Source organism: Lissotriton vulgaris, chromosome 8 (genome assembly GCF_964263255.1).
Source record: "Lissotriton vulgaris chromosome 8, aLisVul1.2, whole genome shotgun sequence".
NCBI lineage: Eukaryota > Metazoa > Chordata > Amphibia > Caudata > Salamandridae > Lissotriton > Lissotriton vulgaris.
This window is the reverse complement of record NC_141696.1, coordinates 366,358,595-366,502,773: the sequence shown is the minus strand read 5'-3', so window position 1 is coordinate 366,502,773 and position 144,179 is coordinate 366,358,595.

The following is a 144,179-nucleotide window of genomic DNA, read 5'->3' as shown; positions in this document are numbered from 1 at the left end:
GAAAGAAGTAGTTTCCTGAATGTAATAATTGGAAAGATAGAAGGTGTCGTTTCAGGACAATGGTACCTATGCTCTAAGCTATCCTCCAAGGGAATGACAAAAACAAGAAGAGAAAGGAGAGCCATTGAAAAAGCAAGAAAATGGAATTAACAAGAAAGCCAACCAATGGATGACCCGAAGCTCACTGTAAGTGTTGGTTTTTGTCACAGTAGCTCTTTCAAAAACAGACAAAGCTCTCTTCAGCGCTCTTTAATGCCTGAATAAAGCAACATAGTAACAAATATGTACAACTTCTTGAACTTGTGTTGTTGTATCTTCAATGTAACAGACACTTTACCTCATCGCCTTCTCGACATAGTTGAGTGAAACAGCTTGTCAAACTGAAAAATCTGCCCAGGGATAAAAGAATCCTAACACAAAATGTGACGGTTTTTGAAAATGTGTTCCCACATACGGAGTCGCAAGTTTAATTGAATTCAGCAGTGTTTACGGGACTTTCACCGGCTCAAACTCACGAAGGAACCTGACGACAGACCACAAACCTCCATATCCCAGCAAATTTGGCAGCATAAATGCAGAAAAGGCATTTTGGGAGGGATTATTTAGTCAACATATAGACAACGACAAACCGAGCCTCTCCAACCAGAGAGCTAAACAATATCTAAAACTTTCAGGGGCAGATTTACAAGCCCCTTGCGTCACTTTTCCCATGTTAAAAGTACGGCCGGACTGGCTATAGCGGGCACCGGGCAATCCCTCGTTGCGCCGCACGGGTGGGGGTGGGGGTGGGGGGGTTGTTACAGGGCTGTTCGCTGCAAAATCGGCCCTGTACCACAATCAGCCGAAAACCGGTTCCGGCAAAGAGCTCCGCGGCACCTCCAAATCCGCCTCCCCCACTCCCCTGAGTGGGGAAGGGGGGAGCAGGCCAAGCACTTTGCCAGGGCCGGTTGTGGTTCCCAGTCTGGCCCTGATTAAAAGTGGCGGAAGGGGCTTGTAAATCTGCCCCTGTAAGTTCGGAAAGAAAGCAACCATTGCCTGCACTGGCTTGCGAGGGAAAGCAGCAGTGTCTCGCGGATGTGCGCTCGCGCCCGCCCATTGGCGGTGCCTCTCCTGCCGTCGCCGCGCGCGCGGCCCGGCAAAGTGGCTCTCAGCCGCCTGCAGTAATTACAGGCTTTACGAGGGGGCGAGGAGGCGGCGAGCCGGGAGCCGGTAATGAGCAGGTTGTAAGTGGAAGGAGCGCCTCGGTCCGGAGGGAGAGTGCCGCGCACTTCACTCTGACTGGAAAGCTGACAATTGGGCTCGAGTGCCTCCGAGGTGCCGTGAGGTCGCTGGAAGCTTCTCTGCTTCGCCGGAGTTTCAAAATGGGCCTGGGCTTGCTGGCGCAACGGGAATGTCGGCACAATTCGGAGAGCACGAGCCAAAGGAGGTGAGAAATGAGGCGTTGAGAGACATTCTTAAAGCCTCCAACGCAGAGCTGGCTGTGACGTCCTCGCTGGCGGTGTTAATAGGCTTTAATTTGTCAGACACCTGTATGCAAGCTTGTTTCCCTCCTCCTTGATGCTGGCTCTGTTGAACGGCCTGACAGCCGGGAACTGGGGCTTTGTCAGCTCAAATTACATGTACTCCGTGACACGACCCTCTTGACCCTGTTTACAACCTCAGGGCCGTTCTTTGTATGTGCCAGAGGAACTCTCAAATGTCACGCTTGGCCAGGAGCTTCAATGCAATGCCTCCGTGTTTTGCTACAGCCGGTATCTGTTATTCAGACTTTTCTCACGGTCTCTTCCGTTTGTTTCTTAATCGTACAAGAGTGCTTCTTTCCCCAGCCGAGTATTTAACTTTCCCCTCCCATTCAGTCTATTCCATAGTCTGTTTCAAATGTGTCTCTGATCTTGAGTGAATGAGCTATTTTTGCACAGGGTTCGCGGTCTCCTGCCTGATAGCATAAATTCTCTGCACTTTCTGTTTTTCTGTCAGGTCTCATGTCAGAGATGTTCTCTTCCTTGCTGGCTTCATTCCACTTATTTCACGAACTCTCCTATATGTTGCCGATCACCGAATTCACAGAAGGCCGGTTTTTCACCTCACAGTTTTCCAGAGCTGTCATCAAACTGTCAAGCGTGCAGTCAGTGGCCTCTACAATTACTTTTTGATGTATCTGCCACTAAATGTTCACGTTGCAACAGAGATCAGGCATCTTCGGAGATGTTACTCCTTGGGTGTTTTAGGATTTTTTGGATGAAAGCAAAAGCTAAATAGGCATTTTTTTGGGCTCTGTAACACTTTCTCAGTGACCTGTTATCTTTGGACAGACCTAACATATGGGGAAGAAAAATTGCAGATGGTCAGTTGCTTTACTAGTGGAGACCCTTAGGTTCAAGGTTTTTTGTTGTTGTTTGTTTTTGTTTTATGTAGCGCACACTTGACCCCAAGGATTCAGAGCGCTTTACGTGAGCACCAGTTGCGTTACCTCAAACAAACAAGAATATTCATGAAGTGTTCTTGTATCATAACGCAGGGGTCACCACAGAGCAACTTCCTGCAAGAGCCTCCACACCTGAGATCCAGGACCACTGCTTTGCCATCACAATTGAAGCTTGTGTAATGGATGGTTCTACTCTTAATAATTCAACTATGATTACGTTGATATTTTGTCTGCATGTTCCAAGTCCTCCCCCCCCTCCCCTTCCTTGCTAGATATAGTATATGCTGTATCTACTTTTGTATTCCTTTTTCCTTACTCGTTCCTTTACAAAGACTCGAATGTCGAAATGCATGAATAATCCTCAAAATTGCAAGAAGGGTGGTCACCCATGACCCTGGCCTTGCATAGTCATCTCTCATCTGGCACAGTGAATCGGTGGTCCTAGCCTTTTTGAATGTCTGATTTTTTTAATGCCGTGGTCAGGCCATCTATACCGTCAATGCTTCTTATACAAGGACATATTTGTTTAAAGACCCAGGGTAGCTTTCTCTCTGGGATTTAAGGACAGTGGAGTTGTGTACGCACAAGAACTAAAGATCAAGGATCTACAACACCTAGTTTGGCTACCTTTTTCTTCTCACTCCTGTGTTATGCTCACACCCTCATGGCAACCAGCGTTCCCCTGCGGGTGTTCAGGGAGGCCATAATATGCATCTCTGCTGTACTTTAAGCCCTTGTTAAAATTCGTTTTTTCAGTCTGGGATTTCCTCCGTGGAGCTCATGCCACCAAAGACTATTTCTTATGGCTAACCGAACCTCTACCTGCCAGGCCCCAGTATCACCGCCTCAACCTTTGACTTCATAGACAACTATGGCACAGAAGCACCAGGGCCCTGCTAACATTTGTCCAGATTATCTCAGTCTCATTCACAGGTATAAGAAAGCCCCCACTGTTTTACAGAGTAAAATCACAGATTATTAGGAGGAGGTCAGAGATGATAAACTTAACAAGGTCCCTCTCTGGTTTATGGGCAACACCAGGAACTGCACAGCCAGAACAGAGTAGTCCATTATCCTGTAAGGAATGGTGTTTTAGCTCCCTTGCATCCGAACATTGCAAACAGAAGATGGTTGTTCCTTTAGACCAGGATATCTTGAATGCGCTTGCCGAGGTATTACCACAGCCACTGGGAGTGTGTGCCAATGAAGAACCAAATTATGCAGCAGGATTGACTGTGTTATGGGGCTTGGAAAGCAAATTTTGCATCATTATGTGGGCATTCTACGGTATTATTATCTTGCTATTTTGCCATTTTAACACACATCTCCCCAGAAGGGGTCCCAATACTTCAGATAATTCTAAGGATTCTGAAGAAAGAAAATGAGACATATTATTTCGCCCTATTTGATTTATATATAAATGTTCAGGGGTTTTCCACGTTACAACTTGTCCTTCTCCAGTCAATCAACATCTGACAGGTGACCAGCTAACATTTCTGGTTTTTCCACTGCATTGCACCAGGTATGCACTGTTTATTAGGTAATTTTTTATCCGTTTGAGTTGGCGACATTTTGTTTGAATCTGCAAATTCTGCAGCATATGCTGTAGGGTGTGGCTAGTGCAGCAAATACTTAACTAACCGGAAAACTCAGTGACCACAGAAACAAATAATTACAGTGGCCTTCACTACAGCAAATCCCGCTCATCCATGGTTGTGTTTAAGATGATGTACTAATAATTCAAGTCCCACTGTAATGAGAGATCTAAGTCATATTGTTGTCCTTGAGTAAACACAAGAGCCAGACAGTTTAACCCTCCTCTCCTTGACATAAGGTAGCTAAAGCTATACAATCTTTTTGAAAGAAAGTGTAAGAATTTCAAACTTTCCCAGTTATAAGGCAACAGACAATTCTTACTGTCGACACGAACACACCACCCATCACCTGTGTAACCTCCAGTAGCTCCCCTTTGAGAAGAGTTACCTTCAAGACACTCACCCACGCCTAAAAATGCCTCCACAACACCGTACCCCAATCCCTCAACGAGAGAATCTCCTTCCACGTACCCAAGAGAAACCTCTGATCCTCTGACTTAGCATTTGCTGAAACCCTGCGTATCCGAAGAGCCAGAACAGGTGAAAGAGCCTTCTTCTACATAGCGGCCAAGACCTGGAACGAGCTCCTTGATCAGCATGATACGCGCCCCCTCCCCGAACATCTTCAGGAAGACACTTTTGCACGGGACTTCCACGCTACTTGCTTCTTGGCTTTTCGAAATAGGAAACTCGGTCCTTATACACGGGACGGGGCTAAGAGAGCACACCACACCTCGCCGATTTCAGGAGGAAGCACTGGTTGGTATTCCCGCGAGGATCTGTTGAAACAAAGACAGACCTATTGATAATCCTGTGCTTCTGATAAACAGCAGACGAAGGAACTTTATTACGGGGGCACCATACTTCGCCGTGCATCCTTGAATGTCCACATGTTCGACTGTGCAATAAAGGTCAGAAGTGCAAGGATTTTACTTGTGAAAATAAATGCCCAATTGAATATAGAATAACGCAAAGATACTGATAGGTCAAGACCACGGCTGACTGACGTTATTCTCATTCCTGGTCCGAGATATACTGGACTTTGAACTCCATTCATCAATATACCTTACTTATCACCAATTCTCGAGAAAACTTACAAACCTATATGCCCTGAGGAAGCTCCCCTTGAGGGAGAGAAACGAGTTGGCTGATCTGTTTGATAATGAGAAGCTGTTTTATGAAAAGAATATATAAATAAAGAAGAAACTTTTTGCACACAAATATAGTTCTCTTTGGTCTTTCTTTAATACGTGCACCCCCAACCAAAATTACAAAACTTTTCAGGAAGACACTCAAGACCTGGCTCTTTGAGTAACGGAGCTGCCTAACCCCGTCCCCCCCCAGCGCTCTGAGACCCTCTGTGGTTCTGTGGTTCTGCGGTCCTGTGGTTCCGTGATTCTGAACCCGTTCATAAAAGATCGTCGGATATAGACGATTTTGGTGTCAGCGGACCGCAAGTGACGAATGCGGTATGTACGAGTGTTTTCGTCATAACCGATCAATGAGAACACTGCGTATTCATGGATTTCGTTCGAACCCTCGGGTTCCATTTTGTGTACGGCAGACATCTTGTGTGGTTGCCCTCACATAGGCCGATGACTACGGCCGAACGAGTCTTTGGGACACGTACACCTTAGCTGACTTCTATGTGACCTGAACGAGCTGACTCCCTTGCCCGAGGCTGACCTCGTTGAGCCAGTTCCTTGTTAAGCAGCTGGTCAGATAGAGATCAAAGAGCAGGACATTGCTGAGTTTATGGTACATGCACACACCCTTCTATCTTGCTTCTCATCTGTTTCTGTTTCTTCCTTTATAGCTTAAATATTGATATGGGTTGAGGTCTTTACGATGGGTTTGTCCGGCCCGTTCGAACAGGAATGTTGGATTTTGCTTGGTCATTTCTGATGGGCTGGACAACGGAAAGTGGGATTGTCGTCATGCGATATGTTTGAAATGTCACACTACGATTAGTCAGTTTGTATGTAATTGATGCTAGCCAGGAATGTGATTTTTAGCATAAAAGACGATGCTCCGCTCTATGAATTTGTGCAGTCTTTAGCAAACCACCCGTGTTGTGCTTCGTAGACCTCTGTTCCTGGTTGCAGCCAATAAATTTGGTCTTTGACGTCACCAAGAAGTGTCCCGGGTCTCTGTTTGCCGAGGCAGGGGAATCCGAAGACATCGGGCGTTATCCCTGGCGCCGCTGGGTTCTAAAACCCGGTTCTTCACCTCACAGGTGAGTAGCATGCTTACAATTCCCCTGATTGATTGAGTGACAAATAATGTTTTCAAATAACGGAGATGCAAAAAATCCAGAAGGCTCATTTTCTCTCACTTTACACACGGAGACTGGTGGAAAATGAACAACATTCATTATACATATTGAGTTCTATCTCTGATCATGTAGGCACCGTAGCCAAGGGCATACCATTAGAGGATATAGTACTCAGACAGGCATCTCTGTTCACTTATTATCACACCCTTACTTTCTACGTATAGTTGGGCTAGATTTAAGGTCCTTCTCCCATCTGATCATTTACTATTTCTCTTCTTAGCAGCACCTGGTCTCCCACAAGTTACTTTTTTTAAGTCTGGCATGACTTTGCGATTGCATCACCTGTTGTTACCAATTCTTTAAAATATAATTATAGTGGGCTTTGACACCTCCCAGAGGAGTATTTTCTTTCACCTTTTGCTATTGACTCATTTCTATATCATTACTCCTCCTCCATAGTGCTTGCATTGAAAAACACAAGGGGCTAATTTACATCTCACATGTACACTCAATCCTCCCACAATACATTGTTTTCCACACTGATCCATTTTATATAGAAAACAATATTTGTCAGTGCTGCAGGATCTTGAAATGTTTTGGACAGGACTCAAAATGCAAGCCAGACCAGCTAGTTTTGCCAATGCTTGTTAAAGTATGGAAATCACTGCGTGGAGTTGGTCCACCATACAGAGTTCTATTCTTCTTTATTCAGGGTGAGCACAGCAGTGGCCTGATGTCCTAACAGGTTATCAGTAGCAGACATATCTGCTTAGAGACTGGAGAGTTTCTGGCAGCCCTGGATTGAGCACATCGTGAGTGTCAGAGAAAGGTTGATCAGAGTAGTCACATTGCCACCCCTCGCACACATCTGGCACTTACACTCACTGTGAGCACTCACAGCCTGCCTGCCTGCTGCAGTGCTATCTTATACTGCACCAGACCTTGAGCTGAGGGGACTTGTTTACAATTGATAACATTGCTATACAATAGGGCTGGAGGAGTCCTGGATCCCGGTGGGTGGAGGCCACACATGTTCTATCTACCTATTTTCAGAAAATTCCTTGTACCATCTCTAGAGCTAAATGCTACATTTCTAGGACAGGAAGGAACAGTCCTTACAGCTAGAAACCTCTCGTTCGGTATGATTTGTATGAGAAACACACCTTTGGCAGAAGCAGAAAGCACACAAGGGAATGGTGAGGACTGCAATCATAACATTTTATTTAGCACAGCAAGAAACCATTGCGCTCATGCTGGTTTTGTGTTGTCTTGTGAATACGATCTTGAAAAAGTTAATAAATCTGCTCAGCTGCACACAGTGTGAGGTAGGCTTACTAGAAGACTATGCCACGTGGACACACATATTCCTGGCAAAGGGTTTCCTTTGACCAATCGTCTTTTCCATGTCTGTTAGACTGGATTGAAAAAGGACATAGACTCCCAAAATGCACTGTTTTTGAAATTCAAAATTCCCCCGAAAATATACATATATTGTATATTTACTACTAACTACTAATCTTGGGTTCCCGGGCAGTGTGCTATCGCTGAAAAAAATGTTTCACTGCCTCGCAAGGAGTCAAAAGCGCTATATAAATATGTTTACAACTACATTTCAGGACTGATAAAGATCTGCCTTGGTGGCAGAGTCACCTAATAAGGTGGCAGCTTGACCTGAGGCAACTTCTGAAGCTCTATTAACCTCTCAAATATATATCTCCAATATATGCTTACACTCTCCGCGGCTCGTTTTAGGGGGAAACCTCCCGTAGTCTGGTGGCGCGTTGTTGCTGGCAGAGCCCCGCCAGATATTTTCTTTCAAAACAAATTCAAAGTTTCAACGCACTCTCGGAAGCCAGGATTATACAAAGTGTTGTTTATTGCTGTTAAGCGTTTCGGAAGCCCTTGCTCCCTTGCTCACACAGCTAACAGCAATAAACAACACTTTGTATAATCCTGGCTTCCGAGAGTGCGTTAAAACATATATATATATATATATATATATATATATATATATATATATATATATATATATATATATATATATATATATATATATATATATATATATATATATTCACTGAAAAAACCATAGGTTTCACACCAGTTATAGTTAGGAATTAGCATCCATTTACACACTTATTTAAACATTTATTCTTCCATCGACCTTTACAAATACATATATAAAACATATTTATTTTTCAGAAAGACACACATTCACTGGATGGTGTCATCAGTGATGTCATGAGTGATGTCACTGACCATGTCATGAGTGATGTAATATGTGACGTCATCAGCAGTGCATTGCAGGCGCGCAAGTTATAGTGAGTCCAACTAACTATAACGTGGGAATTTCAATGGTTTTATGTCAGTAAAATTTCCAGCTAACTATAACTGGTGTGAAACCTATGTTTTTTTCAGTGAATTGAATAGGTTTTTTAAATGCTAATTCCTAACTATAACTGGTGTGAAACCTATGGTTTTTTCAGTGAATTTCATAGGTTTTTCAAATGCTAATTTCTAACTATATATAGGCCTCAAACCTATGTTTTTTCAGTGAATTTCAAAGGTTTTTTTTAATAGCAAATTTCTATAGCTATGAAATGTAATATTTTTTATAATGAATCCTATATTGTATATTTATGTAATACTATTTTTTCAATGTACATTGTTCATGGTTTTAAAAAAAAAAATTTTTTTTGCCCTGGAGCGCTCCCGGTGCGTGTCCCGGTGAGCGCACCGGTAAGCGCAGTCTTGTGGTGCGCCCCGGGGCGCGTACCGGCGAGCGTCCCATTAGCGCTATTGCCGCAAACGAAAACATCATCGTGACGTATCGCGTAGCCGCGTCCGCGTGATACGCACGGCGTAAGCGCACCCGGAAGCACTCGAGCACATACGATCGCGCTACGTAACCATCTGACATGCTTACGCGACGCGCCCATGTGACCTAAAAATAACACTTTTTATTGGTTCAGGACAGTTTTGGTTTCCAGATGATGAAAGCCCTGGTCATGTGACCTGAAAATAACACTTTTCATTGGTTTAGGACAGGTTTTTTTTCCTAATGATGAAAGCCCCCACCTTTTTTCCTCATTCTCACTTTGTACTTTGAGTGAGGAAGACCTGTTTCCAGAGCTATTACTAATTTGTACTCAGAAATACCTTCAGTAGCAGCAGCAACAGGAGCATCTCAGCCACCACCACCACCACCAAGAGGACCACCACAACACCACAGTGGTGGAGATGAAGAAGAGGAGGAGGAGGAGGAGGAGAGGAGGAGGTTCCTGCCAGAAGATAATACCCCATATAGGCCAAAGCAGCACACTATCTGGGAGTTTTTTCAATCCCAAAGGACCTCAAAAAAGTAAATGCGCCAAGGGTTACTTGCCTAATCTGTGGCACTGAACTTTCAAGGGGGAACCCTAACAAAAAGTACTCTTTTGGCAATAACACCATGATTCGCCTCATGCAACGCCGGCACCCTAACAACTATACTGCGGCAGAGGTGAGAGAACTGGCCAGAAACCCTCCCCAATCTTCACCCAGCACCTCCAAAAGTAAGCAACGCACTCCATCGGGTCCAGAGACAAGGGAGATGGTCCCAAACATACAACCCCAGTTTGGACAATACAAAATCAGTTGTATACTTTGTGGTAAAACAATTACCTATGGTGAGCAAAGCATAAAACTCATCAACCGTGCTGGTGACAACCACAATTGCCCCAAAAAACCTTAATTTTTTCCTGATTTTTTTTTTGCTCCAGTTGAGCCGTTTCCAATTCCCTGTTTTTTGTTTCTCCCCATAAAAATAACAAAAAAAATATAAAATTGTTCATAAAAGCCCAAAAAAGTACAAAATGTTCAAAAAAAATAAAAAAAATATAAAACAACAAAAAGAAGAAAAAAAACAGTTCTTTTTAGAACTACCTCCAATTTATAAAAAAAGGCTACATTTTTAAAAAACTTTGTCATTCTGTTTTTCCTATGGTACGCTCCCCGGTGCGCTCCCCGGTGCGCGTACCGGGCGCTCCCCCCGCGCAAATCGATTTTTTTTTTTTTTTGACCCGCGGGGCCCTTTTATGGCCCCCACATCAAACCTAGGGGGTAAGGGGGGGTCTACTCTGCCCCCTTTTGGTCATTTCCCCCTTTGTTTTTGCCACCTCTTGTGTCTCGATCCTACTGAGACACAAGATGGCGGCCGCTCCGGGCTGTTTGGACTGTTGACAGACACCCGAGAGCCAATGAGCTTTCCGCGCGCGAACTCGCGTAGCGCGCTGGTACGCGCCCCGGTGCGCGTTCCGGGGCGCGCTTATAGATATATATATTTTTTTAACCTAAATTACTCAAAATCCACTGGAGCACATATCTTGAGACATAGCAAAGGCACATCGGGCTACCAGTCCCTACAATTTTGCCAAGTTTGGTGGAAATCCATTCAGCCGTTCGGGCTAAAAGTGAGTTCAACCGCCTTATGGAAATTAACATGGGGAAAACACGTTTTGGGACCCCCCTTTTATCTCGGCCCCCGCTTGACGAATCCCCCCCAAACTTTCAGGGAAGGAGCGGAGTTCTGAGGCCACGCCCCTTTTTACACCTCTCTGTTACTGGAGGTACCTGGTGGGCTAGTTGGCCGCCAGGGGACCTCAGGATTCAAGGGGACTTAATTTCCCAACTTAAAATGCGCAACGAGGCACGTTTGCACAGGAGTGAAGGTAGGGGGTGGGGCCTGAGGTGATATGTGTGCAAACACACCCTGTGACACGTTTTAAGTTGGGGAATTAATTCCTCTTCAATCCAGAGGTACCCTGGGGGCCAACTAGCCCACCAGGTACCTCCACTAAGCACCACAAAACTGCGTTACAGAGTGTTTTAAAAAGGGGCGTGGCCTCTGAACACCTCTCTGCAAGGCAGCTCTCTGGCCCATACTGGAGGTACCTGGTGGGCTAATTGGCCACCAGGGGACCTCAAGATTTAAGGGGACTTTCTACAACTTAAAACGCACCACAGGGCGCGTTTGCACAATGGTGAAGGAAGGGGGCGGGGCATGAAATGACATGTCTGCAAACACGCCCTGTGGCGCGTTTTAAGTTGGGGAAAAAATTCCACTTCATACCTGAGAGACTATGGGGGCCGAGTAGCTCACCAGGTGCTTCCAGGAAGTGCCACTGCGCTGAGTTGCAGAGAGGTGGTGCAGGCCGTGCCCCTTTTTACATCTTTCTGCTACGTAGCTCTGTGGCACTTACTGGATGTACTACAAATTCTGATTTACTCACCTGTTATCAGGAGAGACCTCAGTGCAGCATCTTTGAGCCTAGTACTGATCCTGATAAGTAATTCTAACCATACTTACCAGTAACTTGAATTTCCTTCCATAGCCCTTTCCTTGCGCGCGTCGGCCAAACGTCGTCACGAGCACTACCTCCGTAGTGCTGCACACGTCCGTTGGCCGATGCTGCCCCGCCCACTCAATGGAACGCCCCGCACCACGGCGGAATTGCCGTCGTGGTTAAGGCATTAAGCTAACATTGACTGGTTTCACTTGGAAATTCTTCTAAGTGTGGAGTTTTGGAACTTTTAAATATTCACCTAAAATCATCAGAACAACGAATTCCGATTTACTCACCTGTTATCAGGAGAGAACCCAGTGCTGCATCTGTTAGCCCAGCACTGACCCTGAAAAGTAATTCTATCTATACTTATCAGTAACTTGTATTTCCTTCCATAGAAATCCATTGTCTGGTTTTCACCAGAAAAGTTTCTAAGTGTCCATTTTTTACAAATTACAAATATTCCTAATAAATTGCTTGTATGACTTAAAGACATTGTTTCAACTGTTTACAGGATATGCACCAGTGCTGGATCCAGGATCCACCACTGAGTAAGAAAAAGTAACAATAACACTACTTACTTGCTAAGTGAATTTCCTACCATAGGATAACATTGGTGATTCTATGTGAAAACGTTTCTAAGAGTCAACTTTAAAATACAATAATATTCCTTATAAATCACTACTGTAACCAAAGCGCTTTTACTCAACTGTTTACAGGAGATGTCCCAGGACTGAATCTAGGATACAGTCCTGTGGTTAGAAAGTAATCCATAAAGTAACTAATTGCATTTAACTAGAAATTCCCATTCAGCTCAATGTTGCAATGTGTTGCCCATTGCAACAGCTGTAACTACTGTACTTACAACTCTATTGCCTATTTGCAAAGTATTTAAACTAAAGTAATTCCTTCTGAGTAAGTATATTTTGTAATGTATAATGTAATTATAATGTAATTTAAATAATAAAATATCTAAAAAGAAATAGTTTAAAAAATGTAAATCAGTATCAAAAAAATAAATATAAGAATTAATACATTTAAAAATTGTCATTTACAAAACCTTTGAAATTCACTGAAAAAAACATAGGTTTCAGACATGTTATAGTTAGGAATTAGCATTTAAAAAACCTTAGAAATTCACTGAAAAACCATAGGTTTTAGGGGTGTTATAGTTAGTTGGACATTACACTCGTACAAAACCATTGAAATTCCTCCTTTATAGTTAGTTGTACCAACTATAACTCGCGTGCCCGCAATCCACTGCTGATGATGTCACATATTACATCATTCATGACATGGTCAGTGACATCACTGATGACATCCTCCATGTGACAATCTGATACATCTTATCATACAGTAGTTAGTATAACCTTTCATAACTCATTATAAAATATGGAGTACCATATGAGAAACCATTGATACAATACAATACAAATACAAGTTTCTAAAAACCCACTCAGTGATTCCTACATCTACACACATATCGAAACACTTACCTATAGATTCATTCATACATGCTAACAAAGATCAATGGAACACTATTAAATATACTTATAAATCTACATCGACATTACACACCAGCACACATCCTATTCACTTATGCAGTCATTCTACTCACTTATGCAAACAATTGATCATAATTATATTTACTAAGCTACACACTTATACAAAACCACTTTATTTATTCATATAGATAGTAACTCTGACTTAGTGTGTTATAAAATCACTATTACAAGTATACAGTTATCCATAAAGTCACTCATACAATCACTGAGTCTTATGTATACCTATTTATATACAACTACTATCTGATACACTGCCTTTTATATTTCTAGTTTGTTGGACATGTATCTTTGAGAAATATATTTACTCATCACCACACCCATAAAGAGATTCACTCACCCAAACAACTGTTTCCACATACAGTCTTAACCTCATATACCTACTAAATCAACTATTTACACATCTATGGACAGTCACACACCTCCCACCCACCCAACCACACACACACATTCATTCACTATCCCATACAAATACTCACTTAACTAATTAATAACTAATATAGACTTTCACATAGCTAGTAACCAACATATGTAGTAGTGTACACAACAAGAGATAGAGTGATACAGGTATTCACACAGTTTAATCACTATCCCATATATTTAGTGAGCCACTTCAAATTCGTCACTTAGACAGTCAATCACATTGCTACTAAATCCTCCATCCAGACACTTATACATCCACTCAGTCTTCAATGCACATTGCTATATATATAATACTTATTTAAATATCAAACCAAACCACATTCACTGGATGATGTCATCAGTGATTTCATTTGAGATGTCATCAGTGATGTCATCAGTGATGGCCCATTACCATGCAAAAAACATGAGAGGGGCCCTGAAATCTAAGAGTCACTCAGTGGGGAACAACCCGCCAGGGCGAGATAATTATCAGAAAAACATGAAAAGGGGAGTTCCCAATCATAAAGGAGCAATAATTCCAAAATAAGCAGGAAGAGCCCAGAGGAAAGCTGAATATGAAAATATATATTTTTATTAGCATAGAAAAATATATTAGTTCTGGAAAATTAATACATAGTTAACTTCTTTTTCATAATTTTATTCCCTTATTTTGGATTTGTTTTTTAAAAAAGGACATACATAGAGATAAATAATAACAGCCTAAGGACACAAAGGGGCATTAAAAAATTGACACAAGTTTCATTCACTCTTCCAGTCAAACCCAAACCTATCCACACGATCACAGTCACACAACACCCAAGAACAGCGCCGACGCGCGTTTCGGAAAAATGCCAGTACAGATTTCCTTCATCAGGGCGCACAAATAAAGATTATATGGATTTGCGAGGTCTTTCAAGATCCAGTAACCCAATCCTTGAAGGGTGTCCTAATAACAATCATGGCTGGAGAAAATCATCTGTGGGCAAAGGAAAACAGAAATGAGAAAATATATACTACAATGAAACAGGGCAAGCAGCGAGTTAAAGCAGAGTCCAATTACACAATCAGCCAAAAAAAATATATATAAGCACCTAGCGTGTTTATATAAGTGTGCAGAGAGGAGGAACACCTTATATACCAAACATAAAACAGATGTCTATCCAACACCACAGTAGAAACAGAGGAGATGTATGGGTGTGAGTCGGAGGGTGTCACTATAGACCAAAGGTGAGTCAAAAAAGAGGGGGTAGGTAAACAAACAGAATAATAATAATAGCATCATAATAGGATGCGTACCATGAGGCCTGTCTACAGGAGGATCCCTTAAGAATGAACCAAAGGAGAGACGACAGGTCGAATTAGTCCTTAATAGTGGTGAAGGGGATCGTCACTATCTGGGTACAGGTCTAAAAAGGCAAACACGAGACAAACTAATAAAAAGGTACACAGAAAACGGAAAATAGGTACAAGCTGAAAATCAGACAATCTACAAATAAACAAACGTCTCCTCTATAGTGTGGGCTGGGCAAGTTTCTAAAAAGTATTCCCAGAAGTCGGAAAAAGCGAGGAGTTTAAAAAGAAAAAATAGTGAAGCAGACATTACTTTACCTAAGCTATTTCGTCCAAGAATAACTGGGTGAAAGGTATCGCAGAAAACTGCTTTCAAAAAGTCGGGGACAGTACACCACCTCTGCAGAAGAGCAGACCTGAATAGAAATCAATAACGAGTTGCGTCAGACAGATGCATCACAGGAGACCCTATAAGACAAAGCTGGCCTAAACACATAAACTACACTGTACACGAACAATGAGGGGCACAACTAAAGGTGAACCAAAAGGCTTGAACGAGGGGTGTTAAAAAGTAAACTAATGGCCTTCGCTGATCGACACCAATTGACAGAGAAAAATGTGTATATTCACCTGAAATAAATCAGCGTGATAGCAGAGTCAGAGGGCAGCTCAAGGGCTAGAATACACGACAATTAGCAAACGGAGGCAGCCTAGAGTGGAAAGAACAAAGTGAGACAAAGGGGGAAGTTTATAAAAGTAGAGTAGAGACGTCCCTACCCCCTGGGCCAGTGCTCACCTCCGGGCGTAAAGTAGACTGCTAATACGGAAGATAATGAGGAGCTCCACTTCAAGGCGGCATGCAGAGTCAGCAGCCTAGAGAGGAGTAGAGCAATAGCTGGAGCGGGGAATGATACGAAATAGAACTACCACATGTCCCATCTCTATGACTGGATGCTTACCTGGAAACGGACGGTCGTCCTCCTAAATAAATAAACGGGCAGCAATGTCCCTCGGCTGCGCGAGCCGGATACCGAATATGCAAAGGCGGGGGAGGGGTATAAATACCGGAAATGATCAGCAGAAGTTAAAACACATGAGGGTGGAATCCGACCGCGAGTCTAGAGCGAGAACCTCAATGCTCTACAGTAAGAAAAATGGCGGCTCGAGTTCACATTCCCGAATCGATGTACCAAAGGGACAGAAAAAAGGGGGATGCTCTGCTGTAGAGCCTAATATTATACATAAAAAGTCAATAGAGGACGTATGTATCCAGAAAGTATATTAAAAAAGAGGCAGAATGTAAACCAATATAAAAGGAGGGAAAGATAGAAAGAAACGAAATACTCAAAGGTGAAAAAATGCTATTTTCTGATGAGATCTGCACAAAAATAGGGAACTAGAAAGAAAAGAAGAATCCGAGGCTGCAGGTAACAGAGAGGCTACACGAGTTCTGAATGGGAGAACGCAATGCAGAAATTCACATAGTATTTTAGAAAATTGCATTCTCCCAAGGGATATGTTCATTCAATCCCGAGACCGCCGTCTCCAGATAAAAAATCCAGAAAACTTCCCTTTTTCCTCTGAGGGCATCAGCATTACCATCTTTAGGGCAATGGATACGTTCAAGTATAAGCCATTTCAGATCATCCAGGGAATGGTGAAAGGTTTTCCAATGGGCAACTAGGGGGGCACCTATGCGTAGGTTCCTGATACAAGATTTATGTTCGGAGAACCTAGTCCTGAACTCCCTGCCTGTCTCTCCTACATAGCCCTTTGAGCATGGGCAGAGGAGAAGGTAAATGACATTACTCGTACGGCAGTTCGTCATCTCTTTGAATAGAATTCTTTTTTTACCCCATTTGAGTTCCGAGGTGGAGTGGACACTCTCACAGGCATGGCATCCGCCACATCTGTGGCTACCAGTGATGGGGTTGTTGCCAGTGATACTTCTCTGACTAACAAGGGAACTGTCCGTCAGAGAGGCCCTGACTAGTGCATAGACCTGTACCCAGATAGTGACGATCCCCTTCACCACTATTAAGGACTAATTCGACCTGTCGTCTCTCCTTTGGTTCATTCTTAAGGGATCCTCCTGTAGACAGGCCTCATGGTACGCATCCTATTATGATGCTATTATTATTATTCTGTTTGTTTACCTACCCCCTCTTTTTTGACTCACCTTTGGTCTATAGTGACACCCTCCGACTCACACCCATACATCTCCTCTGTTTCTACTGTGGTGTTGGATAGACATCTGTTTTATGTTTGGTATATAAGGTGTTCCTCCTCTCTGCACACTTATATAAACACGCTAGGTGCTTATATATATTTTTTTTGGCTGATTGTGTAATTGGACTCTGCTTTAACTCGCTGCTTGCCCTGTTTCATTGTAGTATATATTTTCTCATTTCTGTTTTCCTTTGCCCACAGATGATTTTCTCCAGCCATGATTGTTATTAGGACACCCTTCAAGGATTGGGTTACTGGATCTTGAAAGACCTCGCAAATCCATATAATCTTTATTTGTGCGCCCTGATGAAGGAAATCTGTACTGGCATTTTTCCGAAACGCGCGTCGGCGCTGTTCTTGGGTGTTGTGTGACTGTGATCGTGTGGATAGGTTTGGGTTTGACTGGAAGAGTGAATGAAACTTGTGTCAATTTTTTAATGCCCCTTTGTGTCCTTAGGCTGTTATTATTTATCTCTATGTATGTCCTTTTTTAAAAAACAAATCCAAAATAGGGGAATAAAATTATGAAAAAGAAGTTAACTATGTATTAATTTTCCAGAACTAATATATTTTTCTATGCTAATAAAAATAAATATTTTCATATTCAGCTTTCCTCTGGGCTCTTCCTGCTTATTTTGGAATTATTCCTCCTTTATGATTGGGAACTCCCCTTTTCATGATGGCCCATTACCATGCCATGAATGATGTAATGTGTGACGTCATCCGCAGTGGATTGCGGGGACGCGAGTCATAGTTAGTACAACTAACTATAACAGAGGAATTTCAATGGTTTTGTACGAGTGAAATGTCCAACTAACTATAACACCCATAAAACCTATGGTTTTTTCAGTGAATTTCTAAGGTTTTTGAAATGCTAATTCCTAACTATAACATGTCTGAAACCTATGTTTATTCAGTTAATATATATATATATATATAGTTTATTGCTGATTTCAGTTATTTTTCTTTAAAGTAAAGCTTTATGAATTTGACCCGCATAAGACTCTATTTCATATATATGAAGTCACTCTCTAAATTATGTAGGCCATTCCCTTTATTAAAAAAAGGTCCTAAGTTGTGCTACTTATGCCACCCATCTTTAGAGATTCCACTAAAGCAACTGACATTTGGTTCCAAGTTATCCAATACATACGCAGTTATAAAATATGTGCCGTAATGAGGCACTGCCCCTGTGCAAACAATCGAGAATTAAGGGACATTTCACGGTGTTTGACTTTCACTTTGGTCCTAAAAGGGAAACAGCAGGAGGTTTGTTGAAAGCTGCACAAACTGCAGTCGCAAGCGGTTTTGCTTTTAATGCCATACACACATTCTTTATAACTTTGCTGATTCATCTGTGCTTCTGCCGTCTGAATATGCAATGCAAAGGTCTTCACAGAGGACAGAAAGTGTCCAGCTTGATTGATAGCTACTAGCTGATGACGTGCACAGCAGAAGACAGGACATGAGTCTTCTGCCTCGCAAGCAAGGGCCGAGGTAGAAAATAACAGGCATATGCTTCTGAGCTTAACCACATTCCACCAAGACAACATAAAATGGGAGGGCTGAAAACCACACGTCTAAGGAAGATTTATCAGTCCAACTGTGCTGGCCTGAGTCAGTATAGAAAGTTCTGTAGAACTTCAGGGCCTTCATGATTTATAAACTTATTTGGGCTGTCCTTGCCTTAAACAAATGTGTCCTCCTGGTACTTGCTTATTTATTATTTATTTTTGCAATTTTATATAGCACGGACATGGCCCAAGGGCATCAGAGGGCTTTACAACAAGCCAGATATAAAGGTTACAGCTGTTTACATTACTAGTAGTTAAACACAACAAATACTACGGTGGTTGTATGCAGGAGTAACCACAAGAAGCAGCTACAGCAATGGGGCAGAGGAAATACACATTTGCAGCATCAATTGAGATGGAGGGGTCAAATGACCAAGGCAGATCAGAACTCTGTGGAGCAAGGACATAAGTCTAGATGACAGTGAATTACCCAAGATCTCTGTCAAAAAGGATGATCTTGAGGTCCTTTCTTGAAGGTTACCACGCAGGAGGTTAGATAGAGGGAGGCAATGAGTTCCAGATTCTAGTGGCACTTCCAGAGAAAGACTGATTCATGTATCAGTCTCGACTGAAGGTGTGGGGTCCGAGTAGCAGGGATTGGACATTTCTGGAAACCCTATTTGCTCTAAACACTTTCAGTTTATCGTTTAAATAGAAGGGTGAGGAGGAGTGCAGTACTCTGTGGGTAATGCAAGTGATTTTGAATTGGGCCCGCGCTTCAGTGGGGAGCCAGTGGAGGGTTAGCAGGGCTGGGTAAATGTGGTCAAATCTCATCAGCCCTAACTCAAAGTGTGCTGCAGAATGCAGAGTTGCTCTCATTGGGCCTAGGTGAACTTTAGGAATGCCTGAGAGAAGGGCTATTTCATGGTCTAGTTCAGAGAGAACGAGTGACTGCACCACTATCTTGAAGTCTTTTTCAGGAATCAACTGTCTGATGCCCCAAAGCAGCCTTAGTTGGAGTCGTACGCTGTTGGCCATGGCTGCGATGTGGCTGGGAAGACTAAGATGATTATCAAGGGTGATGCAGAGTAATCTGGCACTCTGGACAAGAGCAGGGAAACCATTCAGGGCAAGAAGGTTAGCAATTGATTCTTGTACTGGAGTTTTTCCTTTTGGAGGTGAGATCAAAAGAAATTTTGTTTCAGCTGGGTTGAGTTTTAAATGATGGTTGGAAATTCAGTTTTAAATCTTTAAGAGAGTTTTTGAAAGCAGGACAATGTCTTCCGGGGAAGAGATTTGCAAATATATTTGGGTGTCGTCAACATAGAGGTGGAAGAGAATCCCAGAGTTTCTGAGAATCTCACATAGATGCTGCAGGTAGAGTTTAAAGAGGGTTGGGGAGAGGATTGAACCTTGGGGGACCTCTTGGTGAATGCTGACTGGTCTTGAGAGTGAGTTGTCCATTTTCACAATTTGGGAACGGTTGGATAGGTATGAGGACAACCAGTTGAAGACAGTGGCTCCATATCCCATGTAAAGTTCAAGAGTACAAAGGAGGTCTAGATACGTTGACCATGTCGAATGCTGTGGATAAAACCAGGAGGACCAGGAGGCAGGAATTGCCGGAGCCGACAATTCTGAGGGAGTCATAGACTGTTGGAGGATCACAGTTTCTGTACTGGGACCCTGGCAGCAACCTGATTGGAGAGAGTCTAGGAGGTTGTTTGAATGTGTGAGGTTAATTGGGACTCGACAACACTTTCAATGACTTTGACTAAACATGAGAGTATGGAGACTGGGCTGTAGTTGTTCAGGTTCTCTAGATTAAGAGTTTTTTTTATTGATGGGGTGATTTGACCTATTTTTAGTCGTTCTGGGAAGAGACCCTGTTTAAGAGAGGAGTTCTAACCTGTCAATACATTTTCCCCTTTGGGTGAACTTTAGCCTATAAGTTCACCCAAAGGGGAAAATATATTGACAGGTTGTCTTCTGGTACCCTACCCCTCTGGATTGTTTGGGTCCCTCTCTTTTGTTAGAGTGAGCGAGGAGTTCACTAAGGTGGTCCGTATGGTGAGAAGGTGTGTAGAAAGAGATTTGGTAATAGAATCTGGAATGGCATCCTGATGGTTGTTTGTGGGATTTACTTTGGAGATTGTTTCTTGTAGGTCCTGTACTTAAATTGGACAGGGCACCCTGCACTCGCCCCTGGGGGGGGGGGGGGGGGGAGGGGGGGAGGGGGCAGCGCCTAAGACCCTGGGCCTCTATTGCCCGGGCCTCTTCCCGATCTGGCAACTTGCCGGCCAAGGGCAGTTTCCTGTCACCTCACCTCTTGAGAAGTGGTGCGAGGCGACACGAAGTGTGCTGTGTCGCTGGAGTGTTGCATCACTTTCACCCATCACCGCCCCGGTGACTAGGGAGTATAAAGATTGCCTTCCCCTTGGCCTTGGCCTCTTTTTGGACCTGGCCATTGCAGTGGCAGCGTGCGGACCGGCGGCATTGATATTGAAGAGAAGGATGACCATGATTGTAGTGCTTTGCATAGTAGAGTCTCATTCATTCCAAGGGGGGTCATTGAGGAGCAGCGAGACATGGATGTCTATAACTTTTACAGAAAAGAAATCCACGAAGTTGTTGTAATAGGCAACTGATGACTTAGGAGCTTAGGTGGTGGAGAGGCTAGTTGTCTTTGCAATGACCTGGAAAATGCGCTTCGGCCTATTCTTTGGTGAATTCATGAGGACTCTGATATGGGAGGATTTGTCTCAGAGGATCCGGTCTTTGTAAAGTTTTCTCACTTTGCTGAGTTTAGTCAAACTCAGGTGCGATAGAGCTTTTTCCCCATTCTATATCACATTTTCCTATCAGCTTTCTTTCTTCATAAAGCTCTTTAGAGAACCAAGGCCTAGGATGTGTAGGTCTGGATAATTTGCATTTCAGGGGTGCGTATTTGTCGATAAAGGATTCCATTGCAGGAGTTATAATTGTTGGTTGCCTTGATAATGTCCATATGAGGTGTGATCATCATTAGGGTGGGAAGGGCTATGACTGCCATGTCTTCTCTGTCAAGTTTGGATGTATCCCTGAACCATATTTTCTCTTTCTTGGGTTGCCTGTATGTTTTTGTATGCAAGCATGTTAGGGAGAATGGAATCGGCATGTGATCAGACCAGTCCTCTACGATGGGGTCATACATCTTTAGATTGGGAGAGCTTGATATTATCAGATCCAAAATGGCGCCTTTGAGATGTGTGTATTAATGGCAGTGTTATTTGAAATTATGGGTATTGAGAAAGCAGGTGAAAGTGTCATCATAGCTGTTGCCAACGCCTCCCCAGTGGATGTTGAAGTCACCAAGGAAGATATTGTTGTTTGAGCTGTTGAGGTACGAATTGAAGAAATACATGCATTCCTCAATGAATGTGTTGTTTAGACCTGGTGGGTGGTAAATCGCATTCAATTGGAGGTATTGGAAGTGGACAGTTCCCCCAACATGCATTTGAAAGACTGAAATTGAGTAGTTGGGAGAGTTCAGCATCTCATTGAGATTCAGTGAATGAGTGCAAGACCTCCACCATGTCTTTCTTCCCTGTCGGGATGCAAAATCGAGGAACTGGGAGGAAGAAGGAGGTCCAGAGAGTGGTTAGATAAGACATTGAGTTACATTTGTTTGAGGATCATGATGCCAAGATTATAAGTCTGGATCTAGTCTGATATCTCTAGGCGGTGTTGGACTGCAGACCAACAATAATGTAGCATGTAGCTAAGGGAGAAGCTGTTATCATTTTGACTTGTCTGTTCCGTGAGGGTAGTTGGGATTTGCATCAAGTTAAGAGAGGTTGAGCGTGCCCTGGGGTGATGTGTGTGAGTTTGGGTGCGATCAAAGATGATGGTAGAGATTGGTTGTCCTACATAACTCTCAGGGAGATAAAGTGGGTCTAGGTTATCTAGGGGTGATTAAGTCTGATTGGGGCTGTGTAGGTTGCTGTGTCTTAGTATGCTGGAAGGATGTGGGGGCGAGGGTTTGTATGGGCTGATGAGGGTAGCAGGACATGAAGACAGAGAGTCACTTAGATTGAGTAGAGCCGATGTGAGGATGTTCATTTGTGGAAACGTACCCAAAAGTGAGCACACTGGTGCAGGGTTACCCTCTCGTCCACAGGTTCCAAAGACTAGCAAAAAAGAGATCGGCACTGGAGTTGAAATAAAATAACACGTTCATTAATCACTCATGAGTGGGACCATGTCCACACAGCACTCTCAAGTATTGCAGGAGGAGGTACACTGAACTCACAAACCATCGTCCTTATATGCAGCTTTGTTGCAATGTAAGCACATGGACAGAAATGGAAAGAACAAGTTTAGAAATAGCAAACAAAGGCAGATAGATGACTACGTGGTCAGCAAATTTCCTTATGAGAGTAGTAAACAGTCAACAGATAACATCTAAGACCAGGTGCACTGGCAGCTATAAACCCCCAGCACGTACATTGCTTAGCCATGTCAGGAGGTCAACTAAAATACATGGCACAAGCAGAGTGAAAAGGTGAACAGCAGAGGACAAAAGAATTACGAAGGAAACTAAATGGACACCACAGCCAAAATGGCTGTTGCTTATGCTAATGAAAATATTACACGTTTCCACACATTCTTTGAGAGAGAGAGGTGTCAGAATGAGGAAAGGAGCTTGTTGAAGAGGACAGTTATGTTCAGCAATTATGGGAGGATTGGGGTGGGCTGACAGGGGCAGACTCTGAAGGGTTGTGGTGCAGGTAGGGGCAGGCACTGGTTGGTATCTGTTATTGGGAGATGTTAGGACAGGGGTTTGGGAGAAAATGGTTGAAGGAGGTTGGAGGATAAGGGTGCGGGTGATGGTCTGTGGGGGGATGTTCAAGGTCTAATATTGGTGGTGAGCTATGGCTTGTGGGAGGTCTATTGGGTTATAGAAGAGTCTGGGTTGAGAGGTGCTATCTGGGTAGACCAGCAGGGGAGAATATAAATTAAGTTGATTGTGGCCAGGTTTGTGTCGTTGGTTTGGAACATGATTTTCCCATTGGTTTAAAATGGATTTAGAAAGGCTACCCGAGAGGCCGAAGGGGGAAGAGCATTTGAGTTTACAACTAAAGGGGATGCTAAAAAGACATAAGGATGGAAGAAAATTATGGAAGGACCTGATCCATAAGCCAGTGTTGTGAGTGAAGAGGAGAAGGTTGGTTTTGAGGGAGCCTTTGCGTTTACAATGATTTTGGTCTGTGAAGAGGGTTTCCTGGAACTCCCTCAAGATCATGGGCCATATGTAGGTAGGTGTATTGCGATCGCAAAACCTGTGATTAGCACAATCCTGGGTGTTTGCGATTGCAAAAGTGTGTGATGCGATGTAGGTAAGTATTGTGCCATGGAAAATTGGTATTCGCAAAAATAGCGATTAGCAATTTTGCGTGTCATGGATTCTGCGAATAAAATTGCAAATTCGCAAGCTGCGTACCATCAATTGCAAAATTTGCAAAAAGTGTCATGCAAATTGCGAATTCGCAATTTGCTATGTAAGTAAAAATCGCAAATTGCGATTTTACGAGATTCGCAAATTTGCACTTTTCAAATACCACCAACTCAGAACAGGTGGTAACCAGGTGCAACCTATTTAAACAGGCCCACAATGCCACAGTGGCTTCTCACAATGGCTTCTCACAATGGCTGGCCTGTATGTAATAGCCAGGAGGCTGCGTATCCGAGAGGCTGAAGAGAGAAGGAGACGCCAGGAGGGGATCTACAGGACACGCATTACCCTCCTCCAGGGCACTGAGGAGGACATCCATGTGCACTACAGGCTGCACCCAGAAAGTATCCTGGAGCCGATAGAGGAGCTGAAACCCATGCTGTAGCACCCCACATACAGGCCACACACCATTCCCACCCACATACAGGTGTTGTGCTCACTGCACCTCCTAGCGTCAGGAAGTTTTCAGGGGGGTCTCCCACAGTGCACTTCCGTGCTTTTTTCATGCTTTCCTTAATGCTATGATGCAGAGGATGCATCACCACATCAAATTCCCAAACACACAGCAGGAACTTGACCAGACCAAACAAGATTTTTACCAAATCACACAAATCCCCCACGTGATTGGCTGCGTAGACGGAACCCATGTCACACTGTCCCCCCATAACACAATGAGTATGTGTTCAGAAACCGAAAATCATACCATTCTTTAAACATCCAGGTAGTCTGCAATGCTAAACATGTAATCACAGATATAGTAGCAAAATTCCCAGGAAGCACTCATGATTCCTTCATTTTCCGACACTGTGGTTTACATCGCAGACTCACAAATGGCGAGGTTGGAGAGGGATACCTGCTAGGTAATTGTATGGCACACACAAACACTAGTATGAAATGTCTGAACTGGCAGTATATCACTAATTATCAGCATACTTTATCCCTGCAGGAGACAGTGCATATGCTGTGCGGGACTACATCCTCACACCCTACCTCAATCCAGCCACAGCAGCAGAGCAAAGGTACAACAGTGCCCACAGAGCCACAAGATCCACCATTGAGAGGACCTTTGGAATTCTCAAAAGTCGTTTCCGGTGCCTCCATATGAGTGGAGGTACCCTACTGTACAGCCCGGAGACGTGTTGCAAAATTGTGGTGGCCTGCGCAATGCTACACAACATCACTTCCAAGAAGGGCATCCCAGTGGATCTGACAGATGCTGACACATCAGATGAGGAGGATCCAGCTCCCCAACGCAGACGTGGAGGTGGAGCCGGGGCAGCGGCCGGGCGCCTGAGACGTGATGACATCACTCAGAATACTTCTAGGTGAGAAATAGGAACACAATGCCGAATGATGATGCAAAGAAAATAGGTTTATTCCCTTAACAGCAGGATGTCTAATGTCACACAGTGTGACTGTAAGTATGTTGGTAGCAAATGTTATTGTCCTCACAGTAACTGGTAGTGTACGCATAGAAATGCTAATACATCCCCAAGTGAGGCACTCCGTAAGTGTTCAATAAAATGATTCAAAAAGTTGTTGTCCGAGTACTATTTATTATTCAATAGTTTTCATGATGATTTTTTCAGTGATATTAACATCATATCAATCCAATGTATGGTGCTGATCCCTTTAGAGTAAAAGATAAATGCGAACTCCTCCAATGCATTTCGGGCGAGGTGCCCTTTGTCACGGAGTGCTGAAAGGAAGACAGGTCGAGGTCAGGATTAGGGTGACGGGAACACGGGAAAACTACTGATTAAGTGCCGATCAATAGAAGTGCATAGTGTCTGTGTACTCTGTGGTAAGTGTGGGAAGTGGTTCAGATTGTGATCTAGGGTCGTGATAAAGGATGGGAGAGTCGAGAGAGTCAGCAAACACGTGTGTGGGACTTAAGACATGTGAGGGTAACAAAACGGGGCGTTTTAACGCTGGCATGCATAAAGTGAAAGAGGCTAGCCTGTACTAATGAAGACTTACTTCATATCGATGGTAGCGGGGTCCGCTACTCCAGGTGTGCAGGGAAGGTGATCTACGCTGGTGCGGTGCCGGCGTGGGTCGGCAGGTAAACTATTAAAGGCTGAGAGGGAAATGAAAAGCGGACTGATCTGCTGCGAGAGCTGGGTGAAGCTTAACGAGGGGCCATGATAGAGTGGTGAAATGAAAGGTACACGAACAGCAGAAAGTAATGACTCGTGGAAAGTAAAGTGGAAAGTAAAAAGTGAAAGGTAAAAAGAAAAAAGTAAAAAGTAAAGAGCAATGCAGTACATTAATGAAACAACTTAGTTACAAATAACAACTGTATTCGATCCGATCGTTGAGACGATATGGTTTAAGAGTTTGTAAACGGTACATCCATTTGAGTTCTCTTTTGAGAAGTACTTTGCGATTATCACTTCCTTCTGTTTTGGTGATGGTTTCCAAAACTATGAATTGGAGTTGTGCGATGGTATGGCGAGATTCCAAGAAATGCATGACAATGTTAGATTTCTCCTGTTTAAGACGTATGTTAGACTTATGTTCATTCATGCGTGTCTTGATTTTGCGCTCCGTCTTACCGACATACAATTTACCGCAGGGGCATTTCAAGGCATAGATTAGGTTCGAGGAGTCACATGTGGCGTTTACTTGAAGTTTAATTGCATTGCCTTTCATGGGATGTCTGATGGTATTACCCTTGATGATACAATTGCAATGGTTGCAGTTTAAGCATGGCTGAGTTCCTCTGTAGTGTTTAGTTGTAGGTGTAGGTTTGGAGAGAATTTCTTTAATGTTCTTACTCCTGGTGTAGGCAAACAGAGGAGGACTTTGAAAGATGTCCCGAAAATCGGGTTCCATTTGTAGGATCGGCCAATGATTAAAAATAATTCTTTTGTAGATGGTACTTGCCGTTGAGAATTTAGAAACTAGAACCATGCGTTGCTCGGCTTTTTAGGATGTTTTAAGTAGACTTTCTTGTCTGGTGATTTTAGCCACTCAGGTCTGAGCCTCCTTGAGAATGTGTTCTGGGTAACCTCTATCAAGGAAGCGTTCATGCATTTCCTTGATGCGGGTGTCCAAAGCCTGTTCATCTGATACTATGCGTTTGATGCGCAACATTTGGGAGAACGGTAAATGCTTTTGGAGAGATCCCTGGTGGAAGCTAGTGTAATGTAAAGTGATGTTTCGGTCGGTAATTTTTCTGTGGAGATCAGTAATTAGTCCATGTTCGGTGATTTTGATGTTGACGTCTAAGAATGTTATTTCAGTGTCGCTTATTTACCAGGTAAGTTTAATGCGTTCATCCTTGGTATTCAATTCATTCAATGCGTGGATGAGAGAATCTTTGGTGTCCGTCCACATTAAGAACAGGTCGTTGATATATCTGACGTACATTTTGATTTTGTCATGGAAAGTGGTGTTGGCGTATATGTGGAGGTTTTCAAAATTTTCCATGTAGATGTTAGCATACGTGGGAGCAGCGCAGTTTCCCATAGCCATTCCAGATAGCTGGAGGTACCATTTATTGTCTTCTTGGAAATAGCTATGGTATAAAGTGTATACCATGAGTTCCATAAGGAAGGATTGCATTGGCACATCAATGTCGCTGTTGAGAAGGGCTTGTTCAATAGCATCGATGCCTCCCTGGTGGGGTATCGATGTATATAAGGAACTGACATCAGCAGTACATAGTATGAGCGGATCGTTGGCATTGATTTGAATTTTGGATAATTTGAGTGGAAATTTTGTGGTATCTTTGATGTAGCTAGTAGTTTTGGTGACCAAGGGTTGGAGGTATTTATCGATGAACTTGCCAGTGGGTTCATTTTTTTTAAAATATATTTTTATTGCAGGAATTAGTAAAACGTTACAAAATCGACCAGCATTATAACACAAGCAATATCAGCGAAATACAACCCTCTGTCCCCGCACCGTAAGTTCCGTACACAGTCATCCGGCCCACAACCCTGGGGTCGGGCGGCGAAATTCAATGGGGGCTCAGAAGGATGTCAAAGCTGGTCCGGATGATCCACTGTCCGTCATCTGCTTTTCCAAACAAGCCTATAAAACCCAAAAGAAAACCCCCCACCCTCAAAATACTACTAACCAAAGTAAACCCCACCCAACCCCGCCATCAGCTCCTGGGAACAACCGCAACAGGATCTGCTATGGGACCCACGGGGAAAGCAACAGGACTAATAGTGCAGATGTTCAATGGGACTCGGGGCGAGTCGCTTCTTCACCTTCAGAGTCGCTGGGGGCGCAATAATCCCTGAGGGCCTGCACTAACATTTCCCACTCCAACGCTGCCTCCTGCGCCTTCTCATTACGCTGCCTCCAAGCCAGTTGGTATCTCAGTGTGCTCTCCCCCGCCGCCCACTTCAAGAGCTCGCTGTGCCATCGACCTCCTGTCGGACCAACTCGTGCCTTCCAGTTCCTGGTCACCTCTCGCTTAGCAAGAAAGAGCCCTAGGTCGATAAATTTGCTGGAAATTTTATTCTTGGGGGTATGAGGGAACCAGTGTAGGAGTCCCACCGCCGCATCAAATGACAAGGATCTCCCCGTCACCTCCTCCAGGGTCTTCCCCACTTCCACCCAGTAGGATGATAATCCCGGGCAGGCCCATAACATGTGGAGGAGGTCCGCCTCCTGAGCTGGGCACCTAGGGCAATCCGCCGAATTCGTGGCAAAATATCGCTTAATTTTCACTGGGGTCAGATATGCTCTATGGAGAACGTAATAGTGGACCAGCTGAAAACGGGCGTGGCGTGTGCCCTTCCAGGCTCCCCGCACCAACTGGGACCAGGTCGTCTCCGGGATCTCCCTGCCAATGTCCTCCTCCCAGCGGTTTCTCAAAGTAGTGAGAGGAGCCAACCCTTCGTTGATCAATCTACCGTAAAGGCAAGTGACCGCCTTCACCGTGCCCGCAGACATCATCACGTATTGGCACACCGGGGATAAGGCGGGTTCCTCCTGCCCGCTCTTCCAGTGTGCCTGGATCGCTCGAACAATGGCCGAGTGCAACAGGAAGTCACCACGGGGGATCTCGAAGCGGTCGATAAGATCCTGGAAGGGCAAGAGCGCTCCGTCCTCATACAGATCCCCAACTAGCTGTAAGCCGGCGTCCTCCCAGGCCGCCAATCGTGACCAATCGCCTCCATGGGGGAGGGCCGTCAGCATCCCCAAAGGTATTTCGGGCGCATACGGTGTTCTCAGATGGGCTCGGGCGTGAGCTCGATTCCAACACAGGCGGACGGTCCGCTCCTCCAGCGACAAATCCCGCAGGGTCAAACGTTGTCGCAGCGCTATGAAGGAGAGGACATGCCTGGCCATGCCCGTCCCCCTTCTGTCTTCCGGGCCCCGGAATTCCCGGGTGATCTCCTGGGTGAAGGTCTGGAGCTGCGCCGCCAGATAATACTTTTCAAAGTCTGGCACCGCAAGCCCCCCCTCATCTTTTGGCCTCATCAGGGTCTTGAGGGCCACCCGACGGCGGCCCGAGCCCCAGAGGAATCCGACCACCATAGATCGTAATAGTCGAAACGTGGCCGGTGGGACCCAGATCGGTAGTGTCCGGAAATAATATAAGAGCCTGGGAAGCGCCACCATTTTAAGCAGCCATTATAAAAAACGGGGTAACCCAAAACGGTTGTTGGACCTGGGTAGTCAGTATTATCAAAAACAATGGCCCAACCCGTACTTATTGGTTGGATCAATCAATCATATGCTCACAGTTTATCACTTCTGAAATTCAGCGAGGATTAAAGCTATTCACCTCCAAAATGATTAAATCATAAAATGTTCATTCCATTAGAAAAGCAACCACCTATCACAACTCATTTATTTACAAAAAAGGGAGTTTTAATAGAGTACTCCAAATACAGCGAAACATTTATTTATATACATTTGTACAATATTCACAGCGAACGGTAAAGGAAAGAGCTAGTGCTTCTATAAGGGTGCCAGAAAAAAGAAAAAAGTGGTGGTTTAAAGGAAAGGGGTGTAAGCCTCAAATGAAAAAGTGACATAAGATTTAATTAACTTAAGGAAAAGGCTGGTATTTATCCAGCGTATTAAGTAGACAGGCCACTATTGATATCAATCCAATTATTTAAACAATCATACAGTCTTGACTGGCATGTATAATGTTCAAGGGGATAGTGGTCCTGGTAACTGAAAAGGGGAGCGTCGACGTTTCGACCCGTCTTGGGGTGCTAGGGTAACTGGGGACCTCGACCTGCGGGTCTTCCTCAGGACGTAAAAGGCTGAGCCTTCGTACCGTAGCTAAAACGCTGTATGCCTAAAACAAATTAAGGGCACATTTAGGTGGTTGCATGGAAATGATTTAAAGTTGCAAAAGAGGTACACAGCCCTCTAGTGCATTCTTACCCAATTTGCTTTAATGGGAGATTCACAATCCTCGTGTGTCTAGAAGGACGTGAAGGGAATGGCCACAGTCGCACTCCTATAATTCATAAGGGGTATTTAGGTTATTAATTCCCAAAAACATGATCAAGTATAGACTAATTCACACGCACCTAAGTGGTGCTAAAGCTTACCTAATTGTTTGTCGTGAACCGGCAACAGTGAAATTCTGGTGTGAAGTGAAACAGTCGAAAGCTGTTCTCATGCGCGAGCTTGCTTGTTACTAAGGAAGGAACACACAATGGGAATATTTATCACCCTATCGGTCTGTATAGATGTGATGGAATAGCAGGGTGAAATAAGGCAGTAATCATACCTGCAAATGTTCATGTATGCGTGTCCCCGTGGAAAAAGAGGAATATAGGTTCGTCCTGGTAGCTGACGATTCTACAGAGACATACAGGGAAGCATTGTTACCTGAGCTATAACCTTATCACTTTATTCAAAAGAAGTGCTACGTGTGCTACAATTGTAGGTTAGAATTACCTCTTTACTTTTCAATGGGCGTTGTTCACAAGGGTGGGTAGTGATCCCAATGGCCAATTTCCCAATATGCGAGCTGGATCAAAACATAGAAGGAATCGGTTTAAAATATTGTGGTTTTTAAGGGTGGAGATTATTGGGTTAAGGCAGGCAGGGAGGCGGCCGCTTACCGAAAGGTTGTTGGGTTGATATCTTCTCGTCAACCTCGGAGCATGCGTGGTGTCACGCGCACATCAGCGCCATGTCCGCAGAGTCCGTTAACCAGGGGTGCGCACTAGGTAAAAATATCATAGATATTGTTATAGAAGTGTTTAAGCCAAGGGGCAGGAAATCTCTAAAAGAAAGGCGGCAAGGGTTAGCGAGGAAGCGTTAGCTTACCGGGTTGTTGCCACTGACTTGCCGGCTACAGAGTACACGCAGCGCGATGACGTCATATCGACGTATATAGCGCTCAAAGATGAATAAACATCGTAGACAGACTCACTCGGCCGAGTGGTCTACAATAATTGAATAAATTGGCACAGTTTCAAAATATTCAAGGAGGACCTTTATCTATTGTTTAATATTGCCACTTGTTTGCTGATCTCCTCATATTCGTTCAAACCCCGTTTTATGGTATCAAAAAGATATATAAAACGGCATTCTCGGAGACTTAATATATGACTAAAGTCTCCTCCTCTAGGATGAGGTGTCACTTTTTCGAGGACACACCATTGTAAACTGTCAGGTTTGTGTTCAAATCTCACAAAGTGCTCCACCAGTGGCGCCCCCTGAGTTTTACATTTAATGCGGCTCACATGCTGTAAAATGCGACATTTAACCTTTTGTATAGTTTGCCCAATGTAAACGAATCCACATGGGCAAGTGATCGCATAGATTACTCCACTCGAATTACAGTTACTGTGTTCCTTCAAATTATATGTTTGGTTGTTATATTTGAAAGTTTTTATCTCTTGGGTAAGTGGACATGCTTTGCAATTTCCACACTTCACATGACCGGTCACCGGTGGCAGGCCCCACAGTGTGGTTTGACTTGGGGTGGTACTACTAGGTAATAGGGCTTTCACGACATGATCTCTTATATTTTTGGCCTTCTTGAAGGCATGCAGTGGTAGCGGGGCATTATCCAACTCATCTGCAATCATGTGCCAGTGTTGGTTGATTATCTTTTTTACCTTGTTACTTTTTGTAGAGTAGGTGGTGACACATACTATTCTCTCTTCTTTAGGTTTTTGGGTATCTCTTCCTTCCAGGAGATGTTCTCTGTGGTTATACCAGGCACGTTTTCGTGCCTGTTTAACCAACCTAAGGGGATATCCTCTCTCTACTAACCGAGTCAAAAGGGCTGCTGATTCGTTGAAAAAATCTTCCTTTTTCGTGCAGTTCCTCCGCAACCTCAGGAATTGCCCAAATGGGAGGTTATCCCTGAGGTTGCGGGGGTGATGACTGCTATATCGGAGTAACGTATTGCGCTCGCTTCTTTTGCGATATAGTCCCGTGTAGAGTGCACCTGAGTCGACATTAATAGTGATGTCCAAGAAGTTGATTTTAAATTTATCGAATTCTACTGTGAACTGAATGTCGGAGGAACGTGTGTTCAACCATTCATGAAAAGATTTTAATTCGTCTATATTGCCATTCCATATGATTAAAACGTCGTCAATATAGCGACGCCATAACCCTATGTGGTTCAAGTAGGGGTTGATTTTATTAAGAACATTCGCCTGCTCAAATGCGTCCATGAAAATTATAGCTAGATTGGGGGCAAAGCTGGCCCCCATCGCTACTCCTTTTGTTTGCATATAGAACTTGCCCAGAAATGTAAAAAAGTTCTTAGTCATAGCCAGTGTTAAGAGTTCAATGATGAATTCTGTTGGCACGCGGTGAGGTGCTGGACGTGAATTGAGAACAACCTCAATGACTGTCAACGCTTGTCTCTGGGGAATGTTGGTGTATAGCGATTGAATGTCCATGGTGGCAAGGACACTCTTCGTGGGGTCATGTGGCCGGCCATCAATGAGTAATATAGTTTGCATTGTATCCTTAAGGTACGTTGCAGTGTCTTCAGCTATGGGTTTCAAAAATGTGTCGATGAATTTACACAAAGGCTCAAGGAGGGAGCCACAACCTGAAATGATCGGTCTACCTGGGGGGTTCTGCATTCTTTTATGGATTTTAGGCAGAGTGTAAATAGTTGGTATTCTGGGGTGCTTGTTATTTAGGTAATCAAATTCGTGTTTGTTGATGAAACCTGAGTTTAACCCTTGTGTGGTTATAGATTGAATTCTCTTTTGTATGTCTTTTGTTGGGTCAGATTTTAGTTTTTCATAATTGCCCTCAACTTCTAACTGGGCAAGGATTTCTTCTGTATATTGATCATGGTCTTGTACGACGATGGCACCGCCCTTATCCGCCGGTTTGATGACAATTCCGGCATTTTCTTTTAATGTAGTGAGAGCTGATCTTTCTGACTTGGTGATATTATATTGGACATACTGTCTTTCTTGCAGTGTGTTTTCTACATCCCTCAGGACCAGTTGTTCAAAAGCCAGTAATTTGGAAGGCATTTGATGTGCAGGAGGGTTAAATTTAGATGGAGGTCTCAGGCCACTACCGGAGAAGGTTGGGTTGTGTGGAACTTTTTGGAAATAATATTTTAATCTTATTTTCCTAAAGAAGTGGTGTAACTCTACTTTAAGATTAAAGGGGTTAGGCATTGACGTTGGTACAAAGGAAAGACCTTTTTCAAGTACACTTTGCTCCTCTGGGAGCAAGCGGTATTACGAGAGATTGATTATGGGATTCTCAGGTTCATGGACTACCATCTGTAGTGTTGTCTCCTGATCTACCATCTGTAGTGTTGTCTCCTGGTTTGAATCTCTCCATGGGACGTCTGTTGGAACTGCGTCTGGCCTCTGCCTTTGGGTTTCCCCCTGCCCCTGTTCCAATTCTGTGATCGTGAGCCCCTGGGCCTCCCCCAGGGACGGCCTCGTCCTCGTGGTTCCCACCATTGGTCCTGCTCTAAAAAATTGGTTTGGTCTGGGTACTGATTGACAGAGTTAGTTGTATCAGTGCTGGGCCCCGCTTGTTCGGAGTCACTATCTGCGTTACTGCCAAAGGAGGATCCCGAAAAAGTAGTAAATTGTCTATATCCTCGTCGCCCTCTACTGGAGTAAGTCCCTGGCTGTTCTCTTGTATAATATCCCTCTTGTAGGTATGGATAAACGACTTTTTTGTCAAAGAATTTAATGTCTTTAGCTACCTTGTCTAGCTTTGTAGCTTGGGTGTACAACTCAAATTCCTTTATGGTTTTTTCTACACGTTCTAGGGCCTCTTTGGCATTAATCAGGGCTTTATCTTCGATGATTTCTTTTTTCAGTTCTGCTATTTCCTTTATAAGTCTCTCTGCTTCTATCACAGCTGTTTCGATCCCCAACACCATCCAGTGGCGTGAGCATGTGTTAGAGACAAAGCTGAAACGACATTCAGTTCACAGTAGAATTCGATAAATTTAAAATCAACTTCTTGGACATCACTATTAATGTCGACTCAGGTGCACTCTACACGGGACTATATCGCAAAAGTAGCGAGCGCAATACGTTACTCCGATATAGCAGTCATCACCCCCGCAACCTCAGGGATAACCTCCCATTTGGGCAATTCCTGAGGTTGCGGAGGAACTGCACGAAAAAGGAAGATTTTTTCAACGAATCAGCAGCCCTTTTGACTCGGTTAGTAGAGAGAGGATATCCCCTTAGGTTGGTTAAACAGGCACGAAAACGTGCCTGGTATAACCACAGAGAACATCTCCTGGAAGGAAGAGATACCCAAAAACCTAAAGAAGAGAGAATAGTATGTGTCACCACCTACTCTACAAAAAGTAACAAGGTAAAAAAGATAATCAACCAACACTGGCACATGATTGCAGATGAGTTGGATAATGCCCCGCTACCACTGCATGCCTTCAAGAAGGCCAAAAATATAAGAGATCATGTCGTGAAAGCCCTATTACCTAGTAGTACCACCCCAAGTCAAACCACACTGTGGGGCCTGCCACCGGTGACCGGTCATGTGAAGTGTGGAAATTGCAAAGCATGTCCACTTACCCAAGAGATAAAAACGTTCAAATATAACAACCAAACATATAATTTGAAGGAACACAGTAACTGTAATTCGAGTGGAGTAATCTATGCGATCACTTGCCCATGTGGATTCGTTTACATTGGGCAAACTATACAAAAGGTTAAATGTCGCATTTTACAGCATGTGAGCCGCATTAAATGTAAAACTCAGGGGGCGCCACTGGTGGAGCACTTTGTGAGATTTGAACACAAACCTGACAGTTTACAATGGTGTGTCCTCGAAAAAGTGACACCTCATCCTAGAGGAGGAGACTTTAGTCATATATTAAGTCTCCGAGAATGCCGTTTTATATATCTTTTTGATACCATAAAACGGGGTTTGAACGAATATGAGGAGATCAGCAAACAAGTGGCAATATTAAACAATAGATAAAGGTCCTCCTTGAATATTTTGAAACTGTGCCAATTTATTCAATTATTGTAGACCACTCGGCCGAGTGAGTCTGTCTACGATGTTTATTCATCTTTGAGCGCTATATACGTCGATATGACGTCATCGCGCTGTGTGTACTCTGTAGCCGGCAAGTCAGTGGCAACAACCCGGTAAGCTAACGCTTCCTCGCTAACCCTTGCCGCCTTTCTTTTAGAGATTTCCTGCCCCTTGGCTTAAACACTTCTATAACAATATCTATGATATTTTTACCTAGTGCGCACCCCTGGTTAACTAACTCTGCGGATATGGCGCTGATGTGCGCGTGACACCACGCATGCTCCGAGGTTGACGAGAAGATATCAACCCAACAACCTTTCGGTAAGCGGCCGCCTCCCTGCCTGCCTTAACCCAATAATCTCCACCCTTAAAAACCACAATATTTTAAACCGATTCCTTCTATGTTTTGATCCAGCTCGCATATTGGGAAATTGGCCATTGGGATCACTACCCACCCTTGTGAACAACGCCCATTGAAAAGTAAAGAGGTAATTCTAACCTACAATTGTAGCACACGTAGCACTTCTTTTGAATAAAGTGATAAGGTTATAGCTCAGGTAACAATGCTTCCCTGTATGTCTCTGTAGAATCGTCAGCTACCAGGACGAACCTATATTCCTCTTTTTCCACGGGGACACGCATACATGAACATTTGCAGGTATGATTACTGCCTTATTTCACCCTGCTATTCCATCACATCTATACAGACCGATAGGGTGATAAATATTCCCATTGTGTGTTCCTTCCTTAGTAACAAGCAAGCTCGCGCATGAGAACAGCTTTCGACTGTTTCACTTCACACCAGAATTTCACTGTTGCCGGTTCACGACAAACAATTAGGTAAGCTTTAGCACCACTTAGGTGCGTGTGAATTAGTCTATACTTGATCATGTTTTTGGGAATTAATAACCTAAATACCCCTTATGAATTATAGGAGTGCGACTGTGGCCATTCCCTTCACGTCCTTCTAGACACACGAGGATTGTGAATCTCCCATTAAAGCAAATTGGGTAAGAATGCACTAGAGGGCTGTGTACCTCTTTTGCAACTTTAAATCATTTCCATGCAACCACCTAAATGTGCCCTTAATTTGTTTTAGGCATACAGCGTTTTAGCTACGGTACGAAGGCTCAGCCTTTTACGTCCTGAGGAAGACCCGCAGGTCGAGGTCCCCAGTTACCCTAGCACCCCAAGACGGGTCGAAACGTCGACGCTCCCCTTTTCAGTTACCAGGACCACTATCCCCTTGAACATTATACATGCCAGTCAAGACTGTATGATTGTTTAAATAATTGGATTGATATCAATAGTGGCCTGTCTACTTAATACGCTGGATAAATACCAGCCTTTTCCTTAAGTTAATTAAATCTTATGTCACTTTTTCATTTGAGGCTTACACCCCTTTCCTTTAAACCACCACTTTTTTCTTTTTTCTGGCACCCTTATAGAAGCACTAGCTCTTTCCTTTACCGTTCGCTGTGAATATTGTACAAATGTATATAAATAAATGTTTCGCTGTATTTGGAGTACTCTATTAAAACTCCCTTTTTTGTAAATAAATGAGTTGTGATAGGTGGTTGCTTTTCTAATGGAATGAACATTTTATGATTTAATCATTTTGGAGGTGAATAGCTTTAATCCTCGCTGAATTTCAGAAGTGATAAACTGTGAGCATATGATTGATTGATCCAACCAATAAGTACGGGTTGGGCCATTGTTTTTGATAATACTGACTACCCAGGTCCAACAACCGTTTTGGGTTACCCCGTTTTTTATAATGGCTACCTTGTGCAGGGATTCCTGCGAGGGTTTTTGTTTCAATGTTGTGGCTGTATGATAAATGTCAAAGAAATATTTTTCTGTTACATTATTCCATGTTCAATTGTATTTGATTAATTGTTTAAAAATTGCTTGGACTGTGTGTTTTGTCTGTGTAATATGTCTGAAAAAGAAACCTTGTCCTATACTGAGGCATATATAGATCAATTACTGAGTAAGGAGGGAGCCAGTGGTATATTGTGTAATGAGAATAGTAGTAATGACATCACACTGAATGAGAAAATTGCAAAATTAGAACGTCTAGAGAAAAAATTAATAAGAACGAGACTTCACGGACACACCTTGGCAAAATATTTGAAGGCAAACGTTATTCCAGTAGGGTTGAGAGTCAGGAACGAACCGGCTATATTTGTTGATAACCCTAAATTTAAAGAAAATTTCAGCTTTGTCTCTAACACATGCTCACGCCACTGGATGGTGTTGGGGATCGAAACAGCTGTGATAGAAGCAGAGAGACTTATAAAGGAAATAGCAGAACTGAAAAAAGAAATCATCGAAGATAAAGCCCTGATTAATGCCAAAGAGGCCCTAGAACGTGTAGAAAAAACCATAAAGGAATTTGAGTTGTACACCCAAGCTACAAAGCTAGACAAGGTAGCTAAAGACATTAAATTCTTTGAGAAAAAAGTCGTTTATCCATACCTACAAGAGGGATATTATACAAGAGAACAGCCAGGGACTTACTCCAGTAGAGGGCGACGAGGATATAGACAATTTACTACTTTTTCGGGATCCTCCTTTGGCAGTAACGCAGATAGTGACTCCGAACAAGCGGGGCCCAGCACTGATACAACTAACTCTGTCAATCAGTACCCAGACCAAACCAATTTTTTAGAGCAGGACCAATGGTGGGAACCACGAGGACGAGGCCGTCCCTGGGGGAGGCCCAGGGGCTCACGATCACAGAATTGGAACAGGGGCAGGGGGAAACCCAAAGGCAGAGGCCAGACGCAGTTCCAACAGACGTCCCATGGAGAGATTCAAACCAGGAGACAACACTACAGATGGTAGATCAGGAGACAACACTACAGATGGTAGTCCATGAACCTGAGAATCCCATAATCAATCTCTTGAAATACCGCTTGCTCCCAGAGGAGCAAAGTGTACTTGAAAAAGGTCTTTCCTTTGTACCAACGTCAATGCCTAACCCCTTTAATCTTAAAGTAGAGTTACACCACTTCTTTAGGAAAATAAGATTAAAATATTATTTCCAAAAAGTTCCACACAACCCAACCTTCTCCGGTAGTGGCCTGAGACCTCCATCTAAATTTAACCCTCCTGCACATCAAATGCCTTCCAAATTACTGGCTTTTGAACAACTGGTCCTGAGGGATGTAGAAAACACACTGCAAGAAAGACAGTATGTCCAATATAATATCACCAAGTCAGAAAGATCAGCTCTCACTACATTAAAAGAAAATGCCGGAATTGTCATCAAACCGGCGGATAAGGGCGGTGCCATCGTCGTACAAGACCATGATCAATATACAGAAGAAATCCTTGCCCAGTTAGAAGTTGAGGGCAATTATGAAAAACTAAAATCTGACCCAACAAAAGACATACAAAAGAGAATTCAATCTATAACCACACAAGGGTTAAACTCAGGTTTCATCAACAAACACGAATTTGATTACCTAAATAACAAGCACCCCAGAATACCAACTATTTACACTCTGCCTAAAATCCATAAAAGAATGCAGAACCCCCCAGGTAGACCGATCATTTCAGGTTGTGGCTCCCTCCTTGAGCCTTTGTGTAAATTCATCGACACATTTTTGAAACCCATAGCTGAAGACACTGCAACGTACCTTAAGGATACAATGCAAACTATATTACTCATTGATGGCCGGCCACATGACCCCACGAAGAGTGTCCTTGCCACCATGGACATTCAATCGCTATACACCAACATTCCCCAGAGACAAGCGTTGACAGTCATTGAGGTTGTTCTCAATTCACGTCCAGCACCTCACCGCGTGCCAACAGAATTCATCATTGAACTCTTAACACTGGCTATGACTAAGAACTTTTTTACATTTCTGGGCAAGTTCTATATGCAAACAAAAGGAGTAGCGATGGGGGCGAGCTTTGCCCCCAATCTAGCTATAATTTTCATGGACGCATTTGAGCAGGCGAATGTTCTTAATAAAATCAACCCCTACTTGAACCACATAGGGTTATGGCGTCGCTATATTGACGACGTTTTAATCATATGGAATGGCAATATAGACGAATTAAAATCTTTTCATGAATGGTTGAACACACGTTCCTCCGACATTCAGTTCACAGTAGAATTCGATAAATTTAAAATCAACTTCTTGGACATCACTATTAATGTCGACTCAGGTGCACTCTACACGGGACTATATCGCAAAAGTAGCGAGCGCAATACGTTACTCCGATATAGCAGTCATCACCCCCGCAACCTCAGGGATAACCTCCCATTTGGGCAATTCCTGAGGTTGCGGAGGAACTGCACGAAAAAGGAAGATTTTTTCAACGAATCAGCAGCCCTTTTGACTCGGTTAGTAGAGAGAGGATATCCCCTTAGGTTGGTTAAACAGGCACGAAAACGGGCCTGGTATAACCACAGAGAACATCTCCTGGAAGGAAGAGATACCCAAAAACCTAAAGAAGAGAGAATAGTATGTGTCACCACCTACTCTACAAAAAGTAACAAGGTAAAAAAGATAATCAACCAACACTGGCACATGATTGCAGATGAGTTGGATAATGCCCCGCTACCACTGCATGCCTTCAAGAAGGCCAAAAATATAAGAGATCATGTCGTGAAAGCCCTATTACCTAGTAGTACCACCCCAAGTCAAACCACACTGTGGGGCCTGCCACCGGTGACCGGTCATGTGAAGTGTGGAAATTGCAAAGCATGTCCACTTACCCAAGAGATAAAAACTTTCAAATATAACAACCAAACATATAATTTGAAGGAACACAGTAACTGTAATTCGAGTGGAGTAATCTATGCGATCACTTGCCCATGTGGATTCGTTTACATTGGGCAAACTATACAAAAGGTTAAATGTCGCATTTTACAGCATGTGAGCCGCATTAAATGTAAAACTCAGGGGGCGCCACTGGTGGAGCACTTTGTGAGATTTGAACACAAACCTGACAGTTTACAATGGTGTGTCCTCGAAAAAGTGACACCTCATCCTAGAGGAGGAGACTTTAGTCATATATTAAGTCTCCGAGAATGCCGTTTTATATATCTTTTTGATACCATAAAACGGGGTTTGAACGAATATGAGGAGATCAGCAAACAAGTGGCAATATTAAACAATAGATAAAGGTCCTCCTTGAATATTTTGAAACTGTGCCAATTTATTCAATTATTGTAGACCACTCGGCCGAGTGAGTCTGTCTACGATGTTTATTCATCTTTGAGCGCTATATACGTCGATATGACGTCATCGCGCTGCGTGTACTCTGTAGCCGGCAAGTCAGTGGCAACAACCCGGTAAGCTAACGCTTCCTCGCTAACCCTTGCCGCCTTTCTTTTAGAGATTTCCTGCCCCTTGGCTTAAACACTTCTATAACAATATCTATGATATTTTTACCTAGTGCGCACCCCTGGTTAACTAACTCTGCGGACATGGCGCTGATGTGCGCGTGACACCACGCATGCTCCGAGGTTGACGAGAAGATATCAACCCAACAACCTTTCGGTAAGCGGCCGCCTCCCTGCCTGCCTTAACCCAATAATCTCCACCCTTAAAAACCACAATATTTTAAACCGATTCCTTCTATGTTTTGATCCAGCTCGCATATTGGGAAATTGGCCATTGGGATCACTACCCACCCTTGTGAACAACGCCCATTGAAAAGTAAAGAGGTAATTCTAACCTACAATTGTAGCACACGTAGCACTTCTTTTGAATAAAGTGATAAGGTTATAGCTCAGGTAACAATGCTTCCCTGTATGTCTCTGTAGAATCGTCAGCTACCAGGACGAACCTATATTCCTCTTTTTCCACGGGGACACGCATACATGAACATTTGCAGGTATGATTACTGCCTTATTTCACCCTGCTATTCCATCACATCTATACAGACCGATAGGGTGATAAATATTCCCATTGTGTGTTCCTTCCTTAGTAACAAGCAAGCTCGCGCATGAGAACAGCTTTCGACTGTTTCACTTCACACCAGATTTCACTGTTGCCGGTTCACGACAAACAATTAGGTAAGCTTTAGCACCACTTAGGTGCGTGTGAATTAGTCTATACTTGATCATGTTTTTGGGAATTAATAACCTAAATACCCCTTATGAATTATAGGAGTGCGACTGTGGCCATTCCCTTCACGTCCTTCTAGACACACGAGGATTGTGAATCTCCCATTAAAGCAAATTGGGTAAGAATGCACTAGAGGGCTGTGTACCTCTTTTGCAACTTTAAATCATTTCCATGCAACCACCTAAATGTGCCCTTAATTTGTTTTAGGCATACAGCGTTTTAGCTACGGTACGAAGGCTCAGCCTTTTACGTCCTGAGGAAGACCCGCAGGTCGAGGTCCCCAGTTACCCTAGCACCCCAAGACGGGTCGAAACGTCGACGCTCCCCTTTTCAGTTACCAGGACCACTATCCCCTTGAACATTATACATGCCAGTCAAGACTGTATGATTGTTTAAATAATTGGATTGATATCAATAGTGGCCTGTCTACTTAATACGCTGGATAAATACCAGCCTTTTCCTTAAGTTAATTAAATCTTATGTCACTTTTTCATTTGAGGCTTACACCCCTTTCCTTTAAACCACCACTTTTTTCTTTTTTCTGGCACCCTTATAGAAGCACTAGCTCTTTCCTTTACCGTTCGCTGTGAATATTGTACAAATATAAATAAATGTTTCGCTGTATTTGGAGTACTCTATTAAAACTCCCTTTTTTGTAAATAAATGAGTTGTGATAGGTGATTGCTTTTCTAATGGAATGAACATTTTATGATTTAATCATTTTGGAGGTGAATAGCTTTAATCCTCGCTGAATTTCAGAAGTGATAAACTGTGAGCATATGATTGATTGATCCAACCAATAAGTACGGGTTGGGCCATTGTTTTTGATAATACCATTTTAAGCAGAGCGATCCGTCCCGCCACCGAGAGCGGCAGCGTGGCCCAGAAGTCCATGCAGCCTCGAAGTGCTCGAGTGCTGCGGGCAATGTTCCCATCCAGGAGGTCGGATGGGTCGTGATATACGAATACCCCCAGGTACTTAAAGCAGTCGGGTTCCCATCTAATCTCCCTACTTAAAGTAGGGGCGGGGGCACCCTTACGAACCGGGAAAAGACAGGTCTTGGACCAATTCACCCGGAGGCCCGAAACCTCCCCAAACTCCGTGAGCGCCGTCGCCGCTCCATGTAAAGCGTCGCGCGGGTCCTCTAGGAAGAGCAACAGATCGTCTGCATACAGCGAAACGTATTGCGGGCCCGAAGGCGTCCATAGGCCCATATAGTGGGCTCCCGACTGAAGATGCAGCGCGAGTGGTTCCACCGCCAGCGCAAAGAGAAGTGGGGACAACGAACACCCCTGCCTCGTGCCTCGTTCTACCGGATATTGCGAGGAAATCAGTGGTCCTGCCCGGACCCTGGCCGATGCAGAGGCATAGAGAACCGCGGTCCATCTGATGAAGCCCTCACCGAGGCCGAATCTCCGCAGCACCGTGCAAAGGTAGTCCCACTCCAGGCTATCAAAAGCCTTCTCTAGGTCCACCGATAAGACAACCGGGGACGGGGCATCCACAAACGGTTCCCCTAGCAAACGGAACAACCTGCGAATGTTCATAGTCGTGTTACGCCTTGGGATAAAACCTGCTTGGTCCTCATGCACCAGGGAACTCATGTGTCCCAGCAGCCTCGAGGCCAAGATACTGCTCAGTATTTTATAGTCCACCGTCAGCATCGATAAGGGACGGTAAGATCCCGGGTCGGACGAGTCCCTTCCTGGTTTGAGGAGAGGAACCACCAGCGCCTCACACATCGAGCTTGGGAGCCGCCCCAGCCTCTTCGCCTCTCTGTAGACCACCAATAACCTAGGGGCTAGGAGGTCAGCATAAGCTGCATAAAACTCCACGGGCAGGCCGTCCAGGCCCGGGGTCTTATGTCTCGCCATCCGTTTAATGGCACCGCGGATCTCCCCCAATTCAATGTCGGACCCCAGGGCTTTCGCCACTTCTTGCTCCACTGTTTGGAGCTCCAGTGGGCGTAGATAATTATCGAGCCGGTCAGGGTCTCGGGCGGAGCGACTGCGGTACAAACTTTCGAAATAATGCCGGAAGCAGCTGAGAATCTCCGGTTGAGTGTATACCTCGGTTCCGTCCGCCTTACGCATACTTGTCGTCAATGAGGACTGACGCGTAGGGTTGGCCAGCCATGCCAGGAGCGCGCTCGATTTGTCCCCCTCCGCGATGGACCGGACCGTATAGGCCTTGTAGTCAAAACAGCGAAGCCGTTCGACCTCCGCCGCCACCTTCTCCCTCGCCTCCGCCGTGTGTACCTGTAGTTCCGGGCGCCCGGGGCGGCGAATTTCCAGCTCGCGGAGTTTCCGGTCCGCTGCATCTAGGTCAGCTAGGATAACTCGCCTCATGCCCACCTTTTTAGAGATGCAGTAACCCCTCACCACTACCTTAAAAGCGTCCCACTCCAACGCTCTTGTACTCGCGGTGCCGCTGTTGGACGCAAAATATTCCGATACCGTGTCCCCCAGGTCCGCCCTGAAAACACTGTCCTCAAGAATCTCGGGTCGTAACTTCCAGGTGGGCACCGCCGGCACCCCGGGGAGCCAGCGAAGGTCCAGCAAGAGGGGGTTATGGTCTGAAATGGTTCTGGACAAGTACTCGGATCGGACCGCTGCCGAAACCAGTTCGGGCGAGCCAAGAAATCCATCCAGTCTGACATGCAACTCATGCAGGCTCGAGAAGTATGAATACTCCCTAGATGTGGGGTGGTGCGCCCTCCAGATATCCGTCAGACCCCAGTGGGTCTGCCAATCCTTACGACCCTTAGCCGTGCGACGAACCGGAGAATCGGGAAGGGGTGGATGTGAGCGGTCAGTGTCTACGTCCACTACCGAGTTGAAGTCTCCCCCGAGCAAAAGGGGCCCGGAGAAGAAGTGGGCCAATGATCCCGATAACCTGGAAAGGAAGGCAGTCTGGTCTATATTAGGAGCGTACACACAGCAAACGTTCAAGTCTCTCCCTCCTAAAGTGCCCGAAATGGCTACGTAACGCCCCTCTGGATCTATCACTGTTTTCGTGACCTGGAAGGGGACCCCAGCTCTAACCCATATTAGCGCCCCCCTGGCATACGCGGAGTACGATGTGTAGAAGACCTGCCCCCTCCATCTACGCTGTAGCGCCGCCCCTTCCGCCTTGTTCAGATGAGTTTCCTGCAGCAGCGCCATTTGCACTCCCCTACGCACTAAATAAGCGTGGACTTTGTGGCGCCTGGACATAGTATGAAGCCCCCTCACGTTCCAAGTAACACATTTCAAGTTAGCAACATCAGCCATTGTCCCATATTGTTCTCGCACAGTCTCCCCATCCGGGTCCCCACAAAAAAAGTACATCATTCACCCCAGCACTGATGGCGGCCATTTTCCCCAACCAAAGCCAGACAACCCAAGAACGAACCAAACCCCCACCCACCCTCCCCAGAACAGGACCCAAACAGCACCATCCAGATCCCATCCAAACCTTGCCCTCCAACAACCCAATAACCCCTACTAATCCTGCGGTCGCCACCGTAGGAGGGCCTTAAGGGCCAGGTGCGGGCCGGGCGGAGGCAGTGGGCCCTCGACGCTCAGGCTACCAGGACTAAAACAACCCCAAAACAGTATCAAAGACCCCCGGGGCAAAAACAGGGGCACCCCACCCTCCCCGCCCTCGTTGTCAGCATCCATTGACGGCAACCGCCTCCCCCCTGCCGGGCCCCCTCCCAAAATGAGGTAGCTCACCCCGTTACCCCTGTCCATCCAGAAGGTCTTCCACCGACTTCGGTGTGATCACCGGTGTATGGGCGCTATCAGTCACTGAGTCCTCGGAGTCCGATGGTGCCCCCTCGTCACCCGGGTCCGCTTCTTCTTCAATGGCATCGTCCCGTGCGCCAGACAACTCAGATAACACCTCCAGCACTCCCCTCCGCTCCGTCGACGTCTCTGCAGTTGAGGGCCCCCCTGAGCGGCCGCGGCGATTCCTAATCCTCCTGGATCGCCGTCTCTGTTCCGGCTCCTCCGCCTGTTGGGATGAGGAGCCGAAGCCATCTTTCCCTGCTCTGTAAAGCTCGAGCCAGGCACAGACATCCTCCGGGGTGTCGAAGAATTGAGTCTTGTCATCGACAATGATGCGGAGCCTAGCAGGATAGAGTAGCGAGTACTGGATGCCCTCGCTCCTGAGCTCGCGCTTGACCGCCAGGAAGGAGAACCGCCTGCGTTGAGTTTCGTAGGTGTAATCCGGGAAGATGTTCACCTGACTGTTCGCCACTTTGAATGGACCATTATGTCTGGCGGCATTGAGGATTAAGTCTCTGTCCCGAAAGTGCAATAACCGCGCCACCACTGGTCTCGGGGCACGTCCCTGCTGCGGTGGCCGCGCCGGGACTCTGTGGGCGCGCTCCAAGGTGTAGAAGGAGGATAGCCCCTCCGGGGCCACCGTGTCACGGAGCCAGGCCTCCAAGTATGCCACCATGTCGCCATCCTCGATCTTTTCCGGAAGGCCCACCACACGGATGTTGTTCCTCCTGTTGCGGCCTTCCGCATCTTCCGCTCTCTGCTCTAGGGTCGCAATCCGGGATAAGGCATCCTTCATGGTCGCAGCCAAGGTTCGCTGCGCCGGCTCCAAGGTTTTCACCGAGCTCTCCACTTCCTTGACCCGGTCCGAAAGTTTGCCGTGGTCCGCTCTAAGGAGACCAAGGCTCGTCGCCACCTGGGCAATGTCCTGTTGGAGGGCCGATCGCGTGGTCGCTATCGCCTCCAGGACGCGGTCGAACTGCTCTTGCATCGATGCACCACCAGAACTCTTTGGGTCCCCATGTTCCTCCTTGTCCTGGGTCTCCGAGTCTGAGGCGGTTGGGGTAGTCCCCTTGGCTCCTCTAGGTTTCCCCATGTCGCCGGGGGCACTCCGTGATGGTCCAGGAGCAGGCGTCTCCGGGTGCAGATGCCGACCACGACCCTCCCGGTTACTGGACCTCAAGTCGAGTATCGGAGACCTCCTTCTCCAGGGCCTGTGGGAACTTCTCCGCTTCGGCTCGCGCCACCACCACGGCGTCCGAGGGCACCGATAAGGGGGCGGAGACAACCGCCGCCAGGTCGGGCAGGCCCGCACAGCCGCTAAAGTCCCGGGGTGAGGGTCACCAACTCCACCGGACGATTTGTGGCGCCAGAGTGTCGCGCCGCCCATGGAAGTGGACTGGCCAGGAAAATGTAGCTAGGTGCGGTGTCGCGAGTGGGGCCACCGCCTGGTTCACCAGATGTCCGCTCACGGGATCCACAATAACGTGGGCATCCGCCCAGTCACCCAACCGAGTGCATTCTCGTTGTAAAAAGTCCGATCTGACCGATATCTAGTGCACAAATCAGCAGGGGATGGCAAAGCCGGGGGCGAGACGCTGCTGGCGACGCTCCTCCAGTTCAATGGATCCGGCTAGGGGGACAATGAAGTCCGGGCGCCATGTTGGGTCGCACTCCGCAACTCCGCAAACTTCGGTTTTACGCCGGATCACCACTCGTCCGAGCCACATCAGGGGCCCTGGCAGGTCTTCGTCGGTCCGTTCAGCAGAATGCGGGGTCCGGGGTGCCCCGCAGCCTCCGATTTACAGGATAATCACGGGCTCAGTCCCGGAGCCGAGCTCTCAGGCGACCATCGCCATCGGCGCCCAAGCCACGCCCCTCTTGCCAGTGGGTTCATGTATTGATCTTTTAGTTGAAACGATGGGTCTGAAAGGAGGATTTTGGAGATTTTTGTGTATTTTGGGGCACATGTGTATAGTTGGACTCTTGGGGTGTTCTTGAAGTAGATAGTTCTTGGTGCGATCTTCAATGATGCCGGCTTGGTGTGCCTTTGTTACTAAGTCTTGCGGAATGCTCTGAAATTCCCTGGTCGGGTTGTTGTCAAGTTGCATATAGACCGTGGTGTCCTGTATGTGTTCGAGGAGCCGTTGGGTGTACATGGTGGTGTTGAGTATTACAAGTGCACCTCCCTTGTCGGCTTTGACGCACCTAATTTGTTGGTTGTTTGCCAGAGATTTAAGGGTTCTCGATCCTTAGTAGTGAGGTTTTGGTGTTTGAATGTTCTTTTGAAATTGATTTTAGACAAGTCGTTGCGTACTAGGTTTCCGAATAAATCAATACACTTGTGGCTGCTGGGAGCTTGATAAGTGCTAGGAGGTTGTAGACCTCTAAGTTCATCATGTTTGGCTTTGGTAGTTGAAGGTAAAATATTGTCAAAAAAGTGGCGTAATTTGAGTTTTCTGGTGAACTTGAAGGTGCTAACTTCAAGTTCAAGTAAGTTTGTATGCGCCACCGGGATAAATGACGTGCCTTTCTCAAGCAGGTCTATTTGATGTTGAGGAATAACAGTGTCGGAAATGTTAATCACTAGGTGTTCTTTTTCTGTTTGGGATCCTTCTTGGTAACTGTACTCCGTGTGTTCGGAGGACTTTTTTCCTTTTCTTTTGTTCTGGCTCCTCCGGAGTCTTCGATTGTTTCTGGGCCTGATCCTAAAAAATGAACCGTAGATAGTTGTTCATGTCCGGCTGTGGATGTGTTGGCTTGACCGTTAGTAGGTAAATTGCTTGTGGGTATGGGAGTTGTGGTTTTACGTGGAGGGCGGTATGTGGAATCACTTTCGGAGGATGATGTATCGGTCTGTGTGTTGGAAGGTCTATTACGACGTCGTTGGGCATAGACGTCGGCCCAGGTGTATACTTCATCTAGCTTGTAGACAAGCGTGTCCCTTCGAAATTTTCTGATTTTCCGCTCATTTATCTCTTTGTGATGTTTGTCTAGAATGCTTTTAAGGTCCTCAAGGGTACTGGTGAGTTCTTCGGGTGTCAACATATCTTTGAGTTCTTTGTCAATTTCTTTAATTTCTTGTTCAAGTTCTTTAATTATACCAGAAAGTTCTTCCACGATAAGTAGGATCAGGTCAAGACTGTATTTATTAAGTATCCCGTTCCATTTGGCCTTGAATGATTTAGAGTTCTTACAGAGGGAGAGCTTAAGGGCTATCCGTAATCCGCGAGCGTAAACCCCGCTACCATCGATATGAAGTAAGTCTTCATTAGTACAGGCTAGCCTCTTTCACTTTACGCGCGCCAGCGTTAAAACGCCCTGTTTTGTTACGCTCACACGTCTTAAGTCCCAAACACGTGTTTGCTGACTCTCTCGACTCTCGCATCCTTTATCACGACCCTAGATCACAATCCGAACCACTTCCCACACTTACCACAGAGTACACAGACACTATGCACTATTGATCGGCACTTAATCAGTAGTTTTCCCGTGTTCCCGTCACCCTAATCCTGACCTCGACCTGTCTTCCTTTCAGCACTCCGTGACAAAGGGCACCTCGCCCGAAATGCATTGGAGGAGTTCGCATATATCTTTTACTCTAAAGGGATCAGCACCATACATTGGATTGATATGATGTTAATATCACTGAAAAAATCATCATGAAAACTATTGAATAATAAATAGTACTCGGACAACAACTTTTTGAATCATTTTATTGAACACTTACGGAGTGCCTCACTTGGGGATGTATTAGCATTTCTATGCGTACACTACCAGTTCCTATGATCTATTGGTGTTTTGACGGAAACACCTCCCACAAGTGCACCCAGACTTCAAAAAACTTTCAAGAACTGTATCTAAACCCGCAGTGCACCACCCATCTCCTTTTCCAGTCATTGTCCTCACAGTGCCATCATAGTTGTGAGTCAGTTAGTCCTTATGGCCTGTGTTGCCTCACAAGATGACATATGTGCATGCCGCCCCTTCACCTCCGGCGTGCACGCCCTGTTGACCCTCCTTCTGACATGTGTCGGTTATATTGTGCCAGTTGGCGCTGAATTGACCTTATCCCTTTTCCTTGCAGGCGCTGTGCACGCAACATGTTGCCCGCCAGGCTGCAAAGACCGAGTCGGTTCCCGAGGAGGCATTGCTAGTGGTGGACCGTGCCCTGTGTCTTGCACCACTGCGGGTTGCTGTTGGTGCGCTGGTTTGTGGTGTGCTCTGCCTTGGGATTTGGGTTGGAGCAGCTGGGAGTCCTCATCATCATCCATTGACTCAGACGCCATTGGTTGTAGTGCTGGAATGAGTCTGCGCTGTTTGGGTGGCGCTGATCGTGTGTCCCTTGTTGCACCCTGCCACTCCTGGTCTGCCCGGTCCTCATCTGTTGCTGTCTCCAACACTTCAGCAACTGTTTCCTGTGTTGTTGGTCCAGCTGTAAAATTAATAGCACACATGAGTTGTGTGTCATGTGTTTTTATAACATTAAAGTTCTTGATACTAGTAATTACATGACTTCTTGTCTATTTTAAACATTGCTACTATGACTGTTCCCTATGTACCCTTTGTATGTGTCACAGGACCATGGGCCATATGTATGAAGCCAAAAATGAGTCGCAAACGCTGCAAATCGGTAAAAAGTAGCGTTTGCGACTCAAAAATCGCTAATCGCAATGTATGAAGCCAAAAACGCACGCAAAATAAGGAATCGCAAATTAGCGATTCCCAAGCGTAGCGACAATGCTAAATAGCGATTACAATAGCGATTTCCAAATTAGTGATGAAACTGTTTGCGAAAATCGCTAAAGTGGAAATCGCAATTCAGAATTCGCAATGGAATGTATCAAACAATCGCAAATAGCGAAATACTCAAAATCGCAAAATAAGGAATCGCAATTACCATCAAGTGGGAGCAGGTGGTAACCAGGTGCAAACTATAAACATAAACACACTCCCTACCACAATGTCCGGCCTGTACATGATAGTGAGGAGGCGAAGAGTGAGAGCTCTGGCGCAGAGGAGGAGACGGCAGGAGAGGATATTCCGGTTACGCACCACCATCTTTCAACGCACTGAGGAGGATATCTACACTCATTACAGACTGGAGGAAGACAGCATACTTGATTTGATAGAGGAACTCAGGCCCCACCTAGAACACCCCACCCGCAGGACACAAGCCATACCCACTCACATCCAGGTCCTCTGTTCACTACACCTGCTGGTCTCAGGTAGTTTCCAGGGGGTCATAGCCTCTGCAGGAGGGGTGTCACAGAGTGCCCTGTCGCGCTTTTTCCATGCGTTCCTCGATGCCATGACACATAGGATGCAACATCACATACACTTCCCCAGCACCCCACAGGAACTAGCACAGACCAAGCAGGAATTTTACAACATAGCCCAATTTCCCCACGTCATAGGATGTATAGATGGAACACATGTAGCCATTTCACCCCCCTCAAACATAGAGTATGTATTCCGGAACAGGAAATGCTACCACTCACTGAACATTCAGATGGTGTGTGATGCCAAAAACATTATCACCGATATAGTGGCAAAGTACCCTGGAAGCACACATGACGCCTTCATATTCCGACAGTGGGCTATACCGTAGACTCTCAAGAGGGGAATTTGGAGAGGGATACCTACTAGGTAACAGCACACACTGTCAGCCCACATTTGACATGGCCTGCATGTGCATCACAGTGACTGACCTTTACACATTTCCATCTACAGGGGACAGTGCCTATGCAGTCCGGGATTTCATCCTGACACCCTACCTGAATCCTGCCACTGCTGGTCAGCGGCGCTACAACCGGGCACACATTTCCACAAGAGGCACCATCGAGAGAACTTTTGGGATTTTGAAGAGCAGATTCAGATGCATACACAAGAGTGGAGGAGCCCTCCAATAGAGCCCTGAGACGTGCTGCAAAATTGTTGTAGCTTGTGCCATGCTCCACAACATTGCAACCAGGAAAGGGACACCTATGGAGTTGAGTGACTCCGACGCCTCTGACGTGGAGGGACCTGGACCCATACACATGGAAGCTGGCGTAGCTGCTGCTGCAGCTGGCCGACAGAGGCGTGATGAGATCATGCGAAACTACTTCTAGGTGAGTGAAAATGATACACTGACAACTTCTTGCTTTGCAAACGTGTTTACTACCCAATTGCAACAATGTAACACATCCAAAACAAACATGGATGAAGTCTCCAAAACAAAAGCACATGTTTCCATCACAGTGCTACTCAATCAGTCATTAGTGCAGCAAGTGCTACACTGTTGCTGGCACCATAACTCCCCTGTGTGGTATTTGCTTTTCAAAACAGTCCCTATTGCAGTGTGGCAGGCCTGGTGCTCCGGCCACTACGGCGCCTCTCAACAGTGGGTGGTGGTGTGTTTGAGCTCCGGACCGACTGTGAGTCCTCCTCACTGGGGGTAAGCACCCCGGGTCCAGCAGTGCGCAGCGCACGCAGCTCGTCAAGGGTGGCAGTTGACTGCACCACTAGAGTGGCTATGTCCTGGATACCATGGGAGAATTCACGCTGTGTCTCTATGGCACGCCTTGCCAGCATATTGGTTGAGGAAGCCAGGCGATTAATAGAACGCGTGTAGTGGTCCATGCGGGCCATTTCTTTGCGCCTGGCTGCGCGTTCCGCTCTCAACTCTGCAGTTAGCTCCTGCACAGCCCCCTGATTTCCTCCCGTATGCCTCTGTTTCCTGCCCTGATCTCCCTCTGAATGGCCTTCATGTGCTTCGCTTGCAGCCGGTGAACCTGCAGCATGTGCATCTCCAGGCCTGCGAACACAGATTCCTCCTGTTGGACATTGGAGCTGATGGCCGTGCGGGGTCTACGCCTGCCTCTGGACATTGCTCTGGACTCCTGCTGCTGGGGTACTGGTGCATCAGACTGCACATTATCATTTTCATCGTCATCGTCATCCATAATCCTCAATGGCCTGACGTTCCTCCTACTTTGTCCCTGTGGCCGGATGAAAGGACTGTCCTCCCCACCAGAATCATTGCCATGGCTGCCTTCTCCAGAGGCTTGGGGTCCTGTCTCAGGTGCAGTGGCTGTAGCCTTCCCACTTGCAGGTGCTGTGGATAGAACAGCACACATTATTTTTTCCATTATATGTGATGTTAAATTAAATTTTTCACAGTCTTCCCTGACTTTACTTGTGTCATTCACCTATCCTGACGTGAAACATTGTACTAAGTTTAAATCTGTAGCTACTTTCTACATTACAGTCTATGGTGACTACAACTCCCATAATGCATTGCTGTGTCTGCCTGTGTAATTGCTCTAGCCTGCCATGTGGTTCCCATAATACCTAGGTTGCTGCAGGGGGTTGCTGGGGGTGGTTTAGGGTGGGGAGGCATGCTTCTTACCTGGTCTTGCAGCAGGTTGTGCTGAGCTGTCGAGCACTGACATGCCCGCAACAGTCTGTGTAGGCAGTGTGGCCTCTACCAGCTCCCCCAGTGGTGTAGAGTCAGGGATGTGGGAGGTTCCCCCACCGGTGACCTGGGACTGCTCCAGTCTGGCAGCCAACTTCTCCTTGGAGCGCTGTCTCAGGTCATACCAGCGCTTCCTCAACACATCCACTGTCCTGTGGGTGACTCCTAGGGCATTCACTTTGGCTTGGATGCCCTCCCAAATCCTCCTTTTGCTGGCTTCTGGAACCTTGTGGGAACTCCTCCCAAATAGTGCCTCATGGTGTGGCACCATTTCGGTGATGAGGGTCTCCAGTTCAGCCTCTGAAAACTTTAGTTTCCTCTTCCTGCCTGCTTCCCCTTCTTGCTGGTCCTGCTGGCTTGCTGGGACATCCTGGTTTCCACCTTCTGCCATTGCTCCTGACTTCCAAACAACACTCTCACACTCTCTGTCTCTGTCCTGAAGCACCTTGGGTAATCTTTCACTTCCTGGATGGTGATGTCATCATTATGCATCAGGATTGCGATTGGATGTTTCCAGAAATTCGCTAAATTGCGATTTTTCGCGTGGCAACATTGCAATTTAGCGATTTTCGGGCTGCGATCGCGCTATTTAGTGAAATACTGGTTGCGAACTCTCTTAATTGCGATTATTTACCTTTAAGGAATCGCTGTTTTGCATCGCGCAAATTTTTAGCGATTTTCTATGAATTGCTAAACATTTGCGATTGCGTTGATACATCCCGATTTGCGATTCTGAATTAGCGATTTTTACCGAATCGCTAATTCAGAATCGCAAATCGTTTTCTTGATACATATGGCCCCAAGTTTCAGTGCATGGTACTACATTTCCCATAATGCAATTCTGGGTGACCCTGAACACATGGACTGGATTTCTACTCATGAATGGGTGTTTGGGGCTGTGAGTGGGATGGGTATGTTTTGGGGATATTGGCATGCATCTTACCTTGTCTGGTGTCTTTATTTTCTGAGCTGTCAAGATCAGCCACGCCCATCACTGACTCAGGCATGAGTGTGCCTTCCGCCAACTCCTCCAGGGGCGTCGGCTCTGGTGCAGTTGAGGTCCCACCTCCAGTTGCCTTTGCCTCTGCCAATCTGGTGGCCACCCTCTCCTTTGATCTCTGCCTCATGTCGTACCACCTCTCCCTTAAGCCCTTAGGGGTGCGGTGGGTTACGCCTATGGAATTTACGTTTTCTTGGATGTCACTCCAAATTTTCCTCTTCCTGGCCTCAGGAACACGGAGTGAGCTTTTTCCAAACAGGAGGTCATGTTGCCTGACAACCTCCTCTGTCAACACCTCAAGCTCCCTCTCAGAGAACGTTTGCTTTCTCTTCCTGCTGTGTTCCTCAGCCTGCTTGTCCCCACCCTGGGAATCCATTTCAGCTTGTATGAGATGCAGAGACAAAACCATACTCCCTCCTCACAGTCTCTCAGGCTGCAAATAAGTCAGGAACAGGTGTAGGCAATCAGGTGCAGCATGGACAGTCACACTTCCTGGTTGTGATGTCATCATTCTGCACCTGAATCGCTTTTTTCCGTTTTTGCGATTCCTTAATAGTGAATTCGCTAATAAGGAATCGCTATTTGAGTAATCGCTCTTTGCTTCTGTGAATTTTTGGTAATCGCTATTGATTTGTGATTTTTTATCTACATCGCGTTTTGCGATTTCAAAAGTGCGATTCGCAGAAAATCAAATTTTCAGAATCGCAAAATTGAAATTACCTACAAATGCCCCTATGTGTTTTATGTTTTTCATTGCATGTTTGGAAAGATTCAGGGGGTATTTGATCTTGAAAGCCTTAGAGCCAGATCTGGAAAGGAGTGATTGAGGTGAGCTGGTGCAATGGTTGTCATCGTCATGGTGGAGGCTGATGCCTGTTGAGAAGTTCTCAGTATAACCTAAGCAACTATTGCTGGGGTAAGGATAGTTGTCCTATGGTCGTCCACAGCCTTGCAAAGTGCTTTGTGTTTGCAGGGTTCAAAGGAGACTTTATTCAGAAGTCTTAGGTAGCGAGGTAGAGGAACTGGGATCCCAAAGTCATTGATATGATGAGTTGGTGGGATAGGACAGTTATCTAACATTGAGTGGGCTTGCCTCAGGAGGCAGAACAGTTGTAACATTGCTTGCAGGAAACCAAACAAAGGGCCTCATTAGGATCGCGGACGGACTTGCGTCCGTCCGCGACCCCAGAGCAGGAGGGAACCTCCGCATGGCATGCGTAGTTCCCTCCTGTGCAATTAGGATGTGACCGCCACCCTGGCGGTCACATCCTCTATTTTTAACATTGCAGCGGGTGCAGCTTCAAGCTGCACCCGCGGCAATGTTAAAAATGCACGCATTGCATTTGCATGCAGTAAGAGGCAGGCACCGCGCAGTGCCTGCCGCTTTCTGCATGCAAATGCAGGGGGGTACCATAGGTACCCCCCATGTGCACCCCCCACACCCCCTTCACCTCGGGGGCCCGCAACGGGCCCCCGCAGTGAAGTTCCGTATGCTTTTCCACGGCGAAAAACCCGCCGCGGAAAAGCATAATTTACAGGCCATCCTAATATGGTCGACGGTGTCTGGAAGACACCGTCACCATATTAGAGCTTTTCCGCCGCGGTTGTAAGCCGACCGCGGCGGAAAAGCTGCGGACGGAAACCAGGACCCACCAGCCATCCTAATGTGGCGGTGGGTCTTTGGTCAGTCCGCTGCGGTTTTTCCGCATCCTCTGGGCCGGCGGTGGCTTCCGCCGGCCCCGAGGATGCGGAAAAACCGCAATCATAATGACCCCCAAAGTGTGGCAGGCTTTAATAAGGTTGATGCGTGAGGTGTGCTTCCAAGGGTTTCAGCCTGAGAATCGAAATCTTTTGAGTTGGCTTTCAGTGTGTTGAAGCTAGCTATTGGCTGGGCCAACGAAAGCTGCAGTGAGACCTGGTCCTTCCAAGTGGCATCTCCCAGCGCTTTAATGATGGAGCTCTTTTTCGGTGGCGGCAGCTGAAACCTACCCTGTGGCTGCTCTCTCACCTTGGAATGCAGAGCCACTTCCAGCTAAGGGCAACAGGACGGGAAGACATAAGCTAGGTAGATATCCTGTTACATCAGCCGATAATTAACTTTGTGGGCACTGTGTTTCCATCAGCAAATCTTGCAGTGAATTGGGCAATGCTGATGTTAAACAGGACGTTGTAGAGGGTGGGGTCAGTTTATTGGAGATCTCACTGCAAGCCTCATTAATTGTTGTGCCAAGTGTTGCCATGTATTGCATTTTTAAATCCCCTATTTTTCATAAAGACTAAGAGGAAAATAGGTATAGTTCCAATTATGTTGCTCACATTGGGTGGAGAGAGCGCGCTGTAGTGTGTGATAGAGGTGTTTGTTTTTTGGAACAGGGTGAGCGGGTGGTATTAGGTAAGACCCTTAATCATGAGCTTATGACAACTTGTGTGGAGAAGTGTGGCTCAATGGTTAGAGTGGCAGACCCTGATGCAGAGGTCTAGCCCGGGACCAGGGTTCAATTCCCTGGCTCGGCGGGTCTTGGGCTCATAAATTCCACGGACCTGATAATTCTCGCCGCTGTGCCTATTCCAATCATAGAGTCCCACTCTGCAACTCTGGGCAATAGCTTGCTTAATCTCCAAAACGGCCCCCAAAACGCTAAGGATGCCTAGCCTTCACCCTGGGGGTGCCCAGGAGTGGACGCCTCACAGGGAAAGCCAGGACGGGTTCCACAGCGGTATTCGTACAAGCGCCTTGAGACCCTTGCGGGTGAGTAGTGCGTTATACAAGTATCAATTTTTATAGTGAAATGGATCGCAGTTACTGCAGTTTACGAATGATAATTGTTCAATTTTCTTCTGAAATGACACCCACTACTTACATTTCTTTTTTAGATGGTTATTATAGCCATCTGAACAGCCCCAAGGAAGGGACTTAAATGTTGGGAATCACATGTTGTTTGTTTGTTTAGGCAACTTGTATAGCGCGCAAATACCCTGGGGTGTCTCAGCGCTTGTGGACTTGAACCCAGAAAGGTAATCGTTGCATAGGGGGTTTATTGGTTGAAAAGACAGGGTTTTAACTGTTTCCTGAAGGTCACAAGTGTGGGACTGGTTCTAATGAAGAGAGGGAGGGAGTTCCAGAGTCTGGCTATGGTGACTAGGAACCGCCTGTCTCCCCATGAAGCTTTCTTGGTGCGTTGGTCAGGTAGTAGATATGCTGCAGAGGAGCGTAGTGGTCTGTTGGGTGTGTATAGGCAGAAAGCTTGTTTTAGAAACTGTGGTCCAGTGTTATTGATTGATTTGTACGCAATGCATAATGCTTTGAATTTGGTCTGGCTTCTGATAGGCAACCAGTGGAGTTGGCGAATGGCCGGTATGATGTGTTTGAACTTGGGGATGCCAAGTAGAATTCTGGCTGCCGAGTTTCGAACCAACTGAAGCTTGCTGAGGACTTTTTCTTGGGCATTGAGAAGGAGTGCATTGCAATAGCCTGTTTTAGAAAAGATTAATGTGATCATCAGTGTTTTGCCGGCGGAGGTGGGGAGATATGATAATATTTTCTTTATCTTTTTTAGGATATAGAAGGAGGAGGAGACAACTGCATTGGCGTGGTAGGTGAACAAGAGCTTGTCATCGAACAGGACCCCCAGATTTCTGACCTTGGTGATGGGTTCTGGCGGTGGACCCAGCTCATTGGGCCACCAGGTGGGGGACCACCCAGGGGTGAGGTTGCCGAAGGTCATAACCTCGGTCTTGTCGGAATTTAGTTTTAAACATTTGCTCATCATTCAGGAGCTGATGGCTAGCATTCCCTTCTGGAATCTTGACGCAACTGATTCCCAATCCATGTGAACTGATAACATCAGCTGAGTGTCGTCAGCATAAAATGTTAGACTCATCCCATGTGTTTTGATCACCCTTGCCAAGTCCGAAACATAGATGTTAAATAAGATTGGACTTAGCGAGGATCCTTGGGGCACACCGCATGGGAGAGTGAAAACTGGTGAGTAGAAGGTGCCTAGCTTTTCTGATTGGGTGCGATTGGCAAGGAATGAGGCTAGAAGGGCCCTGGCAGTGATGAGGGTGGCGTGATTGGCCGTGTCAAAGGAGGCGGACAAGTCCAATAGTGTTGGGACTGCCCCGCCGCCTTGACCTAAGATCATCCTGATCTCGTCAGATGCCTTGATAAGGGCCGTTTCAGTTCCATGGCCCTTTCTGAATCCAAATTGAGTGTCATCCAGGAGGTGATTTTGATAATTGCCTGTGCATTAATTTTTCAATTTTTTTTTATGGGAATGGAAGACAGGCAATAGGTCGGTAGTTCATTGAGGCTGAGGGGTCAAGGGTGGTTTTTTTCAGCAGGGGTTTAATAATGGCCTTTTTCCAGACGGATGGATAAGAGCCTGTGAGGAACATTGTGTTACAAATGTTGGTGAGAGAGTGGGCTATGACTTCCGGAATGAGTTTTAGGATGGAAGGTGGGTAAGGGTCAAGATGGGATCCCGATCTTATGGAGGAAATTCAATCTGAGATCTGTTTGGGGGAGACCTGATGGAAATTAGAGAACGTGGTGGAAGTAGTGCTCATGGGGGGGTCAGGATTCTTGGAGTTGGGGTTAGTGTGGGAGGAGAAAGCGGAGTATATAGTTGTAACCTTGTTTGCGAAGAAGTTGGCAAGGGAGTTGCAGAGGACTTGAGAGGTGTCTGAATTAGGACAAGTGGGAGGATTAGAGAGTTTGTTTACTACCTGGAACAACTGTTTGGGGTAATTTTGAGCCGATTCGATTTGTGTTAGATAAAAGTTACTTTTCTCTGTGATAATCAGGTGTTTGTTGCCTAGTGTGTCCTTGTATGTTTGTTTGTCGTGGGTGTTGTAGTGTTTGGGCCAGTGTCTTTCTAAGTTTCTACAGTGTTGCATTTGGAGTCTGAGCGCCTCTGAGAACCAAGGGGCAGAAGCAGTAATCCGATTAGTGGAGATAATCTTGGGTGGCGCCAGAGTATTAAAGGCGCAGTGTAACCAGTGCAGATACTTGTTGGATGCTATGTCAGGGTCTGGAATGAGATCATCTAGAGTATTGGAAAGGGTAGTTGTAAGAAGGGGGATGTCAATGTTCTTCCAAGCTCGAATATGTTTGGGAATACGAGCATTAGGGCGGAGGAGGTTGGTGTACCGGGGTTGAGAGTACTGCTGCATGATCTGTCCAGGCGAGAGGGATGACGGGGAAGAGGGCGATGTTGTTGTTGTTAGTAAAAAGACCGTCAACAGTGTGTCCCACTAGGTGGGTGGGTTTGGTTACTAATTGAAACAGTCCAACTGCTTGTAGATCGGTAGTGAGGAGGGCGGTGTCCTTGTCATTGAGAGATTCTAGGTAGAAATTGAAGACTCCTAGTATGGTATGATCGGGGGTTCCTGCTTTAGGCTCTATTAGGCTATCTAGGGCTGTGAGGAAGTTCGTTCGGGGGCCCGGAGTGCGGTAAATGATAGTTCCTTTAAATGATTGATTATTGGAAAGGGCAATGGAAAAGGTAAGTGCTTCACAGACCGAAGAGTCTAAGGTTTCTATTTTAGTATAGTATTGCTCTCTGTGAATAATGGCTAGGCCACCTCCCTTTCTGATAGGCCTGTCCTGTCTGAGTACACAGTAGCCATCAGGCATAGCAGAACCGAAGTCTGGCCTGGAGGAGGGGTCACCTCAGGTTTCTTTTATAAAAAGGAGGTCTAGGTTCTGGCTAGTTAGTAGCTCTAGGATATTAAATTTGTGTTTAGGGAGAGAGCAGGCATTTATAAGAGCCGAACGGGTGAGTACAGGGGGATGGGGAAGGTGGAATGGTGCAGGGGAGAGAGATGGGATAGAAGGGTGCAGTTTGAAGGTGCATACGGGGCACTTAGTAGGTGCTGTATTAGTGCCGGAGTCTGGGGCAAGAGGAGGGCAGTGGTGCCTTTTGGTAGAGGTGTTAATCTCTCTGAGCTGGGATGAGGAATAGGTTAATGCGTTGCAGTTTGGTGAACGAGAGATAGGGCCGGGGGAGGGGGGTGGCCCTGGGCCCGGTCCACGGGCGCAGACAAGCTTGCCTTCTTGCCTTTGGCGCGCCTTTGGTGCGCCGGCGGCTTGCCCGCTCCTCGTGTCCGCTGCAACAGTCACAAAAGTTTGGATAAAACAAAATTGAAAATCAAGAAGATTACATCACCTTTTTGTGGAAAAAGAAATAACAATCAATCAATCAATCAATCAGTCATTTGTGAAGCACACTACATACCCGCAATGGCGCTGGGGGGGTGAGGTGGGGGCCGCTACTGATCGAACAGCCAGGTCTTTAGTATCCTCCTGAAGGTCAGCAGGTCTTGGGTCTGTCGTAGGCTCAGTGGGAGGGTGTTCCATGTCTTGGCGGCGAGGTGGTGGTTCTTCAGATGCGTGGGACGGTGGCGATTGAGAGGTCGGCGGAGCGGAGCTGGCGGTTGGGGGTGTAGAAGGAGAGCCGTCAGTTGAGGTAGGCTGGTCCGGTCTTGTGGAGTGCCTTGCGTGTGTGGATGAGGATCTTGAAGGATATCCTTTTGTTGACGGGGAGCCAGTGCAGGCTTATCAGGTGGAGGGTGATGTGGCCGTGTCATGGTACATCGAGGATCAGTCGTGCCGAGGCGTTTTGGATGTGCTGTAGTCGATTGATGAGCTTGGTCGGGGCTCCTGCGTAGAGGATGTTTCCATAGTCGAGTCTGCTGTTGACGAGGGCCTGGGTGAGCCAGGGTGACTGTTTTTCTTGTATCTGTCGGGATCCATCTGTAGATCTTGCGGGGCATGCGGAGGGTGTTGAAGCAGGAGGAGGAGACGGCGTTGACTTGCTTGGTCATTGAGAGCGTTGAGTCGAGGATGATTCCCAGGTTGCGTGCGTGGTCGGTGGGGTTCGGGGCTGCCCCCAGTGCCGTTGGTCACCAGGAGTCGTCCCAGGCTGACGGGTTGGAGCCGAGGATGAGGACCTCCGTCTTGTCCGAGTTCAGCTTCAGACGGCTGATCTTCATCCAGTCGGCGACGGCCTTCATTCCTTCATGGAGGTTGGCTTTGGCGGCGATGGGGTCCTTGGTGAGGGAGAGGATCAGTTGACTGTCGTCAGCGTAGGAGAGTATGTTGAGGTCGTGCTGTTGGGCGACGTGTGCGAGCGGGGCCATGTAAATGTTGAACAGTGTCGGGCTGAGGGAGGATCCTTGGGGTACGCCACAGATGATCTCGGAGGCCTTGGAACGGAACGGCGGGACGCGGACGCTCTGGGTTCTGCCAGAGAGGAAGGAGGTGGTCCATTCCAGAGCCTTGTCTCGGATCCCTGCTGTGTGGAAGCGTGCGCGCAGTGTGCAGTGGCAGACGGTGTTGAAGGCGGCGGAGAGGTCTAGGAGGATGAGTGCTGCAGTCTCCCCATTGTCTAGCAGGGTCCTGATGTCGTCAGTAGCAGCGATGAGGGCGGTCTCGGTGCTGTGGTTGCTTCGGAACCCTGACTCGTAAGGGTCCAGGTTTCTGTTCTCTTAGAGGTATCGGGTTAGCTGTCTGTTAACGATTTTCTCGATGACCTTGGCCGGGAAGGGAAGCAGAGAGATGGGTCGGAAGTTCTTGAGGTCTCTTTGGTCTGCCTGGGTTTTTTTGAGTAGGATGTGGATCTCGGCGTGTTTCCAGCTCTCTGGGAAGGTCGCGATCTCAATGGAGAGATTGAGGATGTTGCGTAGGTGGGGTGCGATGGACCTGCTTGCTTTGTTTAAGACGTGGTGCGGGAATGGGATTGATGGAGAGCCGGAGTGGATTGTGCTCATGGTCTTGATGGTGTCATCGACGCTCACGCTGGTCCAGGCTTGCAAGGGGACGTGGTCGATGGTGTGCTGAGGGTCTGCTGTGTTGCTGTCTGTTGGGGGGTCGGTAGATGAGGGTGCCTCTGAGGGTGGAGTTGGGATCAGTGTTGATCTGGAAATGCATGTGATCAGCGGTGCTAAGCGCGTCGTCAGTGCTAGTCAAGACCCTGATGCTGTTCTTGTGGACGATGGCGATTCCTCCTCCGACTCCGTTATTGCGGTCTCTGCGGGTGATCTTGTAGCCGTCTGGGATGGCTATGGCGATGTCGGGTGCGGAGGAGTTGTTCAACCAGGTCTCTGTCAGGAAGGCGACGTCCGGGGAGGTTGTGTTGAGCAGGCCCCAGAGCTCGACGGAATGTTTGCGTGTGGAGCGCGTGTTAAGTAGAATGAATCAGAGGTGGTTGAGGTCTTTCTTGGTGGGTGGTTCGTTGGCTCTGTGGCTGGTGTAGCTGCAGTTCCGTCAGGTGAAAGGACCGTGTGTGCTTTTCAGGGTGGCTTTGAAGCAGTTGTGGGTCCGTCCGGGGTTGAAAGCGTGCAGAGTGCTGGCATCGTAGTGACGGCGGTCGTTGTGGCGGGTGCGGGGGCCAGGGATTCTGGCACTGGGCATGGTCCAGGCGCGGACGGACGCAGATGGGCTTTGCGTCACGCCATCGGCATGACCGCGCAGCGGCCCGCATGTATGGGGAGGCGGTGCTATGCGGAGGGGGAGCGACCTACCTGGAAGGGTTAAGGGTCGCTCTCCTCACCGCGCAGTGGCCGGCCTATATGGGGAGGTGGGAGGGAGGAGCAGCTGGGAGGTGGGAGGTGGGGGCAGCGAATGGGCAGTCAGGGGGCGGTGCCGCTGGGGACTCAGCGGCGAGGGGTGACAAAGGAAACAGAAGGCCAAGGGCACAACAATTGAGGGGGAAACGAGTGGCACAGAAGGCAGAAAGGTCACAAAAAGGAAAAAAGGTCACAAATATACAGGGGAAACAAGTGGCACCGAAGGCAAAAAGGTCCCAAGAAAGGGCAGAAAGGTCACAAAAAACAGGAGGAAACGAGTGGCACAGAAGGCAAAAAGGTCCCAGGAAAGGGCAGAAAGGTCACAAAAAACGGGGGGAAACAAGTGGCACAGAGGGTGACAGGTCCCAAGAAAGGGCAGAAAAGACGCAAAAAATGGGGGGAAACATGTGGCACAGAGGCTGAAAGGTCCCAAAAAAGGGCAGAAAAGGTCACAAAAAACGGGGGTAATCTAGTGGCACAGAGGCACAAAGGTCACAAGAAAGGGCAGAACGGTCACAAAAAACAGAGGGGAAACGAGTGGCACAGAGGCACAAAGGTCCCAAGAAAGGGCAGAAAAGGTCGCAAAAAAGTGGAGAAACGAGTGGCACAGAGGCTCAAAGGTCCCAAGAAAGGGCAGAAAAGGTCACAAAAAACGGGGGGAAACGAGTGGCTCAGAGGGCACAAAGGTCACACGTAAGGGCAGAAAGGTCACAAAAACCGGGGGTAAACGAGTGGCACAGAGGCACAAAAATCACAAGAAAGGGCAGAAAAGTGACAAAAAAACTGAGGGAAACAAGTGGCGCAGAGGCACAAAGGTCAAAAGAAAGGACAGAAAGGTCACAAAAAACGGGGGGAAAAGAGTGGCACAGAGGCAGAGAGGTCACAAGAAAGGGCTGAAAGGTCACAAAAACAGGAGAAACCAGTAGCACAGAGGCACAAAGGTCACAAGAAAGGGCAGAAAGGTCACACAAAAAAGGGGGAAACGGTGAATATCTGACGTTAGACCGCAGTTAAAAATCCCGCATACCATCATACCGCAAATATAATACCGCAAGTACTATTAGTCCGCAAATTAAGAGAACGAAAACTTTTAAAACGAATATGCCTTTAGCACACATGCCATTACAACGAAAAGGCATGCATGTTAAAGATATACTTGTTGTAAAAGTTCTAAAGGTAAGTAAGAGTACCCTACCCTACCCTACACTACACTCTAATGTAGTACCCCTGCACCACCCTCCCTTGACACACAGTCCTTTTCCAACATTTACACTACCCAGCACGACCCCCCAACACTACCATAAAGCACTTTACTTCCCTACACAAACACTACAACACTACCTTAATACACTACCCCCAGCATGACCCTACACAAACACTACAATACTACCCTAAACCACTACACCCCAGCATGACCCTACACTACACAAACACTGCAACACAACCCTAAACCCTAAAACACTACACCCCAGCATGACCCTACACTACACAAACACTACAACACTACCCTAAACTCTAAAACACTACCCCTACATGACCCTACACTACACAAAAACTACACAACCCTATACCCTAAAACACTACCCCCAGCATGACCCTACACTACGCAAACACTACAACACTACTCTAAACCCTAAAACACTACACCCCAGCATGACACTACACTACACAAACACTACAACACTACCATAAACCCTAAAACACTACCTCTGCATGACCCTACACTAGAACACTACCCAAAACCCTAAAACACTATCCCCAGCATGACCCTACACTACACAAACACTACAACACTACCCTAAAACACTACCCCCAGCATGACCCTACACTACGCAAACACTACAACACTACCCTAAACCCTAAAACACTACCCCCAGCATGACCCTACACTACGCTAACACTACAACACTACCCTAAACCCTAAAACACTACCCCCAGCATGACCCTACACTACACAAACACTACAACACTCCCCTAAACCCTAAAACACTACCCCCAGCATGACCCTACACTACACAAACACTATAACACTACCCTAAACCCTAAAACACTACCCCCAGCATGACCCTACACTACGCAAACACTACAACACTACCCTAAACCCTAAATCACTACCCCCAGCATGACCCTACACTACACAAACACTACAACACTACCCTAAACCCTATAACACTACCCCCAGCATGACCCTACACTACACAAACACTACAACACTACCCTAAACCCTAAAACACTACCCCCAGCATGACCCTACACTAAACAACCACCACAACTCTACACTACACTAACACAACACTACACTACGCAATCACTAACCCAGCACGATGAAAAAATTAACCCAAACCCCCTTACCTCTCTCATCATCGTGGTTTTCACTACGCAAATGCATTTACCATACATGCCTTTACAACGTAATTCGTTGTAAAGGCATGCGTGATAAATGCACATGCGTTTTGAAAAAATGCGGGATGATGGTATGCGAGGTCAATGACCTTGCGGATAAATGGTATGCGGCCTGAAAGTCCGCGGGAAAAAAAATGCGGGATAAAGGTTAATTATCGGAAACGAGTGGTACAGAGGCAGAGAGGTCACAAAAAAAGGGCAGAAAGGTCACAAAAAATTGGGGGAAATGAGTGGCACAAAGACAGACAGGTCCCAGAAAAGGGCAGAAAGGTCACACAAAAATGGGGGGAAACGACTGGCACAGAAGACAGAAAGGTCCCAAGAAAGGGCAGAAAGGTCACAAAAAACGGGGGGAAACGAGTGGCACAGAGGCAGAAAGGTCCCAGGAAAGGGCAGAAAGGTCACAAAAAACGGGGGAAACGAGTGGCACAGATGGCACAAAGGTCACAAGAAAGGGCATAAAGGTCACAGAAATGCAGGGGCAGCTAAGTAACAGAAGGCAAAAACGGGCAGAGAGACACGGGGCCGCGAGGGGAGCAGAAGGAAAAACCAGGCAGAGAGACACGGGGGCAGCGAGGGGAGCAGAAGGGAAACGGGACAGAGAGACACGGAGGCAGTGAGGGGAACAGAGAGAGAGAGAACGGACACAAACCGCGTACAGGCAGCGGGGGAGACAGACAACAGCAGTCACAGACACAACAATGAAAAAAAAAAGCAGTCACTACAACTGGAGCAAAGAAAGATAACACAGGCAATACAATGGAGGATGAGCAAACCTAGGGCCAACCACTGACCACCAGGGATGAGGCGCAGGTGGTAGCCTGCAGTTGGAGGAGGGCCTCGAACTTCCTCAGCAGCGGCAGCTGGGGCAGGGACACACAGGCGGTGCTGTGCAGAGGGGGGAGCAACCTACCTGGAAGGGTTAAGGGTCGCCATGTATTGCGTTTTTAATCCCCTATTTTTCATAAAGACTAAGAGGAAAATAGGTATAGTCCCAATTATGTCACTCACATTGGGTGATGAGAGCGCACTGTAGTGTGTGATAGAGCTGTTTGTTTTTTAGAACAGGTTGAGCGGGTGGTATTAGGTAAGCACCCTAATCATGAGCTTATGACAACTTGATAGTGAAATGGTTTGCAGTTACTGCAGTTTACGATGATAATTGGTCAATTTTCTTCTGAAATGACACCCACTATTTACATTTTTTTTTTATGGTTATTATAGCCATCTGAACTTTTTTCATCCCCTATTTTTCGTAAAGACTAAGAGGAAAATAGGTATAGTCCCAATTATGTCACTCTCATTGGGTGGAGGGAGCGCACTGTAGTGTGTGATAGAGGTGTTTGTTTTTTAGAACAGGGTGAGCGGGTGGTATTAGGTAAGCACCCTAATCATGAGCTTATGACAACTTGATAGTGAAATGGATCGCAGTTACTGCAGTTTACGAATGATAATTGGTCAATTTTCTTCTGAAATGACACCCACTACTTACATTTCTTTTTTAGATAGTTATTATAGCAATCTGAACAGCCCCAAGGAAGGGACTTAAATGTTGGGAATCACATGTTGGCAACCGTCACAAAAGTTTGGACAAAACAATAAAATGGAAAATCAAGAAGATTACATCACCTTTTTGTGGAAAAAGAAATAACAGATGGGATATATAATAAATTACTACAGAAAATGTAATACAAAGTGCCTGTAACTCTTTTTTTTTTACATAAATGAATGCAACATACGGGACTGAAAGGCAATGCCATACGGAAGGAGAGAACTGCACTGACCTCATTTAAGAAGTTCCACAATTGCCTGCTATAATTTAAATTAGCATTTGCACTTCCTCAGAAAGGGTACAACATAATGCATGCATTAAACTTCGAACTTAAGCTATAATAATCAGTCTCATGAGAAGAGCATATATTATTTTAGGTTTTTAGGTCTCGCTGAACCAACGCGCATGGGTTGTTCCGCGAGAGTATAGTAGGCAAAACAGCTCTTGAAACAAGCGAGGATTGTCCCCAATGCATGTGAGGTACTCAAGCGCGACGCTTCCCCAGAGCGCGCTTGGCCTCACTTCTCAATCACACCCCATATGGTGTTCCCTCCCACTCGCTCGCACATCAAAGGCTGCTGCTCCCCCGCCAATGCGCTCCTGCCCCACCCCCCCCACAGCAATGCCAAGAGCTTGTTTTTATTGTCCTTCACTCTATTCAGCGCTGCGCCCATTTTACGAGCGCCGTGCTTGCAACTTTAAAGCCCCATCTCCCCGAAGGGTGCTCTCCCTCCCACCACCAAACACAGGCTGCCTATGGAACTCCCCTCCCACCCCTGCTGCCAGGTTAAGGAGTTCATCTGCGACCCGGTTCAGTCTCTTCCGCTTCCATTGCAGTTTGGACGATGCATTTGTCCGTAGGGTGCCCTCACTTCCACCACTTAAAACAGGCTGCCTGGTTAACGCATCCCCCTTCCCTGCTGCCAGGTTAAGGAGACTGCCCCTTCATCATCAGCCTCTCCCGGGGATCATCTCTTCATCTGCAACAGCCACGGTGATCAGCTGCTTTGAAGCCACTGCTGCAATGGTAATTAACCCCTGGGAATCCCAGAAGACTCCGTAGGCTTTTGTGATCATTTCATGCCCTGCACCTAATCTCTCCCTGCACCATCGCAGCTCCTATCTAAATGGATGCAGCTGTGTGTCTTGTTAACTTTGAAGACACTTTCACATAATTTAGCTTGGCGCAGAGCTCTTTCATGAGTGCTGCGCATTATCTTTATGTTTCTATGTGTGTGCTTTTACTTTCACTTGCAACCCCCACCCCACTGCTCATTCTCCTTTTGTCCTGTGCAGCCAGCGTTCACAGCGCTCGCCCCTCGTTCCCTCCCACTCGCTCGCTCCCCTGCCCTCCCAGCCAACTTGAAAGGAAGCCTCTTGTTACACTGCTTGTTCACCTTGTTTCCTTTCTTTCTCTTCCTCTGTGTCTTTTATTATTCTCTGATGTCTGCGCCGGTCTCGTTTACTTATACACTCTTTCACTCCCTCTGTATTTCTTCTTTCCTCTCTGCCTTTGTCCTCGTTTCACCCCCTCTAAATCTGAATCTACCTTTGTGTAGTGTTGTGCTAGGTGGGCGCTACCACTCTGGCCCACAAGCAGTGTTACTGTAATTGTTATCTCCCCCCAAGCGTAAGTTGAATGGTTCCCCCCGACGTAGGGACGGAGGGCATGTTCCATAGATAATAAAAAGCCCAGGGCCCTGGGCGTGGCAGGCATTGCACTGACCACTACTGTCACACCGTGTGGTCTCCTTCTGTGCAGCTAGTAGGCCCCAACCAGAACACAACACTTTGCTCTCTCGTTCTCTTTTTTTGTTGATACCTTATCGAGCGGGTACCAAGAACTGCATTTAGTAAAAGAAATCTAAAAAAGTAAAACCGAGGGAATGGGTACATTGAATGATTTTGTAGCCCAGTTTAATTAAAACGAATTATTCAGCAATCCATCCAGTAATAAAGAAAAAAGCACATCAAACTAACAATAAAGCTCATAAAATGGTGTACAATTGTGCGTGCACTTTAATATGGAATCTTAAAAACACATGCACTCCTCCTGCATCAATAACATTAATTATTACCCTAGCACACTTTGTAGGACCTCACCACCCTTCTGTACAATGATCAAGCACTTAGGGGCAGATTTATGTTAACTGGCGCATCCCGAGGGATGCGCCAGTTAATGTGCGCCAGAGCTACGCCACCCATGGTGCGCCGCATTTATAATCTCTTCTCTTGCTCTCTTTTGTCTCAAAAAGATCACTGTTCAGTGACAAACAGAAATTAACTTAAAAAGACATTTGTCACAGTTGTTGTGCATTAACGGCATCAAATATATCAGGTCGTACAATTGTAGATATTTAAAATAATAATCGAAACAATAAGACAATTAAAACCCTTGAAGGTTCAATTACCATAACATATCTATTGCCCAAACCCTCAAGGGTATATTGGGTTGCTCACTTTTGTGTACCGCATTTATAATGCGGCGCACCATGGTGCAAAAACGGCACAGATGGGTGACGCATCTGTGCCGGAAATGTGGCGCATTGCTGGAGTTGCGTCGCAAGCGCGGCGCAGCTCCAGCAAGGCTCGGGGGTGCCCCATTCTACTAATGCTGCATCAAGACCTACGCCTGCTTCAAGCAGGCGCAGGGTTTTGACGCAGCATTGCCCTGAAAGTGACTGAGTGAAATCTCATAGATTTCACTCAGCCACTTTCAGGAGGCGTTCCTGCGCAGGAACGCCCCCCCACCCTGCGCAGGAACGCCTCCTTATGGCGCAGTGCTTTACAACGTGACGCATCTCCTAGATGCATCACGTTGTAAATAGGGCGCATTGTTTGCGCCGCGGTTGCGTCAAATAAAGTGACGCAATTGCGGCGCAAAGAGGCGCAATGGCCTCATAAATCTGCCCCTTAATATGTAAAAAAGATAGTACGGGCTTTAAAAAATCTTCACTTTTGTTCCAAAGTTTCCACTTAATGTGGCTATATTTTTTAGTCTTCGTGAATTTCTCTAGCTATACTGAGTTTATTTCTATTCAATTATACTAATAAAAATGTGAGTTGCAGACCTGCCAACTTAATACATTTTACCGTTTGTGGCGGAGACGTGGCCCTGAAAGTGGGCGGGCTTCATGCAGAGAACTGCTTCTGGAAGAGGTACTCTGCCCCCCTTGATTGCCTCCCCTCGAGGAAAAAACAACAAACAACAACTAACAAAAGCTTGCTGAGCTGCAGACGATGTCCTGGGGTCTTTTCACACTTCTTAATTGACATCAGCTACTCAGAGCCTCCCAAAACAGCTGAAAAGAAACTATTGTGCAGTGGTCTCCAGCAGTTTCGCTCCCACCGTGTGAGGGCAGTCGATATCGCGTGGCACACTGTTGCATGGTGTGAGTTTGAAGGTCTGAAGATGTAATGTATCTGTAAACAGATGTTGATATTATTAAATTGTATTCCTCCGATGCTCCCTGCCTGGTTACAGTCTTTTAAGCCAACATGCTGGTTGAAACGGTTGTAACTTGACTATGCTTCTTAAATGCTATCTAGCCATTTTAGAAACGGGCTTCTTTACGCCTGGCATGGAGTAATAGCTTTATTTATGATCTAACCGTACTTGGTAATTGCACTTCTAAAGGTTCCGCATCCCCAGACATGCTTTTGCCTGTCCTTAAATTCAGATGGAATTGAAGAGCCTGCCTGGACTTTCCATCCAGAAGTGTGACTCAATGGTTAGAGCGGCAGACCCTGATGCAGAGATCTGGCCTGGGACCAGGGTTCAATTCCCCGCCTCGGCGGGTCTTGGGCTCAAAATTCCACGGACCTGATAATTCTCGCCTCGGTGCCTATTCCAATCATGGAGTGCAACTCTGGGCAATAGCTTGCTTAATCTCCACAACGGCCCCCACAACGCTAAGGATGCCTGGCCTCCACCTTGGGGGTCCCCAGGAGTGGACACCTCACAGGGAAAGCCAGGATGGGTTCCACAGCGGTATTCGTACAAGCGCCTTGAGACCCTTGCGGGTGAGTAGTGCGCTATACAAGTATCAATTTACATTCTGTTATTTCTGTGCTGCGACATAAACAGGGTATGCGCCTAGCATCACTGGCCTAAAACGACTTTCTTTTTTAGCTTTTGACAGATGCTGTCATTGATATTTTCCGTTTGTAAGAGATGAAAAAACGAGCGCGCTAAATCATTTCAGCAGAGAAAAAAAAGATACTGTGACAACTTTAGGAACGGATTATGAACGTATTTTCTGTGCAAAGTGAAGAACATACCCTTCCATTCCAGCGAAGTCCTTCCATCCCCAATCTCACCCAATCTCACCACTCTCCACTCTGTCCCCTCCCACCACTCTCTCCTCACTACTATCCTCTCTCACCACTCTCCCCTCTCTCCCCTCCATCTCCCCTCTCTTCTCCACTCTTCCTCTATTTCTGTCTCACTCTCTCCTGCCCCTTCACTGTCTTGGCCTCTCCACTCTTCCTCTATTTCTTACACACTCTCTCCTGCCCCTTCACTGTCTTGGCCTTTCCACTCTTCCTCAGTTTCTGTTTCATTCTCTCCTGCCCCTTCGCTGTCCTGGCCTCTCCACTCTTCCTCTATCTCTGTCTCACTCTCTCCTGCCCCTTCACTGTCTTGGCCTCTCCACTCTTCCTCTATTTCTGTCTCACTCTCTCCTGCCCCTTCACTGTCTTGGCCTCTCCACTCTTCCTCATTTTCCGTCTCACTCTCTCCTGCCCCTTCACTGTCTTGGCCTCTCCACTCTTCCGCAATTTCTGTCTCACTCTCTCCTGCCCCTTCACTGTCTTGGCCTCTCCACTCTTCCTCTATTTCTGTCTCACTCTCTCCTGCCCCTTCACTGTCTTGGCCTCTCCACTCTTCCTCTATTTCCTTCTCACTCTCTCCTGCCCCTTCACTGTCTTGGCCTCTCCACTCTTCCTCAGTTTCCGTTTCACTCTCTCCTGCCCCTTCACTGTCCTGGCCTCTCCACTCTTCCTCAGTTTCCGTTTCACTCTCTCCTGCCCCTTCACTGTCCTGGCCTCTCCACTCTTCCTCAGTTTCCGTTTCACTCTCTCCTGCCCCTTCACTGTCCTGGCCTCTCCACTCTTCCTCATTTTCCGTCTCACTCTCTCCTGCCCCTTCACTGTCTTGGCCTCTCCACTCTTCCGCAGTTTCTGTCTCACTCTCTCCTGCCCCTTCACTGTCTTGGCCTCTCCACTCTTCCTCTATTTCTGTCTCACTCTCTCCTGCCCCTTCACTGTCTTGGCCTCTCTAACTCTTCCTCTATTTCTGTCTCACTCTCTTCTGCCCCTTCACTGTCTTGGCCTCTCCACTCTTCCTCTGTTTCCGTTTCACTCTCTCCTGCTGCTTCACTGTCTTGGCCTCTCCACTCTTCCTCAGTTTCCGTTTCACTCTCTCCTGCCCCTTCGCTGCCTTGGCCTCTCCACTCTTCCTCTATTTCTGTCTCACTCTCACCTGCCCCTTCACTGTCCTGGCCTCTCCACTCTTCCTCTATCTCTGTCTCACTCTCTCCTGCCCCTTCACTGTCTTGGCCCCTCCACTCTTCCTCTATTTCTGTCTCACTCTCTCCAGCCCCTTCACTGTCTTGTATTTACAACAAGGGGTGGTGAGGGACAGAGTCTCTGAATTAAGCAGAAAGCTCTCACCCAGTCAAGAGATCAGGGCTAGATCCAACACCGTTTTTTAGCTCACTGCACCATCCCAGTTTCAGAACCTGGCTGTATGCAAATTAGTCTGTTCCTGTCCCAGCGCATGATGGGAACAGGGCAAACCAAACTACAAAAGCCAATTCTTACACTGGGAAGGAAACAAGCTCCCGGGGACCGGTTTCTGGCATTACAGCCGTCTTCGGCCCGGTTTGCTTGAATCCTGATGGTGCAATGAGCAAGGGACTCAAGTCTGAGTATACCCTTCCACGCTTAGGGTGGACAAAAATATTTACAACAAGGGGTGGTGAGGGACAGAGTCTCTGAATTAAGCAGAAAGCTCTCACCCAGTCAAGAGATCAGGGCTAGATCCAACACCGTTTTTTAGCTCACTGCACCATCCCAGTTTCAGAACCTGGCTGTATGCAAATTAGTCTGTTCCTGTCCCAGTGCATGATGGGAACAGGGCAAACCAAACTACAAAAGCCAATTCTTACACTGGGAAGGAAACAAGCTCCCGGGGACCGGTTTCTGGCATTACAGCCGTCTTCGGCCCGGTTTGCTTGAATCCTGATGGTGCAATGAGCAAGGGACTCATGTCTGAGTATACCCTTCCACGCTTAGGGTGGACAAAAATATTTACAACAAGGGGTGGTGAGGGACAGAGTCTCTGAATTAAGCAGAAAGCTCTCACCCAGTCAAGAGATCAGGGCTAGATCCAACACCGTTTTTTAGCTCACTGCACCATCCCAGTTTCAGAACCTGGCTGTATGCAAATTAGTCTGTTCCTGTCCCAGTGCATGATGGGAACAGAGTAAACCAAACTACATAAGCCAATTCTTACACTGGGAAGGAAACAAGCTCCCGGGGACCGGTTTCTGGCATTACAGCCGTCTTCGGCCCGGTTTGCTTGAATCCTGATGGTGCAATGAGCAAGGGACTCAGATCTGAGTATACCCTTCCACGCTTAGGGTGGACAAAAATATTTACAACAAGGGGTGGTGAGGGACAGAGTCTCTGAATTAAGCAGAAAGCTCTCACCCAGTCAAGAGATCAGGGCTAGATCCAACACCGTTTTTTAGCTCACTGCACCATCCCAGTTTCAGGACCTGGCTGTATGCAAATTAGTCTGTTCCTGTCCCAGTGCATGATGGGAACAGGGCAAACCAAACTACAAAAGCCAATTCTTACACTGGGAAGGAAACAAGCTCCCGGGGACCGGTTTCTGGCATTACAGCCGTCTTCGGCCCGGTTTGCTTGAATCCTGATGGTGCAATGAGCAAGGGACTCATGTCTGAGTATACCCTTCCACGCTTAGGGTGGACAAAAATATTTACAACAAGGGGTGGTGAGGGACAGAGTCTCTGAATTAAGCAGAAAGCTCTCACCCAGTAAAGAGATCAGGGCTAGATCCAACACCGTTTTGAGCTCTCCTGCCCCTTCACTGTCTTGGCCTCTCCACTCTTCCTCTATTTCTTACACACTCTCTCCTGCCCCTTCACTGTCTTGGCCTCTCCACTCTTTCTCTATTTCTGTCTCACTCTCTCCTGCCCCTTCACTGTCTTGGCCTCTCCACTCTTCCGCAGTTTCTGTCTCACTCCCTCCTGCCCCTTCACTGTCTTGGCCTCTCCACTCTTCCTCAGTTTCCGTTTCACTCTCTCCAGCCCCTTCACTGTCTTGGCCTCTCCACTCTTCCTCTATTTCTGTCTCACTCTCTCCTGCCCCTTCACTGTCTTGGCCTTTCCACTCTTCCTCAGTTTCCGTTTCATTCTCTCCTGCCCCTTCGCTGTCCTGGCCTCTCCACTCTTCCTCTATCTCTGTATCACTCTCTTCTGCCCCTTCACTGTCTTGGCCTCTCCACTCTTCCGCAGTTTGTGTCTCACTCTTTCCTGCCCCTTAACTGTCTTGGCCTCTCCACTCTTCCTCTATTTCTGTCTCACTCTCTCCTGCCCCTTCACTGTCTTGGCCTCTCCACTCTTCCTCTATTTCTGTCTCACTCTCTCCTGCCCCTTCACTGTCTTGGCCTCTCCACTCTTCCTCAGTTTCCGTTTCACTCTCTCCTGCCCCTTCACTGTCCTGGCCTCTCCACTCTTCCTCTATATCTGACTCACTCTCTCCTGCCCCTTCACTGTCTTGGCCCCTTCACTCTTCCTCTATCTCTGTCTCACTCTCTCCTGCCCCTTCACTGTCTTGGCCCCTCCACTCTTCCTCTATTTCTGTCTCACTCTCTCCTGCCCCTTCACTGTCTTGGCCTCTCCACTCTTCCTCATTTTCCGTCTCACTCTCTCCTGCCCTTTCACTGTCTTGGCCTCTCCACTCTTCCGCAGTTTCTGTCTCACTCTCTCCTGCCCCTTCACTGTCTTGGCCTCTCCACTCTTCCTCTATTTCTGTCTCACTCTCTCCTGCCCCTTCACTGTCTTGGCCTCTCCACTCTTCCTCTATTTCTGTCTCACTCTCTTCTGCCCCTTCACTGTCTTGGCCTCTCCACTCTTCCTCTGTTTCCGTTTCACTCTCTCCTGCTGCTTCACTGTCTTGGCCTCTCCACTCTTCCTCAGTTTCCGTTTCACTCTCTCCAGCCCCTTCACTGTCTTGGCCTCTCCACTCTTCCTCTATTTCTGTCTCACTCTCTCCTGCCCCTTCACTGTCTTGGCCTTTCCACTCTTCCTCAGTTTCCGTTTCATTCTCTCCTGCCCCTTCGCTGTCCTGGCCTCTCCACTCTTCCTCTATCTCTGTATCACTCTCTTCTGCCCCTTCACTGTCTTGGCCTCTCCACTCTTCCGCAGTTTGTGTCTCACTCTTTCCTGCCCCTTAACTGTCTTGGCCTCTCCACTCTTCCTCTATTTCTGTCTCACTCTCTCCTGCCCCTTCACTGTCTTGGCCTCTCCACTCTTCCTCTATTTCTGTCTCACTCTCTCCTGCCCCTTCACTGTCTTGGCCTCTCCACTCTTCCTCAGTTTCCGTTTCACTCTCTCCTGCCCCTTCACTGTCCTGGCCTCTCCACTCTTCCTCTATATCTGACTCACTCTCTCCTGCCCCTTCACTGTCTTGGCCCCTTCACTCTTCCTCTATCTCTGTCTCACTCTCTCCTGCCCCTTCACTGTCCTGGCCTCTCCACTCTTCCTCTATATCTGACTCACTCTCTCCTGCCCCTTCACTGTCTTGGCCCCTTCACTCTTCCTCTATCTCTGTCTCACTCTCTCCTGCCCCTTCACTGTCTTGGCCCCTCCACTCTTCCTCTATTTCTGTCTCACTCTCTCCTGCCCCTTCACTGTCTTGGCCTCTCCACTCTTCCTCATTTTCCGTCTCACTCTCTCCTGCCCTTTCACTGTCTTGGCCTCTCCACTCTTCCGCAGTTTCTGTCTCACTCTCTCCTGCCCCTTCACTGTCTTGGCCTCTCCACTCTTCCTCTATTTCTGTCTCACTCTCTCCTGCCCCTTCACTGTCTTGGCCTCTCCACTCTTCCTCTATTTCTGTCTCACTCTCTTCTGCCCCTTCACTGTCTTGGCCTCTCCACTCTTCCTCTGTTTCCGTTTCACTCTCTCCTGCTGCTTCACTGTCTTGGCCTCTCCACTCTTCCTCAGTTTCCGTTTCACTCTCTCCTGCCCCTTCACTGCCTTGGCCTCTCCACTCTTCCTCTATTTCTGTCTCACTCTCACCTACCCCTTCACTGTCTTGGCCTCTCCACTCTTCCTCAGTTTCCGTTTCACTCTCTCCTGCCCCTTCACTGTCCTGGCCTCTCCACTCTTCCTCTATCTCTGTCTCACTCTCTCCTGCCCCTTCACTGTCTTAGCCCCTCCACTCTTCCTCTATTTCTGTCTCACTCTCTCCAGCCCCTTCACTGTCTTGGCCTCTCCACTCTTCCTCTATTTCTGTCTCACTCCCTCCTGCCCCTTCACTGTCTTGGCCTCTCCACTCTTCCTCAGTTTCCGCCTCACTCTATCCTGCCCCCTTCACTGTCTTGGCCTCGCCACTCTTCCTCTATTTCTGTCTTACTCTCTCCTGCCCGTTCACTGTCTTGGCCTCTCCGTGTCGACAGGTGCACAGCAGATAGAAAAGAAGCAATTTAGCGCAACTTTTAATGCCGAGACCCAAGCTGGAAGGAAACAGATAGTTCCGGGAAATATGCTTCCAAGGAAATTGCATGCCTAAAACCTAGAAAACATACCCAATCATGTCAATATATTTATTTGAGACCGCCAGCCAGAGGGAGACCCATGAATCAAAAGTAGAGCAATTTTGACAATACAATCTTGTTTTTTAATGATACCCAGGAGTAACTAGCAAATCATCAATGAAAATGGATGAAGGGATATGATAAAACTGTTGCGCAGCTCTTTTTACTGTCTTGTGTTACTTTCTATCTGAGATGATTGTCAAACAGGAGTCCAAGGCCCAATAGTAGATCAAATTTTTAAGGAGCATGGTATTATTCGTCCAAACCCCCTAAAAATGTGATGTGCTAAAGTTGAGTTCTGGATCCTGCCTAGATTCATATTTTTGTACATTGCAATAGAGCTCAGGGGTTTGTAGGCCCATGGCGGTTTGTTAAAGGAACAATTCATGCACATGATAAAGAGTGTAGATAATATTGCTTCTCAACATTGACAGAGATAACAATGACTGCATAAGAAATTATTGAAAATCGCTAAGGATAATGATGGATAAGGAGCAAGTATGCTTTTCTGACATGTACCAGAAAAAACATCTATTGTGTCTAAGAGTTGCTCCTTTTTAGGTCTCGGCCTGCGTAGGCTGCGCATGCGTAGTCTCGCTGGCGAGATTTTATGATCTTAGGTCAGCTTCAGTATCGGGCTTTAAGCCCCGCCCCTCTTTTCCATTGGCCGGCGCCACCGTGGCCGGCCATTGGGAAAGAGCTTGCAGTGACGTACTGTTTTCTCTTTTAGAGCCCTCCAACTGGGACAGGCTGCCCCGACTTACTTCTGGCGTAAAAGGTTTCTTATCTTCTTTATGGGTCCAAACAGATGGCCCCATCAAGAAGATAATAAACCTTTTATGCCAGCAGGAAGTCCGGCCGAGCCCGTCCAAGTGGGACGGCAAAAAGAGGAAACTCTATGCCGTGGTGGGCGCTTGTTTTTCTTTACTTTGCGAATAATCGCATCACCCGCGCTTTACTTTTAATGTTACAAGTAAAGCGCGGTGCCGCGATTATTCCAAAAGTGAAGAAATAGATGTTTGTTTCTATTTCTTTACTTTTGGTATAATCGCGGCACCTGCGCTATACTTGTAACATTAAAAGTAAAGCGCGGGTGCCGTGATTATACCAAAAGTAAAAAAATAGATATTTGTTTCTATTTCTTTACTTTTGGTGTAATTGCGGCACCCGTGCTTTACTTGTAACATTAAAAGTTACAATCTGGTCCGGCAGCTTCCCGACGGGGTCATCAGCAGGATCCCGGCTCATGACCCTGACGTGTCCGACTCCCGGGTCTACCACTTGGAGCAGGGGAACGAGCTGGAGTTGGTGCTTTTGAACAACAGGACTGGGGAGATCTGCTTGAGCCGGGCCCTGGACATAACCAGCCTCTGGAAGCCGTCATGAAGGTGTCCGTCTCTGGTAAGTCCGTCATTGATGCATGCTTTAAATGTGCATGGCGCTTGTGTATTCTGAGGTGCCTAGGTGAACTGAGCAGAGTATGGTTTCATCTGAGCACAGAGGTGCTGTCTCTGCCAGCATCCCACGCGGACCATTCAGGGGTTAGAAGAGAGGGTGATTGATACTCTTATGACTTCAGTTTGTGAATACACTAGTGTGTCATACAGAGGTGCGTCAGAATCCGGGCGCTGTGTGTGCTAGATGGCAATATTGTATGAGCTTTAATGTACGGTTATGCACTTTGGAGCACTCCAGCAGGTTCAGGGTGGAGTGTGGTTATTGTGCTTTCACAGTTGACTTGCAGAATTTCGAGTTGTTCCTTCCATGCCAGTTTCTGTTCGTTTTTTTGCACTCTGAACCTTGGTGTGGTGATTACGCATGCGATCAGATCTGCACTTTGCAGTATTTGTATTTACCGGGTGCTCAATAACCAAGAGATGTTTAGTCTCATATGGTAATGTGTTGAGATTGCAGTCACGGATTTGAAGGTGCAGCGATGCACTCAATGGCACTGCACTACATAAACTGTGCCAAAGATGTGCTGACTCCGAACTGGCCTGGGGGAGGGACTGCAGGAGCAGATTATCCTGTAGGCCGGATGTTTGCTAGGGCCTAGTCACATTCGCTTTCTAGGTCAGAAGGTGAAGCCTTTCCTATACACCAAAGCAACGATTTTATAGGGAATTTCTGTGTCCAGCCTAAATTTTCGAAAGTTAATTCACAATTTTTGAAAATCTAATACTTTTTTGCAAATAATTTTTGGAAGTAAAAGTCGTAATTAAACTCGTTGAATTAAAGAGTTAAGCTACATCTCATTAGGGCGAATTTTGCCTTCTGTTTTTGTTTTTATCATCTTTAGGTAAATAATCCATCTGAGAATGAAATTTCAGGCTCCTCAGAGGCATGGGTGCACACAAGCTCCTGAGAGGTATGGGTACACAAAGGCTCCTCAGAACTATCTTGGGTGCACACACACACTCCTCAGAACTATCGTGGGTGCACACAGTCCCCTCAGAGCCATGGGTGCACACAGTCCCATCAGAGTCATAGGTGCACACAGTCCCCTCAGAGACTTGGGTGCATACAGTTCCCTCACAGCGAATGATGCACAAAGCCTCCTCATAGCCTTGGATGCACACAGATTTCTCAGAGGCATGGGTGAACAGTCACTTCCGAGTCATGAATGCACGCAGTCTCCTCAGAGACATGGGTGCACTTATTCCCCTCACAGTTCTGGGTGCACAGTCTCCTCGCAGTCCTGGGTGCACAAGTCTGCTCACAGCCTTGAATTCACACATTCTCCTTACTGCAATTTGGTGCACACAGCCTCCTCAGAGGTACGCGAGCACAAAGGCTCTACTTGTAGCCTTAGATCCACGATCGCTTCCAAGTCCCGGATGCCTTTCCTCGCAGCTCTTTGATGCACAATGCATCCCTCAGAGTTGTGCATCAGCCAAACGCACAGATAAGGACTTACCTCCCCATGGCCTGCTCCGCTGTCATCTCCTCTGAAGCCATGCTCCGCATCGGGGCTCTGCACTCCACCGGCTCATCTTCAGGTGCAGTGAATGGATGACACGACACGAAGGAGGCAGCAGCAGAGCAGACTGAGTCAGCTCCTCCTCCCTCAGCCTCCAGTGCCTACCTCAAAGTGCATTGTTGTGCTCCTACCGGCAGAAAAAACCAACTGCCGCCTGCCTTATTTACATACTCATCTACTACTTATCTACTACTCTCTACTACTCTCTATTACTCACTCTCTACTACTCTCTACTACTCACTCTCTACTACTCTCTACTACTCACTATCTACCACTCTACTGATCACTCTCTAATACTCACTCCCTATTACTCACTACTACTCTCTTCTATTCGCTAGTCACTCTCTACTACTCTCTAATACACTCTACTCTCTAGTACTCACTCTCTATTACTCTCTACTACTCTCTACTACTCACTCTTATACTCTCTACTACTCACTCTCTACTACTCACTCTCCACTACTCTCTGCGCACTCTCTAATACTCTCTCTACTATTCACTCTCTACTACTCTCTCTCTACCTCTCTATACCTCTCGTGCTACCTCTCTCTGCCTCTCTATCTACTACTCTCTAGTCTTTACCTCTCTACCTCTACCTCTCTCTACGTGCACACATATGCACATATATATATGTGTCCAAAGATGAGTTGCCCCCATTAAGAGAAACCACTTCAGGTAGGTTAAATGCGTGTTTAATCCGAAGGAAGCTGCATACAAACTGTGATGAAGTGTGCACCAAAAGTTGCTTGCCTGACGCGTTTCATGCGCAAAGCGCATTTCCTCAGAGGCAGTTAGTTTGTCTGCTACCAGCATAAATTGTTTTTGTAGCACCTTGACCTCATATCTTAAAGGGCGTGGGCGCGCCCCCAGGCATTCTGGTTAAAGTAGTCATTGAAATTCAAAACTCGAGTGAGCTGCTTGTAGCCATGAAATGGATCCAAATAGAAACCACAGTGGGCTGGGCAGGCTTCATACCCCAGCAAGTTGCACAGTGACGCTTGTCTTCAGCACGACCTTCCTGCCCTTCAGTGTGCAGCCACATCTGTTGCTGCACGGGTCCATGAGACCATGGTCAGGTTTTCTCTACGACCGGGACTGGCCGTTAGTAATCCAAAGATGAGTTGCCCCCATTAAGAGAAACCACTTCAGGTAGGTTAAATGCGTGTTTAATCCGAAGGAAGCTGCATACAAACTGTGATGAAGTGTGCACCAAAAGTTGCTTGCCTGACGCATTTCATGCGCAAAGCGCATTTCCTCAGAGGCAGTTAGTTCGTCTGCTACCAGCATAAATTGTTTTTGTAGCACCTTGACTTCATGTCTTAAAGGGCGTGGGCGCGCCCCCAGGCATTCTGGTTAAAGTAGTCATTGAACGGCCAGTCCCGGTCGTAGAGAAAACCCGACCATGGTCTCATGGACCCGTGCAGCAACAGATGTGGCTGCACACTGAAGGGCAGGAAGGTCGTGCTGAAGACAAGCGTCACAGTGCAACTTGCTGGGGTATGAAGCCTGCCCAGCCCACTGTGGTTTCTATTTGGATCCATTTCATGGCTACAAGCAGCTCACTCGAGTTTTGAATTTCAATGACTACTTTAACCAGAATGCCTGGGGGCGCGCCCACGCCCTTTAAGACATGAAGTCAAGGTGCTACAAAAACAATTTATGCTGGTAGCAGACGAACTAACTGCCTCTGAGGAAATGCGCTTTGCGCATGAAACGCGTCAGGCAAGCAACTTTTGGTGCACACTTCATCACAGTTTGTATGCAGCTTCCTTCGGATTAAACACGCATTTAACCTACCTGAAGTGGTTTCTCTTAATGGGGGCAACTCATCTTTGGATATATATATGTGTATATATATATATGCATATGCATTTATATATGTATGTGTATATACATACATGCATACATTTATATAAACATATATATACATCTGCATATCTATATAAATACAAATATAAATAGATGCATACATATACATATATGCATACATATGCATGTTATGTACATGAAAGTTTAAAAAGCACTAATAAAATCAAAGCTAAAAAGCCACTTATTACAAACAGAATTGCTTGCACTTAAACGAGGGTGAGACCTGTTGCATTTTCAATGCTTGTTGAACATGGGGACAACTTTCCTTTGCCATTGTGGAGTTCAGAAATAAGATAAATCAGACTTTGTGTGGTGACTCCTTTAAGTAATTTAGACCACTCTAAGGAACTTTGTGTTCAGTCAAATACTTTCTAAAATTGATTAAAGCACTTTGTTAAGGATGTGTGCTGTGTTCTAATGCTTGAGTGTCTAGCAATGTTACAGCCATTCAGTCACAAAACTATTCTGAGAAGCAGGTATGCAGCAAGGAGTGAAATTCTTCAACAGTAAGCATGAGAAGATCATAGCAAGGAAGCTAGTCGTTGACAAGAAAAAATAGTTCCCTGCATCAATCTTGTCACCCTTCTTTAAGACTGGAACTGTTATTGTGCCCTACTGAAAGTCAGGAATACTAACAGACACATCTTTTAAACCACACAGCTAAAACTGAGGCCCATTTTTACCCGTTCTGCTTAATGTGGATCAGCCATCAGGGACAACAGCACGGAAGATTTGCAGCTCGTGATGCACATGTACAACATTACTAATGGGACACATGAGCCAGGAGGTTCAAAAAGTGACGAAATAACTTTGACCAAGATGTATTGACACGGCATGATATATAATTCCCGGATCCCATAGTGTTCCTTCATTTTATTAACAAAGTCCAATATTTCCTATCTTTCTTTGTTTTGATAACATTTAACATCATTCTCAAGTTTTTTTTAACTAATACATTTTACTTGTGTAAGATGGCATTCTTTTATTTTCTGATAGCATTAGTTGTAGAGAGGAGGAATTCTATTTTGATGCATTCAAGACTTTCAAGCCAGAGAGTGTATGGTCTAGCGTTTCTAGAACACCTCTCTATCAAACCAGGCTGGTTTCTGAGAGAAGTGGAGTGACTGAGACTCTTTGCCGTGTATTTTGGTTTTACCACAAGATCTACTAAAATCCTTAGCCACTATCACCTTGTCAGTAGAGCTGGCTACATTTCCACAAGGCACTTTCCAAACCACCATAGTCTTCTATACCAAAATATTGTGTTTGTGGGAGGAAATACCGTAAATTTTAAAGTCTGCTGAAACACTTAGGGGCATATTATCAAGCCTGCGCGCTAAAATTATCGCCGCTTTATCGACCGAAAACGGCCGATAAAGCGGTGATAATGGGCTTGATAATATGCTCTATGGAATTCCAATCGAAGCACATGTTAGATGTGAAGACATCTAACATGGGCTTCGATTGGAATTCATAGAGCATATTATCAAGCCCATAATCGCCGCTTTATCGGCCGTTTTCGGCCGATAAAGCGGCGATAATTTTAGCGCACAGGCTTGATAATATGCCCCAGAGTTCGTTTACTAACGGCTGCTGCCCTAAAAAGTCTAATTGGAGAATGTTAGGTAGATGTTTAATCTCATTTCTGGTGTCTGTATTAAAGATCTCATAACTATCAAAAGGTCTCCAGTTCTAAATTAGAAACCCAACAAACTCTGAGATCACTCATATGTTCCAATGTTTTGTTCAGATCTATTTGAGAACATTCTTCTTATTATTACAGATCAGCTTCCTCAGTTTCATAATAATAATAGCTATTCTAGTTACCCGAGGCCCCCATTGGAAGGAATAGGTCCAAGGGGCTCCATCCTAAATCATGGCAAATTGCAAGACGATCACCTTTGCATTGAGCCAATATGTTAGCTTTTAAATCACCTACCAAACAAAAAAGGCTTCCAAATGATTAACTATAACGTCACAAATAAAGGTACTTTCATCCTCATGTTTTTTCCACGCTTAGACCCTGATGGAACTATTGGTAACAATTATTACTTTTTTGCAGTTTTATGTTCCACAAACTTGGCCCTGAGGGCATTGGATCATTTTACATGAGTTCCCGAATATGCTACAAGTTTTCCAGTCAAGTGGAAATTATTATTTTGCACAGAATTACAGAATGTTGAGCTGAGGCCAGAATAAGCACCCGGTTCCCCAGATCCAAAGCCAGCAGTTCTAGCCACATGTCCATCTCTCCACTTGAATAAAACTGTACCACCATGGATATAGAGGATGAGTAAAGTAGCACAGGAGCTGTTAAACACGGAATGGGAGTTCTAGCAATCATTAAATAGCAGTAAAGTCTTCCTTTAGATCCTGCCTGCAGCCGGGGCATAATATACAAGGAATTCAGATAATAACGAATGAACGATTTGCCACCCTCTTGGAAAATTAGTCTTGAGAACCTTTTTATAAATTTCAAAAATCTGTTTCCATCTACAAGCAGGATAATCCAGCAGTGATCCAAAATAAAGTGCTCCTCCCTACTGAAGAGCTGCTAGGAAGGCTGCTAGGAAAGGAGATGCAAGATAGAAGCTCTTCCTTGCCCATCTGAGTCCAGTAAATTGTCAATTCCAGGCCTGCTACTGGTTCTGTCAATAAGTACTCATGAAACCAGAAATAAAGAGTCAGTGCATTCCTCATCATTATATATCTGGATGGTCGTCCTGTGTCACAGGACTCAGTGTACACAGTGTAACATTTCAATGCAGTAGCAGGGTGTTAGACCAAGCCATTTTGACAGGGTTATCCCCAAACCTTTTGCCCTGTTCTTCCTATTTTTCTGACCCTGTTTCGTTGGCTATAGGATTCTGGGCACTTTACCACTGCTGATCAGTGCTAAAGTGCATATGATTTCTCTATAAATTGTGACAATGATTGGTTATCCATGATTGGCATATTTGATTCACTAGTAATTCCCTAGTAAAGTGCATGGTGTGTGCCAGGCCCTGTAAATCAAATGCTACTAGTGGGCTTGCAGTACAAAAGGAGGTGGTGATGGACGGAGCATCTGAACCAATCAAACACTCACACTCAGTCAAAAGATCTGGGTTTGATCCATCACTGTTATTTAGCCCACTCTGCCACCCCAGTTTAGACATGGCTATATGCAAATCAGTCTGACCCGGTGCCTCATGGGAACAGTCCAGCCCGAACTGCCAAGCCATGCCTTCCCTGGACCGGAAACAAGCTTCGAGGACCGGTTTCTGGCATTCCAGCCGTCTTCAGCCCGGCTTGCTTGAATCCAGTGGCAAAGTGAGCAAGGGACTCACGTCTGAGCATACCCTGCCACACTTATGGCGGCCAAAAGCGGTACAAAAGAGGGTGGTGATGGACGGAGCATCTGAATCAATCAAACACTCACACCCAGTCAAAAGATTTGGGTTTAATCCATCACCGTTCTTTAGCCCACTCTGCCACCCCAGTTCAGACATGGCTATATGGGGTACTCTCCACTGCACTGACTTGGGCCCGGAGTCAAGGTCTGGAGAGGGTCTGCCAGAAGTACATGGCGAGCGCTTCTATTTTCATGCCTCGTCCTCGCAGTAGGACCGAGAAGCTGCAGATGAACAGAGTGTGTCTCTGGTGGGCGGGGCTCGGAGAGTGAAGCTGTACCACCTGTCCCTGCCTGCCACGGCTATGGGCCATACAATGGAGATCAGGGTCACTGTTTACCAACCCCCCCCATCCCCCCCGAAGCAGCGCGGCACTTTGGGCCATGAGCACAACCTGCCCAGGAAGCTAAAAGAAGGAGAAAAGCCCAGGTCAGAGCCCTGCATTGCAGGGGGGGCAGGGCTCAGCCTCCGGTGAAGACCAGAGAAGGGAGCAAAAGACCTCCACGGTCGTCCTGCTGTAGGCGGAGCCGGCAAGGACGGGCACTTCCACCCTCCACAGCAGGAGAGGAGAAGGTGTGTCCGTCGAGCAGAAAAGGGTAGAACCCACCAAAGTTTTCTAGTGACGTCCGTGACGTGAGCCCCTCCTTTCCTCGGAGCGTGATGTAAAAGTGTAACATAGCCCTCCACTTTAGGGAAGCATTGTGGTGTTCTTCTCGCCGCCGGTCGGGTGGGTGAGAATCCTACCCGGAGATCCCACTTGGCCCTCTGTTGGTCCACATCCCCTCTCCTGGCTCACTAAACAGGTGGGAAGGGCTAGTCAAGGGTTAGGCGTACGAAACCGAAGGGGGTCTCCCACATAGTGTGGGTCACTGCAGCTGTACCACACGATCCTGGGCAGCTGGTACTTCATTGAACATACCTTTGGGGGTACCAGCCTTAAGAGAGCAGGGCGAGTGAGAAGACCTCAACGGTTGCCCCCATAAGGAACTTAGGGTGATCTATGGTGCTTGGGTCTATGTTTACCAAGTGATATTTCATGAGTAGGGCGCCGATGATGGCTATTTGTGTGTTTTCATGTCATTCTGTCCTGCATTTCCTGCCCTAACGTTGTGCTTTACCTATGATCCCAAAGTGGTACCGGTCACTGTGTGGTACCCATAATACAAAAGGGGACTATGGTCTATGCTATGTTTATGATGTGAGAATAACCCGTGAAAGTTATAAGAATTACCTTGGTGCACTACATATGATCTATGCCTCATTATGACAAATTGCTTAGATGACAAAGTGATTATTGATTTCTGTGCTTATGACAACTGCCTAGTTGGCAAAGTGACTATTGATTTATGTGAAGGTGGTCTATGTGTGTTATATGCCTTCTTAGGACAAGGGGCTAGTGGCGCAGTGATCTATGTACTTGTGGTCTAATGTGTTTTTCTGTACACTACAGGGGATATTTTTGATATAACCTTATGTGGAATCTCTATTTGTGGTGTGCCTAGTGTGTCACTGGTGTGTGTGTGTTGCACAGACACTTTACACATTGCCTCAGGGATAAGCCTGACTGCTCTGACAAGCTACCAAGGTGGTGAGCAGGGTTATCAGGGGTGTGTAACTCCTTACCCTGACTAGAGTGAAGGGTTTCACCTGGCTTACAGTTCTAACACAGAGTATGCTTGCATTTTTTTTTTCAATTATTAAAATTGGTATATGACTGGTTCGTAACCAATGACACCCAGCCATGCAGGTTTTTGCTAATGGTGTTGTGTGATTGTGAAAGAGTAAAAACAGAGATGCGAACTGTGGTTAGGTGAGGAGCCAGTTGGAGAGTGGGACTGAAAGTAAGTTCACTGCTGGCATTTGCCCTTAAGGAAATAAGTGGTATTTTTCATGCCTACATTTCCTCTGCTTAGAAGTAACCCGCGGTGGCTGGCACTGCTCTAGCTATTTTTCCTTGTTACCATGTGTTGTTCTTAACGTAAGGGGTTTTACCCCTCTCCCCCCATGTGATATCCTGACTTTCAGTGATTGTAGTGTGTGACTAAAGAGACATGCCCCCCCCCTCATGTGGCCATAAAAGATTCCCTAGTTGACCTTGCTTGTAAATGTGCACTTCAGCCTCACCACCTACAACCTATGGTTTGCTGTGCATTGAATGACCACGCTGTTGGATACATGGCCCGCCTTATATTGTGACCATATATTATGATTCCCACAGTGAAATTTCACTGCATGACTGCATGTAGACCTCAGTTGTGTGATTGAGGCTCTAAACATGATGCAACAAGAATGTTGCAAGTAAGTGCAATCTTATGGATGAACTTCATTGTTGTGATATCACTCTGGCAACCATTATAGTGCTGTATGTTCACTTCCTGTGTTGAAGTCAAGACATAAACACAGCGTGTTTTAGGCAAGTATTACCTCACTATACGTGCATGAGTGTGTTGCATTTTATGTATATTTGAAAGAACTCCCGGTAGCAGTGATTTGTGTCCTGAATCCAAGTGCAACGACTGCTCCTTCGCTAAAGCGGAGGATCGTCCCCCACTGCTATTGCAGCAGTGAAAAAAAGAAAATGATTATGATAAGAGGTTATTATCGTTTTTAGGGCTTGGGCTCTGCGTACACTGCGCAGCAGTGTCGCGCAGCGACGAGAGTCCTATTCCCGGCAATTTGAAAATGGACCTTGGAATTTCACATAGCTGTGCGTGTGGATTTCCAAGGTCCATTCCCATTGGCCTTTGCGTGCGTGCTGTTTTTAAACAGAACACGCAATAGGCCATAGGTGGTCGCGTAGCTCTGCCTATGCCCTATTGGTGTCTGTTACGCGCACCAGAGGACATATGTTTTGAATTATCGCTGCTTGACAGCCGCGATAGTTCAAAACATATGCTGGCAGTGGGGCGCGTGCGCACCACTTGCCGTTTTTTTTTTTTACAATAGCAACTGCGAAAGCGTTCGCTTTCACTGCTGCCTGTTTTATGCCTCTGTGTCTTCCTTCTACTTACATGAGGGTTTAGGGCACAGGATCCTACGATGGTGATAAGTGGGTCTAACCCGACGTGCGAGCTGGCAGCAGTTTTTTAGTATGTCATCGTGGCAGAGTAACCAGAGTCTAAGGCTCACCCCTGCACCAACTGCAAGCATTATACCGAATGATGCAGGGTGAGATGGAGCCATCAATTGCATACCCGACGCCCTCCACCTGCAAAGTAACCAACCCTGCAGTGTGAGGTCAGTAGTAGAAACAGAAGGAAGCGTTGCATCTGGCACCACGCTCAATGTGCATCTGTGCTGCCGAACCTCCTGCAAGAGGTGAGAAGTATTCCCCGTTCCGGTAGTGCCCATGTGAGCAGAAAGAAGGACTGCGCTGACCGTGAAGTGGGTAACGGACCCGCAAGTGAGAAGAGCCAGCGGCCTACAAAAACCCCTGAACAAAGACGACATTACCAGAAAGTGCAACACTCGCCTGCTGCAGAGTAGAGGAGTGTGGCGGAGCACAGCGTGAAGACACTGCACTCAAAGTAAGGTAACCTCAAAGAAGCTGACCACCATGGCATAGTGTCAACCAGCCCCACTGCCTGGAAGAATAAAGCTTGTGAAGCCCCACAACCCAGCCTCTGACCGCTGCTGAGCAAGTGAGGCGCTTCACCTCCCTGCTGTGAAGCGGTGAGCTACGCAGTGCCAGAGAGAGAGACTTAATGGCATGGTGAGTGGCGTCCTGCTGTGTGACCTGCGGCACCCCGACAGTGGGAGTGGTGCAGCTCTGCCCGTCTGAAACAAAGAAAAAGAAAGGCACAACTCAGAGAACTAGAAGAGCTGCCATGGCATAAATTTGGGAACGGCAGTGTCACATATCAGAGCACCAGGCGCAAGGCAGTGGACCTGACCGGGGCAAACCTGATGCAAAGTCCAGCCCCGCATCATGAGCCCACGTCTGCAGCTCTAACCCTTGTACAGTCCGTAGCGTGAGAGAGGCTGCTGCGAAGGGAAGGAGCAACCTCAGTGCATTCGGTCGGCCATTTGCTGCACTGCGCTTTGAGCTGTGTAAGTGACTAAGAAGGCCAATCCTCATAATGCTTCTACGGGCTAGAACACTAGCGTAGAACAGAACAGTTAAGCCCACTGACGGCCGCTGTGCAAGCAGGCCACCTTACCTGATACTCATTAAAAGCGGCGCTCTGCAGGCCATGGGATGGAGCCATCTCCTGTGTTTAATGTTCTGAGGTTGCACAAGCTGAGAGCTTCCAGCCTCAGAAAAGCTGCTGCTGTGGCCTCCTGCAGTGATCACGACGCCACCTAGCAGTGAGTCCTCGTGCCACACCCAGACGTTGAAACGCATTAGGTGGACCCCACCGGGCCAAGTTTTGCACAGGACAGAGCTGCACTGCCGCCAGGCTAGTAGGCAAGCCAGTGGCAATAGGGGTAGGCCCATCATCTAACCTCATGTTGCAACAGTTTGGCACAGTGCAGGGGAAACTGACCTGAAGGGCACAGAGGCCCCCTGGTGGTAGCCTACTGTCAATGCGGGACTGACACACTGGCCGTCCTGTGCCGCAGCTGAGTAAGGAGAAAGACTGACCAAGGGAGTGCCATACCCACCCAAGTGGGCTGTCAACCTTTTTATTGACAAGAGATTGTGATGTCGCATCCCATAAAGTTGTGGTCACACCCAGGGGTTGGATATCGAGTCTCACTGTTTCTTGTATGAGAACAGGGGGGATCCCTGAAAACGAAAGGTTATGTCATGGGAGAAGCGACTGACTCCGATCCAGCCCTGTTAGCAGATGAATCCACCCGGAAATATTCTGAAGTTCCTAGCATCCAGTACACTTCTAGGCTACGAAAGGGCGCTCTTGTCTAGAACCAGAAACCACCCTGAAAAGGGCTCTAATTTAGGGAGGTGAAGCAAACGACTTTGGCCTTCTCAGTGCTGAACTGGGGGATTCTCCGGCTCCCATAGAATTGTTGTTTTAGGGCTCGGGCTCTGCGTACACTGCGCATGCAGTGTCGCGCAGCAAGAGTCCTATTCCGGGCACTTTAGTGACTGCAGAGTGAGAGTGACTGCATGAGAGTGACTGCATGAGAGTGACTGCATAGTGAGAGTGACTGCAGAGTGAGTGACTGCAGAGTGAGTGACTGCAGAGTGAGAGTGACTGCAGAGTGAGAGTGTCTGCAGAGTGACAGCATGAGTGAGAGTGACTGCATGAGTGACAGCAGAGTGAGAGTGGCAGCATGAGTGACAGCAGAGTGAGAGTGACTGCAGAGTGAGAGTGACAGCATGAGTGACTGCAGAGTGAGTGTCTGCAGAGTGACAGCATGAGTGACAGGAGAGTGAGAGTGGCAGCATGAGTGACAGCAGAGTGAGAGTGACTGCAGAGTGAGAGTGACAGCAGGAGTGACTGCAGAGTGAGAGTGACATCATGAGTGACTGCAGAGTGAGAGTGACTGCAGAGTGAGAGTGACTGCATGAGTGAGAGTGACTGTGTGAGAGAATGCATGAGTGACAGCAGAGTGAGTGACTGCAGAGTGAGAGTGACTGCGGAGTGAGTGACTGCAGAGTGAGTAAATGTAATGTAAATGTAAATGTATAGGCATTTATATAGCGCACTACTTACCCGGAGGGTCCCAAGGCGCTTCGACCGCTGCGAAACCCTTCCTGGCTTCCCTGAGAGATGGTCCCTTAATGGGTATCTCCAGGGTGAGACCAGGCATCCCCGGTGGTCTGGTGGGGCCGTTAGTGAAGATGAGGCAAGCTAATGCCCAGAGTTGCCGAGTGTGATCGCTGATCAGAGTGGGCACCGAGGCGAGAGAATTATCGAGTCCGCTGACCCTGGTCCAGAAACCTGCCGCACCGGGAATCGAACCCTGGTCCCGGGCCGTCCTCTGCTCTCGGGTCTGCCGCCTCTAACCAGTGAGCCACACTACTTCACAGTGAGTGACTGCAGAGTGAGTGTGACTGCAGAGTGAGTGACTGCAGAGTGAGTGTGACTGCCGAGTGAGAGTGACTGCAGAGTGAGAGTGACTGCAGAGTGAGAGTGAGTGCAGAGTGAGAGTGGCTGCATGCGTGACTGCAGAGTGAGAGTGGCTGCATGAGTGACTGCAGAGTGAGAGTGACTGCATAAGTGACTACAGAGTGAGAGTGACAGCATGAGTGACTGCAGAGTGAGAGTGACAGCATGAGTGACTGCAGAGTGAGAGTTAAAGCATGAGTGACTGCAGAGTGAGAGTGACAGCAGAGTGAGAGTGACAGCAGAGTGAGAGTGACTGCATGAGTGACAGCAGAGTGAGAGTGACTGCATGAGTGACTGCATAGTGAGAGTGACTGCATAGTGAGAGTGACTGCAGAGTGAGAGTGACAGTGGAGTGAGAGAGACTGCAGGGTGAGAGAGACTCAGCAGTGTGAGTGTTCCAGAGAGAGCAGGGTATGCTTGTGCGCTTACACGGTGCACTGACACACAGGAGCTAAAACAAAGAACAGCTGAACACAAGAATTGGGAGCTTCATTGAGGCAGCCGGCCCTCTGTGAGGGGAGCAGCAAGAAGAGGACGCCCCAACCAATCAAGCGCAACTACTCACAACCTACTGTACGATTACAACACAGGCCAAAGGGCAGAGCTAGGTCTTTTCACATTATATAGGGTGAGCAGTGTGTGAGTGTGTAGGGTGAGCAGTGTGTGAGTGTGCAGGGTGCGCAGTGTGTGAGCGTGCAGGGTGAGCAGTGTGTGAGCATGCAGGGTGAGCAGTGTGTGAGTGTGCAAGGTTAACAGTGTGTGAGCGTGCAGGGTGCACATTGTATGAGTGTGTAGGGTGAGCAGTGTGCGAGTGTGCAGTGTGAACATTGTATGCGTGTTTAGGGTGAGCAGTGTGTGAGTGTGTAGGGTGAGCAGTGTGTGAGTGTGCAGGGTGAGCAGTGTGAGAGTGTGTGGGGTGAGCAGTGTGTGTGTGTAGGGTGAGCAGTGTGTGAGTGTGCAGGGTGAACAGTGTGTGAGTGTGCAGGGCGAACAGTGTGTGAGTGTGCAGGGTGAGCAGTGTGTGTGTGCAGGGTGAACATTGTGTGAGTGTGTAGGGTGAGCAGTGTGTGAGTGTGTAGGGGCAGTGTGTGAGTGTGCAGGGTACGAAAACTCAAACTAAGTCCACCACACACACACACATAAGACCACACACATAAGACCACACACCCAACACTCTCACCACCACACACTCACCACCACACACTCACCACCACACACTCAACCACACTCACAACCACACACACACACCAACAGCCATCAGTGCACGCTTTCACCGGGCACAAACACCACCAGCCGTCAGTGCACGCTTTCACCGGGCACAAACATCACCAGCCGTCAGTGCAGGCTTTCACCAGATACACAACACCAGACGTCAGTGCACGCTTTCACCAAACACACACACACCACGAGCTATCAGTGCACACTTTCACCAGGCACACACACCACCAGCCATCAGTGCCTGCTTCCACCAGGCACACACCACCAGCCGTCTGTGCACGCTTTTACCAGGCACACACACCACCAGCCATCAGTGCACGCTTCCACCAGGCACACATACCTCCAGCCGGCAGTGCACGCTTCCACCAGGCACACGCACCACCAGCCATCAGTGCACAATTTCTACAGGCACACACACCACGAAGCCATCAGTGCACACATCAATTGTTAACGCATCCACAACTAACTATTGTAGCAATCGCAGTATGGTGCACTTTACTTTTAAACATATTCATCTAAAGCGCAGCATGCCACCATCGCTACAATTCCAATCAAACCCACATAATTCTACTACACACCACATGCATACACTCCATAAAACATGGCTAAAAGACATTGCTATTAACAATGCCATTAGCTTTAACTTAAGTAAATCCGAGACCTATTGCATTTCCAATGCTTGTTTCTTTTGGGAGCAGGGTCGGGCTGGCTCCTTAATGCCAGAGCAGGGGAGGAGTGGTGTGCATACCTTTAAGTGCACTTTACTGTTTGCTTTAAGCAGAGGAGGAGAGGCATGCAGCAGCTCCAGACGCGTGCAGGGGAGAAGGTAAGTTTTTATTTTTTTTTTAATCCCCCCTGCCACCCTCTCACCCACCTTACCACCCCGTTCCGAGCGAGCTGCCAAGTGACAATTATGGGGCTGAATATATGCAACCAATTACTAGCTTTATAGGGCCATTTTGTTCTTACTACCTACAGAAAATCTTTTAATCATGACCAAACTACTGAAAATAAAGCAATACTTTGGATGTTTGAGGTATTTTGTGAAGACCTTGGCTTGAGAAATAATCAAAGTGCTCCCTGGAATACAGTAGAACCCTTCCTGGTTTTTAGGATACCAGGATGAGACCCGATGATGAAGTATGGTACTACTTGAGTGGGTGAGGGACTGACAAACAAAAATATGTATTGCCTCGCCAGCAGTTTGATAACTAGAGGATGTATCTTCTTCCTCATAGCAAACTAATCTGATGTGGGATACTTTGGGTAAATTAACTAGGGAGAGTGTATCCCTTTCCCTTTGTATTCAAAGTCTCTCTTCCCTTCCGGTAGAGGGTTCTTACAATACGAGTAAAAGCATCATACCTGCACCCAAATGGTATCCGTAGAGGAATTTACAGAACTAAAAGAAAAGTACTGTCGTCAAATTGCACCTTAGTTCAACATTCTGTAATACTTGTCAAAAATGTCTAAAAAATACCAGATATATCACCAACGAAACGATAGTTCTCAACTCTTAAACAGACAGGAGTAATTGTAAGAGTTGGCAACATTTTGGAACATAACTGCAATTATTAGAAAGGAGTATTGCTGAGGAAACTGGTGTGTTAGTCACTTGTGATTTTCACAACAGATTTATAAAAAGTAAAACAAAACCAAATAACGTGTTATCTAAAGCTCCTAGAACTACTACTTTGAGTATGTCTTGTGTCATAATTATTACTGTTTATTTGGGCATCATTTGAACAACTATCTGATGATGCTCCTTTAATGGAACTCTTGTTTTTTCGTGAACCATTGTCCTTAAGACATTGCTCAAACTAGAGGTAGTAGTCATGTGTATAACGAGATATTTACTAACCCATTTTAAATTGCACAAATTCATCATAACCTTTTCCTATTTGTGAAAAATACGTTTGCTTTCAACAGAACTCCCAGGGTCAAGCAAGAGTAGCTAAGTCTCTGAAGTTTTGGCTTTTATAGCTTGTTCATCACTGTGGGGATTCTGATGTAATGCAATGCTACTTTACTTTTTTACTCTATATTGTCGCTCATGTTTCATCATTGCTTTCTACGGTTAAGCTAAGTAGGTTTGCTATCACTCCTTGAGCAAATGTCTATATCTTGGTAAATTGCTTCAGTTGCAGTTGTCAAAGGAGTCAAATTCATAGCCAGTGGATGTAATCCCCGAGTTAAATTTGATAGTATGCCAGTATTCTCTGTTATCAGCACTAATAACCGTAGAGTTTATGTTTTTATTAAAAGGCTGTTTGTTTGCAGCTGGCATATCTTTTTTGCAAACTATTTTAGGACAAAGTCTTGATTTGTTTTTTGCCACACTAAAGCAACAGTCATAAAACTTGTCAAACCCAATTTTTTTGCGATGTTTTTACTTTGTGAAGCCTACGCTTAATTTACGCTTAATTTAAAGATATGCACATAAAAATATATACATTGAGAGTCAATGAAGAAAGTGACCTTTGGGGCCTGTAGTATCATTGGTTTTAAACTGAGAGGGAGACTGGGAAGGTAGCAGACCCATCAGTATTATTGACAATACAAGCAGTGAAGAATACACAAACACTTTCAGCTAAAGACAGAGTCGCCACTTATATCAAATAAAACAGAAGGATCATGTTGAGCAGGAAGCCTAATATATGTCACATCTAAGGTGCCAGAAGCCAACTTACAAACCCTGGTACCATAGTGCAAGGGTGTATGTGTGCACCTTAGAGTGTTCTAGTAAGGGGGAAAGAAACACAGTGCCATTTCTCAGTGTATATAGTGCTGTTTTTCACTCTCCCTTTGATGCAAAAGAGCACTACAACGTTGGTTGCTGTGCTGCATTGCATCACATTTTAGTAAATCCCCACCCTTAATCCCGTTGTATGTTTTGCGGCAGTCTATCATTGTGTATGCTATGCATTTTTAAAATAATTACTTGTATATTCACAGTGCTTTCAGTTGCAGGCTGGGACACTGTAGCTCTATTAGCACACGTGCTCCAACCAGTATTCAGTTCTGGGATTGTTTGTTTACACACAGACATCTGCAGTGTGTGCATTAACCAACTGAGCTTTCATAACTTAAAAGAAGGCAATTCCCGCCCATTACTTTTACTTGCATTTATTTTTCATTTAAGGTGTGTAGGTTATATTTATATGCATTTATTTATAGGTGGAAAACCAATAAAATAGTTGCAGTATATTTTGTTCTTTTTAGCCACATCTCTGGCCCTGTCACCTGATAATGCCCCAGTGCACTCAGGGTCATTGTCCACATACTTAGAATGAGAATTGAGCTAGAGGGACCGGGAAATTGTTCATATTTGCAACCACTACTATAATAATAACATGTTTTTAAATGAACACGGGTTAATAAAAGGGGCGAGGAGGGATGAGGGGGCTGAAGCCCTTTAGTCTGAATACAAACACTTTTTCTGTTTTTCTCTGTCTCTCTTATGCAAACAAAATTATAGCTTGAAAAGGCCCTGTTATTAATCCGTGGTCATTTAGAAACATATTATTATTGTAGTGGTTACAAGTATGAACAATTTCTGATTCCCTCTAGCTCAATTCCCATCCTATGTGTGCTAATAGTGATGTAAACACAGCTGCCTCTCTTGCAACTGTATTAATTGCAGCCTCTCCCAGGCCGTTTCATTAAAAGTTGATCTTTGCACTTTACATGCCTGGTTCACCACACTGAGCAACCCACATAATAAGAGAAGATCAAAATAAGTGTCCTATAATCATAATACTGGAGTACTGTGCACGTGTCAATGCTGATTGCTGGAGTTGGTGAACGCACTCTCATTGTCTTACCACATATGACTACATCAAATCAAGCTCTTAAACCTATTTTTAGAATATTGACTAAAACATGCAGACACCGTGGTGGTGATCACAAACCTATCCAAAAAGCAATAATTACCATGACTTTCTGGTGTGCCCAATGCAAATGAAAAACCTGGATGAAAAGCAGAAATGTGTGAATACTCCAGAAGAAATGCTGTCAGTGGCGGCTGGTGGACTTAAAATATTGTCAGGCGGAAAGTGTAGACCTGATGAAAATGTGTGAGCGCTGCGAGCGAGCCAAATTCAAAAAAGAGGTGTGCTGGAATATCCCAATCACCCCCCCCCCCACAAACCCATGAAGAAAATGTTGAAACAAAACAGATTCAATTAAAGATCTTACAGCACACTGCCAGTCATGGAAATCTTGCATTCCATAGTAACGTGTAGATCAGTAGCACAGTGCACGTTATTTTCACCTAGATATAACTGCACACAAATACAAGTATGCACTGCATTAAGAACAATTAACATCACAGTTGAAAACTTGAATTTGTGAACAATACTTTCTGCCAGCAGCCGCTTTCTAAAGTTCTACTGTCAATTTTGGCCTTTAAGCCACACAAAAGATCAAGGCCAGACCCAGACAAGCAAGCTTTCCTCATACTAAGCTCACATCCCAGTAATAGAGATCTCTTACTGATGGCAGTACCTGTGTATTGTACTCTTAGGGCCCCATTAGGATGGCGGGCGGACTTTAGTCCGCTACCACCCTAGCGGGGCTGGGACCAGCCACTAATGGTGCGGCGGTCCCGCACCACCAATTAGGATGCGATCGCCACCCTGGCAGTCGCATCCCACATCTTTGACATTGCGGCGAGCGGTGCTGTAATCAGCACCCGTCGCAATGCCAAAGAGGCATGTTGTGCGTTGCAATGCACAACATGAGCAGTCCTTCCCACCTTGTGCATGGCAATGAAAAGGAACCAAGTGCAGTGAGTTCTGTGAGGGGAGTCACAATGGACCCATACCCCTTCACAAACCTCCTGTAATACCTAGTCAAGCGAAGGAATGCACTGTCTTATGTCTGGGTTGTTGGAGCTACCTAGTCCAGGATGGCCTGGATCTTGGGCTGGAAGGGTTGTACTTGGCCTACACCAACAAGGTGGCCCAAGTATACCGCTGTTCCCTGCCCTCTCTGGCATTTGGATGCCTTGGTAGTTAGGCCTGCTGTTTGCAGGGCTTTTAAAACCTGCACCAGGTGGATCAGGTTATCCTGCCACGTGGAGCTAAAGACAGCAATATCATCTAGATATGCTGCCTTCAAACCAGCAAGGACTTGATTCACCAACCTTTGGACTGTGGCAGTGGCATTCTTTAAACCAAAAGCAATAACAGTAAACTGATAATGCCCATCAGGTGTTGAGAATGCTGTCCTTTCTTTTGCTCCTGGTGCCATGCCAATCTGCCAGCACCCTGCAGTTAACTCAGAGGTACTTCGAAATTTGGCTGCACCCAATTTGTTCATCAACTCATCAGCTCTTGGGATAGGGTGAGCATCTGTCTCAGGAGTACCAGTCCGACCTGTGTGGGATCTAGGTGATGTGAGTAGTATTCTTGGATTCATGGTCACAGAGACCCTGTCCTCCCTAGGAAGTGAGGGGTGTTTGGAAGTTATCCTCATCCCCTCCACTTCCTTCCCCATATGAGGAGGTCCTCCCTTTGCTCAGTTGGGTGTTCCTTAGCATACCCTGCCAAGAGCTCCTGGAGCTTTTGCTTGCAGGGATGGGAACCCACCACAAAGTTTTTGAGTTTCCATAGAGACCATAACACTCTCATCTCTAGATAAAGGTAAGGGGTGAGGTGGAGCTTCTCATCCACATTCTCTGTCACTTGCCATTTTTTCCCTAATAGTTGGGATCTTTTTAAGGGACCTAGGAAAAATTTCTAAACCCTTTTACCCCTAACTATGATGAGTTTTTATTTTCTAAAAAATACTAAAGAGAATTAACCAATGCCCTAAGCCGACTTTTAGAAATTTGGAAAAATTGTCAATTCAAACAATTCAGAATTCTAAAGACAATTTAGGAGTTCTGTCGTGTGATCAGGTGTTGACCAAGTCAGTCCAGCATATCCAAATTTGTGGACCCCACCGCTGATCCACCAATGTAAGAAGCTGTCTCTGTATATACTATACCAAAGTAAGGTATAGTGTGCACAGAGTCCAGTGGATCCCCAAAGGCATACATAGGTAAAAGTAGATAATACCTTACTCTCTATTTGTGGTAGTGTGGGCGAGCAGTAAGGTTTTATCAGTGGGTAGTGTAAGCATTTATTGTACACACTCAGGCAAGAAATGGTGCCACATACTCAAAGACTGAACTCAGACCAATTGCTTGTATCACAAATATTTCTTAAGTTGTATTTTATTTTTAGAATCAAGCAGGACTTGGTACAGGTAAGTAGAATTGTACTTTTCAAACCAGGTTGTTCAAAACAAGCAGGCTGGATGAAATTGACTTTATTACAGTTTTGTAAAATATTTCAAGACAATAGATATTTGTAATTACATTGTGATTACTTATCATATTACTCTTGAGAGTACTTTTTTAATTACTTTTTCACTCAGTGTGATATGCCTAGAAATCACACTGGGAAGTTTTCTAGCTCAAGGTAAGTAAAACAGTTTTGCTTCAAAACACAGTTTCTTAGGTTTTCATACAAACCCAACTCAACACTTGGAACTTTTTCAGAGGAAAACAGTCAGTGCAATCCAATGGAGAAAAATGTGGTTATTGGTTTGCAGGTAAGTAGTCGGTCTTTAGGGTTGAGTTTCTGGGGTTAGAATCAGGGTTCCCACAGGGTCAAGTAGGCACTCAAACAGCACCCCCAGTTGCACCAGGGCAGCCGGGTGCAGTGTGCTGAGGCCCAATGTTAGCCTATGAGGCTAGGGGGCCGTTGGTTGGTGGTTGACAAGCCACTGGGCTAAGGAAGCAAAGCTCCTATGGTTATGCTCAAGACAAAGGGGGATCCAAGTTAGCACACAAGGCGCACCTGCAGCGGCACAGGTGCAGGGTGCTGATCTGGCGTCTGGTGCCCTGCTGGTTTCAATGGGAGATCTCTGGACGAAACAAACACTGCAGGTTCAGGCAGAGAGGCTTCCTGGAGGCGACCTCCGGTTGGAGAGGTAAGTTGAGATGCAGGGGGTTGCCTGGACATGATTGGTTGGGCCACACAAGGCTGTGGGGTGTCGGGTGCAGGGTGTCTTTAGGCGTCGGATTTCTTACCAGCTCCGGTCGCGGTCGGGGGGACCCTCCAGATAGAGACTACAGGCATTGTCGGAGGCTTGAGATAGGTCAGGGGTCATGAGATCTCTGTTCAGGATCGTTGGTGAGACCTCCTCATGGTGTGGGGCTTCTTAAACTCAGGCCGTGGGTGTCAGGTGCAGAGTGGTGCAGACTCGCAGATTCCGGCAGAGCCAGAGTCTGGTTCTCACGGGAGGCAAAGCCTTTATAGGGAAGTCAGGGCAGGTCCTCTGGGTTCTGGGGGGGCTGCTTGATGCAGGACATGCTGGGACTCTGCTGGAGCAGGTCGAGGTCGGGACAGGCCAGTAGGGCTGGGGCCAAGGCAGTTGATATCCTCCTCTAATTCCTTCAGCATGGCTGTTTGGTCCTTCTTCTTCTTGCTTTTCTGAGGAGGCATGGTTCGGGGTTACCCCAAAATACTAAATTTAGGGGCACTAGAGGTAGGTATAGGTTGGGACCAATGGGTTCCTTCCTTGAGGTGGGTAAACCCCCCTTTATGCCACCCTCTATGGTTGGCTGGGTCCCCCAATCTTCAATATGGTGGGGAGTGAGAGTTATGCTTCGTCTTGCCTCCTCCATCTGAGGGGTGGATTTGGCAAAGAGGGGCACAACTCTCCTCCTATCTTGGTTTTCCCACCGATTCTCCCTCCCAAAGTGAGGGTTAGAACCGGTGGGGGCCAATAGCTGGGAGTAACAAATGGCTTGGTCAGCTCATAAAGGCAGGAAGCCTTTATTTATTTATTTTATTTTATTTTACAGAGTTTTATATAGCGCTAACTTGACCCGAATGAAGCTAACCCTTTCATGGACCCTGTCTACCTGGGGAAGGAGGCTAGGCACCTCTGCCCAGGATGTGCTTTGTTTCCGAACCCAGAGATTGGAAGCCTCTCAACCCAGGGGTCCAGAAACATGTCTGGGGATGGCAGCTGGTGAGCAGCCACTCAGGCAGGACACTAGAGTTAGGTCGTTTTTCAGGGGGCATCTCTAAGATGCCCTCTGAATGCATTTGGCATTAAATTCCACACTGTCATCAGTGTGGGTTTAATGGGCTGAGACATTTGATATCAAACTTCCCAGAATTCAGTAAAGCCATTATGGTGCTGTGGAGTTCGTAATGATAAACTCCCAGACCATATACTCTTTATGGCTTTTACTGCACTTACAATGTCTAAAAATGGACTTGTACACTGTAGGGGTACAGGGCTCATGCACCTGTCCCCTCAGAAGTGGTATAGGGCAACCAATTAGAGGGGTGTCTTACCTATGCCACAGGCAGTGGATGTAGGCATGGCACACAGGTATGTGTGCCATGTCGACTCTTCACTCTTCACTTTTCTCTGCACCAAAACACGCTGCCTGCGAGGGTAGCGTGTATGTATTATGGTACAGGGCCTCTAAGGGTGGCACAATATGTGCTGCAGTGCTTAGAGACCTTCCCTGGTCACAGTGCCCTTGGTACCCATGGTACGTTTTACAAGAGATTTACATGTGGCCAGACAGGTGCCAAGTGGCGGTGCAAAGGTACTGTTTTAGAGAAAGAGCACAGGCCCTGGGTACCTGATTAACAGGAACCCAGGTCACACTTTTTGTATTTTTTTTATTTTACAGAGTTTTATATAGCGCTAACTTGACCCGAATCGGGTATCAGAGCGCTTTACATAGCACCAGTTTCGTTGCACAAGGACAGAGTCATTTTTTGTTGTTTTTTATGTTAGGCACAGGGAGATTAAGTGATTTGCTCAGAATCACAGGATGTTCGGCATCATTGCCGAGACTCGAACCCAGTTCCCCCAGATTCAAGGTCGACGGCCCTAGCCGTTTGGCCAACTCCTCTCCCACTTAGTCAAAGAGCATCAACATCAGGCAAAAAGTGGGGGGCAAACGTGCACAAAGGGGCTCTTTCCTACACCTCTCTCCCACTAATTATAATTTGTTGTGTCCCTCCTCTTCATTCTATTCACTTGTCTACACTTATATCCATGCCCTGCTCCCTATCCCCTTAAACACAACTCTTTACTGTCTATAAAGTAGTCCTTATCAGCTCTCTCCCCACTGCACCTCTACTTTTTTCGTTTTTGTCTCTACCCTTTCTAAGCTGTTTTGTTTCTCTCGTCTCCATTCCTGCTTTCATTCCCCTATAGGCACATCAATCTCTCTCTCTCTCTCCTTCACACCTGGTGTGCCCTCTCTCCCCTGCTTTTTAGGTCTCGCCTGTCGATGCGCATGCGCATCGAGCAAGCGAGACTATGGGGGCTTATCCACTCTTTGTCCAACTTGCAAGGAATCGTGGCGATTCCTTGCAGTGCCCGTGACTTTTAAGCTCAATGCGCATGCGCATTGAGCTTAAAAGCGCGTGCACATGCCCCCAGCCGCCTGCCTTGCCTACTCTCCCGCCCCCTCACTTCTTGATTGCACGGCCGCTAGGCCGTGCCTCCCCTACTCTCCTCCCCTCGCCGTCTGTTCCTGCACTCCTCCCACACCCCCGCTCCGCCCCCTCCCGCGTCTGAAAGCTCGAACTTTAAATGAAGAAAAACAAGAATGCTGCATATTAACCATCAAAGTAGGCGTCCATAATACTTTATTTTCCATTTCGACTTAATTATATTTTATTACCTGTTCAAAATCAGTTTTTGCGTTTTGAATCGTGGCATTAGTACGTGCTCCGTTCAGTGTTACAAATATCAAGGAAATAGCTTCAAGATGGCCGCTTTTTTTTACTTACAATACACTTCCCTTCCGTTGCTTTACGTGCATGGGTTGTAGGCGTTCCCGCACTCCTCCCACACCCCCGCTCCGCCCCCTCCCGCGTCTGAAAGCTCGAACTTTAAATGAAGAAAAACAAGAATGCTGCATATTAACCATCAAAGTAGGCGTCCATAATACTTTATTTTCCATTTCGACTTAATTATATTTTATTACCTGTTCAAAATCAGTTTTTGCGTTTTGAATCGTGGCATTAGTACGTGCTCCGTTCAGTGTTACAAATATCAAGGAAATAGCTTCAAGATGGCCGCTTTTTTTTACTTACAATACACTTCCCTTCCGTTGCTTTACGTGCATGGGTTGTAGGCGTTCCCGCACTCCTCCCACACCCCCGCTCCGCCCCCTCCCGCGTCTGAAAGCTCGAACTTTAAATGAAGAAAAACAAGAATGCTGCATATTAACCATCAAAGTAGGCGTCCATAATACTTTATTTTCCATTTCGACTTAATTATATTTTATTACCTGTTCAAAATCAGTTTTTGCGTTTTGAATCGTGGCATTAGTACGTGCTCCGTTCAGTGTTACAAATATCAAGGAAATAGCTTCAAGATGGCCGCTTTTTTTTACTTACAATACACTTCCCTTCCGTTGCTTTACGTGCATGGGTTGTAGGCCTATCTTCGTTTTTTTTTCTTCATTTAAAGTTCGAGCTTTCAGACGCGCCCCCTGTTGTGTTGATTTTTAGGTCCAATTAGAAGCGGTTCGGTATGTTTTTTTTTAAACATTTTTTTAGAACTGTATTGACGGTGTTCCTTTTGCTCCGCCAATATTAAAAGAAATGTATGCCCCATAACAATAACATTCAGCAAGGGTATGCGTGTTGTGTGTACATGCCAATATAGTTCTCAATAACGACACGTACTCTTCTTTGGGGCACACTATAATCTGCTGCTCATATGCAGCCATATGCATCCATCCAATGCCCTCTTTCCCACCTCCTCATACCACTGTGCTCTTTCCTCTACAGCCCTTCTTCCTTTACCTCGGTGTAGTGGGAAGATAGATTGACAAACGGAGAGATTCAAGGTAAAGTTTATTACAAGCTCATACAAGGGCCCACAAGGAGCCTGTAGGTCGATGTGCATCAGTGGCATAGCGGGCACAGCGTCTGTGACAGCTGTGACGTCACATAAGTCATCTCCGAACATGCAGTACGTAAGAGAGGCGGACAGCCGTCGCCAAGAGCTTCTGGTACCGGAATTCACAGAAGGTGGGTTAACGGGTAGTGGGTGTGACCGTATATAGTCACTTCCTGTTATAGACATAAAAGATGTACTAGACGTCATTTGTAACTCCTGCCATGAAATTGCTTTTCAAAGGAAACACCCTATGTTCTTTAAGCTCCCGAGAGTTAATAAAGTAATTCTACCATACAACTTATTACGTTTTCCAGACGTAAATAGGAATAGCTACTAACTTCTTTATGTACTGATAGTCTTATGGTTGGCATTTTTAGGTCTCACCCTCAACCCCTCACCCTCACTCACCCTCACCCTCAATCACCCTCAACCCCTCACCCTCACTCACCCTCAACCCCTCACCCTCACCCTCACTCACCCTCACTCACACTCACCCTCACCCTCACTCACCCTCACCCTCACTCACCCTCACTCACCCTCACCCACCCTCACCCTCACTCACCCTCACCCACCCTCAACACCTCATCCTCACTCACCCTCACCCTCACTCACCCTCAACCCCTCACCCTCACTCACCCTCACTCACCCTCAACCCCTCACCCTCAATCCCTCACCCTCACTCACCCTCACCCTCACTCACTCTCAACCCCTCACCCTCACTCACCCTCAACCCCTCACCCTCACTCACCCTCACCCACCCTCACCCTCACTCACCCTCAACCCCTCACCCTCACTCACCCTCACTCACCCTCACTCACCCTCACTCACCCTCACTCACCCTCACTCACCCTCACTCACCCTTACTCACCCTCACTCACCCTCACCCACCCTCACTCACCCTCAACCCCTCACCCACCCTCACTCACCCTCAACCCCTCACCCTCACTCACCCTCAACCCCTCACTCACCCTCACTCACCCTCACCCTCACTCACCCTCACTCAGCGCAACCACAGCATCTTCACTAAATATATTTAATAAACTTTAAGCTATTGGCAATATAAAATAAAATCCATTTTATTTACGTATTAATTATTAAAAATTTTTTAAAGCCATTGATTTTTTTTATATCAATACATATAAGTCACATATAAGTCCCGTTAATACAAAACATGTTGCTTTACAAATGCTAGAGGTGTCACATTTACAAAAATTATAACTATTGGCTTTGTAAAGAAGAAAGCTATTAATTTAGCTATTTAGAAAAAACAACACATAAATAAAAAACAAAAAAATAAATAACACCTATAGCTCAAACTTTACTTCTGCGAGACCTATTGCATTTCCAATGCTTGTTTCAGGTGGCTCTCCTCTCTGCCTTCTTCCCTGTTATCTTTCATCTTATTGACATTCCTTTCACTTCTTTCTGTTCTGGGATTGCTTCCTTTCGTCTATCACCTTGATCAATGCCCTCTCTCCTTTCTCAGGGCTTCACATCTCCTCTCGTCAATAGACCCTCTGAAGAAATAATGTACCAGAAAGTGAGATACACACACCAAGAACTATCCTCTTATAGCCCCCAGTAGGAAAAAACTAGGCACAACAGTTTAATCAAAGTGATTTACCACAAGTACATTTCCACATCTAGAAAAACAACATAATTACCATAAAGAATTTCTAAAGAAAATGTAGAGAATTTAAAACAGGCTTTAATTATACGTGCATTAAAATGCAAGAAACGTCGAGCTGCTGTTTACGTTCAGGAAAACCAATAAAATAGTTTATATTTTTTTTTATGAATTATGTGCATTATATTTGTAATACATTATTTTTTAAATGTAGAATTTAAAATGTGTAAAAATTGCAAAGATGCATTAAAAAAGGCCCAGAAGAATTAAGGAACTCACACGCTCCATACTTTTCAAACATGTTTTATAACACTATTTCAAAGATCAGAGCACAGTAACTTACTGTCTCTGGTAATGCCTGGACAGAGCAGGTACCCCTGTTATTTGGTTTATGGGAAAGGAAAACCATACAGCATTTACATTTCATCATGGCATATATTTGGGGCGATAGCAGAGCAGAGGCATTAGTTAGCAAGGCCACGCTTTCCATACAAAGAGGGTCACTTCATCATATCCTCTGACTGCTCACGGTGCAGACCCCTCCTGCGTCCCTTCTGTGCAGTCAGCTGTGCTCCTTGTGCACAGCCCAGGGACAGCCTGAGCCTCTGTAAAATGGCCATTGTTGCTTCTTATTGATACAAGGCAGCTCAGCATACAGTCTGAGCTCAAAACGGACAGAATCCACCGGCAGGGTCAACTCTGTCAGTGAGGCCACTGTGCCCTGCCCCAACAACAGCCTCTGGGCGTCATTTAGCTCCGCGCCCGACAAAGCACTCAGGGGCTGGCAGCGCGACTCAGACAGGTGGCATGTCGAGGAAGATTACTTACCACAGTACTGCACAGTACTGTCTGTTACTGTGCCGCATGACAACACACCCTACCCAATGTCAGTGGCAGCCTGATGCACATTGGTGCTGCACATTCAGCAAAATGAAAATTAGCACCAAGTCCCAAAAAAAAGTGCCCCACCAACAGCATAAGTTAAGCACTGGTGCCATCGTCATCAGGGCAGGGTTCTTGTGCAGAAAGGGTACTCAGTTGAGGTTTAAAAACTCAGGGCCTCATTTATGAAAAGTGACGCATCGCTGCGTGAAAACAGCGATGCGTCACTTTTCACTGTGACCTCCTTGCGACACTAATGATGCGTCATATTTACAGTATGAAGCATCATGGCGCAAGGAGTTACAGATACGTCAGAATTTCTGGCGTATCTGTATGGCGCAAAAGTGACGCATTGCTGGAGTGTGTCACAAAAGTGACGCAACTCAAGCAATGTGTCCTTTCACATGGGGCAAGCCCCATGTGAAAGGGTCTGTGTCAGTCTTACGCCTGCTGTGATGCAGGTGTAAGAAATTGCCGCATTTGTGTCCTAGAAGTGGCGCAGTGAAATCTTATAGATTTCACTGCGTCACTTCCATGACCCTTTCTTTTGCGTCAAAACTCCCCCATTGCATACATTATACCTGGCGCAGGTATAATGTGGCGCAGGTGTTTGCAAAGTGACGCATCTACCTAGATGCGTCACTTTGTAAATATGGCGCAACAAGGTGCATTTTTTACACCACTGATGCGTCACATAAAGTGACGCACCGGCTGCGTAAAAGTGACGCACAGCCTCATAAATGAGGCCCTCAGACTTTTATTAAAGTTTACATAATTTGATGTATGAAGTTGAAACTCTTCAGTGTGTAAAAGAAACACAGATTTTTTAATGTTGAACACATCTTTACATTTTCTCGCCTGGTATTTGTTCTTAATTCCACCCCCATCTAAAAACAACCTTTAGAAAAAGTGTGATGATGTTTCTGGCATGACGGGTGCTGCTAGTTGAAAGGCTGTGTTCAGTATCTATCTCAGCCAGATCAAACCAATCAATGGGCCTCTCGGTGATCAGTATGTGCCAACATTTATTATATAATGCCCACGGGCGGACGCAACAAAAGCCAAATGCAGTGATATTTTAACATTTCCTTGTTATATAATATTTGCAACATCAATACTGTTAATTGCTGTTGCTTGGCAACATACTATAATATTCTCGAGCGACACAGAAATAAACAAGCAGACGTATACACATAAGCATTCCACATTTCCTCTGATATACCTATATTCTCTCCTCCTTTCTCACGTGTTTCTCTCACTCAAAAACAATCACAGGCAAGCAGATAAACATACACTTACACGAAAGAATCAGGTAGGATTAAAGCCATTTGAGCCTTAACCTCACACGGCTTTCTGAATGCGTTGTCACCGGGCTGCCTCGATTTCTGTGTTTGCAACACAGCAGGATGGTGAAGAACTCAACGGTATGCCAATGAGGCCTAGCTGAATAGTTCAGCGGGGGCTCGGCTCAGGCCTACAAAAGTGCCTTGGCTGTCAGAGACAGGCCGTCAGCACCAGCACTCCATGAGTACTGGTACTCTCCTCGGCAGTAGAGAAGTGCCGGTATTCAGAGTGATAAAATTAAGAAGTGCTGGTACTCAGTACATGTGAGTACTGGCCCAATTAAAGCACTGGTGTTACAGAAAATTAATCAGAAGAGAGGCTTTCCTCCTACAGCCCGCCCCCTCTCGTGATGACTAACCCACTACCCATTTGTCGCCTTCAGCCTGCCCTGCCCCCTCCAATTGAAATAAATGGAGTTTTGTTAACTCCTGCCAGGGCCACTGTCTGTACACCCCCAAATGCAACCTTTTAGATGCCACTGGACTTTACCTGCACCCTCTAACATGATGACACTGCTGTAGCTTGTGCCTACAGATCGAGCAATACCTCAACCGTCTGGCACATGCTCAGAGGGACATGTCCACAATTCGACTTTTTTTCTCCCCTAGGAGAAAGACAAAGGTTCGGCCCACTTTATTACCGAGCAGCAAGTGGTCATTTGTTTCTAGCTGCTCTGTCTTTTTAGGTCTCGCCTGCCGATGCGCTTGGACATTCAAGCTGGCGAGAGATATAGGGGCTTATCCGGAGTTTAACCAAACTGGCGATTTGAAGCAGTGCCCGTGAAAAGCGCGTGCACGCATCAAAGCCATCTGCTTCCCTCCCACAGCTTCCTCCAGCGTGCGATCTGCCCTGAGGCATTTCTCCTCCCCTAATTATTCCCGGCCAGCCGGCCGTACTTTCACTTTCACGGCTGCCAGGCCTTGTCTTGCGTTTCTCCTCCCTCCTCCCAGTGTACTTTTATTTTTTTTAACTTGTCATTCTAGGAGCATATCAGAGCTCATGCTTTCTTCATTTGACAACGCAGTACGGTAGACTTTCTTATAAATCAATGTGTTTCTCAAGTTTAAATAATGGTCTGGAGACACAGGCTAAATGTGCCCCAGCATTTTTGCTTGATCACGCTGTTACGCGTTAGACTCACTGGCACTTTTTCACCCAATGCTAAATGCGCACCAGTTTTCCCTTTAAACCACACGCTTCAAGCAGCGCTCTGCACTGGTTAAGTGGACTGGTTCTTTTAATGGATGTTAAATGGCACTGAGAATCCGTGTTAAATGCACACCAGCATTTCTGCATGATCACGCTGTTACTCGTTTCTATCCGGCGTGTTGCTAGACTCACTGGCACCTTTCACCCCATGTAAAATGCGCGCCAGGTTTCTCTTTAAACCACACACTTTAAGCAGCGATCTGCACTGGTTAAGTGGACGTGTGTGGGTACTACCACTTCTGTTAGGCTCACCAGCTTCCTCGTAACCCTTGGATGCCTGGCATACCTCATGAGCTTAACATGTTTATTGCTTAGTTTAACAAGTGAAGCCTCACTGCATTCGGTGTTGGCAGGCAAATTAGACACAGGTACTCTATGCAGGCGTCTAAGTGCCGTTCTCCAGATGCTGTTAATATCTTTTTAAAGATGCCGATCAAAGATTAATCGCAGCGTTAAAGAAGTGAAGAGTTTTTAGAGGAAGGATGCTTTTTCCCGTGCATGATTTTCCCCCCGATGAAACTCTCTTTACCTGTGATGTTTGTGTGTTGTTCTAACTCGGTTCTCTTGTTGTATCGAAAGGTGGAATCGCGCCAAATGTTGTTGCCTCTCTATTTAACTGCCGGAGTGAGTTACTATCTTCGATGCAACATTAAATATTACATGTATTGCATCTCTATTCAAGCATTTTCTGGGACTTGTAGAAAGAAGGCTTGCACATATATATTTTAGTAATGGGACAATCAATTTACTTGATGTTCGCCAGCAATCCTGTGAAATTCTCTATTTGAGGGTACTTAATTAGAAAGTAAATGAGCCGCTGGATTTCACAACCCCTCACCCTCACACCCTCACACCCCCTCACCTTCACACCCCTCACTCTCACACCCCCTCAAACTCTCACCATCACCCTCACACCCCTCACCATCACCCTCACACCCCCTCTCATCCTCACACACCCTCACTCACCCTCACACACCCTCACCCTCACACACCCTCACTCTCACACACCCTCACTCTCACTCACCCTCACTCTCACTCTCCCTCACTCACCCTCACTCTCACTCACCCTCACTCTCACTCACCCTCACTCTCACTCACCCCCACTCACCCTCACACACCCTCACCAGCATAACATAATAAAACAAAGCATAGATTAACAATACACAGCATAGCATAACAACAAAAAAGCATAGGATAGCAAAACATAGTATAACAAAACAAAGCATAGGATAACAAAACAAAGCATAGGATAGCAAAACAAAACATAGCATAACAAAACAAAACATAGCATAGCAAAACACAACAAAGCATAGCATAGCATAGCATAGCATAGCATAACAAAACACAACACAACAAAACATAGCATAACATAACAAAACATAACAAAACATAGCATAACATAACAAAACATAGCATTACATACCAAAACATAGCATAACAAAACACAACAAAACATAGCATAGCATAAAAAAACACAACAAAACATAGCATAGCATAACAAATCAAAGCATAGGATAGCAAAACTTAACATAGCATAGCATAACAAAACATAGCATAACAAAACATAGCATAGCATAACATAACAAAACATAGCATAACAAAACACAACACAGCATAACAAAACATAGCAAAACACAACAAAACATAGCATAGCTTAACAAAACACAACAAAACATAGCATAGCATAACAAAACACAACAAAACACAGCGTAGCATAACAAATCAAAGCATAGGATAGCAAAACTTAACATAGCATAGCATAACAAAACATAGCATAACAAAACACAACACAGCATAACAAAACATAGCAAAACACAACAAAACATAGCATAGCTCAACAAAACAGAACAAAGCATAGCAAAACATATAATAACATAGCAAAGCATAGCATACCAAACACAACAAAGCATAGCATAGCATAGCATAACAAAACATAACATAACAAAACACAACACAGCATAACAAAACATAGCAAAACACAACAAAACATAGCATAGCTTAACAAAACAGAACAAAGCATAGCAAAACATATAATAACATAGCAAAGCATAGCATACCAAACACAACAAAGCATAGCATAGCATAACAAAACATAACATAGCAAAACAAAGCATAGCATAATAAAACACAACATAGCATAGCAAAGCATAGAAAGGCAAAACATAGCATAGCATAACAAAACATAGCATAGCATAACAAAACAGCATAGCATAACAAATCAAAAGCATAGGATAGCAAAACATAGCATAGCATATGAAAACAAAACATAGGAAAGCAAAACAAAACATAGCATAGCATACAGCATCACTCAGCACCACCACAGCATCACTCAGGGGCACAACAACATCACTCTGCGCTACCACAGCATCACTGAACGCCACAGTATCACTTTTTCGCCATCACAACATCACTCAGCGCCACCACAGAATCAATCTGTGCAACCATTCAACAACAACTGGTTCAAATATGTTCTCTCAATGTTTCAAGCTTTATTACAAATGTAACAAAAATATGTTAATATTTCACTTCTGTTCTTGGATTTTCGTCACAATAAAATACATTGAACATAATCTTAACAAAAGTTATTTACAAAAGTTTAAGCTATTGCCATTAGAAATTACAATAACTTTAATTTAAGTATTAATTAAAAAAATTAAAAGCCATTGTTATTTGTAATATCAATACATGTAAGTCACGTAAATACAACACATATTACATTACAAATGCTATCGGTGTCACATTTGCAAAAGTTATAACTATTGGCATTGTAAATGACAAAGCTATTAATTTAGCTATTTTCAAAACCAACACAAATACAAAAATTGTCATTTACAAGACAAATAACTCAAACTTTCCTAATGTGAGACCTATTGCATTTCCAATGCTTGTTTCTCCTCTCGCCTCTTTACTCCGGGTAATAGGGCAACCAATGTTCCCTACGCTCATTAACACTAGCCACCCCTGATATAAAACACTGAGCCCTAGAGGAAACAACGTAATTTATGTACCATGCAAAATAACCTTTTTTCCCAAATAATGTGCCAGGAGGTGAAATACTCATGTTGGTACCTGTGGTATCTTATTTTCCAATGATTTGTTGGGAGAGGATGGTAATCTCCAATCAGTGCCCACAATCTCTATCCAGTGGAATTACATTGACCACCGCCTCGTGTTTAGATACATGTTTAGCATTTGTGGTTCAAAACAAATGGCAACTTTTCACGGAATGCATTTCGGAAGCTCTTAACTACATCAGGGGATATTGTCAAAGTCAACCAGTTCAACAGTCTCCAAAGCCTGCTGCAATGTCCACAGGTAACATAATTCTGCAAGAGGAGATACAGTACAAGGAGATGGAAAGCACATTGGAGAGCTGTCAAGGTCAGAATGGATGCAGCCAGAATAAAATACTGCCAGAGCCTCTTTGTCACGGAACTTGCTCATCATGTAGGCCAGAGACAACAAGCTGTTGCAAAGGCCAGAGGGACAGTTAAACCCATAATGATGGTTGGTGTACCAACACGTGGGCCAGCACTCATGGCCTCATTTGGTTAGAGATAACCATTTAATTAAAACAGCAGATTAGTGAAGCTATGTATAAGGAACCCTTTACATCTTTGTTCAGCCATATTGATTCTATAGCTGAGAATGTTGCTTATCTCCTTGAGTTACAGTTTGTAAAGTCAGAAATTAAGGCCTGAATATATGGCATGGTGGTGGTCTTTCAGAGACACTGGCGTTTACTATCTAAAATCATAAACAATAGTGCCCTCCTGAGAGCCTATTCAAGAAATTAGAATTAGTTCATTGAAAAACTATTAGACCTGGAAGGCTGAATATACCTGCTGCTGATCAATGTTGTAACACAGTGCTTGAAATGTGCTGATCAAATGCATTATTCTATCTGGTTTTGGATATGTAGACCTGCTACAAGCTCCTCCTGTCTCTGAATACCTATGCAGGTGATCAAGATGGAATAACCACCTAATGTAGTGATTTGGGCAAAACAGGAAACGGGAGCGAGCGAGCGAGCTAGAGAGGGAATCACCATACTGGATCTCACTCTTCAACAAGGGAATCCTCTCACTTGAGGGACAGCTCAACTCCATCTCAACGCCCAGTTGAACCAGTTGCATAGAAGACAGAGAGCAATAGGTAGGTAAGGGATGCTAGCTGGGTTCACATTCACAATACCGCAGCATTTGTAAGGGTTGCTGGTTTTGACAGCAGGAATTGCTTTGGCGAGATTTTGGCAGACCTGGATTTCAGCTGGGGGCCCAAGATGCCACCACAAACTCACCTTTCATGAGCAAGCCAGAGAGGAGGCACACAAACACAGCAACAAGAAGTAAAGGAGGTTTATCGTTAAAAACCAAGCGGAGCAGAGAGGGAGGAAAGTAGCAAACAAGAGGGGCAGGTAACAAGCGCAAAATGGTATTGAAGCAAAGAGCCACAACAACTCACAACACACCTGCCAGGCAAAGGTTGCGAGTCATGAAGGGTTGTAGTGAGCTGCCACCAGTAACCCAGAAGTGACTAACAACTTTCTGGTGATTAACTGGTGTGCTCCCAACCTCTTCAGTTTCCACTGACCCATCTTCCATAGCACCCCTAATTCACCCCAAATGCACCTTATGCCTAATTGTCCTGTCTGTGCTTCGCCTGAATCCTGACATAGATTTTGTTTGTGTGACTGTGGAAGCCAAGAGTATCGGGAAAAATGTTAATACTGAGGTAGCCGCTTTTGGAAGTAGCAGTAATCTGTGTGTCAGTGGCCTACTTTAAAATGAGAAATGTACTCACACAACACCGAGGTTAGAGTGTAAAACTTGTTGCTACGGGCCATGCTAGGTCCAATGATGTAGCATTATGAATGGATTTTGGTTTCAGAGCCAGCGCATGGACAAATCTGTCTATAATTGTCATGATTTTCAAAATAGTACATGTTACATTAATGATGAGGATTTGTCTGCAAAGGAAGAACATGGGCAATGTTTCACACATTTAACATTGATGGAATGCCCGCAGCGACGGACCGTGCAGGTAAGAGCGGTGAGCCGGTAGGGCCGGATTGGAGGCGATTTTGATGGACGATGACGAGGGAAAATTAGTTATTTCATTTTCCCTCATCATCGTCCGTCGAAATCCCCACCGCACCACTCTTACCTGCATGGGCCGCGACTGGTGTCAAGCGTTACGTTGACCAGATAATGCACAAGCGAAACAGTCAGAATAAGTGACCATTAATCTGTCTTCAGGAGCCTCATTACCAAATCCAGCCTTGCACTCATTAGCAGCCGGTATCGGAGGAGAAAGTCAGGGGCGGTTTGGCACTGCGGGCACTCGGGCATGGGCCGAAGGGCCGGTGTCGAAGGGCCGGTGTCTCAGTGCCCTCTGTGGGCCGGTTTATTTTTCCCCTTTCCCAGTCCACAGAGAGCACTGACAGGGAGAGGAAAGCAGCTTGGCTGGGCGGCGATGATCATCTGTGGACTCCGCTTGACCCCCTGCCCTGCCAAGCAATCACACTGATGGTGTCCATGAGACATGTGAGACTCGGGGACCTCATCCCAATCTGCAGGGCGGGCTCTGCAAATCACACTTTTGTAACCCTTGCTTGAGCCCACATCAGGGGACTCTAACATTTTTGTCAGCCGTGAAAAGAAACCAAAAACAGGCGCCCTTAAAGAGACTGTCCCCACACACACCTTGACATCAGCGCCCCCTTCTGGAAGCGTCAGCAGTGACTCGGAGTAAGCCAACATGGACCAGCTTCTTGCCAGTCACCTGCATCTCTCCGTTTGTTTTCAATGGCGGCCCCACTTTAAAGCTCTGTAGCAAAGCTCCATAAGGCTTCATGTGAGCGCTACAAAACAAATACATATGCAGCGCTGTGGTGATAAGAGTGAAGTATAGTGGCCGGAAGCCAATTGCAGGGCTTCTATATTCAAGAATACCCGAGCACATTTATTCTGTTTTCTAATTGGCAACAGGAGATGTAAGCCAGAACTTTTCAAATTTATTGTATTCATGTGAATAGCTTTTTTTACAGGCTGCTTCTGTGTGCACCTGACAGATGACCAGTGTACACATGTCAGAGAACCCTTCCTTGTGCACACTTAAGTTTATTGTATGTGCATTTCACAGTATTCCTCTATATGTGCATACAACAGCTGTGTTGTATCTACATGCGGCATACGCCTCCTATGTGTCCCTGACGTATGTCAATGTGCACACTTCACGGATAACTTCAGTGTGAATATACCAGGTTTACTCCACATCCCCTTGATATGTTTCATCTATGTGTGCATACAACGGCTGTGTTGTATCTACATGCGCAGAAGCATTCTGTGTGTCCCTGGCGTATGTCAATGTTCTCACTTCACAGATCACTTCATTGTGGACGCCTGGGGTGATTGTGTGCCAGAATCGGCCTCCCTGGGGGCCAGGTGTTGCTCATGCCTTTGAGTCATTGTCACCTCGGCCCCCCTGGGGCCCATGTAGCTCAGAAACAATGTTTGCATTAACACCTCACCCACAGCCCTTCTCATTCTGGGCATAGTGGGCGAGGAAGAATGGGTCTGGCTGTGGGGGCCAGGTGATGTTGGGAACTCGCACCATTTTCGCCTTAGCCTCCCCCACCCCCATGGATGGCCCAGCAGCTGTGTTTTTTGCTTTATCCCCTTTCCTTCCAGGCTATTGCCCAGAGGCAGTGAAGGGCTGGGAAGGCCCAGTAATTTACAAATAGCTGGGGCCTCGCTGTTTTTCAGGTGCTCCTGGGCAGGAGGGCTGGGGAATGACATTTTAAAAGAAAGGGCCCTCGCTGTTTTTCAGGTGCTCCTGGGCAGGAGGGCTGGGGAATGATAATTTAAGAGAAAGGGGCCTCACTGTTTTTCAGGTGCTCCTGCACTGGAGGGCTGGGGAATAATTTTGTAGTAGAAAATGGCCACGCTATTTTTCAGATGCTCCTGCGCTGGAGGGCTGGGAATAATTTTATAGTAGAAAGGGGCCTCACTGCTTTTCAGGTGCTCCTGCGCTGGATGGCTGGGGAATAATTTTGTAGTAGAAAGGGGCCTCGCTGTTTTTCAGATGGTCCTGCGCTGGAGGGCTGGGGAATAATTTTGTAGTAGAAAGGGGCCTCGCTGTTTTTCAGTTGCTCAGCATGTAGGACATTGTCATCTTGGCCCTATGTCCTCCCCAAGAACAATCTCCTCCCACTTACATTCCTTGTGTGTTACATAAAACTGCATGCCCGCGAATGTGGGCCACGCCCTGTAAATGTGGGCCACGCCCCGTGAATGTGAGCCATGCACTGTGAATGTGAGCCACGCCCGCGAATCTGGGCCACGGCACACGAATGTGGGCCCTGCCCCCCGAATCTGGGCCTTTTTTTTTCGTCTGTGCCCGGGCCAAATTGTGATCCCAATCCAACCCTGGAGAAAGTGGGGGGTTGGGTGGAGACAATGCTGGCACAGGCTCCTAGCCTCCCCTGCAGCCAATCCTGAAGCTGCTCTCATGCAGGAGAGCAGCTTCAGGATCGGCCCGAGCACGAGGATTTATGCTCCCATGGAGACTGAGAGCCTTTGCTTTGCTGTCTCTAACACAGCAACTCAGCTGGATTGGAGAGAGCTTCAGTGTGCATGACAGTTCGGCCGGTCTGAGACAGCCAGCCAAATCGTCATGTGCACTGATAGCAGTTCCCACCACTCCTCCTCGGTGCCTCTCATCCCCCATGGCCCTGCCCCCAAAGATCAACCTGGAAACAAAATAAAACGATAATAAATTGGGGTTTTTTATCGTTTCATTTTTTTATTTTTTTTAATGCTGCTGGCAAGGGGGGGCCGCTCCTCCGCCATAGTGTCAAATTTCACAGTTGCGATATCAAATCTAGGAGTAGGTACAAAGACCCGCTAAAGTGAAGATGTATGGAAAACAATGCAGCAGTGTGCACTACACTGCATTGAGAAGCTAAACCTTTTAACACAACCTGGACTAAACAAGAAAACTGTCCGATTCCTATAGAATCAACTATATTATGGACTGCAAGAATTACAACCTTCAAAAGAACCAAAATACAGCGGAATTATGATAACAAAATAAGCCCTTCATATTAAAAGCTAATCTGTTCTCCAGACTGATTACCAACACAAAGATACTTACCAGTAATTGGAATGACTGTAAGTACTACACTTCTGAGAGAACACCTGCATCACTGCTGATTGCAAGAACAGAGTAGGAGGTAGGCAGGACTGGTGCCAAAAACAAAGAAACTTAAAGAAAAGTAATTTTGATTAAACACATTGTTTACTTTTGATTTCTAGACCATAAAAGGAAGATTTTAGGATTAAAGCTAATGGCGCAGAAAACGACAAGAGCCATACTCACCAATTAAAGCTTGCACCAATTTTGATAAAAAAGAAGCAAAGATCGAAAGAATCAATGTTAATGTCGGGGTGAACAAAGCACCCCGGACATGCAGACTAATTTCTTAACATGGAACATTATGGTTTGTACCTTAATAAATTGTGAACCAACAGAGAGAATATACGTGGGTTTTAGATTTGTTAAATATTTGTTTATATATGTTTCGGAAAACACTTTTTTGCACTTTATGTAAATTTTTATGTTATGTTATATTGATTTGTATACTACACTAATTACCTGAGAGGGTATTCAGGCACTTGATTTTAACTTCCTTATAAAAGGTTACAACCAAAATGTGAATACAATCTTTACTTTTTTAACTATACCATTTGTTCAAACCCCATAAGACAAATATTTAATTGATTCATCATGACAAACTGATTACCAAAAATATCTGGGTATAGAATTCAGATCCAACCTAATAGATACATTACAACACAATGAAAAAAAGACCCTACAGAAAGCATAAAATCTTCTGGAGAGCTGGAAACCCCAAATTTATTACCTGGGGGGGATGCATTGAGACCACAAAAATGATGATCACACCTATAGTAAACTACCTCATATGCATGCTCCCACTTACCCCTCACATGACTTCTACCGCAAACTAAACAAACTTTTATGCAATTTTATTTGCCAAAATAAACGATCCAGGATCTCAATCAAGAAACTCCATCTTCCTGTTAACCTTGGTGGGGTAAACTTTGCAAATTTCATAACCTTCCAAGCTAATTTCTTGCCAAAACAGGTCTCCATGTGGTTCTCCCCACCACTAGATTACACTTCAGCCTGGCTACTAGTTGAACGAGCAGTCCTGGAAGACTCTCACCTCATCATGCTACTATAGACCAAAATGAAATCTTCCCTACCAGTCAAACACATATTTCAAAACACTAAACAGGTCTTGCTAAAACTAGACAGGCGCTTGGATGTTCCGATAAAGTCCTCTACATGATCTCTCTCTGGAATAACATGTCATTTAAGATCAATGGAACCCCACTCTATTGGAAATCGTGAATCTCTAAAGGCATCTAATTTTTGTTATAAATAGGCCCAAAAACGACCCACTTACCTTCAAAGAGCTTTAAAACCAATTCAACCTAGAAAAATTGGATTGTTATGATTTCCTTAATCTTAACCCTTTCGATGCTCATGACAGAACGGTTCTGTCATGAGCATCGGCTGAGCTGTGCTTATGACGGAACCGTTCCGTCATGACCACGCCCGTTTGCATTGGGGCCTAGCACCGGGGGAAAATTGCCGCCGCAGGGATGAGGTTAAATCCTGTACATCTAAAGCGAAACCATCTTCCGAAGATCATTCCCTTCCTAGGCTGATTACCATAGCCAACAGATCTGGACACCATGTCTCAAGATATTACAAACTCTTACAACCAATCTCCAAATGACTTAGCCTAGGCATACAGGAAAAATGTGACCAACATAACTCCATATCTGAAGAGAACTGGAACTTGATTTGGAAATCGGTCATTTCCCACACAATTATACCAGCACTTTCCCAGACCAAATTCTGACTTTTACATAGAATTGTTTGGACCCCTCATGTCTCCACGAAGTTAGCTTAAAAGATGATCCAATTTGCTGGAACTGTAATAAAGAAATGGGTGATTTACCACACCTGATCTTTTACTGCAGCGCTGTCAATACATTTTGGGACAGAGTATTCAATTTTCTCTTGACACTATTTGTCTTACAGATTAAACGCAAGTGTCAATCCATCATTATGTGGTTTTTAGAGCCTTTCCTAAGTTCCTCCGATGATGCACTACGTTAAGACATTCTACTAACAGGCGCCTGTAGGTCCATTCTTACCAATTGGATAATCACTGCTTCCACCACCTTCAAGTCAAGGTTGGACTGGATTGCACACGTAAGAGATGCGGACAGCATTACCTTACAACACACTCCATGGAAATCACAGCTTAGACCTTTGTGGGGAACCCTTGACACCTATACCGATAACAGTGAACCCCAATGAGGCCTCACCCCAATATACACCCTACTCCCTCTACCACTTGTAAGTCAAATATTCGTAATTCAGCCCCTTACAGTACCTTTTTCACAGTGAGCACATTTCCATTTTTGCTCTTACGATCCCTCAATACTCCAAGAACAATGAGCCATTGTCTTAGTTTATTGCCTCTAAATGTTTTCTCAAGAAAATGTATACTGATCACATGTTAAGCTATATATATCACTTGTATAATGCACAGCTGGCACTATAATTCTGTATCATATCATCACTTTATTACTCGCAATATATATGATTCATCACAATCCTGCCTCACCGATTCTCTCCTGCCACTTGTGTATCCCCACATGTATGATTCGCTTTTTCCTTTTGTACTCTTGTTTTTCCCTGGCTGCTCCTGCAAATTATACTTTATTTGTTTTTTCTTTGTATTATCTTCTGTTTGGATTATACAAACAATAAACATCAACTGTTGAAAAAACGAAGTGGGTGTCCCTTCTCTTCCAGTCGAGTGCCCCAGACTTTCAGTAGCAAAGGACCAAATGAGGGGAACCCCACCGTAAGGGGGCTGCACCAATATAATATTTGAAAAGAACAAGGTTGTTGAGTGGGAGTCAAGGAAGTCCTCCATAATATTCAGTCTTATACCCAGAAAGCACTTATATAATGCAGGGGATCAGACTAATCAGGGAGGTACCACACTAATCTCCACAGACAGAAAAGCAGCATTACTCCAGAGGATATGTCATTTGAAAGAGAATGAACAGGACTATGACATTATATAAAAACATAATGGTATATAATAGTGGTCCTCAACTTTTCACTAATGAGCCTTATGTTGCTCACGGCACTTTATAGTGTTGCTCATCAATGTTTTTGTCTATTTTTTTTAGAGCTGGGCATAGTTTGCGAAGTAGCGCTACACGAAGCTATGCAAAGTGCACTTTGCGAGCTATGCGTAGCACTACGCGAACTGCGTAGTACCCTGTTCCCACTGTGCAAGATGCCATTTTTAATGATTGCACAGTGCTGACAAGCATCTGTCACTGTGCAATCATTGAAAATGGCATTTTGCACAGTACGAGCTGTAGTTTTCTGCCGCTTGTGTAGATTTTTACTCGAGCGGCAGCTTTCTCAACACGGACTGGTAGTTTCTCATCGCGAGCGGTCGCAAGCATATGCGACCACTCGCAATGAGAAACCTGACCTCCCCTCATTGAGAATCTCGCCGGGAGGTTTATTTTCCACGCTCGCGATCAGCAACTTGATGTTGCGGATCGCGAACGAGGAAAAAGTCTCGCCATGATGTCATTTTGCTTGCTTGCGGTCCGAAACTTGATGTTGAGGATCGCGAGCAAGCAAAAAATGACTGCTGCACTACGCTACGCAACGCGTGTTTGCACAGTGCTACGTGCAGTTTGCGTAGTGCGAAGTAGTGCAAACTTCGCAAACTATGCGAGCGTAGCATAGTGCTTTGCCCAGGGTTAATTTTTTTCTAGTGCTTTGCAGCCCAAAGCTTGTATGTTGTGCAAGAGCTCTTTTGGGTCCTTTCCAGATTTTCTCCCTTCTGTTGCTACTCTAACAACTGTTGCCATCGCACATTAAGGTAGAAACACAAACATTTCAGATCATGGGGTCTCAAAAAGACTGTGTGCCTTTTAAAAGGAAACTAAAAAGCTTCCTGTTGAAGGCTCTGAATGAGTCTGTAAGAGGCATCTGTTAGGAGGCAATAAGACTATGGAGCATATTTACAATAAACTGGCGGGGCGCTGTGTTTCTCCAAAATTGCCAATGCTGTGCTCCGACAGTTTTAAAACACAGGGATGCCCTGTATTTACAAAAATACGGGGCACCCCTGCGTTAACCCCATCGCTGGTGCAAAAAAAATGCCTAACACCAGTGAAGCGACCCTGGTGCCAATTTGCTAGTATGCCTGCGCTGCAAGGGTGATTGTTTATGTGCAGGAAGGGACTTCTTCCGGCACATAAACTATCTTTACAGGCGATTTGCTCTATATCTCTGTTTTGCAGAATGCAGCACATGTGGAAAGAGCAATATACTAGGAAAAATAAAAAAATTCTCCTCATATCGCCTGTTTAAGATCAGGTATTTCCTGGTCGTATTGTTGGCGCTTCCCCATACCTTGTAAATATGGGGCAGCATCAAAAAGCAATGGGTGTTGTGGCGGAACGCCCACCGTAACACCCATTGCATGCCTCTTCCACGCTAAGTGATGGCTGAATAGGGGAATTATTTACAAGGCGGTGTGAAGATACGTTAAGTGGCTTAATGCCACCTTGTAAATAAGGTTAAGGATTAACGTCACCAGAACATCAAAAAAAGTGAATTTCTTGTGGCATTTTCTCCTTGTAAATATGCCCCGTTGTTTCTGAGTAGCGAGAATCCAGATTATGTGATGATACAGAAAAGAGAGTACACAACCATTTACGGTGCATCACTACATTTTCCACTTTCTCTCTGTTATCACACACTGATTTGATTGAATGAGTTCCATTTGAGTATCTAGTGACCAAAGACACATCTAGGGAGAAAATAACAATTCTTCGGCTAACTGTATCATGAAATTTGCAAAGCATGCATACTAGCGACTTTATGGAAAGTAGCAGGCCATATGCACCTTCACTATATAGCTATATCGATATAGTGTAGTATAGTACGTCTGTACATTAAGCACTTTTTAGTTTTTATTCATGTATTTATAATTATACTAACACAATTAGGCCAACAGGTGGTTTTTGTATTCGGACATTTCTCAACATTTAATTTAACACTCATGCGGTTTTCATTGCCCAAAGAAAGGTTGTGGACCCCTGGAACAGAAAGTGAAATGCCCATCAGTGGATACCAAAGGGATGTGCTTTGTGAGTATGTTTGATTGATGTACGGTTCCTAGAAGGTACCCAGAGCATTGTAATGAGGTTGAGTCTAAAGTGAAGTTTTGACTTTGGCAACACATGTCCAAAGGCAATGTTTTATTTGAAAATGTAACTCTCATGCTGGAGGTGGTAGGACTTTCTTGTGCCAACACATGTCCTGGACATATAAGGAGTGTGCATACATTTCTGAAGTGCAGGAAGTGGATAGGGACTTTCAGAATACTATAGCAAGTATGTGCTCACACAACCCTACCAGAAGTGACAGAAAAGAGTTGTGCATGTATGTCCTAGGACCATATGTATGGAGTCTACTCATGTCTACCCCAATGTGTAGGGACTTTTGCTGACATTGACATGTTTTTAGATAATTCTCCCTATGCACCAGTTAAAACAATTTACAGTTCCCGGTATTGAACATGATAGGTGTTAATCACATGAGAGTAACTATTCCTATGAGTAAGTGCTAGCCCATTCGGCAGCGTAGAGAATAGGTGACGAGCAACAGTAGTTGACACAACGCCTATCTTCATCAATGAGTAAAGGCTGGATGCAGGGGAAATCCTCCAATTTGGAGAGTAGCCATTACACTCCCGTTAAGGTGTCATGCTTCATCATTGGGCGTTATGCTCTTCAGGGGGGGTGACGCTGCAGTCCCCCACAGGCCCGGCGAGAGGGCTCTTTGGAGGAGATCTTTTTAGAGAAACACCACAGTGGTGAGTGCGGGTGTGTGGGGAGTCTGCAAATGAATTAAAAATAACTTAACGGTACCCTAGGTAGTGTTTATTCTTCGGTCTGTTCGATATAATTAAAAACAGAAAACAAGGAACTCATAAACCCTTTATTTAGTGAGGAGGGTTTGTTCGTTATTACAAATCCGGTGAGTAGTGACATAGGTTAATATTCAGGTCGACATGTTTCACACCTGGTTGGTCCCTAATGGATCCTATAGCATCTCATCAGGAACAAGAGAAGATTAGAATAGAAAATATAAAACTGGGGTTTGAGAGAAACACACAATACACCCTGTTATTGTAACCTGATTCAGGTAAGTGGTCTAGGTGTATCTGAACCCAATCAATAGCGACTATTCCTAAGTATAGATCCAACCTAAAGAAATAGAGAGATAAATGTAAAACAAAACTTAATGAGATAGTGCTAATAGCTCTACTAAAGCAAATATTGTCATGGGTTTAGCGATATACATTCAACCTGTGTTAACGTTCCATACACGTTCATAGCAAACTATTTTTGTCACAATATAGCAGTACGTTTTTTATGGTATTGTGCACACGTGGCAGTATTGTGACACCTTTTAGAAACTTAGGGTGTGCAAATGCAAGCACACCGTTAGTGACGTAAAGAACGGACCGTAACCCAAATATTATCCGGGGATGCTTCAACGGCGGGAACAAGCGCATCAGAAGGTTACCTTGAGTGAGAGAAGAGAGGGAGTAACAAGGGAAATGCGGGTAAGGATTAGAGCTTACATCGCTCTCGTGGCCGGAGCTTGAGGAAATTGTTCCTAAATACTCAGTCATGCAGGACAAGTTGCACTCACATTGGCATGCTAGTAACTGCCATTCATACCTGCCCTCAGCTGCTTGCTCGCCTGAGGTCGAGCGGCTGTTGGTTGCCAGTATAAGTACAGGAGCCAAGTGAAGGAAGGAGTGCTAGGAGGACCCGCCTGCATGCTAAACCCGGAAATGGCGGCAGCTGTAAAATTAGAATGGTCTCCATAGACCGCGATAGCCGAATTGCGCGGCCATTTTGAAAGGACCAAGAGTGTGCTACGGTATTCACTAAGGAGGACTCGAATGTATTTTCCTTATAGTCAACACCTAAAAGGGGCACGCAGGGAAAGTAGTGAGAGCTTATGGGGTAGGATAAGTAGGTGGGGGCTTAAAGAAGTAAAAATAGTTTCTAAGTTAGGTATTGTTGCCGGTGGAGCCTGAAGTGACTGTGGCGTCCATCAATAAAAGGTAGTAACATACTAACATCAAATGTAGGTATTCAGAAAGGAGGACTCCAAAGTATTATCTCTATAGTCAACACCTAAATTTTGGCATGCGGGGAAAGTAGTGGGAGCTTATGAGGTGGGATGGGTAGACGGGGACTTAAAATAGTAAGAATAGTTTCTTGGTCAGGTGTCATTGCTGATGGAGCCTGGTTGATAGTGGCAGCCATCATTGAAAGGTTGTAACAGTGGCCAGGAGTTAACATCAAATGTAGGGTAATGCCTCCTATGTGTCCCGGATTAGATGTACTGATTTCTGAAGGCAGAATGAAAAAGATCAGTGAAGGATCTAAGGCAATTGTTAATATTACAGTTGTGCACATAACCCTCATAGGCGTGATTTAGAGAAGATGACACATAGAAATGAAGAAGTCAAAAGGATCACTCAATGAATTCTGCCCAGGGTATATCATCTTTCAATACCTGGGTGTGTGATTTCAAACGAAACACTGAGGTACAAGGCCAACTCTAACATCAAATACAGGGCACATGCATAGGAAGCACATTTGCTCCCAGCCTGGCATGTCTCTTCATGGCTGCCTTTGAAAGCACCTACATTGAGCATGAAGCAAACCCATTTCGTAGTAACATATTGCTTTGGCACCATTATATTGACAACATCTTACTGTTCTGAAGCGGCAATTCAGAAATATGTGGGGCTTTCTGCAACTGGATCAACGCTCGGGATCCCTACCTAAACTTCATCAGTACTATGTCGGGGAGTTCTATACCATTTCTCGAACTGTCCATCTCAGTCCAAGAGGGCCATTTGTTGACAACTAACTACAAAAAACCCACTGATAGGAATAGTCTGTTACTCTACGAGAGCCACCATCCAAAATCCCTCAGGGGCAATTTACCAGTAGGACAGTTCATCCGATTACGCATGACTTGTAACACTATCAGTGAATATGAAAAGTAGACATCTTCCCTCAGATCCATTTTAACAGATCGTCATTATCCACACAGGGTGATACACCAGGCCTACAAGAGAGCTAAGAACAATTTGAGTGATTAGACAATCTTTTAGAGAGTGGAGAAAAACCTCTGACTGACACACTGACCTGTGTGAGGACTTTCACTCCCACCTCCAATAAAATACAGAAAGTCATAAAAAAGCACTGTGCGATTCTTGACACAGGAAACCTTAAACCTGGGCAACCACCTCTTTTTGCATACAAGTGAACACAAAATCCTAAGGATCTTCTTGTAGATACTCGCCCCTCTGTTCCACAAAACATGCAGACCACCTTATGGGGTCTTCCACCAGTTGAGGGTCATTTCCCCTGTGGATCCTGCTCTGTATGCCCTTTCACAACAACAACAAAGAGCATAAACCTGGGTTTACAAAGACCATGACAACAAAAACGACACACTAATTGCAATACCAAAAATTGTGTTTACTTAATTAAATGCCCTTGCCAACTTCGTTATGTGGGTATGAATACTAGACCTGTCAAAATACGGCTCAGCGAGCACCGTATCATGATACGCTGTGAGAAAACCAACACTAAGATGTGTTCACATTTCCTTGAGGCACACCACACACCCGACAGTCTACATTGGACTATTATTGAATCCAATCATAGCTCGACAGTTAGAACCTTGTTTGCACACAAACAACACTGTGTATTCCGTTTGAAATCACACTACCAGGGATTGAACGATGATATACCCCGGGCAGAAAACATTGAGTGCTCCTTATTACTTCTTCCTTTCTATGTGTCATCGTCTCTAGATCGCACCATTGAGGGTTATGTGTACACTTGCAATGTTAACACCTGCCTTAGATCCTTTATGGATCTTCTTTATTCTGCCATCAGACGCCTGTACATCTAATCAGTGACACATATGAGGTATTACCCTACATTTGATGTTAATTCCTGGTCACTGTTACAACCTTTCAATGATGGCCGCCACTGTCACTCCAGGCTCCATCAGCAATGACACCTGAACAAGAAACTATTCTTACTATTTTAATCCCCTGTCTACCCATTCCACCCCATAACCTCTCACTACTTTCCCTGCACGCCACTATTTAGGTGTTGACTAGAGGGATAATACTTTGGAGTCCTCCTTACTGAATACTCACATTTGATGTGAGCTCCTGGCCACTGTTACTATCTTTTAATGATGGCCGCCACAGTCACTTCAGGCTCCACTGGCAATAATACCTGACTTAGAAACTTCTTTAAGCCCCTGTCTACCTATCCCACCCCATATGCTCTCACTGCTTTCCCCACGGGCCACTATTAAGGTGATGACTAAAAGGAAAATACATTGGAGTCCTCCTTAGTGAATACCATAGCACGCTCTCGGTCCTTTCAAGATGGCCCGCAATTCAGCTATCACGGTTTATGGAGACCATTCTATTTTTACAGCTGCCGCCCTTTCCGCGTTGAGCGTGGGGGTGGTTCCTCCAGGCACTCCTTCCTTCACTTGGCTCCCGTGCTTATACTGGCATCCAAAAGCTGCTTGACCTCCGGCGAGCAAGCGGCTGAGGGCAGGTACGAATGCCAGTCACCAGGAGGCCAATGTGAGTACAACTGGTCCTGCCTGACTGAGTATTTAGGAACAAGTTCCTCAAGCTCCGGCCACAGGAGCGATGCAAGCTCTAATCCTTACCCACATTTCCCTTGTTACTCCCTCTCCTCTCTCAGTCAAGTAACCCTTCTGAGACACTTGTTTGCGCTGTTGAGGCATCTCCAGATATTATTTGGGATAAGGCCCATGCTTTACACTACTAACGGTGTGCTTCCATTCGTGCACCCTAAGTTTCTCAAAGGTGTCAAAATGCTGTCACATTTGCGCAATACTATAAACAAACATACCGCTATATTGTGGTGCGCATAGTTTGCTACGAATGTGTATGGAATGTTAATACAGGTTGGATGTATTTCGCTAAACCTATGACATCATTTGCCTTCGTAGCACTATTAGCCCTGTCTCATTGAGTTTTGTTTTGCATTCATCTCTCTATTTCTTTAGGTTGGATCTATACATAGGACTGGTCGATATCGATTGGGTTCAGATACACCTAGACCACTTACCAGGCTACAATAACAGAGTGTATTGTGTGTTTCTCTCAAACTCAAACCCCAGTTTTTTATTTTTCTATTCTAATCTTCTCCTGGTCCTGATGAAATGCGTTAGGATCCATTAGAGACCAACAGGTAGGAAACATGTCGACCTGACTATTAACCTATAGCACTAATCACCAGATTTGTAATAACGAACAAACCCTCCTCACTAAAAGAAAGTTTATGAGTTCCTTGTTTTTCTATTATGAATTATATCAAATGGACCCAAGAATAAACACAACGTAGGGAACTGTTATGTTATTTTTAATTTACTTGCACACTCCCCACACATCTGCACTCACCAATGCGGCGTTCCTCTTAAAAGATCTCCGCCAAAGAGCCCTTTAGCGGGGCCAGTGGGGGACTTCAGTGCCACCCCCAGAGGAGCATAACACCCAATGATGAAGTATGACACCTTAAAGGGTGTGTGAGGCCTACTCCCCAAATTGGATGATTTCCCCTGCATCCAACCTTTACTCATTGATGAAGATAAGCGTTTTGTCAACTACTGTTGCTCTTCACCTGTACTCTACGCTGCCGAATGGGCTAGCACTTACTCTGTAGTGATTAAGATGTATTACCTTGGGAGCACGGGTACTGGACCTCTTTTCTTAGCTCCCCGTCCCTCTCTAAGTGAATCAGACACTGTACATCTTCACTTCTGTCAAGAGTTTGGAAACATGACAGTCAGACAAAGTTTTGTGCAGTCTAGTTATACACATGTTTAAAGACTTTACACAAAGAGAGAATGGCCCAAAAAGAATACAATTGCATTTGTCTTAATTAAAGTGTTTCTGCTAAAAATTTGTGAACTATTGATGACGTGGTATTCGTAATGTGTGCATTATCATAGCAGCATTACATATTTATAGAATTTTGTGTGTGCTTATAAGTCAGTCTATGCCTGTGTGTGTGCGCTTGTAAGTCAGTCTATGATGCTCATTAGATTCCCCATGTTAGACTAATAATCTGATTTGTTACCTTTGCCTCAAATTGTAAAGCGCTCTGATATCCTTCGGGATCAAGTTCGAGTTACATAAAACTTTATAAATAAAATAAATAAATAGCACAGATCAAACGCACTGCATATTACACAGTGAAAAACTGAGACATGAGTGGTGCTAAAGTGTGTGAACCAGAGTTAATCGGCATGCGTAAACAATTTCCAACTCAAGGATGTCAGGCACATTATGGTTTTTTGTGTAACTGTACTTGAGTGTATGTATATATGATTATGTGTCTACCTGTGTGTGCCTTTATGAATAACAATGTTTCTATGTTGTGCATGCATGTAAAAGTCCTTATATGTGTGTGCTTGTCCGTGTGTGTTTATGAATGAGTGCTTATGAGGTTTTATGTATAATAGTGTGTGTGTGTGTGTGTGTGTGTGTGTTTATTTGAGTTTTTTACCGCGTGTGTGTGTGGACGTGTCTGTGTGTGCTCAAACTATATAACTTTTCATGACAGAGTGCAATGCATTATTTTCCCAATTCTTTTTGCTGCCCTCCAGCTAGTGACGTAACGGCCACATTGTTGACAATGGCTAAAATATTTTTGACCTTTTCACTTTCCTACATGACAGTGCCTTCAATATGGGATATTTAATGTGATTTTGTTATATTCACAGAAGGTTGCTGAAGACAGGACAAATGGAAATCACAGGGCAACCGGTATGGAGTGTGGAAAAGAGACCATACCGGAGTTATGTAAAAAAAAACGATGTATTAAAATTTGATTAAGTAAGTGCAGCCTCGCTTAACTTTGGCGGCAATTCCGCTGCGGTGCGACGGTTTGATTAGGTGGGCTGGCCGCGCCGGCCAAAGGACGTGCGCATCACTACGAAGGTAGTGCTCGCGACAGCCGTTGGCCGACGGGCGCATGGAAGGGGTTTATAGATAGAACGTGGTATGGAGCTTGAAACTACAGTTTCGTTCCCTGGTATTGATCACATGGACTTTCAGCGCATCATGGAATGTCCATTCAAAGCGCTATGGTGACTGCAGCAGCATGTTTGATCCAGAGCCTCGCCTGTGGACAGAGCTTAAAATGGAAAAATAGAAGTGCAGGTTACTCTGTGTACCTGCTTGTTTCTAACAAGTGGCCGTACTCTCCAATTAAAAGTATTACGTCACTATTGGAAGTGCCAGTACTGGCCCTTTCAATATAAAAAACTGCTGGTGCTCCGTACCAGACAGTACCGGCCATTTAAAGCAGTGTCTGTGCTGCAGCTTCGTACGATTCCTGATGGCGTAACACAGGCGCGGTTCGTCCATTGGGGCGTGGGGGCGTAGCCCCCCCTGCCCGACGCCGCCCGCAGCTCCCTCATGACAATCATGTCAATGAATCAACATGACGTCAGACCGCCGGGCGGGCGTCATGTTGATTCATTGACATGATTGTACAGACGGCAACACAAGTACGCATGCGTGGGGACGGAGGGTGAATTTTTACCCGTGCCCACTCATGCGCACTTGTGTTTTAGCGGCGTTGCGCATGTCCATCAGGAGCCCTAATGGGCGTGCTGCGGGCGAGAGGGTACCTGTGCCCCTGGCGCCAGGATTGGCCAGGGGCGCTGTGAGCCTGTGACGTGTGCGGGACCGGCAGCAAGGTAAGAGTGTGTGTTTTTCGATGTTCCAGTAAACTAGCTTGCACAAATGACTTGAGATAGTTCAGTGTGTTAAAGCATCTGCTGCAGAAATGTGTGCTTCTATTCCAGGTCACCCGTTTATTTCACGGCATGGGGTTTTGGAAATTTAAAAATTCTCAGAATTTCTTTTTTGATAGTTGCAACAACAGCCTTCAACAGATTTCAATTTATAAACATTTTCCAGAAAATGAGTTAACAACTGTCACCACAAATATAATGTACTCTTTGAACTAAGGCTATAAAATTTCAAAATGTTAACAAACGGTAGAGGCGGAATAGCATGATATATGCATTTATTATTACATGCATGTTGGTGTATGTTTGTATGTGAATTTGTATAGTACATACCTAGGCTTACAGGTTGGCAAATACATGGGCGGTAGAAGGTTTCCAGCATAAAAAGGTAGGGGTGATGTAATATGTAAACTGGCACATCCTTCAACATCGATCCTAAAGGCTTGTTAGAGTCCATAATTTATTTTTATATGGTCATAAAAATACATGAATGATGGATGGATGCAGGGTGGGTGCATTAATGATTGTCAGTGGATGGGTGGGTGGATGGGTGCATGGATGGATGCATGCATGATGGGTGGATGGATGCATGAATGATGGATGCAGGATGGATGGGTGGGTGGATGGGTGGATGCATGAATGAATGATGTATGGATGCAGGGTGGGTGGATGGATGGGTGGATGCATGCAGGATGGGTGGATGCATGATGGATGGATGGGTGGATGGATGGATGCATGAATGATGTATGGATGGATGCATGGATGCATGCATGATGGGTGGATGCATGATGGATGGATGAATGGATGGGTGGATGGGTAGGTGCATGAATGAATGATGTATGGATGCAGGATGGGTGGGTGGATGCATGAATGATGTATGGATGGATGCATGCATGATGGATGGATGGGTGGATGGATGGATGCATGCATGATGGGTGGATGGATGCATGAATGATGGATGCAGGATGGATGGGTGGATGGATGGGTGGATGCATGAATGATGTATGGATGCATGCATGCATGATGGGCGGATGCATGATGGATGGATGGGTGGATGGATGGATGGGTGGATGGATGGATGGGTGGGTGCATGAATGAATGATGTATGGATGCAGGATGGTTGGGTGGAAGGATGGGTGGATGCATGAATGATGTATGGATGCATGCATGCATGATGGGCAGATGCATGATGGATGGATGGGTGGATGCATGAATGAATGATGTATGCAGGGTGGGTGGGTGGATGGATGGGTGGATGCATGGATGCGTGCATGATGGGTGGATGCATGATGGATGGATGGGTGGATGGATGGGTGGGTGCATGAATGAATGATGTATGGATGCAGGATGGGTGGGTGGATGTATGGGTGGATGTATGAATGATGTATGGATGCATGCATGCATGATGGGTGGATGCATGATGGATGGATGGGTAGATGCATGAATAAATGATGTATGGATGCAGGGTGGGTGGGTGGATAGATGGGTGGATGCATGAATGATGTATGGATGGATGCAAGGTGGTTTGGGCTCGCTCGCTGCGCTCGATCGCTGCGGTGCAATATGCAAATTAGTTTACGCCTCACCACTTTCAAATGTCACCAGCCGCCCCTGGTAACGAACCTTGTGGGGACCTTCCTGCAAGCCACATAGAGGGACCCCCTCTGGGCTCAATCAGGAGCTCTGCAGCCAGAGTGCTGTGCTGAGGGGGACCCCTGCAGCTTGCCCCCCCCCCCCCAACATGGTGGCTGCGGGGACCTGTGTTACGTCCCTCCATTTACCTGCTGCAGTGATGTCCGCCCTGGCACAGAGCCTACAGCAGTGGTTCCCAAAGTGTGCGCCGTGATTAGAAGCCAGGGGCGCCGCGGCGCAGGATGTGGATTCAATGTGTGAATGACGGAGAAAGCCTCACACATGCCAGACATTGCCCCGCAGTCTTGGGAGGGCAGAGAGGTCTGTGAGTGGGGCTGTGACTGAACAGCCCTGGGAAGCACCAGGGTTTAGTGGCGATCGGAGGCCGATAGCTGGCTGGTGGAAATACAACTCTGGAGCTGCAATTCGTTCAGGGTAAATTACAGAGCTGTGTGCACATGACTTCCCAAAGGAAATCTTAAATTACACTGAAGCGACCGGGACGCCTGGGGTGTAAACACAGACCCCAAGACATGGGCGTAGGAAGTGTGGGGGACGAGGGGGATATATCCCCCCAGAGTTTGGAGTGCATACTGGGGGGGACAAGAGTGGGGGGGGGGACAAAGGAAATTCTCCTCTGTGATTAACAGGGCCATTAGCGCGTGAAAGCTCTATGCATAATGATGACCCTGTAACTGCCTCCTGATACCTGTGATCAGGCTGCACGCTTGTAGGGGCTAAAAGGAATTTAACACCCCTGCCTCTCACATCTCTCCTCTATCCTCCGGTCTGTGTCTGAGCCCGGGCTGCTGCAGCTTGAGCTGCTGTTTCTGGCGTCTTAACACATACGTTTTTCACAGGTCTTCAAAAGGGCATTTACGTTCCTATGGAACTGGTTAAGGAGGGTTTGAGGGTTTGTTGTTTTGTTGACTGATTCCAGTATCCCATGTGTCCCCACTCTGCCTATTCGATATTTCACACTTTTTATTTTATTTTTTACTGCCTCAGTGGGGGAATGCCTGTAGTGAAAAGACATCTCACAAGTAGGGACTACACATTTTCCCATGTTCACAGAGAGAGAGCATTTTGTTAAGAATAAATTGTTACTTCATTTTCATTTTTGTTGTAATTTAGCCGTTAATGTTGGTTTTCCACAAGGGGTTGTCTGGGGAGTCCATAGGATCGCCTTTATCCCACGTAGAAGCAGGCAGGGTCAGAGGCCTGGTGGAGAGTGTTAGGTGGGTGGGTGTGGGGTCAGGGGCTGTTTACAAATTTATGCTGATGTGAAAAGCCTCTTGCGCCGTGCTCTTTGTAATTTTACTACTTCATCCGATTAGGTGCTCCCCAAAAGCAGCACAAGTCCCCCTACCAAGTATTTTTTTGCAGTTTTATATAGCGCAAACTTTATCGGAAGGCATCAGAGCGCTTTACATTAGTGCCAGTTGCGTTACAGACGGACACATTCATTTTTAGGCACGGGGAGTCCATCATGTTTTTGAAATGGTGCCATTGTTCCAGGTGGCAGCCCCCTCCATTGGGTGGGAAGGGTGAAAGGGGGTGGCCGAGTAGGGTGCAAGGCAGAGGGAAGAAGGGTGCAAGACAGAGAGGAGAAGGGTGCAAGGCGTAGGGGAGAAGGGTGCAAGGCAGAGAGGAGAAGGGTGCAAGGCGAAGGGGAGAAGGGTGCAAGGCGGAGGGGAGAAGGGTGCAAGGCGGAGGAGAGAAGGGTGCAAGGCAGAGGGGAGAAGGGTGCAAGACAGAGAGGAAAAGGGTGCATGGTAGAGAGGAGAAGGGTGCAAGGCAGAGGGGAGAAGGGTACCAGGCGGAGAGGAGAAGGGTGCAAGGCAGAGGGGAGAAGGGTACAAGGCGGAGAGGAGAAGGGTGCAAGGCAGAGGGGAGAAGGGTGCAAGGCAGAGGGGAGAAGGGTGCAAGGCGGAGGGGAGAAGGGTGCAAGGCAGAGGGGAGAAGGGTGCAATGCAGAGAGGAGAAGGGTGCAAGGCAGAGAGGAGATGGGTGCAAGGCGGAGGGGAGAAGGGTGCAAGGTGGAGGGGAGAAGGGTGCAAGGCAGAGAGGAGAAGGGTGCAATGTAGAGAAGGGTGCAAGGCAGAGGGGAGAAGGGTGCAAGGCAGAGGAGAGAAGGGTGCAAGATAGAGAAGGGTGCAAGGCAGAGGGGAGAAGGGTGCAAGGCAGAGTGGTTGAAAATAAAGTTTTATGTCAGTGATGGCTACTCTCTGAATCCTTCATCACATCTAGGCTTTGATCTTCATGTAGACCAGTGGTTCCCAAAGGGTGCGCCGCGGCACCCCGGTGCGCGGGTAAAAAACATGGTGGGGAGCCACGTCCAACTGCCAATTAGGTCAAGGGAGCCACGGGTCAAAAAAGTTTGGGAACCACTGGCCTACAGTTTCCTCTGTGCGTGGATTACGCATCTTGGTAATGTTGCTGTTGCAGCAGTTTGGGATTTCACCACCGATGGCGATCTTCCAGCTGAGTTCCTTGGTCAATTTTTTTACATTAGATTACTGTTAGCTGAACGGGCTTTTTCAGGGCCTCGTTACAGCCCTTTGCACTCAGATTGTTACAGCGCCCGAGGTCCATACACATACACTCAAGGCACTTACAACTATAAAATCAAGATATGCCTAGGTCCAGACACTCTCCGTGAAGATCATCTGCAAGGACACAGGAAGATGTTTATTTCTGCTCAGTAGTACACCCTGGAACTCACTTGTGCTCACAGTAACTTCCTTGCACAGTTAATCACGCACACAGGTGGTGCGCGGTGCCACCGCACTTGGGGCCTTATTTATGAAGGCCTTGCGTCAGTTTTGCGCCGCCGGTGCGTCACTTTTTGTGACGCACCAGCGGTGTAAAAAATGCGCCTCGTTGCGCCATATTTAAAAAGTGACGCATCTAGGTAGATGCGTCACTTTTTAAGCCCCTGCGCCACATTATACCTGCGTCAGGTATAATGTATGCAGAGGGGGCGTTTCCCCGCAAAAAGCCTCATAATAGTGACGCAGTGAAATCTATGAGATTTCACTGCGTCACTTTTAGGACGCTGTTGCGTCAAAATCTTGCGCCTGCCTCACAGCAGGCGTAAGACTGACGCAAGCCCTTTCACATGGGGCTTTCCCCATGTGAAAGGACGCATTGCTGGAGTTGCATCACTTTTGTGACACCCTCCAGCAATGGGTCACTTTTGCGCTTACAGATACGTCAGAAATACTGACGTATCTGTAACTCCTTGCGACATGATGCGTCATACATTAAATATGACGCATCAGGAATGTCGTAAGGAGTGCGCAGTGAAAAGTGACGCATCGCTGTTTTCACGCAGCGATGCGTCACTTTTCATAAATGAGGCCCTAGGTGCTGACTTAAGGGTGCGCTGTGTATGCAAGTTTATCTTGGTTTTAAGAGCACCTGCTGTGTTCCTTGCCTCCAGCAATTTCCAGGCAACAGTAGAAATGTCAAGATATCTCCGGTGATTAATCTTCTTCCTGTAGAGAGATCAGAGTTTTGTCTAGTTGACTGATCATATAATAGAACAGACGGTTAATATACCTGCTGCGAAGAACGTGTACCATGCAGATCACAAAGTGCATATAATGTAATCAGGTCGGTGGGTTACTGCTTTTCTAAGAGACATCCTTTTGTTACTTGCAGTTTATAAGTTAAAATGCTAATATAGAACTGTGAGCTATTACCTGTCATCAAAGAACTGCATGCACACTGCAAAGGAGAGATTAGAGCATAGATTGATGTTGTAACAACGGTTCATTTGGGTAGGAATCGATTCTTATTATTAAAGAGAATCCCGAACTATGGTGTTACATTTTGAATTCTGAGTTTCTGCTTCTCCAGACCAAGCACCATTAAACTATACTGCCTAGCAGTATGGATGACATGTGACTCCTACACCTTGTAGTCCTCTGTCTACATAACATTTCCTATACAGTGATTTACACACTTATGATTGATTGTCTCTGTCTAATGAGTGTGTGATGCAGAGTGCTCTGACACCCTACACTGGTAGGAGTGGTGCTATATAACTAATTAAATGCATCTGAAAGAGAGGGGTTATGGAGGATTGAGGGTCACTGTTAAAGGGTGGTAGCAAAGGAATCCGTGGGGGAGGTGGTCATTGGGAGGCACCAACAAGCATTGTCACATCTGGCACCACAATGGCTAAAGCCGGACGTGCACACACATTCATACACGCTCATTTGCTGTGGCTCCCAACTTCTCATGCTAGCCCAAGCTTATATTGACTAGCACACATATGCACACTCAAAAGCAAATAAAATTATCAGGCACTTATGGATACCTACTTACAATCATTCTCACACTTTCACTTTATAAAATGGGCTGATATAACCTCACTCTCCTGTTACGATACACACGTTTCCTCTCTCTCAAAAAAACACACAAGCCCATATTTCTTCAGTAGAACATATGTATACGCACACACATTTACATACAAACGTATTTGTTAGTCTATTTACATGCGGAGTTGTAAAGTGCACTGTCGTCATTTAGGAGGCATTAACATGCGCATAAACACACATACTATTAACAACTTGTTTTTCATGTGGTGCTTCGTCTGCCTTTCTAGTACTTATAAGTGCTTCAAATAACTGGTTTTACTATTAGTAACTAAATCATAATAATTTTGAGTACCCTGGAAGGATGGACGGCTGACTTGACCAGGCCAGAATTGAAATGTGTGATCTGCTAATCAGATGATAGCAGCCAGTATTTATCTTGCTGTACCAATTCGCCTTCATCCATATTCGCCAAGGTCCAGATTCATTAACGATTTGCGCGTGACTTGTGTCAAAAAAGTGGTCCAAACCTGATACACTGTGTTTGGGTGGGTTTTACTATCCAACGCAAACCAAGATTTGTATTCCAGTACAAAACCTATGCTTTAGAAAATGCACACACTCTTGCATTTAGGGAACGCAAGCACCCTGGGGTTTTGGTGCAAGGGTGTGTGCATTGGTGCATACAAACCAAAAGTGCACCAGCGCACGGGAAGAGAAAAAATGCACCATAGCTTAGTAGTCATGGTGCACGTTTTCGCTCTACCTTTGATGCAAGGCAACACAGAAACGTTGGTTTCGGCACTGCTGCGCATAACATATTAGTAAACACGGGCCCAAGGCTCACAAAGGCATTGGCAAAGCCAATAGGTTTGGCTTTAATGTGCTGAAGTATGCAATCACAAGCATGCGTAAATGCTCACAGATTGATAGTGCAGTGGTGGGTTATCAGCCACAAGTGGGGGGACCACAGTGGTGGCCGAATGATCTATGGCAACTGCCACTACTGGTATAGTGCTCAAAAACCTGGACATATGTCTGAACAATAGATAATCAAGTAAATAAGATCGCAGACTGTAGCTTTGGACTAATTAAATGTTTAAGGAAAATTGTCCTTCAGCGCAAAGAACCATTGCACAGTCTTTGACAATCTTCACGTTAGACTATGGAAATGTGTTATATTTAGGTGCCTCAAAAATATCTATTAATAGTCTTCAGATTGGTCAAAACGCAGCAGCCCGCCTACTCTGCCATGTTTCCAAATCGCTCTGTCTCTTCCTTTTTACGCCCTTTTCACTGGTTGCCAACTAATAAGAGTGTTCAGTTTAAAGCATTGTGATATATGCACCAGGCTCAAAGTGGATGTGGCCCCACCAATCTTAGCACATTGGTGCAGTAAGAGCACTCTTCGCTCTAGCAGTTTGTATCACGCTGCAACACCTCAGTTAAATTAATAACTAGGTAAGGCGGTAGTTTGTTTGCCTTTCTTGGTCCCACCCTATGGAAGTCTCTATCTTTGAAATTAATATGAGAGAACTTGTTTTGCTAGGGGGAAAAATATGCTATGTGTGAAGGAGAGTTCTGACTCACATATACCATTTTTGAATCGGCATCCGTTTTAGGTGCATGCAGCATGCAGATGCCAGGAGGATTTTATTTATTTATGTATGCATTTATTTGTCTAGTTTATAGTTATTTAATTGTTGTGTAAAGTATTGTCTAGTGACGGCAGTCTTTTCGTAACATTGCTGCAGCTGAGTGGGACAATCACTTTGTAAAATGCCGCAGCTGAGACAATCACTGTGTAAGACTGCTGCAGCTTTGTGAGACAATTACTGTGTAAGACTGCTGCAGCTGAGACAATCACTGTGTAAGACTTCTGCAGCTGAGACTATCACTGTGTAAGACTGCTGCAGCTGAGACAATCACTGTGTAAGACTGCTGCAGCTGAGACAATCACTGTGTAAGACTTCTGCAGCTGAGACAATCACTGTGTAAGACTGCTGCAGCTTTGTGAGACAATCACTGTGTAAGACTGCTGCAGCTGAGACAATCACTGTGTAAGACTGCTGCAGCTGAGACAATCACTTTGTAAGACTGCTGCAGCTGTGTGAGACAATCACTGTGTAAGACTGCTGCAGCTGAGACAATCACTGTGTAAGACTGCTGCAGCTGAGACAATCACTGTGTAAGACTGCTGCAGGTGAGACAATCACTGTGTAAGACTTCTGCAGCTGAGACAATAACCGTGTAAGACTGCTGCAGCTGTGTGAGACAATCACTGTGTAAGACTGCTGCAGCTGTGTGAGACAATCACGGTGTAAGACTGCTGCAGCTTTGTGAGACAATCACTGTGTAAGACTGCTTCAGCTGAGACAATCACTGTGTAAGACTGCTGCAGCTGAGACAATCACTGTGTAAGACTGCTGCAGCTGAGACAATCACTGTGTAAGACTTCTGCAGCTGAGACAATAACCGTGTAAGACTGCTGCAGCTGTGTGAGACAATCACTGTGTAAGACTGCTGCAGCTGTGTGAGACAATCACGGTGTAAGACTGCTGCAGCTTTGTGAGACAATCACTGTGTAAGACTGCTTCAGCTGAGACAATCACTGTGTAAGACTGCTGCAGCTGAGACAATCACTGTGTAAGACTGCTGCAGCTGAGACAATCACTGTGTAAGACTTCTGCAGCTGAGACAATCCCTTTGTCACACTGCTGTAGCTGAGCAAGACAATCATTTGATATCACTGCTGCAGTTGAGTGCAGGACTTTATGGTATCAAGCACTGGCAAAGCCATACGATTTTATTTATTCATGTATTCATTTTATTGCCTAGTTATTTAATTGTTGTGTAAAGTGTTGTCTTGTGACGTAAGTCTTTTCGTAACACTGCTGCAGCTGAGTGGGACAATCACTGTAAGATGCTGCAGCTGAGACAATAACTTTGTAAGATTGCTGCAGCTGCATGCGACAATCACTGTGTAAGACTGCTGCAGCTGAGACAATAACTTTATAAGATTGCTGCAGCTGCATGCGACAATCACTGTGTAAGACTGCTGCAGCTGAGACAATAACTTTGTAAGATTGCTGCAGCTGCATGCGACAATCACTGTGTAAGGCTGCTGCAGCTGCATGCGACAATCACTGTGCAAGACTTCTGCAGCTGAGACAATCACTGTGTAAGACTGCTGCAGATGAGACAATCCCTTTGTAAAACTACTGCAGCTGTGTGAGACAATCACTGTGTAAGACTGCTAAAGCTGCGTTCGCCAATCACTTTGTAAGACTGCTGCAACTGTGTAAGACCATCCCTTTGTAACACTGCTGTAGCTGGGTAAGACAATCACTCTGTAACACTGCTGCAGTTGAGTGAGGGAATGTATACTAACAAGCACTGGCACAGCCAAAGGGTTGTGCAACTCCGAGAGCTATTGGCTTTGCCAATTGTTTTTTAGACTTGTGGCACACCTTAAAGTAAACACGCATTTGCAATTCAATAGGTCTCGCATTTGTGCGAGTTTAAGCTATTGGCATTGTAAATGGCAATGCCTTTAATTTCTCTGTTTTGCCAATAAACACATAATATAAGGCATTGTCATTGACAATGCCAAAAGATCAAACTCTTGTAAATGCGAGCCATATTCAAAGAAGAGGCTGCCATTGCCTCGGGCTGCTTGGAAAAATGAAGGTGCGCAAGGCACACTCAATGTTGCAGGAAAGCATGTCACGCCTGCAGTAGGAGAAACTCATTAAAGAAAATGGTGCTTACAGACCTAAAAAGCCATATTGTGTAACAACCGATGAAAGAAGTGCCAGTCCTCATGTGAGGTTACAATTGAAGACAATGCGGGACAAAGGAGGGACTAACAAGTCTATTAACGAATCAGAAGCCAGCATTTACGAAGGACAATGACACAAACCAATGACAAATATAGTCAGTGTGGAAGGGGTTTCTATTCCATACTTTAATACAGCATGCCACAGCGCTCGTGCTGCCCGGGCTCTTTGTTTGTAAGTTCGCTCTCGTAAACATGTTTTCTGCTCAGGGTCGCTGGCAGGTGGTTACTCCCACCGCGTACACAGCCTTAAGCTTGAACAATACTTTACTGGCCCGTGTTTTGGGGATTCACCTTTGATTGGATGAGGTTACTAGACTGTGTACCAGCCTAAGGTGCCCGGCCATTCAGAGCATAGAAACAAAAAAAGGACGAACGTGGGAGCAAGAGCACTTTCATCAACTGTAAGCAAACAAAGAAGACATCTTTTAAATGTTTTAGATGTAATTAACTATATACCACACTCAGTGGACCCTATATCGCTCAGCTAGAAAGGGTCAATGAATGTATACACACAAAGAGAACTAGCTGACCATTTGGATGCTGTCCTTATTATGATAGACTCGAACCAAAACAGTTAATTTGTTTGCAACAACAATTTTTGTTAAATACACAAAAAGTACTTCACTAAAAGAGAAAGGGCGACACTTCACAATTTACACCATTTACAAGAACATACATGAGTAAAACACATCACTTAAAACATAAATCATTAGGGCGAAATATTACCAAATTTTACATAAAGACATTTAACAGACCTACACCATCTAATGACATAAACAAATATACATTTATACACAACTACCAGCCATGGGCTGAATACAGCAATGGGACCCAAATACTATTAACTTGGGGCACCCCCCCTCCAGCTGGCATAATTCATTGAAAGCAACGGAATATAACCTAATCACATCAGTTGCCTGTCTTAATAAGGACAGCCTCCAAATGGTCAGCTTGTTCTCTTAGATGTACTTAAAGCAGCCTAGGAAAAGTTGCAGCTTGTCAGCAATAAAAGGACTCAGCACCTCAAAACCATGTTTGGCTAAAAAATAGAGTTGGGACGAGTACGTCCTGGCTTAATTAACCAATAAAAAGAATAAAACACTATTCAGGCAAAAACAAGAAGATATATATCAAAATACTGATTAGTATAATATGTTGAAAAATATACGAGTGATAATGGAAATCCTTGCTTTAACTCAGACATTATATTCATTAAGAGAGCACAGTGTTAGACTTACACAATTCCAAGGCGTCTGGAAACGGATTGCGTGATGAAAGGCCTTTTTAAACAAGTGACGGGCTGCTGGTGGCGAGCGTGAAATCTGCGAGTGGTGCGCGCGCACGTGCGCTTGGGAGAGCAGTCTGCTCTTTTTGGAAGCACATACTCGTGCTTGTGGCACGCCCCTGCTTGCTCCCGCAAGGTGGATGCCCACAAGCACGAGTATGTGCTTCCAAAAAGAGCAGAGCGAGGGCTAAAGGTCTTCTATGCAGCACATGCGCGCTGCATAGGCAAGACCCAAAAAAAATCACTATGACGTGGTCAGCGTGGACTGCATCATAGCACTTTTTTTAACCTTCATGCCATGTTGCACAGCATCCAGCGCTACTGTGCATTATGTGTAAAACTGCACTGGGGCCAAGCAACACAAGGGAGATATGAGGGAGGGAGCTTCAATCACGGACAGTAGGAAAAGGGCAGGGGAATGGTAAAGAAACAAAGGACAGCAGATGGTAATAAAACAAGAGACAGCAGGAGGAGAGTGGGTGGTGGGGAAGAACAATGAAAAGTGGGAGGATGGTGGGGGGTGGGAAAGAAACTACAGACTATGAGAGGAGGCCTGGGGGTAGAAAACAAGCAACAGACAGCGGGGAAAGAAACAATGGACAGTGGGAGAAGGCGGGGTAACACAACTTAAGGGAGTGAGCAGCAGCAGCAGGAGGAGGGTGTAGGTGTAGGAGAGGAACTGCACACACATAGAGTGAAAGTAATAAAGTTAAGATTGCGTGAAAGTATCCAGGACCCCCTGAGTAAATGGATACTACAAGTCCTAGGTCAGGGATTAACAGTGTGAAAGGTAACAGCCAAGGCACTTGAACTACAGACTAATTCTGTTTGAATAAACTAAACATGAAGAAAAGGATGTAAGTAGGTCAAAAATCAGTTTATTGTTATTTACCAAGTTAAAAAGGGGAGACATAGACAAATATACAATTCATATGTTTTCAGACAAAGAATTTAAGAAAACCAGCAAAATATCAACAAAAGATCTATTCAATATACTGTTTAAAACATCAAATGAAAAAACATATCAGAAAAGTAGCATTAGCAAATTAATTCTCAAACATCAAGTAAAAAGACATATTAAAAAAGTGGCATTGACAGATTAAATCTCTACGCGCGTTTCGGCGACCAGCGCCTTCTTCTGGAGTAGCCACGTGTATCCTGTACAATGGATAAAAAAGAGGGGGGAAAAAAGAGAACCAAACTTAAAAATAATAATACTCTACAATCTAAATAAATTCATATCTAAATAATTTATAACATCAATAACTGATTCAACCTACAATTTACATTACTTACACTCTATCAAATAAATATACATTTTTGATTTTCGCCCTCAATATGGGCTTTCATTTCTCTGTGTATTTCAAACATAACTACACCAGGGGGCATGGAAACTTTAAATTCATGATAGTTAGAGAGGGAGTAGACAAGGGGTATATGATATATTTACACATTCACTCAGTGCGCCAGAGGAGGGAAATAATCTCCAGAAAAAACGTACACAATGTTAGCAAAAGCACCAAGGAGTAAAGAAATCATCAGATGTAATCTTGTCTTTTAGGCAATCGTATTCAGGATTCAGGATAAGAAACTGAAACAGAATGGCAAAAGAGTGGCATAGAATAAAGTGACGTACAGTGAAGTGGCATGGAGAAGCGTGGAGTAGAGTGGCATAGAGAGGAGTGGGGTAGAGTGACGTGGGGGTGCATAGTGTGGTGCAGAGTGGCATAGAGTGGAGTAGGGTAGAGTGGAGTGGTGAAGTACAGTTGTGGGTGTAAATAATTAAAGTGTCAATAGATACTGCAGATAGGTTGAAAGTAACATAAATAGGAAGCCCTATGCCAGCGTTAAAAGTAGGAAAGCACATTGCATTTCCAGGAATAATAGCAAAACACTTATAAAAAACGTAGTGTGTTGCTAAAAGACATGGAAGAACACATACTTGTTTCATGCTTCAGGGAGGAGCTAACACAAGACTCATTATACAAAGGGTCTTAAAGCAGACCACCCTCTTTCAGGAAAAACCTGTGAAGTTTCCTTCATGCAATAGATACTTGATCACACCTTGTCAAGTGTGTGACCTTCCTGACCACCATGTTCTGAATTATGTGCCATTTCTGGATGGAGGATCCCTAGAAGGTCGAGGTAAAGACTTTCAGTAGTCAATACGGATGGACACATAGGATGGAACGACCCTTGAGTTTAGTTCATTGGACAAGAAGGGAAGGACTTCTCCCAGCACTGTGAGTTCATGCATGCGGGAAGAAGAGACAGAACCGATGTGTGCTTTAAAGGCGTGGTCATCATCAAGGACTCCAAGATATTAGACACTGACATATGGCTTGGGAATGAGGTTCATTTCTTAGCATATGAGTACAGAAGGCATCCTGCCAGCAACATTAAATCTAAGTTAAATCGAAGGACATTTAAGATTCTGGTGGTTTCACCAGAATAAGACATCTCAGTAGTAGCAGCTGTAGAGAGTGAGGTAGTGAGAGAGTGAGGTAGTGATGTTTTGAGAGAGAGAAGTTATGAGATAGTGAGATAGAGTGGAATAGTGAGGTAGAGAGTTATGTAGTAAGAGATAGGTAGATAGAGAGTGAGAGACAGAGAAAGTGAGGTAGTGAAAGAGTGAGGTAGAGGGATGTTCTGAGGTTGTGAGATAGAAACAGTGAGTGAGTTTGTGAGGTAGTGAGATAGAGAGAGAGTGAGGTAGTGAAAGAGTGAAAGTGACTTAGTGAGATAGAAAGAGAGCGAGTGAGGTAGTGAGAGAGAGTGAGGTAGATAGAGTGAGGTAGTGAGAGAGTGAGGTAGTGAAAGAGTGAGTTAGTGATGGAGTGATTTTTGGTGGTAGGGAGATAGAAACAATGAGTGATGTTGTGACGTAGTGAGATAGAGAAGGATTGAGGTAGTGTAAGAGAGTGAAAGTGACTTAGTGAGATAGAAAGAGAGAGTTAGTGAGATAGAGAGTGACGTAGTGAGTTGGAGAGAGAGAGTGAACTTGTGAGATAGAGTGAGTCAGCGAGAGAGTGTTGTAGTTATTTTTTGAGTGATGACTTGTGTTATAGTTAGGTAGTGAGAGTGATATCGAAATAGAGTGATGTTATGGAGAGAGTTAGTGAGAGAGAGAGTGAGATAGTTTTATAGATATAATTTGAGTAGTGATGTAGTTATTTTTGTTTTGTGGGAGAGTGAAGTAGATTTAGAGTGAGGTAGTGAGAGATAGAGAGAGTAAGGTAGTTAAAGAACGAGGTAGTGAGGGTGAGAGTTGTTGTGCTGTATTGAGATAGAAACAGAGCGATGTTGTGAAGTAGTGAGCTAGAGAGAGAGTGAGGTAGTGTATGAGAGAGTGAAAGTGAGTTAGTGTATTTGAGAGAGAGAGAGTGCAGTAGTGAGATAGAGAGAGTGAAGTAGTGAGTTAGAGAGAGTGAAGTTGTGGGGTAGTGAGAGTGATGTAGTGAACTTCAGAGAGTGTGTCGTGATATAGTGAGTTTCAAGAAAAATACTACTTTTTCAAGAAATGAGTACTCAGGTGCCAGAGACTCCTTAAAGGATTAAACGATTTCTGATCAATTATTCGAGAAAAAGACAAGTCTTAAATACACTTGACATCAGGCACAGACAGACAACTAACATCCTTCCAGAAAAGAGAGGTTATGTTTTGTTATACTGAAATACAACTAGTTTGATAGGGCAGATATAGTTAAGGTCCTTGAACTTGAAGGCTATATGAAAGAGAAAGCCATGTCTAAATGGAAAGTTTGTCAAGGACACACACAGATTCAACTGGAAAATATAGCACTCTTTTGAATAGTATTACCCTGCTCGTTGTTTATCAGAAATAACATCTTCTTTGAAACAAATAAAGATATAACCAACTATTTTATTCCTTCACACTCTAAGCCAAAGAAACAGGTCACCCATGTAGGCAAAAAGTTAAACCTTTATGTTATTATTGCCACGTTCCTAATATTATCAGGCACATTTTCTTGAACATTACATTAAAAAAATCCCCAACCCTGAATTAGTTAGACTGCATTCAAGTACTGAAAATAAATCCTTTGATTGTGCTCCGGGCAAAAGAAAATAAGTTAGATTTAAAGCAAAAAGAATTGAACACTTAGCTCATCATGGAGCTTATGTGGTAAATTAAACAAAGAAAAGCAAAATTCTTAGCAACAGAGTCGGCCCTCAACCCTGTGAGCAGCGCCATGAAACCAATACCAAACCAACATGGGATTTCATTAACACCATACGGGCAGATCAAACCAGAAAGTGATCCACATGAC